At 38.0% G+C, this 144179-nt stretch overlaps 3 pseudogenes; 2 read left to right on the top strand and 1 right to left on the bottom strand.

The window, feature by feature from the left end:
• Positions 1-17252: 17252 nt before the first annotated feature.
• On the top strand, positions 17253-18249 carry LOC143640122 (uncharacterized; annotated as a pseudogene).
• A 25662-nt stretch (positions 18250-43911) lies between these two features.
• On the bottom strand, positions 43912-45306 carry LOC143410754 (uncharacterized; annotated as a pseudogene).
• A 42233-nt stretch (positions 45307-87539) lies between these two features.
• On the top strand, positions 87540-128880 carry LOC143410755 (ruvB-like 1; annotated as a pseudogene).
• The last annotated feature ends 15299 nt before the right edge of the window (positions 128881-144179 follow it).

The following is a 144179-nucleotide window of genomic DNA, read 5'->3' as shown; positions in this document are numbered from 1 at the left end:
CAGTTGAGAAAATTTAAAAAACAGTGATTGCTTCTGGAGTGATGGAGTTGAAATTGACTATTGTAAGAAATTTGGGGGTTTTGGATGCTTATAAGGCATAAAAGTACAATTATGGGAGAGGGTATCATTAAAAAAAAAACTATGTTTCACTGTGTGTGGTGGTTCAAGCATGTAATTCTAGAAGCTTGGGTTAATGAGGCAGGAGGATCACATATTTGAAACCAGACTCAGCAACTTAGTAAAGTTGTAAGCAACCTATAGGGACCATGTAAAAAAACAAACAAACAAATAAAAAACCTGGGGATGTGGATTAAAGGTTAAGCATGCCCTTGAGTTCAATTTCTAGATAAGAAAGAAAGAAAGAAAGAAAGAAAGAAAGAAAGAAAGAAAGAAAGAAGAGAAAAGAAGAGAAAGGAAAGAAAAAAGAAAAGAAAAAGAAAAAAAATAACACCCTTCATAGCCCGAAACTGTCCAGGGAATTATGACAAAGAGCCATCATCCAAAAGTTGAGAACTTCAAGTGAACTCATGGGGAAAAAGAGAGTCAGAGAAAGTGTCTCTGAAAATTATTTGCCCAAGTAATATAGCTAATAGTATGGCAGGGGTTATAAAAATATGAAGAGTGGTATCACCTTGGGGTCTCCTAACCACACTCTCTTTTAATTGGACATTAGATGCTAGGTGCCCAAAGCAGGTGAGATGTGAATGGTGAGAATTTTTCTACTTTCAACTATATTTTTAAAATAATTAGGGATAAATAAGTTTGGATTTGGCATTCATGGGCTTTTGAACTAATGGTATTCTGTCTTTAGTGAAGATGTAATTTAGGAAAAAACACATGGAGCAACCACAGAGTTATCTGAAGCCACTCAAGAACAGGAAAAAATGAAAATCAGAACAAGGAAGAGACCTGCTAAGCAGGGTGACAAAGGCCTGCTGGAATGCTGGCAGTTATTTTGCAAGATTCCAGGGTCCTAGGATGATAGGACATGACACACCAAAGGGACATTTTGGACATGTGAGTTAGACCCTCAAGCAAGAGAAGGTGCCCAGCATGGACACAAGGGGCTGCACCCACAGGCTGGGACATAGCCATCTGGGGTACTAGGGAAAGCTTATGTATGCACAATGGAGTGGGATTAGATGAATTTTAAGGGCTCCCTGTGGATTGACATTTTGATCATCTTCTTGGACGCTTGAATATGGATAAGTGCTGTACAGGGTGGCAGGGTCTCTGGCACTGGAAATCCCATGGAGCCCCTGCCTGGAGTTCCTGGCCTCCACATCCATGACTGACCTCTTGGTTAGCTTTCTATGTTATCCCCAGGGCCCTTGCCATTCCACTTCTCTCTCTAGAACTTTCCCATCCCCACTTATCACATGGACTACCCACTCACTCACTGGATTTTGCTTGGACATGAGCTTTTCAACAGTCTGGAGGTTCCCCCCTCTCATCCCTGTCTCCAACAGACAAGCTCTGTGCCCCCCACATTGTGCCCATTGCCTTTACCTTTCCTGATCTACTCTATATTTACTTTTTTCTCTTTCCCCTTTCAAAATTATAAGCTCCAATTACATTCTATCCCCAATGCCTAGAACAGAGATGCTCAATAAATGTTTGTTCAGACAAATCCTGAATCAACATCTGCCACAGGATCTCAGCACAAACCACCCAATTTCACAGACCCTTTCTCCACATAAACCTGTTTATTAAGAGCTGAGATGTGAGGCCATGTTTCCAACAGAAACCGTAATGTGTAAGTGGAATCTCATCATGCCTCCCAAAGAATCCACTGTCCTTTCACTGGTGAAACAGATCACATGACCAAGTCTGAGGGCAACAGAATCTAGTCTGGACTCTGCCAATGGGAAAAATAAAATAATCTAATTCATGTCAGCTGCTAACATTCATCATCGTCACATGGTCATCATCCTCTTCATGACATCATTCCCATCAACATTATGTCACTATCATTGGCATAACCATTGCTGTCATCACCATCATAATCATTTTCATCATTACTGCCACTGCCATCATGATCATCACCACCACCACCACCACCATAATCACCACGACCACCACTACCTTCATCATCACCATCATTATCATCACCATTGTCACCATCACATTTATCGTCATCACCATCATTGCCATCATCAGCATCACCAGAAATTCTGAGGAGAGACAATAATTCATAGAGTCAGCCCCTTCCATCAAGTTCATAAGCAAAGGTGGCACAAGAAATTTTTATGGCTAAGGATCTAGTGATGGTGTGGTTTTGTGCATCCAGGAAAAATGGGTGTGAAGTTCATGTAGAGCATATGAGGGCCTGGTGAGCACATCATGATAAAGCCTGAGAATGACCTGCTGTGCCCACTGAGGCAAGTATCTTTCTCACAGAAAAATCAATCAGCCTGAGGAAGATAAATGCACATTATGGGTAAAATACAAATGTGAGATTGTGAAGAACAGAGCAGTAACAAATTTAGTGTCAAGCAGTAAACTTCACTCTGTTATTCACTCCAGTTTGAAGAAAAACATATCATAATTAACAAGGTTGCATGTTTCCTAAAAACGTTTTTAACCTGACTGATATCCTGGAATAATGACTGTCATATCTATTTCAAAATTTAATGGGTAATCCACGTGAACTTTCATTGTTTCATGGGGAAAGAAATCCATCAGTTGTTAAAGCTAACAAGGGCCATCTATTTTACTTATTATTTGTAGTTTCTTAATTAGTTTTTTGCTTTGGTCTTTTTGGTGACTCACATTTTATAATGGGGATGAGTTACTGCCCCACAGGTAGCTGTCTTGGAGGAGAGGCCCAGTAGTGAGTCAAAGTGATGGTCAGGAGAAAGAATAATGGGACATCAGATGTCTGTGGGCCAAACTCAGAATTAGCCTCACTGTACAAAACAGAGGTGCTCCTCAAAGGTGCTGCCTGAAAAATCCCCTGAATGGGTTATGGTTTGGAATAGATCACTTTGTCTTTTAAGTTTCTGTCCTTCATTTCTCTTTGGCCTCCAGTGGGCAGAGGCCCCTGCCAAGTGAGCGTGAAGTGCATCTTTTCCCTGGCTATTAGAAAAATGGCTTTGCCCCCCCCCCACCCAATTCTGCAGAAAGAGACATCACATGAAATGCTTTGTGAGACTTCCATATGTCACTCCACCCTCTAATACACTCTGCAATAAGTAGGCTTTCCCAAGACCAAGGAGGGACATGGTGACAGGGTAACACAGGTGAAAGAGAGTGGGCTCCATAGCATTCATGGCTCAAATCACGGCTGTCTTTTCACACGGCCTCAGCATTTTGTTTTAGTGTCCATGTCTCAATCTCCTCAAACTTAAAATGAGAAGAGGATCCATCAGCCAGGATGATGCAGTTGACACTGGTAGGGCAGTTTTTCCATGAAAATTACCTTGTGTGCTCAGATCTTCAAAGCTGGACATGACTGCCTAGGTGTGCCAGTGAGACACAGATCCTCATGTGAAGTTGAGTGCAGTTTTGCCACATGGAGTTGGTCCAAGGCTCCTAAGCATTGAGGCCCTGGGTCTCAAGCATGTGGTCAGCCAGGATGCCACTAGTGGTGAATGGACTTAACCTGACTGCTTAACGACCTGAGCTCAGGACCACAAAGCCCCAGCTCCACCCCCGCCACTGCCTGATATCAGCAGCATCTGTTAAGTCAGATTTGTTCTCTCCAGAAAGAAATGGAGACACCAGTCCAAGAGGTCAGGCCCCTCCTCCCACATGTAGCACTGTTTAAGGACCAAATCCAGATTGATAGTCACACTTCTTATCCACAATACATGGAACTTCAAAGATGCCTTCTTCATCTTTTCCAGGTAAATTCAGGCAAGAGCACTGGACTTGTGATCCTCTCAGCAGGTCTTTGACCATTGAGTTCCCAGAGTCTTCCTCCAGTCCAAGTGAACTTTGTCCAAGGCCATATTTTAATGAGATACCAACAGGAGTCCTTCTTCTGACTCTGGTCAGACAGTGCCAGCCTCACAAGTAGCAAAGGTCCCATTCCCAGAAGGGCCTCCCAGTTGTTCTGCTATGCTGTGCTCACCATCTTGAAATCCTCAACAATTTTATTCTTGAACCTCTGCTTTGAATGTGCAGCCTAGTGTAACAAAGGCAGTCCACAAGCACAGAGTGCCTGCATCAGGCATGGCCATCCTTCCTCACCTTCCCAGCCACCTGCAGAACCTGCAACACACCAGGAGCATCTGAGGCTGGGGCTGGCAGAATGCCTTGTCAGTCAGCATGATGCATAGTGAGTACCGCAGGTGCATAATGAGTAGGCCGGGAAGACAAGCTGCCTCAACAAGTTGCTCAGCACCTAACCACAGCTTGCTTTGAATGCAAAAAAAAAAAAAAATCAGCAGCAGCAGTCTAAGAAATATGACTGACCAAAGAGCTGCCTAGTGGATTCCTGCTTCCTGTTACTCATCAGTATACCGAAAATCTTTCACTGTAGCAAACTTACTCATGTAACTGCTCCAAATACACCTTTTCCTTTGACCTTTACTCTATGTAAACATGACTGTAAAAGAAAATTACTATTGGATAGAAAAGTGAAGAAATTGGTCTCCCTGGATTGCACAGTTGTCTGTTTACTGGCTTCAAATAAAGTCTGAATGTATAGCTAAATTACCAGTACTGAAGGCTCAGGCACTGAATACTGAAAACATTACTTTTGCAAGCTGCCCTAAAGCAAATCTCTAATTCAAATAAATATTTACTGCACATGGCACTGTTGAAAGTGCTGGATTTCATGCAGAATAGACAGTAACAAATTACAAAGTTTTTCCATGTCTTCTTTTTGGAATAATTTGTAAAGTTGAGCAACACTTAAATCTCATGATGAAAGAATAGCAATGGAAACATACCACAAAATTAAAGGTTTAAATATTAAATTTCAGTGATAACATAAGTGGAGAAATGTATCCTAACAGCTTAGAATTCCAAAATGACACGTATCTCTCATATCTTAAGTGAACTCAGAAAAAAAAGATTAAAAATTATTCCACACACAACAAGTATGGAGTCTACCAGCTCTAAGAGGTAATTCTGGCTTAGAAATATAAAAGGATGTGAAGAGTGACCCCAAATGATTTTTTTAAATACCTATAACAAAGAGGAAATTTTAAGTAAATATTTTAGCAGCTGGTATTAAGTATAACACTCTAACAGCATATTCTTCATTACTGAACTCAGCTAACTGGACCAAGAATGGAAATTACTATATCTTATAGAAGATACAACCTTAATTATTCATCATAAATATAGCCACCCATAGCTCTGCCACAATATTCAAGACATTTTACAGCTTAGTAAGGATATCCCTTTGAAAACCATCCACTATCTTTTTCCCTTGCAATGATACTACCCTTTAAGGTTGTTTCTCTAAAAGAACCCAACACCTGCTACATTTGTGTACAATGAATTGAAGCATTTTCTACTCTCATGTATAACTGATTAGAGCTATTGAATACTTTTATTAAAAAAGAACCCAACAAACTCATGCCATGTCCACCAAAATCTATAAAAATCACTTGTCAGTGATAACTGTGGATGGCATGTGCTTCAATTCCCTTAGAATTCTAATTTTTTTCAGGTTCTTCAGAATTGTCATGTTTTGTGTTCTCAAAGGTACAATTTTGCTAAACCATAAGCTTTTAGTGAATTTTGACTGACATGATTACTCTGCACATGTTCCAACCACATCATACCCAAATTCATATCTACATTAAACACTACTAATCCTGAGTGTTCAGTAACCATTGAACCTAGACCATGAGCTCTGCAAGCACAATATCCAAGTATTCTCATCTTCACTGAGAAGCAGTATCCACTAAAAGATGAAACCAACCATAGTATTCAGTTATTTCATCTTCTATTTATTGATTTTTGGAGTTTTACAAATGAAAATGGCTTGCTTTTGGTAAACTGGTGAAAAAAGCACAGAAATTTAACTGCTTATAGTTAAAATTATGAAAATTTATATCTCACCTCTGATACTGATTTTAATTAAAATTGTGAAATAACACCTGTTACAGCTTGAGTTCCATTGAAGCTAAGAGGCAATTTGTGGTTCCTTCTGATACCTCTGCTGTCAATTACTGCCCTCCTGTTGCATTTTACTTTGAAGAAAAAGACTGTTGTGTGGAGTAAGATCCACTTGTAGTTTGCAATGTTCTTGGCACTGTGCTTACCAGTTGATATGCAGCAGCTCTGCTCATCCTCACAACAATGCTATAATGGAAAATATTATATACAGGTAGAGTGTCATTGACCTTAATATACTTGTCCAAGATCACTGAGCTACTTCCCATTACTAACAGCATAGTGTATCTCTTGAATCTTTTATCAAAAGGGCCTCAAATAGAACCACATCTGCCAGAAAAAATGGATTCATCCCACCATGAGTACCGCCCATTTAATCTCAGCAAATTTATTTTTCTCAAATTCACCTTAATCTGACCATCTGCTTGACATGGAGGAGAAACAACATAGTGGCAGAGCTGGTGTGGGCAACAATTTATCTTCCAAGTTTTGGCATTCAGCTTGCCTTCATTGTCATATCTTGCAAAGCTAGGAAAGATCAAGATCTCTTTAGTAAAATGAAATCTATGGAATGGCCTTACCGGCAATGCTATTATCAATCCTGACCATGTTTAAAGTGACTTTAAATATTCAAAACAATTCTGATCTTAAATGTAGTAGTGTTTATCACATAAGCAAATGATTCGTGTCATGTTATAACACATAAGATATATAAATGAGTAATTTATCCTTCATTCCTCCAAAAATGACTTTGTATTTCATTAATGAAAACAGAACAATGAGTTGTCTGTGGAACTGAGTATCAAACCCAAGGCCTCACACATGTGAAGCAAGCCACATCCCCAGCCCAAAATGCTGATGTTTGAATGATGTTGTTGGAGTAACAGTGTAGTGCCAGGCCAGCCTTCCACTGTCCTCTGACCAAAATTCCTATTTAACTGCTACACACACTGATGTTTCATGGATTACATCCAGAAAAGAAGTTTACATAAACATATAACTTACACCCTTTTAGAATTGCTGTATACTATGTTGTACTCTTTGAGATGCAGAAAGAAATTTCAATTCAGACTTCACTAACATAGGAGCAAGAACAGTTAAACAGCATCTACTGTTCTTTGTCCATTAAGAAAGATTGCTATGCCAGGTTGGTGGCACACACCTATAATCCCAGTGGCTTATAAACATGAAGCAGGAGGATTGCAAGTTCAACCCCAGCCTTAGCAATTTAGTGAGGCTTTAAGCAACTTAACAGAACTCTATCTCAAGAAAAAAGAAAAAAATAATTGGGGGATGCTGATGAGTGATTGAGCACCCTGAGCTCAATTTCTGGTACCAAAAAAAAAAAAAACTCAGAAAACATAAAAACAGAATAAGCTGCACTGTTTAAAATAAATTTTAATTACTTTATCTAAGAGCTAATAAAGGTACCTCTAAAAATCCAAGCTAGTCTCTGGAAAGTCATAGCAAAGAAAATAAACAAACCCTAGAGAGTCTTCTATTAGTGAATGAAGTCAAGTGAATTGTCACGGAAACATAACATCTTGACAGTCACATCCCAAACTAAGCTGGTCTAAAAGTAAACTCTGTTTACTTCCTGCATTCTAGTCTACTCACTTGTGAACCTTGTTCTTGCACAGAAATGCTGTCATCATGGTCAAACCAGGCCAAAAAATTTTGAGGCATTCCCAACCTTCCCCTTCAGATCTTAACATCTGCCCAAGCCAACTTGAATAACCAAAAAGGAACAGATGGCTCTGCTCCACAATCCTTCCTCGCTTTGGAGAATGCTAGTGATGAAGGCATGGAGCTCCCAGCAAACTTCTGCCTGAGCAGGGAGCACAAAACCCAACACTAAGAGTGCTCTTGGGGGCTGGAGTTGTGGTTCAGTGGTAAGCAATGGCCTAGCATGTGTGAGGCACCAGGTTTGATTTTCAGCACCACATAAATATAAACAAAATAAAGTTCATCAACAACTAAAAAAATTATAACTTAAAAAAAATAGTGCTCTTGGGATTTTAAAAAGCACAGCTGGAAGGAGACTCTTTCCTCCCTCTTGTGGGAGAGCCTGAGTATGGCCCCTGCTCTGTTGCTTAGCCCCCAAGGGCCTAAAATCATGCTGGCTTATATGGCATTTCATTTTTTTAAAACTTTCTTCAGAAATCTTCTTTCCTCAGAAATCCTCCTTTTAACATATGATGGTTGATTGCAGCCAAGCATTCTGACTTGCACCTTCTAAACATTTCCAATCTGTGTGTCCACATCTATCATCAGTGACCTAGCTCAGGTCCTCATTGGCTCTCATCTGGACTAGTCCCAAAGCCCCACAAGTCTCCTGTTTCTATTTCTCACAAACAGCTTCTGTGGTACAGATAACAGGAGGGACCATGTTCCCCAAACACAACTAAACTCATCAATGGCTCTCCATAATTAAAGAAAGATCTAAATTCCTTAACAGGACTCACCCAAATCTCTATAAACAATCTTCCCTCAAGTCAAACAGCTCTTCCTCCTTGACTCACATTTCTTCTCTGACTACCCAAAATTGCTTGGGTTTGGTCTGGAGCTCAGACACACACACACACACACCACACTGAATTAATTAGTAAGTAGAAAGTTCCCATTCTTGAAAACCTGAAGAAATCAAAGAAATGTGGCTTTCTTCTGGCTTGCTTCTAGGTATCAAAGTCATCACATTGATGTCTACATTTTATTACATCAATATTCCTAAATATTGCTGTTACAAATAACTGGTGCCAAAGTACATAACACACAGCAGCAGCAAATGTCTGAAAGGAAGACTCATAGGCTATAACAAAAGGTTCTGAAAACCGATGAATCTCTGCAGACAAAGCAGCATCACTGACTCCCTGAGAGGATTTCTCACCCAGACAGTGCCCCTCTTCCTCCACTGGTGCCACTACCCTCTGTAGAAATCTATAGCCTGGCACATGACCTCTGGTTCCTTAAGGACAGGACCATGTTCCAAGCATCCTTGGATTTCCAAGCCCTGTCAAGTCCTCAGAATACATTAGACACCTGTAAATATTTACAGAATAATGTGTGCATTCTGAGCTAAGCAGATTTTTAAAAAGTGCACTGGATATCAAGTTAGAAAACTTGGGCTCCTTTCATTAAATGTGATGAAAATATTTGAAAACAAAAAATATTTTCAATATCTCTAAACCATTGTTTAGTTAACTAAATGATCATTGTTTCTGTAGAAAAAAATTTAATGGAAGATATTGAGAAATAAGGTCTTTTTTTTAACTTAGAGGAAATTTCAGAGAAAACTGCATAAGCAGTCTAAAAATTGGTAAATTGGACTTGAACAAAAAACCTATTGGCCTTATAAGAATGAAAAGACTATATAATAAAAAATTATACTTCATATATCTGATAAGTGTACATTTGGTAATCCAGAAATTAAGAAGAACTATTAAAACTAAACAAGAAAAGAACAGCTCAGTTTTTAAAATGGGTAAAGAATCTGAACAGGAATTTGTCTAACAAAGATAAAAAATGGCTAACAAGTACACGATGTTATTGAATATCATTAGTTATCAGGGAAATGCAAACAAAAACCAAGATGCAATTCCACTCCATATCCATTAGGATGGCTACTATGGAAAAACACCATGGCACAATGTTGGCAAAGATATGGAGAAATGGAATCTTCAAACATTGATTATGGGAATATAAAGTGGTTGAGTCACTTCATAAAACAGTCTGGCAGAGTTACTTATGTTCCATAAATTTCAATCCTAAGTATCTACCCAAAAGAAAACAGAATTCAACACAACAACACAAATATTCACAGCAGCATGATCATAAGAACCACAAAGTGAATGTCACCCAAATATCCATCAATGGATAAATGGGTAAACAAACTACAGTATATCTATATTACAGAACACTATGTAGCAATAAAAGGAATAAAGTTCTGATATGTGCTACCTCAAAAACAGGATAAAAAACAGATACAAAGGGCTATGCATTGAATGATTACATTTATATATCATGTCCAGAACAAGTAAATCCACAAAAAGAGAAAGAATATTTATGCCTACATGGAGCAAGAGTGAGTGGAGACTGACTGCTAAAGGGCATGGGTCTTCTTTAGGTATGACAAATGTGTTTCCATATTAGATAGCTGGATAGGCACACAACTGTGTGAATATACTAAAACTCAGTGAATTTCACTTTTAATAAATGACCTTGATGGTAATGTGAATTGTATACCAATAAAGCTGTTATTTTTGAAAATGGCTGCCCAAATCATAGACTAACACCTCTGCACAAGGGTCTGGTTGAATCACTCTGCCTATGACAGAATAAGCTGTCAGAAAAACACACAATCTGCTAAAATGGGAAAATAATCTATGTTCCTACCAATAAATCCCTATTTCAACCAACCATAAAACCAGATCCAAAGTAGACAGAGCAAAGAACAAAAGAGCATGCAATTCAACAATTAGCTGGAAGGTTAGAGAATGAAACTAACCAAAGATTGTCTACCCAACTTTCCAAACAAATGATCACTTACTCTGCCAGTCTAAATTAAACTTCATGCCTAATATAGAAAGAACTGGTTTCAAATACAGAAAATCCCACCCATTTAATATGTAATAAAGTCTTTTTTTGAGGGGGTAGTTGTTGATAGACATAATTGCTTTATTTATTTATTTGTTTATTTGTTTGTTTGTCTATTTATTTATTTATTGTAGTGCTGATGATCAAATCCAGTGCCTCACACATGCCAGGCAGATGCTCTACACTGTCCCATAATCCCAGCCCTGTAATAAAGTCTTAATATTTATTTAAATGTAGTATAAAATTTTAACAAATGCAGCTAACAGGAGAAATAAAGAAAAAGGTCTTCATTTTGATTACAAATTCTGTTTAATCCCTCACCTTCCAGGAATATTTTTAGTAGGTTTTAGGGCACAAAGTTAAAGAAATTAACTCATAAGTGAAATGAAAGGAACTGTATAAACAAATTCTGGTACTTCCACATAAAAGTTTCAAAAACCTAAAACTCCAATATTTTAGAAAACAAATAAGATTACATCATTAGCCACAATAAGATACCCAAAGGAAAAGTCCAAGAAAACCTCATTAATTTGGCCCAATAATAAAGACTCAGTAATTTCAAGTCTGCCTTGATTTAATTTCAGATTATGTATTAAGAAATATTTGCTAGGGGCTGAGGTTGTGGTTCAGCAGTACAGTGCTTGCCTTGCACATCAGGACACTGGGTTAAATACTCAGCACCACATATAAATCAATAAAATAAAGGTATTGCATCCAACTACAACTAAAAAATAAATATTAAAAAAAGAAACAATTGTTAGGCAAAATAAAGTGCAAATAAAACTTGCTAGAGTATTATTTATTTGATTTTAAAAGTTTCACATGCAAAAAACTTCTGCAAAAATAATAATTAAAACAAGTTACATGTATTCTTTAGAATCCTGTTTTCTAATAAAAATATTAGAATACAGAAATATAAAATACGGCTTAAATCTATTAAATCATTAATTGTTCCATTTCTCTGTTTACTTTGGCTGTGAAAAACTGGTTTAGGAGTCAGAAAAGCTTCACAGGCAAGTCTCAGACAAAAACTTATTAATTCTACTCAAAGACTGTCAATCTAATTTTCTGCTTTTATTTTTAAAAATGTGAACCATACAATTATATTTACTTTATTTTGGGGGGCATTTACTTTATCATTATTTTTAAACAACATATTGTAAAAATATTGCCATGTCTATACTGAGAAACATAAACAGATCTTAAACAGGATCCAGCAGCATACTCAGTTTAAATACTTACTCTGCCCTTTAGAAAAAAAGATTTAAAATACAGTACTTATGTTATTCTAAAAATTAAATAAAATACAGTCCACATCAAAATTTGAAATAAAGTACCATTGAATATTATGGCAGCAAGTTCCATACAGTTATGCACATCTAAATTTCAAAGAAACCATGTTAGTCTTCTCTAAATTAAAATGTATACTATTCTCTTTTGCATCTTTAAATAATAATGATAATATGCATCAACCATTGGGAGGTTGAGGCTGAGGCAGAAGGATCCTACATTTAAGGCCAGTCTTAGGAACTTAATGAGGCCCTAAGCAACTTAGCAAGATCCTGTCTAAAAATTTTTAAAAAATAAACAAAAGGGCTGGGGATGTGTTTCCGTGGCAAAGTGCCTCTAGATTCAATCCCCAGTACCAAAAAATTAAACAAAGAAGTAAATAATGATTTGGATGTCTGTGGATGCCTACCATTTAGGTAGGTTTTTCAGTGCTGAATGAAAACTGGTGAATAAATCGCCAGTTGGTCCAAATTGTCCCAGCCTTGGGTTATTCAGTAAACAATGTTAATTGAAGTGAAAAGAAAAGCACTCTCAGGAAAGGCAATCTAGATGTACTTTATATATAGAAGACAGTTCAAAGAATAAACAGTGGGTCAATGATAAAGTTGTGAATCTGTTTCATGTGAGACCATCTTTATATGTAACTCTTGTTTGATTGAAATAAAATCCAAAGCAAACATAAAATTAAAAATCATATTTATATCAGGAAGTGATAAAATCTTTGGACAGAAGAGATACACATAGTTTTAGGCATGACTGCACAATCATATAGTTTACATAACTCATAAAAACAATATTATGACCCAATTATGGAAATAATATTCTGTATGGTATTCAGCCATTGGTATCCATGTTTGAAAATTGTTAAGTAATTTATTTTGAAAGTTACTTTAGGCTTTCCTTCAGGTGAATAAAACACAAAAGTACTGCTCTTTGCAGGAGAAAACATTCTGTATTCAAAACAATTATAGCTGGTTGATCAAGTTTTCAAATATTGCTTTTAATATTTGCTTTTTTTTTTTTTTTTTTTTTTTTACGATGGACACAATCCTTTCATTTTATTTTTATGTGGTGCTGAGGATTGAACCCAGTGCCTCATTCAGTCCAGGCTATTGTACTACCACTTGAGCCACATCCCCAATCCTCAAGTTTTCAAATATTAACAATGAGTTAAAATCAAGGCAAAAAACCTAAAAAAATACTCAATATATTTAAATATTTTCATCACATTAAATGCCTAAGAATATCTGACATATATGAATCACTAGTATGTTCTTAAGGAAGAGAATTCTTTATGTTAATAAGAATGTTGAATGAAAGAAATTTTTGAATAACACAAGGTTTCCTTAATAGTTTACAGTGGAACACACCTATAATCCCAGAAAATCAGGAGACTGAGGCAGGAGGATCACAAGTTCAAAGATAGCATCAGAAACTTAGCGAGGCCCTGTCTCAAAATAATAATAATAATAATAATAATAATAATAATAATAATAATAATAATAATAAAATGTGCTGGGGATCTAATTTACTAGTGAAGTACCTCTGAGTTTAATCCCCAGTACCAATAAAACACATGTTATCTCAAAAATGTACTTTTTTTTCCTATTGGATTAGCAAAGATTAAAAAGATTAACAAAAGTTGGTGTGAGCAAGGGTTTTGAAAATAGGATTCTCATGGACATTGAGGGGGACAGTTTTTACAAATAGCAGCTATATTTATCAATATTTAAAATGTATATAATCTTTGACCTGGCAGTTATACCTCTAAGAAGATAAGTGAATAAGTATACTATAATCATTATACCATTATTAACAATAAAGAAAAACAAGTAATAATCTAAATGGTTATGAAAGGAGTAGCTAGATAAAGTATGATGCCGCTAAATAATAGAAAACTAGGCAGGCAGGGCTGGGTTATAGCTCAGTGGTAGAGCACTTGCCTGGCATGTGTGAAGAACAGGGTTTGATACTCAACACTGCATATACAAAGATCTATTGACAACTAAAAAAAAAAAATTAAACAAAAACTAGGCAGCCAGTAAAATGATCACCCATGATTATGCACATCAGGTTCAACTCACAAATATATATATATCACTATAAAAATGACCACATAGCTTCATATATAGAGAGAGACTTCTGTGTATTTAAAGTCTTATATACACTTTCATATCCATCAATGAGTTTCCAAAAGTGAATTAATGGTGGCCATTTCTTTGTGCAGGAATTGAGAACTTACTTTTGTCATTATGTTGTTTTATATGAGTAAATTTTTTTCTAATTACTATAATAAAAAAATCACAACAAACTTTTAAGAGAAAGAAGTGCCTCTATATCATCAAAATTACTTCAAATCTTTTCATCTTCCTATTTAAGAGGAAAGAATTTATTGAATGTTGCAAGTAAATGTAATACAGGATCTCTTTCTCAGAACCACATTTTAAAATGACAAGATAATAGAATTTAAAATATTAGAGTCAAAGAGATAGGGAAAGACAAACATTATTCAAACGGCCCACATTATTGGCATTCACCTTACTATCCAGAGGTGGTATGAACTCAAACACTCCTAAAACAATATCCCTTTTACACATTAAGGAAGCAGACTAAAATAGTAATAATAATAATAATAATAATAATAATAATAATAATAATAATATAATAATAATAATAATAGAATTTTTAAAATGTAAAATCATAAAACACTTACCACAGTAAAAATATTTAATTATTTTCCTGTTTTACATTCTTTCACAGCACCTCTATTAAGATCCTGAAAAAAAAGTTTGGAGAAGTTAAATAGATTTTAAATGTATACATTTAATTTGATGTTTATTTCCTTTAGATTTCTGTTTTCCTGGAACTAGAGAAAACAGTTTAAAAGTACTTATGGGAAAATAAGCAAGCAAGAGACCATAAAAGTACTAAAAGAAACCATGGGCAAATTCTAAAACTCTTGGAGGCCTTTCAGTGACTTACACTCCACATACCTGGGCTGGGGCTTTAGATCAGTGGTAGAGTGCTTGCCTAGCACTTGTGAGGTATTGGGTTTGATCCTCAGCACCACATAGAAATAAAGAAATATTTTTTTAAAAAAATATCAAGATACCATAATGATTAATATAAACTGTAAAATTTAAAGAACAGAAATGTAAGACTTTTGTATATCAAAATATGTGAAGGTAAATAAAAATAAGTGAAAATCTGGGGAAAACTAGAATTATATCACACAGGGCTAATCTCTCCAATTTACAAATTTCTAGAAATTGATAATGGGAAAAAAGCAATCCAAAACAGAAATGTGAAAAAAACCCATTAACAGAGAGTTCACAAAAAAAAATTACAATTAGTTTTTAAGCATAATCTGCAGAGCCTTATTAATAATGATAGAAATCCACATTAAATTACTCAATATTGATCATTCTCATCTATCAAACTGTTAACAAATTCAAGGGTTGTACACAGTATATTGGAAAGGCCCCAGAAAAAATAAGAACTCTCTCATACACTGAGATCTGCCCTCTTGTATCTGTGGTATTCAGACTGGATTCAACAATCATAGGTGAAAATATTTTTTAAAAAATTGTCATACTGAACACATACCAACTTTTTTGTTGTCATTAGTCCCTAAACAATAAAGTGTAATGACTATTTACATGGCATTTATATTGTATTAGGTCTTCTAAGAAATCTAAAGATGATTTAAAAGTATGTGGAGAAAGTGCATAAATTATATGCAACTACTATGCTTTTTATATAAGAGACTTAAGCATCCTTGTATTTCAGCATCCACAAAGGGTTCCTCAAACCAATCCTCTATGAATAATGAGGAGCAACTGTACTTGTGGGAGTTTAAAATGGTGCAACACCTAAGAAAGGAAGCATTTAACTAAATTATAAATGCACTGCCCACTGGCACAGTGATCCCAATTCTAGGAATGTATCCCACAGATGTACTTGCACATGTATAAAATGATATGTATACAAGGTGTTTCACCATAGTATGGTCTGTGATAAACCTAGAAACAACCCAAACACTCATGGGGGGGGGTTGGATAAGTAAACAAGGCACTTAATAGACACTGTTTAAACACAGCTGTTTTTTTAAGTGTTTTCTATAAACAAATATTATATTATTTCTAAATAAATACTAATAGGAAAAAATCTCAAGAGCATATAAAGAAAAAACAATAGGATACAATTATTTAAATAGTATACCACATTTTATATAAAAAGAATATAGTACACTGGCATTTCTCCTACTATAAAAGGAAACAATTGACATCTATGGAAAATAAATTAAAGGTGGTTATCTAAGAAAGAGAGGTGAAAGTGGGGGTCAAAGCAGTTGGAAATCACATTTTCCCAAGCATTCCTGTGTCGTTTTAACTTTTGAACCATAAGAACATGTTATCTACATTAAAAGAATTTTTAAACATTAAAAAAAATACAGAAAGAAGAGAAAGAGACACCCATAGATAAGACTTAAAATTAAGGCTTAAAGAGAATTTTTTGCTCTGAAATTAGATGCTGAAAAGCAATCTTGGTGTGGTTAATACAAAAAAAAAATGCTTTTTTCCCCTTCAATTAAGTTAAAGAATATGATAATCTGTTTTTAAAAAAGCTATTTAAATGAGTAAGAAATTTGGAAAGGGGAGAAAAATGCACATGAGGACACTCTAATATAATGGTTTTCCAAGTATGGTCCCTGTACCAGCAGCATCAGCAGCATGTGATAACTTGTTAAAATTCTCAGGCTCCCACCCAGACTACTGAATCAGAAACTTTGTGCTAGTCCAGCAATCCTGCTAATACCCTCAAGTCTGAGAGCCACATATCTTGTTTGGTTCTTCCCACAGGTTCAGGTACACCACCAGTCTACATTTCAAACAAAATCCAGGACATAGGACGATACTTGGATAAGCAAAGCTGAAGTCTTCCTAGGGGAAAAAGGTATGTAACCTTCAGATGGTTGAGTTTCCCATAAAACCTGTCCTCAGTATCAGATGGAAAAAGTCCTTATACAGGCTTAATAGCCAAGAGATATCATGGAGCTAGTTTCCTACATAAACTGTGTACACAGAGAATAAATGTTTTCAAATACATTCTTATAAAAACAATAACCACTATGAATCATTGAAATTCAACTTAAGGATGTTTCACTTGAAAAAAATTATAAATGGACCTACAAACTTTCAGAAATAGGGCAAAGAAACTAAAATAATCCATATTACATAAATTCTGCCTGTGTTGTGAGAACAACTTAACCTCAAATGCATTAACTGCCCACCATGCGCTTTCATGGAAAAGCAGAAAGAAGTTTGTTTCCCTCAAACCCTTTTCAAAAAATTGTCCTCATGTTGATGAACACTGGTCTTCCATTTGTTTTACACAAGGAGAAAGATCTGTATAGAAATCTTCTGAATAAAAAAATGTAGCTTAGCAGAGTGCAGCACACATGTCCAGAAGGTGGGCAGCTTTGGAGCAGCAGCGCTGCAGTGGCCAGGAGATTCGGACCCGAGCTTGAGCCCTCCCTGAGACCCAGAGCTGCCCCAGACTCCCACCCCGGATCACGGATGGCGCTCTTCCATCTGTCCCCAGCCCTGCCGCCCAGTCCCGGACCCGAACCTTGAGCCCCCACCCCACCTTCCTTTTCCCGGCACCGCCTGCCACAAACCCGCTGTCCACCATGTTGGTGGAGCTGGAGGAGGGCTTGCCGCTCCTGGGTGCCAAGGGGGCCATGGGGAGGGCGGCAAGGCATGGGGGGGCAGCGACAAGGGCTATGGTGGCCCCAAGCATAAAAGCAGCCACAAGAAGAACCAGCCAGGCAAGTACAGCCAGCTTTTGGTGGAGACGTCCGCAGGCTGAGGGAGCAGAAGCTTGTCGCTGGTGGGCATCTATGCAGAGGCCAGGAAGGTGGAGAGGTTCGACCAGCAGAACAACTGCACCTACCTCAAGTACTTTGTACAAGCTGGTGCAGAATAACTTGCTACTGCAGGTCAAGGGCACAGGGGCCACCGCCTCCTTCAAGCTCAATTGCCAAAAGATGTAGGCCAGCTAAAGGTGCACAAACCCAAGAAGCAGGCAGTATGGTGCCACGCAGACCCCTGACCCACCAAGGGCGCCACAGCCGATAAGCACGCACCCCGGAAGGCCGCTTCCACCGAGGACAAGGGCAGCAGCAGCAGCAGCAGCAGCAGCAAGGCCAAGAAGGCAGCAGCTGGGAGCAAGAAGTTGAAGAAGGCAGCCAAGCCCAGTGTCCCCAAGGTGCCCAAGGGCTGCAAGTAAGCACCCAGGTCCCACACGCGACAACGTGGAGGGGGACCTTCCCAGCTGGGCCACGACCTCCCCTCCCCTCCCCCACGCTCTGCTCTGACCTCCCCTCTCCCATGCACCGCTCTGGCCTCCCCTCCCACAAGCGCTGCAGGGAGATTTTTGAAACAGCCCGGGTGATGCCCTGATTGGCTCTGGCCCTTAGCAATGGCTGTCGCCATAGTTACCGCCCCACCCAGCATCCAATGGGCAGGGCCCTGGTTGGCTATCTGGCTTCAGCCTCCAGGTCTGGCCCCCTCCCTCTGGCCACCTCTGGGCTCGCAACAATTGCTCAGGGTGCAGGGCAGCGCACCGCTCCCCCCCCCCCCCAAGCCACAATAAAACATTCTTGACCTTTGCAAAAAAAAAAGATTCTAGTGTAGACAGAAAGATTTAGAAGTGGAACGTGGTGGCACATGCCTGTAATCTCAGCAGCTCTGGAGGCTGAGACAAGACTCTCTCAAATCCAAAGCCAGCCTCAGGGATGGTGAGGCACTAAGCAATTCAGTGAGACCCTGTTTCTAAATAAAATATAAAATAGGGCTGGGGATATGGCTCTGTGGCTGAATGCCCCTGATTTCAATCCCTGGTACTCACCCCCCCTCCAAAAAAGAGAAGGATATAGAAATCTGTAACTTCTTTTTGCAAGTCACCTTTGAATAGTTTTGTGTGACCAATGTGCTGATATTTTTATATATTTCCTATTTCATTGTCTCTGAAATGCCATCACCTTTAAGACACTTAGAACATTCTTATTCTATGTACAACTCGGAAAAAAAATTGCCATGTGGTTACAACATGCCAATTTTAAGAATCCATGGATCTCAGATGTGCAACTTAAAAATCCATGAAATGCCTTACAGAGTTGAATTGTATCAAAATAGAGCTAAGTGGGACTGGTTTTCTGGCTCAGTGGTAGAGCACTTACCTAGCATGTGTGAGATCCTGGTTTCGATCCTCAGCATCACATTAGATAAATAAGTAAACGTTTTGTGTTCATCCACAACACATATATATATATAAAACAGGCTAAGTGTTCTGTCTTGCTCCCCAAGTTTCAGTGGTGCAAAAAGTCACAGAATCCAGAGAAGACTTATTAAAAGAGACTCAGGGAAGAAGCAGGCAGACTCCGCACAAGCAGGAAGAACTTGACAGCTGAAGAGGCTCCGAAGCCTGGCGCTGGGGACTTTCTAGAGGTAAGAGCAGGAACACAGAACCTAGGGCCTCCTATTCCACCCCCTCGCCTGGGCACTGTGCCGGTGACTGGCTGGGTACCCCTGTCAGCTGGACTGCAGCCACCAAGACAGGACAGGTTTCAGGAGGGTTTCTCAAGATCACTAGTCCCGGTGAGGGCACTGTCCCCCTCTCGGTCTTTCTTCTTCTTCTACCATGCTCGGGTGTAGGGTCGGGCACCAGGCGAGCAGGTGGCCTCCGGAGTTGGAGCTCGCACATGCCAGGGCGGGAGGACCCAGACCCAGGGCAGCAGATCCTGGCAGCAGTGGAGGCCCGAGCTCCCAGGCCACCTCTGTGGCGAGGGTGGGAGGCCGGTGGCCACTGCGGGCTGCACTCCTGTGTTCTGTGCACCGGGCCTTGTCCCTGGATCTCTGGGCTCTGGAGGTTGCAGGGCTCCGTGGTGGTCTCCAATGCTCTTTTCTAGGGCTCTTCTCTTTCCATCTCCATCACTGTGAAGGGACTATCTTCTGAACCTGCATTCCTGGGGGCTGTGTGTGTCCCCTTCTGTGTGCCCTGGAGGCCAGGAAACCCGGCTTCCAGATAGGACTGGAGCGCAGCATCTACTCCATGACCCTGAAAGTGTCTCATTGGGGAAACCCTACTCCAGGATGGAACTCCTGGGCGCCTGGAGGGATCTCAGGGCCATATGAGTTGGGGGCCGCCTGCAGAATGTTTGTTTCCGGAGGAGTTCGTGGGCTGTAGGCCAGGCGACAGCAAAGAAGACCGCCCAGTTTACCCTCTGGGCTGGCCAGCCAGGCACTGTCAGGTAGGGATACCTGGGGCTACCCGTGGGAGATTAAAAGGATGAAAACAACACCTTCAGTCCCGGGATGGCAGGGCCTAAGGGTGGGACATTTTCTAAAAGATATGAAGAGATGGAAAATGGCCAAAACTTGTATATTTTAAAGTTGAAATGAACCTTGCAAAATTTTGGGAATGCACAGTTGTGTACCTAGTGCCTAAAGAAATATTAGGTCATTTACTCCCTTCTACCCCTTTAGTTTTAGTTTTTATTTTATTTTAGCAAAGTATCTGTTTTGCCAACATTTTCCTCAGGAGCTGTGCATTACTCACTGCAGGTAAAACAAACTTAAAATTCTCAGGATGCTTTTGACTTAAAGTCTGTGTTCTTGCACTTCTAAATGTAGAGGAAAATCATTTATTGCTGTGTTTTCCATGTGTGATTCTTTCCCTTATTCTCAAGGACCCAGTGATATTTATTTATTGGTTTTATAAACATCTATTTAAATGTAGTTTTTGTATGAAATACTCCCAGTTGCCACAGGATGTAGTTTTGGGATTAGAAAATGCTGTTGGAGAAAGCTGCTAGTGACTTCATTTTTCAAGAATGTAAGTCATTTCCTTTCTGTGATTTCAGAAGGTTGATATTTCACAGCAGCAGAACTTTGTGGGGAAAATTTTCTGTAATGCATTTGTCATTAAAAAGTCTTTTGGGTTTCCTTCCTAAGAGCAGTGCATAAATTTAAGCGAAGCCATGTTAAAGGATAAGAAGTTTTTCAGCATTCAGAGCATTATAAGACTACTGTAGAAATAATTTTTAAAAATTAAGACCTACAAATGGTGTGCAGGATGTAGAATGGGGGAGGATAGAAGATCAGAAAAGGGCAGGAAAACAGATACCTTTGCTTTTGTCCTTTGTAGTATAAAACTTGTAGCACTTATCATTTTTGGGGATTTACTTTTGGGAAATAAAAGGTTTATATTTAAAAGGAAATACTTCACAATATAAGACAACTGACATTTGAATGCCTTTTGAGTATGTTTTGAAACATATTGGATTCACATTTCATATTAAAATGGACTTTTGATAGGATTATTAGATTTAAATGTTCCTTGAGGGGATATCTCATATCAGGTTATCTGCAGGATATCTTCTTCAGAATGCAGACTGGCTATAATATGAACTAACCCACCCTGCCACATCCCCCTTTGAATTGCTTATAAGAATCCCCGAGATTTGATATTGATAGGACACAGTAATCAGCAATTCTTGCAGTGCTCAAGACATTTTAGGGGACAGTAAATCTTTCTCTATATCCAGTTTCTCCTTTTGGTGGGTATCAGGAGTAAATACACAATTTGAACTTGAAAATTTAAGATGCCATTAGTTATACAGGAAAATGCCTGAAAACAACATGGGCTATGATAGAGACACTGCTTTTGAAAACAAATTCCAGCGTGTCAGGTAACAGTTTTTAGCTCCAAGTTTCTTAGAAACTATCATTAGACTCGGCTAGCTGAATTAGAGGTGAATTAGAGCCTTTTATAGATTCTGGATCCTGTTTCCACCTTTAACTATGTTTATAAAGCTTTTGGATTTCACAACTTCAGACATAATAGACTGTGTACCCTTTTGTGGCATATACTTGGAATGAGAGTTTCAATCAGAATTGTTTTTGATTTGTCAGTTTTAGAGTTTAATGCAAATGAATCCTGTCTCACAACTCACTTTTTTGATAAAGACATTCTTTTTGTGGTTTTCAACTTGAATGTTGCACATTTTAATTTCTAAAGATCTGTTCTTTTTTTTAAATAAAACCTGCAAACAATTATTTTTTTTTAACACGGAAGCCAGTACCAAGAAAAGATTAATTCAATCCAGATGTAAAAATATATGTGAATTTTAAATTTGGATGATCTCAACAAGTTTTATTTTTGTTGATGAGGCTACCTGGATCCTAGATGGCACTTACAAATTATCCCTTAGGTTGTATTCTGAATTGATAACCAAATTCATGGGCATTCTCTAAAAGCATTTTACCGTGGTATTAAGTCTTTAAAAGGTAGAAATTGGAGATGATTTTTTTTTCTATTATTCATTAATACATACTTCATAATGCTCTAGTTTGGTACATGAAGCCTGTTTCTCAAGTGGGAAAATGAGTTATTTAATATTTTGTATCCTGGTGGGCAAGGTACAGAGACTTTCCATTTTATTTGTGCAATTTCAACTTTTTTCTTTTACAGAAAAAAAAATGTTTTAGTCTTCATTGGATTTCTGCTGCAATACAGTTTGTAGTTTCAGGTGAAGCAATTGGTTCGTATATGAAGGCCCTCAATCCTCTATGCCCTTTTAACCCCTGAAAACAAACAACAAACACAACTTATAAGAAAACTTCAGTGTATTTTTTAAACTGTATCCCTAACTTTGGAATTTTAAATGGTATTTGTGGCATACTTACAGTTATATATTTTTAGGAATTCTTTGTATGATTTTATTTATATATATATATATATATATATTATACATTTTGAGAGTTTGCTACATTGTGATTGTGTGTAAACAGAAGGAGGAATAGGAGAAATGTAGGGAAGAAATTTATGATAATGAAATTCTAGTTAAAATATATTCTTCCTAAACCTAAGCAAGGAAAATGGTATTTTGGGCCTCTGTGGTTAAACTTCAATGTATTGGGTAATCTTTTTAAATTGTACCTTTTCTTGAGGTAAAGGCTTTGGGTGGGGGTACAACAATAAATAAAAAAAGTTAAAGAGATAATTTGAGATGAAGGAGGAAATAGAATACTGGGAATTGAGTTGCAAAAAAATTAAATTAAAAGGATAAGTATTTTAAACAAGGCTGAGGTAGGGAGAACTTTAAATTTAGATGTGGGAATTAAATTAGTTGAGGAAAAAGGACGAAATGATTGGAATTGAGCTGCCTATAAGCATGGAATATGTCTGCTGGCTGATATTTTCCTTGGGAACATTGTCTTCCTCAGTATTGTGTTGAAACACTAGTTTGATGTTAAATAATGTATAGAGACTGGGTGCTTCTTTCTGTCCCCTATGTCTACAAAAAGCCTGTTTCTGTTTCAAAGACTGGGTACATATTTTGTCTAAGAGCTAATGATGAAATAAATACAAATATTTAATTAGTCCCCAGCACCTGATTAAACTGCCAATGTTTCTCTCTTATGCTGTGGGACCAAAGGGACTGTACAGCAGTGACAGCTGAAGTTATGAGTAAAAATGAGCAATCTGTATTTTTCATAATCTTATGTAATTTAGTGTATGATTATTTCTGATGCAAGTTTGTATACTATCACTTTTTATATGAATCATATTGAGCAATCATGTAGTATACCATATTGATCAAAGATGGACTACAGAATACTGAAATGGCATAGAATTAATTGATCTGACAATTTGTCATTTACCTTATCAAGATTAAAAAATCTTCTAAATAAATTCCCAGATGAACCCACTATAGACCTAAGGAAAAGGCAGTTCTTTTCTGAACATACCTTTGAGTTTTATAGCATTTTCTTCAAAGAAAAGAGATTATTAAATAATTAGCATAGAAATGTTTTGTTACAAGAATGTACAATGTATATAAATGAGATTATACCAGTTACCCAGATTCGATACCTGCTTATTACAGGTATTTATGCTTATTTTTATTTTTTTTTCTGTGCTTTTACTAATTCCCCAAGTAGACCATACCCCTTCTTGTATATTTACTTTTTGGTTAGGTCATATTTACTTGTCTTAAATGTCACAGATTTTAATTATACAGTTGTGAAAAATACAATGATAGGGCTGGGGATGTGACTCAGGGGGTAGCGTGCTCGCCTGCCATGCGTGCGGCCCGGGTTCGATCCTCAGCACCACATGCAAAACAAAGATGTTGTGTCCGCCGATAATTAAAAGATAAATATATAAAAAGATTCTCTCTCTCTCTCCCCCTCTCTCACTCTGTCTTTAAGAAAAAAAAGAAAAGAAAAATATAATGATAAAGACCTTCACTGTTTTTAAAAAACAGAATATTTACATCATCCCAATAAAACTAGATTCTCTTACATGCAAATTTTATTTCCAGAGTATTTATGGGTATTTAACCATAATTTTATTTTGCTTGTCATCATGCAATATAATTTTAAATACAGCTGATTAACTATACAGTATCTGTGAGAGTCAGTAAGCATGTGTACTTCAGTAATGTGTTCTTTTGTATTGATGACTGTTTTTGTATTTTATGTATGCACTACAAATTGTTTATATCAACATTCAAGAACTTTTGAGTCATTTCTTATTTTGAACCATTAGGACTACTTGGTTCATCACTATTCTTTAACAAAAAACTATTCCACTCAGCTTCTTTCCTAGTGTAACAATGAAACTGTATTTTTTTTACTAGATGCTATGAGAATTATAATTCCCATCTTACTTTAATTTAATTAGAGTTAATATTATATGAGTTTACTAAATACAAAATAAAAACCTTAACAAAGACTGTTTATTTTATTGTATACTTTTTGCAGCTATTATAAATGTTTATCTAGAAATTATACATAACAAAATACACTGCATGGTTTTTGTACAAAACAATTATAGATTATTATACAACAGAGAAGAAAAAGTATTGATCATAAGATTGCTAACATGTGCCAGCCACGGTGGTACACACCTATAAGTTTAGTGTCTTTTGAGGTTGAGGCAGAAGGGTTACAAGTCCACATACTGCCTCTGTTACTTAACAAAGATCTAAGCCATTCAGCAAAACTATGCATCTAATAAAAATATAAAAAATGGCTGGGGAGCTCATGATGTAGTTGAGTGCTTATATGTTCCTAGGTTCAATCAATGCTACAAAAAATGTATATTACAGAATTTTGAAGTGTGGTAAAACTTTGATAATAATATAAGATGTACAGAATTTACTAGATAGTACAGATAAATTATGATATATTGTTAATGACATTTTTCTACAATATTAGTAGATATGTTGTTTTTGGTAAATTTTTATTGTTATGTGCCACATAGTCTAAAGTATAAAATTCCGATGTCATTATTTATAGGTTGAGATACCATATAAACAAAACATATATTATTTTTATACTGATTCTTTTATGCTTTACAGAGTATTTTGCTCTAAGCTTTTTAAAGTTTAAGGAAATTGAATTCAAGTATGGTTTCAAAGTCACTAAAAACTACACAATAAAAAGTATAGAGATCACTTAACAACCATGGTGACAACTCTAAAATGTGTTAAAGTTGAAAAAAAACAGTTTTATGTGGATAGACTGATTTTAAGTCTTGACTCTATCTTTTATCTACATGATGACAACACACTTTAGAGAACATTCAGCCAGAAATTCACCACATTGTACACATTAATCAGAAGCCCAAGTGCGTATGTTTTGTTGGCTTTTTCATTTCATCTATTTTTTCTTATTTTTAGTCATTTCAATTTTAGTAACCTTGAAAATATCTACTTTTCAAGCTCCATTATTTTACATTTGGGGAAAGGACAAAATTAAGAAAGCAAGAGACCTAAAGAAGTTACTTTGTAAGTACCTTATTTTCACCACATCAAAAACATTGGTGCAAATCTCACAAACCTAGAATTCAGGGAAAAGAGAAAAAAAAAAGACCATCAAACAAACACAAATACACCTACTAAGCAAAATAAATGAAAGAAGTGTAAACCAACAAATTTTCTGTTTTCAATTAATTATAATAGAAAAGACATAAAGAAATCTGCAAATATTCAAAAATAAAAAGAACATCTTTGATCAGGAAATTTGTCAGAATAAGTCCTACACTATGGAACACTGAAAATAATAAAATATATTTAAATTTATTTAATAAGAAAATATTTTTAAAAAAAATAAGTAATGAGAAGTTGTAAGAAGGATAGAGAGAACACTTTCACAAGTTACACCACATAGATTGCTGTAGTTAAAAAAAAATTAAAATACTGAAAGTGTGGTGTGATCCTGCACCTCTACTCTGGTACTTCAAGATTGTGAATTTTTGTAACTACTGAACTCCTCTCTTTAACTTTAACTTTCTTTTAAAAGTGATTCTGAAGTCTAAACAAAAATATTTATTACTAAACATAATTATTTGTCAGTGGCATATTTTTGATGTTTATAATCTATTTTTGTGTTTGAGACCTCTAAAGAAATTTAAAATAAAGCCTGCTTACTGAAGTGTTTGTAAGCATAATGTAGTTTTTAAGGTTTTGCTGTTTTAAAATGAGCAAAACTTAATTGAAAAGAGAAATCTAATCTCATTCAACTCTTATGAAAATAAAAATCCAAATTCTATGAAGATAAAGATCTCACCAGTAGTTTTTACAATTTCTGAAAAATTCTAAACTTGAACTGGTAAACCAATAAAATAACGTTCATATTAGCCTCTAGATTTCAAGTTCTTGTTACTGACTTCAGCAAGTTTGATGCCAAAGGCCATGCTAGTAGCACTGCACAATTTATCATTAGCCATGTTTTCATGCAGGGAATTGGACCAAGGGCTAACACAAAGTTATACTTCAGCCTCTAGTTATAACTTATAAAATAGATTCTGTGCATTTTAGCTAATATTGTTTTATACATCATTGGTAGTTTCTAGTTTCTTTTTTTTAAGAATTATTTACAGCATGTAAAATTTATTGTATTAGGCATATAAACTTATAATGCAATTGAAATAACTTATAAGAAGATGAAGCATAAAAGAAAATAATTGGAGAGTACAAAGGCAGCTCTTAAAAGTATTCATTCTTAAATCAGATTTAGTATTAATTATATATAATAAGATTATTCAATTAGTGTTCGAATTTTTCTGTGTTCTAGATTATTATAAACTGACTTCTGTATTTAAAAATATTTTTATTGTGCAATATCCAGAGACTTAAAATCTTGTTCAATTTAGAAATAATGTACAATTTTTTTAAACAATGTGTTAAAATCAAACCAAGAATAAAATACTTTCAGCAATAGTAAGAGCAATATATTACAGAAATATCCTAAGTTTTTAAAAAAGTGGTTTAGAAAAGATAGATGACAATTGTTGGCATAATTACAACTTTCTTTCCCCCACTCACACTTTATAAATATTATTTTTATTCTCAAGAAAAAGAAACAAGCTCAAGATTAAACCTACTTGTCTGGTAATTTGTCTTTCTCTTTTCTCTCACTGAGAGACAGGAGATGAGTTACCAGCGTTTGAGATGGAGAAATGCTGGTTTATCCATTCTCTCTTTGAGATGATAAATGATGTGTCAATATCTTCATTCCCCCTTTTGAGATATAGGAAAACTGACTGTTTATTTCCTAATAAAAAATTGATTTCCACAAAATCAAGAGATGCTTGCTATATAAATCATAACTACATCTGCTCTTAATGCACTGTCATGACTACAGCATATAAAAAGTAACATTAAAGGGCGAGTTTCTACTATTCTCTTTCTCTCTGCACAGAGCAGCTTCTCAGGCTCCTGACAATAAATCAGCTTTTTATCCCGAGTGTGTGTTCAATCACTCTGTGTCACATTTCTTTTAAGTATATGCATTCTAAACATGGCACCAAATCCTTGAAAAAAAAATCTCTACAAATATCACTAGACCATATTCCCGAGTTGGGACTCTGATCCCCACAATGCTAAATATGTCTGTGAGGCCAGTGTTTCCAAGACTTCTGCAGAACACACAAACAATGCAGGTCTGAGTAGCAGCTCACATAGGAGCCACTTCCTCAGATTATTGTTACAGACATATGTGATCTTCTTTGTTAGGAGCACATCAGACATGTGATATAGCACTTTCTGATTATTTGTCTCCAAGCATCCTACAAAGGATCTGCTAACTCCTCTGCAGTTTCCTCTGATAGCATCAAGGCTCAGGACTGTTGAATTTTGGTGAAAGATAATCACATCAACATGTTTTGTTACAATTTGTTCTCATCAGTGATGTTAGTGTGTGCTCCCATATCCACACCTCTTTAGCTCATACCACTGTCACATATTGCACATCACATCCATAAGACCAAGATCAGAAAAAGAGATCCAGCTGAGAGCTGTCTATCACTGATGGTGATAGTGTCCTCATGTCAGCAGCAAGAACATTTTTTTCTGAAGACTTAGTGATAAGTCATAAGCATGGAAATATATTTCTAAGACTCTTTCTTATTTAAATTGCCTGAAATAGAAACAACAAAAATACAGAGGAAGAAAGAAATATTTAAAAAATAATTGAAGCATTAAATGCTTATATATATTTTCAAGCTACAGCTTGAATGAGCTTGGCCTGCCTCCCAGACCTTCAGGAGTAGAAGAAATTATTCAACCAGTCCTCCTGGTTAGTAAAAGGGAGAAGAGCAAGGTCAGCAGACCACTGCACACTGAGGGTGTTTAAGGAGTCATTATAGTAACTCTGAAGGGATATACCATCATGGTGACAGGCCCCAGAAAACTGGTGTTCAAGAAAATTGAGTACCTATGGCTCACTATCATAGCATATTGTTGTTGTTGATTGGGTGTTTACAGGGAGGAATTCAGGAAATAGAAAGGGGAAGCTCTGGGACACACTCTCAGAATGGAAAAGAGAATGCTCCAGGATTCCCAGGCCCACACTTTCATCAGTGTAGGGATTGCTCTCATGTGAGAAATTTTCTGGAGTAACAGGATTCCAGTAAGATTTTACATTGGGTTTTTTGCAAGATGATTTCCTCAGCCAGGCCAGCAGATGATTGTTTAGTGTCTCAAGCCCAGAAAGATGAATTGTTTCTTGAATAAAATGAATTAGACCTGTTTCTAATTAAACTGATGTTATCCTACAAGCAACAAAAGCAAAAAACAGGATGTCAGAAAAATATCTATGTTTTTTAAGAAAGGTTACTTGAGCAGCTGAAGAATAAGGTTCAAGAGCTGTCAACTTATAGATACAAGTTCTCAAATTATCAGACCAATTTGTGCCATTTTAATCAAGCAACTAAGAACTTCTATTTAAAAAGAACAAAAGAAAGAAAGAAAGAAAGAAAGAAAGAAAGAAAGAAAGAAAGAAAGAAAGAAAGAAAGAAAGGAAGAAAGAAAGGTAGGTAAGGGAGAACTCAGGAGTCTCTTTATACACACAGTGTGTGCTTATATTTCCTGGGATCAGATGTTAGGTTCAAATTTACTGTGTCACTTTCACCACATGACCAAGTCTGGAGCTGCCCATCTTAAAACTTTACAACAGTAGCAGCAGAATTAATGTAGTAAAGTAAGTTAGAAGTAGGTGTATATTGTCATCACTTATGTGATATAACATAGCTTCAAAGAAAACCATATGTGTTTTCTAATTTTTCTATAAACTTAAAATAAATAAATTATTGATAAATTGATGTTTGATATAATGTTGAAAGATAAGTAGATAATATTTTGAAATTTCAAAATATTGCACAATCATCCACACACAGCTCTGAGCTTCTTCAGGTGAGCTTCTTGGATGGGCAGAGTCTGCCCACTGAGCTTCAAGCTTTGGGGACATTAAGACACACAGTTTGTAGTGGGATACTTGGTGACCAGTACACTTTAGTAAAGAGTTGCAGAAAAATCTGTAGCTGTTGGCTTCTGCTCTTGTGTAAAGCATGGTAAGATGAGTGTCTGCTGCTCAGTATTTTTGTCTTTCACCAGGGCCTCATCATGTTGTTGAGCCTTGGCAGTGCCAGGCTCTGTTCCTGTTACCCGACATCTTCAACCAGTCCACCACTGCTACTCTTTACTCCAACTCCACAAGATTATCTTCCCTCTGCCACAAGGGGTGGGTTTCTTCCAGCACCATAGAATGTGGCTACAGGGTTTAGTCTTTATTTATTCATCCTGAATTATTTCTAAATAGCACAGAATGATAGAAATGCTATGCAAAGAAGTGAGTTTTCTCCTCTATTATCTTCTATGAGACCAAGTAGGTGGAACAGCCAATGACAGTTAATTAAGTTAAAAGGTCTAAAACTGGAATCCTGAGAAGTCCTGGTGTGCTAGCCCTCAGGTGCACATCCTGGACCCATTTCATTGCCCTGTCAAAACTGGGCATGGTGGAGTATAACAAAGCTAGTTAATGGAAATAATGAAGCAGAGACAGCAGAAAAACAGCTGTATATTATTTAGATTCAGCTGGCTCTTGGGTGGCTTGCAGCCCTGGGCCTTTCAGGGAGCTGTAGTCATGGCATGACCCCACTAACCCTGGGAAAGGGAAGGCTCCAGTCATCCAGGATGGGAACACGGCCTGGGTTAGGAGAACTAAAGACATTAGAGCCCAGGGTCTGAAAACCTCTCTCTAGATCTTGTGGTGGCCACAGAGCCCATTCAGGGAGTCTGGCAGGGAAACCACCCCATCACAGAGGACTTAAATGGAAAGTGAGGGTTAGGTTTGGGTAGGATTAAGGGTAAGGCAGGGAAACCACCCCATCACAAAGGACTTAAATGGAAAGTGAGGGTTAGGTTTGGGTAGGATTAAGGGTAAGGATTGCGGGGTTTGTCTAGGACTAGAGAATTAACATCAGATTATTTGAGTTTGAGTTCCTGTTGGTACTAGAGAGGGTTAACCTCTATGTGTGGACAGTGGCAGTGTTAGAATTAGGGTTTGGGCAAAGGTGTATGTTTGGGGATGGTTTGTGGTAGATGATCCTATACACCCCTAAACTACTGAGGGTTAACTTTACCCATAAGGTCCTTGGAGAGGAGCAGAACTTTTCCTGGGACCCTGTCTGTGTAGAAGCTGCTGTAGCTCAGAACTGAGGTCAGCCTGAAACAAAGGAAAAAATATGGAGGAAACAGCTGTGTAATCTGCCAGTGGGCAGAGAAGGAAGCTGGTGGTGTTTTTGACTGCCTTAGGTTATATTTTTGCAGGGCTTATTATTGAATCACTAAGGTTCATTATCACAGCATATTGTTGTTGTTGATTGTGTGTTTCCAGAGAGAAATCCAAGAAAAAGAAAGGGGAAACTCTGGATAAAAGCAACTAGCCAAGTCCAGTTGTCAACTTGGTTATCTTGTACAATGTCCATGATATATGTGCTTTGGTATGTGATAGCATGAAATCCCATGATATTTACACTGCATTGTCTCTCTCAGACATCCATCCTTAATACTGTACCCCCAGAATTTTATAGTCTTCAAAGTTCCTTCTGAACCCTTGACCAAGTCTTGATTTTTCCTTATTATTTTATGTACCTTCTTATATACGTTCTTACCTGAGGTAACTTCTTTTTCCACGTGAAATTATGGATGAAGTGTGCTGCCAAGTATTATGCTCTTTAGAAAGAGTTTTTTTCATGTTTTTATTTTTCAAGTGTAATCCTGAAAGATACTGTACAATGGTGTTATTTTATTTCACTTTACTTCTAAATGAAGATAACTCATATTAATTTCTAGTAATATTTTGATAGAGGTTGGCCAATTTCCTCTTCTATCTGATTCACAAAAGGGACCTTTTCCCAAAGAAGAAAATGAATAGGTGTTGTGTCACTCCTTTGCTCTGAAATTGATTGGGGTTTTCTGAGAAAGAGTGTAAGAGTGACTATCTTCTTGGTTAGTTATTTGCTTAGCTATTAGTCACACTCTACAAGTGTGACCTTAGGTGAAATGCCAAGGAAGATAGAGAGTAAAATAAGTAGAAGTTATCAATTGATTATACTTTCGTAACTGAAGTAAGGTTTGTGAAGTACTATATGACTTGCATATCTCTCTGCCTTTCATTTAAAATATTTATTTTTATGTATCACCAATAAGCTTCTAAAAATAAAATTTAAATCTATTATTTTTCTAATCCTGTTAATTTCTCTATTTTCATGATTATATGAATTTTTTTATAACTGACACTAACTTGATAATCTGTGTCATTTCCTGGTTTACAAACACTTATTGATTTTTGTCTCTTTTTAGTTATAATTGGCCTCCAGTGACTAAGGGAAGTCTGCTCCTTAGTCAGACTTCCAGTCTGCTCCTCCCAGCCCTGCTTCAGCCTCTCAGCTTCCCAGACCCTCATGCAGTTGATTGTAAATTTTTCTGGAAGCTGTTTTACTGTCTACTTTTCAAGACAAAAAATAAAAATCAAAACTTAAAAAAAGATACTTTAGGGCTGGGGATATGGCTCAAGTAGTAGCAGGCTTGCCTAGTATGCACGAAGCACAGGGTTTGATTCTCAGCATCATGTAAAAATAAAAAAAAAATAAAGATATTGTGTCCACCTAAAACTAAAAGTGAATATTTTTTTTTAAAAATAAGATAATTTAAAAAGTAAAATGTAAAGGGAAAAAGTAGCAACATTTTTTTTTTTTGGTAATTAGGCTTATTTGTTTATTTTTTATTTTTATTTTTTATTATTAGTTGTTCAAAATTTTACAAAGCTCTTGACATATCATATTTCATACATTTGATTCAAGCAGATTAATAGGCTTTTAAAATTTTTATTAATATTTGTCTGATTTTAATGTGGGTCACCCACTAACACTTCTTCAAAATAACAGTTTCTTTGCTGAGTTCAGGTGACCAAGGAATAGCCACACCCTTGGAACAAAACAAAACACACACACACACACACACACACACACACACACACAAAAACAGAATTATCTTTAACCTAACTTTTTATTTGATGTCTCAGATGTCCTTAACATTGCACATTAGCTTCTTTGTTCAGTTGAATTGTAACTGCCTTTTGTAGTTGGAAAGATTGTGACTATTTAACTTGAAAAATTTTATTCTGGGCATCATGTTTGTTTCTGGTGAGGTTATGTGGGTGAGAGGGTGAAGGGAAAGTGGGGGATTCTTTCCTATCATAACATAAAGTTTCCCCCACAGTCTGTTCTCAGGTGCCAGACCTCAATTATTTCTTACAGTGGTATACTTTGATTATTTTTACTTCCCCTTTACAAATAAGTTTTAACAGCATTTTATCAAACTGCACTTATTAAGATTCATTTTTAAAATAAAGTTATAGTTCTACTAACCAGTCTGCACTTATTGCTTATGGTTTCACTCACCTGCTATGCCTGTTTTTGGACTGAAAAACAGATATATTATTTTTCATATTTTATCCATTTTCCTATTTGTATATACTGAAAAGAAAAATAGGTCTGGAAATATTCCACTTTGTTTGAATGCAATAATAAAGAAAATAAAATTTAAATATGCTAAATATATCTCCAGATTTTCTCAAGTAGCTATGCTTAAAACAAAGAAAATATCCTGAAATGAAAAACCATGGTCAGCTTCATGAAAGCAAGTGTAAAACCCAAGTATTTATCCTTAATGATGGATTATAGATGATAAATCCAGAATAACCACAAGATTTAAAGGAAAAATAGTATTCAACCTGGTATTCTAAAATGAAGCAGATTGTCCATCAATGATAAATAAAAATAGATTTTCATAAATAATAAAAATCTAAAAAACTATTTTCCATGCATCATTTCAAAGAGAGTTACTCAATATAGAAGAATTTTTTTTAAAAAAAGGGAGCAGAGTTTGTGGACAGAAACAGTGGCTCTAACTGCAGAGCTCAAGAAAGTTATGCTTATTCTGCAGTAGAACTTGAAAATATTTTTTTAGCATACCTCAGTCCTACATTTAAAATGATGGTTTAATAGAAATATTAGCTAGTGAGTAGTCAAGTAATTGAATGTAGAAAAAGTTAGAAGATTCTAGTGGTCTATTTTTCTCACCACAAAAAAATGAATATTAGAAAATACAGGAAAAACAGAGTGATGAAAAAAAAGTAAAAACGCACTAAACACAAATAATGGAAAGCCAAGTTCTGTATATGAAACACAGTAAAATGTACACTTTTTGTAAAATTTAATGGGAAAGAAGAAAGTAGTATTGATTGTTCTTGATGTTAAGAACATCCCTCCATGAGCACCATTCATGTCCTGATATTGGATGTCAGAAAGGCTAATAAATTAGAGAAAAATCATTCTTACTTCTGGTGTGTGTTTTGTGATGAAAAGTATCTTAAAGTCAAATTTGTGAAAATGCTTATGGGTTTTTAACCTTCATAAATTTTCTGTAGAAAAAGAATGCAACACATAATTATTTTTAAAGAGAATAACTAACTGAGGAAGCATGAACACAGGGAATTGTAACTATCAAAAAAAAAAAAAAAAAGAGTGGAGTGTGATGGCCTGTACAGATGTTGATACTCAGAAATAATAAAGTGTCCAATGTAAATTAAGCAAAAAATCAAAGAACACATACCATAAATGATAATCAGTTAAATGCTAAATCCTTGTAATATTTGATTGATTAGGCCTGAAGAAAAAGAATTAGCACCATAAGTTAAATTGGTTTTCCTCCCTCTCTCATTGCAATTAGAAAAAATAATGGGATCACCTAAAACATTGTGTAGGGTCTTCTATTTATATTTCAAGATTATGATCAATATAATCAGACAACTAGTAGTAGGTATGGCTAAATTTAGTTTCCTTTTAAAACTTTACATAGTTGCAGATAGAATGTAGGTTGCTGATTTGGGTGTAAATTTTGGAAACTACTGTTTTATATGGCACTGAGGATTAAACTTGGGGTGCTTTATCATATATATATATATATATATATATATATATATATATATATATATAAATAAAATTATTTGGTACTTTGTTTTGAGACCTGGTCTCACTTAGTTACCAAGGGTGGTCTTGAAGTTGTGATCCTTCTGCCTCAGCCTCTATGATATTTGGGATTAAAGGTATGTACCACCACATCAGGCCTGGACACTACTTTTTTTTACATGCATCTTATAATCAAAATTATTTTAAATATTTTTGCCTTTTCTTTGATATAAAATATTTAATACTATCTTACCAAATTGGTTTTGACCCTAATATTTTTTTTTGAAAAGGCCAATATTCATGTTGAGTAGTTATACTTTTTTTTCTTACCATAACAAGATTTACTCATTAGATTCTATCCTGAGTTAGCAAGTCAATTTTATCAGTGTTTTAGAAAAACAAATTGCTATAAACTGTTGTGCTCATGGTTTTAATAGAAGTACCTTCCTCTTAGTCAACCAGATGTTTATGATTTGATTGTTTCTCTTTTAAAATTCTTCTTCTGATTTCTCTGATGGCGTTTTCTATGATATTTAATAGTCAGCTTCATTTAAAAGAACTTGTTTATGTGAAAAGTAGATACTAAGGGAAATAAATATCTGGAACAAATTCATAGTACTCAATATGTTTCTCATGATTATATACAGTTTGCTCCCACCATTCTGGGATTTCAATTTATAGAGCTTTAAATGTCTTCCATTCCTCACTATATTTCACTATCAGCACATGCAGAAATAATTTCTCAACAAATTTATATTAAATAAGTAGCAATTTCGAGAAAACCAGATATAATTTACACCTGTGAAATTAAACAATATATGTGGAAGTTTGCTAAAGAATACTTGGCATATTCAAAGAATAAAATGAAGAAACTTACCAGAATTGTTGCTTTCCTTTATGTAATAGGGCACAGTTTATTGACATGTTTTTTTTTCAAAAAGACATTAACATTTACCTCATGAAAAAGTAGTTGTTAATCTTTAACATAAATTTTACTTGATTTTTTTTTTATTTTTACCCATTTATCTTGCACACTAAGAAGATATTTTCTGGGGTAAAACACAGTGAGATACCGATCAAGAATTGTATTTTCAACTAATGTTGTAAAATGCATCTCTGACGCATTTGCTTGTTTTCATTTTATATAATAGCATTATGCACAATCAGCATGAGCAGAGTTTGCTCATTAATTTTGGTGTCAATAGTGGGTTAGGTACATTGAAATGATGTTGAGAAAATTACAACTATAATGCTGGAATCTCCGAATTCTTTGTTTTTATCTTTCCTGTGGTGCTTCTGCTCTTGATATTAGTATGTTAACTTTAATTTGCATTGTCTATACAGTTTCTTAAAACATAAGACACTTAGAATTGAGGAAATCACACATAGTAAGTTTATTTCATAAACTGATATAAGACTCAATGAAAGACTTCAGCATTATTAATGTACATTATATCAAAATTCCATTATATCACAATGGTATATACAGTATTAAAATTTTATATAGCTAAAGGATTTTTAACAATGAATTATAGGCACCCTAAGCAAGTATGTAGTTCTAATTATTCATTTACTGAGCTTCATTCATTCATAATATAATAGTTGACAAAAAACACACATCAGAGTGTTTTTGAAAAAATTGCTTGGTGAATTACTAACAATGCAGAATGAAGTTTTTATTTATTATTGGTTCATTATACCCAAATCTTACTTACGTAGTAAGATTGTTATAATATTCAATAAGTTGTAGCTAAAATCATGAAATACCACATACCATATTGTACAGATTATATAAATGCTTTTATTATTTCTTCATTCTTTTTCACAAATATTTATCAGGCACTTACTATATGCTTATTAGAAATAAGTTTATTATAATTATTTCAGATATTTTTAAAAAACTGCAAGACCTCATTTGAAAAGAGCAATATAGATTTCAGAAGTAACTACTGCTTCTCTTGTGAATAATGTGTATAGAAATCTGCTAAGGTCTTGGGGTATGCAAATATATTTGAGATGCATCAGAGAGTACATATATAAAAACAGTACTACTTATTATATTATTTAAATAAAGTTAAATATCATACCAAATGTTTAAAAATTAACTTTTGGGGGAAAAAAGCAAAAGGGTACACTAGTATTTGAAATAAGATAATAATAATTTTTACTATAATAAGTTGTTTCTGAGTCTCATTTTACTCTTTATTTTAATTATCTATCCATTGTGTTAAAAACCCCTATAGGTGTTAAACAATATAAGGTACATATATTGTGGTGTGAGGTGTTATTGGAAAATATTAGAATTAAGTGAATGATGCCATCAATTTTCTATTTTGCAATATTAAAGAACTATTTCAGATTTATTGCAATGGATAGCTTTGTTTAAAGGTAACAGTAGTTTTTCAATGTAGAAATTACTAATAAAAATTTAGGTGTTCTCAAAAAGTCTGTAACAAACATATTTGACGAACTTTGTGTCATAATATATAAGAGAAGTTGCTTTCCTATCTCAAACCAGACATCTTTGGAATAACCTTGTGTAGTATCAGCACATACAAGTTTAGATGAGGACTTTTGCCTCTTTTCTCCTTTTACTTCTCACCTACAACATGGCGTATTTTTCATAAGTATATTTCTATGCTTGTTCAACCTCTCACGAATCTCAGAATTCAGTAGGAGGGATCCCTGGCAATCTAGAAACAAACATATCTGAGATAGTGTATAGAATAATATATGAAGAAGTTCAAGAAAATATTGATCTGGCCATGAGATGGTGCGGTAACTATATAGAAAGCTAAAAATTGAAATTGAAGAAAATATAATACGTCTGAGAATTACTATGAATCATGTAGTTTTTGGAAGCAGATATTTTAAGTAGGAAGCTCTTGAGATTTATTTCCACTGCATCTTTTATATGAATATTTGCTTTGGTATTGAGGGCCACCATATTTTAGCCAGTAAACTTTTGGCTTGATATAGCATAATCAGAAAGCCCAGCATTCTGTTTTTATACCTAGGCATGGTTTACTAAACATTGAGTTTTTGCACAGACTTTTCCCTTATTTTAATATACCTAGCCCATTAGTCTTGTCACATTCAAATTCATTCATTCTTCAAAAAGTAATTTAATTGAATTCCCTATTGTCTTTAAAATAAAAAAAATCAACCTAAAATAATTTCTATACTCTAAAGAATTTTATTGTAGTATCTAGAATCTTTATAACTACTAAGAAATGACATTCTATGTCTCTTTTTTACCATTGTCTCTCTCATATTACTTTCATTATAATTTGAGTATGTCCCCAAATGCTCATGTGTTTTTAACTTAGTTTCAAAGGGAGAGAGTTGGAAAATAGTGGAATGTTTAAGAAGTGAGATCTAGTAAATTGTGGTTAGATCATTGGGGGAGATGTTCTTGGAGAGGGTTAATGTAACTTTCATGGGGCACAACATAGTTCTTATTAAAAGCGGGTTGTTACAAAAGAGCAAGTCTTTTTTCTGAATTTCTCTGACTTCCTGTCTCATTATGTTCTCTCTACCTCTCAAATGAGCCCTCATTATAATGCCACCTCATGTGTAATGCAGGTGAAGGAGCTGTCACAGGAGCTGAGAAGATTCTGGTACAGTGCACTTAAATCTTCAGAGCTATGTACTCAAAACTATATTTGTATTTATTTATAAGTTGTAGTTGGACACTATACCTTTATTTTATTTATTTATTCATTTTTATGTGGTGCTGAGAATTGAACCCAGCTTCTTGCATGTGACAGATGAGCACTCTACCACTGAGCCAGAACCCCAGCCTCTAAGAAAATATTTTATGCATTTATATCTTTTTATACATTGGCCTGCTTCTGGTATTTTTCTAAAACATTATAAAACAGACTAAAACAACCTCTGGGTCTTATTTCTAAAGAAGACAGGTGAGACTTTGCAATGTATTATCAAAAAATTCTGTAAAAGCTTTAGAATTAAAACTGTTATGAATTGACTGAGTGACCTTTAGTGAGTGATTAAATATGTTTGGGTATAAGGCATCTTACTATGAGAGTGGGTAGAACATCTAAGATTACATTTTAAAAGCTCTGGTATAGTTTAGATGGTAATGGCTTAGCATTTCTGATTCTTATTTGTATTTATATTTCAAAGGTGATATCTTGTATTTTTTTATATTTCTCCTGGTGCTTAGGTTAATGTATTGCCATTTACTTTGGGACTCAAATATGTGGAATTTTTTTTTGTTTGTTTAATAAAGCAAAAGCGAGAGTGGTGCCTTGGAATATAGCAAAGACTCTATGAGATAGTTTTTATTTTTAATGGGAAGAATTGTCTCATTGCTAATGATTATAGAGGGAATTTACATCTTGATGACACCCATTAATCAGAAATAGTCTGAACTGACTACATCAAAACCATTATAAAACCATGAATAAAGAGGTAGATTAAAAAAATAGGTTTGTCTAGCACCATTTTGAGTCTCCTATTAGAGTACAAATTATAGTATTTTCTTCTTAGCAGTGAAAGGACTCAAACACTTGTAGCTATATTTTAAGCCTCCTGTAATGACACAAGTCATCATCAATCATAATACCATTGTAGGAAGAGAAATGTAGATCTTTGCAGGCAGAAAAATCATGTACAAAAAAGTGCAATTTGCCTTATGCAAAAAAAGACTTCATTATTTATGTCATAATTCTTTTTAGCTATCATGTTCCATATCTTTGAGCTCAAGATATTCAACCAGAAGAAAGTGGATTTTTTTATGCTAGATGAGTTAAGAACTGATATAATTATAATGTAGAGTAAACATATTTTGATTTGGGATTCAGTTGTTTCATGGATGATGGCTTGCCCAGGAAAGCAATGCAGGAAATTTTGTCCTCCACTTGACCCAAATTGTATGTAAAAATTATTATTTGTTTAAATTAAAAGTGGAAGCCACAGGCAAATTACAGCAGGTATTTAAATGTCATGATGAGACAACAAACTGCAGTTGTTTTTCTCATGTTTTTGTATCATTGATGGCTGTGGATTTTGAATATTTGAAATATAAAAAACTATATTAAAAGATAAACATTAGTATTCTTTTGTATTTTAAGGTAATTTTAAGGCTCATAGCCTAAGGTCATAATATCCAGTATAATTACCTCATGTTTTTCCAATGTAATCCCAAGACAAAGGAGTTATGATATATTTTTCATGAAAAAAATTATTTTTACTAAGTAAAATTATGTTGTTCCGTGTATCATACTTTTTATGCAGTATATGTTTGGCCTTAAAATTAATAGAAGTAAATGCCTTGATGGGACTGCCAAAAGGTTTATATTATCTTGTCCTGGTGAATATTGTGGCAGAATATATGGAGGATGAAACAGAAAATTTCTAAAATTGTGTATTTTTGTGGCTGGAAACTGTTGAATGGTACATCATTGTTATTAATGAAAAAGACTGACTGAAAGCATCAATGTTCTTTAAGCGTACATATGTGAACAAATTTTTTGTTAAGAAAAAATGCCCAATGCAGCCAGGAATGACTGAAATACAGTATACTTAGACTCTGATAATCTCAGTTTTTTTTTTTAACTCTAACTAGTAAATTTTCTAGCTCAATAAATTTCTCTCTATACCTTTTCTTGCTTTTAAAACCAAGGAGGAATACTTCCCTCTTTTTAACTTTCTGGATTGTTTCCCAATTTGACTGCAAAAAAATATGCAGAAAACTTTTGGAAAATATTACAAAGCATACAAATGGAAGTGAATTATCTTCACTGACTTTGTGACTTTTTTTCATTCAAATGCTGTTGTAGCTCAAAGTGGGTAACTTATCATTCTTCAATTACCTTTAACTGATTATATGTCCATTTCTGCCCTAGCATTTGGAAACCACACTTCATCCACTATGGGTCTCTTACTTAAGTCTTTACAAGTTTTTATTTCTATGTTGTTGTGTGTTGATCCAATTGATTTTACTTCTTATTTAGTTTAATTTCATGTATAATTAAATTTGTATAAATATGTCTATATTGGAGAGTGTGCAACGTCCACAGACCTTGTTTGTAGGCATATGTTGCTCTGAACTCAGTACTTCATGAATTCTATGTAATGCTACTAATATTGTAAGTTATATTCAATATTTTTGTATGGATTCTGTGTATAAGAAGTTTTGACCCTATTGTACCTGAAAAGCCAACGTTTTATGATAACAAACTTAATCTTTACGTACAACCTTCTCAGTTTATCTCTTACTAATTGGTCCTCAGAAAATTAGACTATAAAACATAGCTCATTAATTATTTTGTCATAAGTATATGGCCTCATTCAACCTTGACTTCACATACATTTCTCTAATTTCTGCCCTGAAATAACACTACCTATAGAATAACAAGGACATCAGAATTTACTAATGTAATTCATGAAAATTTGTAAATTAATGAGATATGTAAATTCATGAAAACAATGATTATTGACCTCATTCCATGAAAAATGAAATGTCTCCAATGAGGATGAAGTCTAGAAGGCCATTATGCACACAAGAAAGATAAAGCTCTTCTTTCATGTAAGAGCTACCTTTAAGTTTGTGGAAATTCAGTCTATTAAAATCACTAGGAAATGTTAAAAAGTTAAAATTTTAAAATTTATAAATGAAGATATGAAAATCTAGGGCTTAATTTCATATATATATATATATATATATATATATATATATATATATATATGAATATATACATCCTTCTTATAACTCTTAATTTCACCATAAATACAAACAGAAAAAAATAATTATCTGACTTATGCAAATTGTATTCCATATTAAGTTTGACTAAAATGTGTAAAAGTTTTAACAGATGCCAGAGTATTATTCACTCAACAGTATGTTTTACTGTTACTAGGACATTTAGTCAAGTGGAACACTATGATGTCTGTCATTTAACAACAGGATGAAATACATGAGTGTTAACACATAAACAAATATTCAGTTGTAAAGACATACTGCCTACATAAGTTAAATATAGGTTAAAAAATGCACTGTAAACCTGGCATGATGGTACATACTTGTAATCTAAGCAAATTGGGAAGCTGAGTAATTTCAGAAATTTAAATTCAGCCTCAGAAACTTAGTGTGTTTTCAGCAACTTAGTAAGATAGTCTCAAAATTTGAAAAAGTGGAGAGAGGGCTTAGGAATGTGGCTCAGTGTATAAAAATATCTAAACTTAAACTGAAATACAAAAAAAATTAAAGTTTACAATATTACACTTGAGTGTTAAACATCAAAAATATATTTTATATAATTCTTTTCTCAGTATTCAAAAGTGAAAATAGTAATTTTTGATTTATATTCTTTCAAGGATTATGTTTCTTCACTATGCATATATGATATTTATGACTGATATTTCTACAAAATAACTTGATAATGCTTAATAAATTTAAGCAAAATTTAAAGACAACTACTTGTTTTCTAAACTTAAATGAGTTCTGTATTTTACTCATCCTCATATACATCAAGTGTAATATATAGATAATAACTTACTATATTGTCACATTTAGTATAAATGTTTCATTGTTATAGAAGGCATACATTTTGGACAAAATCTGTTCAATGTTCACTACTAGTATGAGTTTTCAGATGTTCAATGAATTTAAAATTTAAATATATTTTGGAAATATTACTTAACAATTTAGAGTTTCTGGGCACAATGAATTCTCCAAAAATAAGCAGTGTTTAAAAAACATGTAGCTACATTTTTTTCCATTTGTATTTTCTCTAAGCAGTATGTATTCCCAGGTGTTGAATATTGAATAAATTTTAGAGGCATTGTCACATTGTCAATTTTCACATTTCAAAATTTTCTCTACGCTATGGTTATTGTGGTGAGGACTAAATGTTGTCCCTTTCTTAGAGTAATGGTACAATGGTCTCATTTGTAGAACTTCTTTCAAGTGTGTTTTCTCTGATGCCTAGTAATATATGATATATAATTTAAAACGTTTCTACATTCTATACATTTAGATGTCTTCTTTCCAGAATAAGTAGCCTAGTGGTGAACAGAATTGATTTCTTATTAAAAGCTTTGCTGCATTGTTTCAATTTGTAGGGGTTCTTTTCTGTATACATTCTGTTGTTAATAAGGTTTAGTCTTTCTTTTTTTAATGCTTATTTTTTAGTTGTAGTTGGACACAGTACCTTTATTTCACTTATTTATTTTTATGTGGTGCTGAGGATCAAACCCAGGATCTCGAACCTGCAAGGCTAGCCCTCTACCACGGAACCACAACCCTAGCTCCAAGGTTTAGTCTTTCCTTAAAAGTATTATTACTTTATTCACATTTCAAATTCACCAGGATGTCTTCTGCTGTGGTGAATAAAGTTTTATTTTTTATTAAAAGCTTTTCCACATTATTCACTTTTGTAGGGCTATTCTCCAGTGTGAGTTCTGTTGTGGGGAATAAGGCATGTCTTATTCCTTAAAGCTTTGCCACATTCCTTATATTTGTAAGGTTTCTCTCCAGTGTAAATTCTTCTGTGGCAAATAAGGTGTAATATTTGAGTAAAATCTTTGTCACATACTTTGCATGTTTGAGGCTTTTCTACAGTGTGAGTTCTGTTGTGGCAAATAAGGTGTGATTTTTGACTGAATGCTTTGCCACATTCTTTAAATTTGTAAGGCTTCTCTCTAGTGTAAGTTCTTCTGTGGCAAATAAAGCCTGATTTTTGAGTAAAAGCTTAGCCACATTCTTTATATTTGTAGGGCTTCTCTCCAGTGAGTTCTGCTGTGGTAAAGAAGGTCTATTTTTGACCAAAAACTTTGCCACATTCTTTACATTTGTAGGGCATCATTCCACTTTGATTTCTGCTCTGGCGAATAAGGTTTCATGTGTCACCAAAGCTTTGCCAGATTCTGTACATTTGTAGGGCTTGTCTCCAATGTGAGTTCTTCTGTGGAAAATAAGGTCTAATTTTTGACCAAAAGCTTTGCCACAATATTTACATTTTTAGGGCTTCTCTCCATGTGAGTTCTGCTGTGGTAAATAAGGTCTGATTTTTGACCAAAAGCTTCGCCACAATCTTTTCATTTGTAGAGCTTCTCTCCAGGGTGAGTTCTGCTGTGGTAAATAAGGTTTGATTTTTGACCAAAAGCTTTGCCACAATCTTTACATTTGTAGGACTTCTCTCCAGTGTGAGCTCTGCTGTGGCAAATAAGGTTTGATTTTTGACCAAAAGCTTTGCAACAATCATTACATTTGTAGGGCTTCTCTCCAGTGTGACTTCTGCTGTGGCAAATAAGGTTTGATTTTTGACCAAAAGCTTTGCCACAATCTTTACATTTATACGGCTTCTCTCCAGTGTGAGTTCTGTAGTGGCAAATTAGGACTGATTTTTGACCAAAAGGTTTGCCACATTCTTTACATTTGTAGGGCTTCTCTCCAGTGTGGGTTCTTCTGTGGCAAATAAGGTCTGATTTTTGACCAAGAGCTTTACCACAATCTTTGCATTTGTAGGCCTTCTCTCCAGTGTGAGTTCTGCTGTGGCGAATAAGGTGTGATTTTTGACAAAAATCTTTGCCACATTCTTTACATTTGTAGGGCTTCTCTCCAGTGTGTGTTCTGCTGTGGTAAATAAGGTTTGATTTTTGAGCAAAAGCTTTGTCACAATCTTTACATTTGTAGGGCTTCTCTCCAGTGTGAGTTCTGATGTGGTAAATAAGGTCTGATTTTTGAGCAAAAGCTTTGCCACAATCTTTACATTTGTAGGGCTTCTCTCCAGTGTGAGCTCTGCTGTGGCAAATAAGGTTTGATTTTTGACTAAAAGTTTTGCCACAATGTTTACATTTGTAAGGCTTCTCTCCAGTGTGAGTTCTGATGTGGCAAGTAAGGTTTGATTTTTGACTGAAATCTTTGCCACATTCTGTACATTTGTAGGGCTTCTCTCCAGTGTGATTTCTTCTGTGGAAAATAAGGTCTGATTTTTTACCAAAAGCTTTGCCACAATCTTTACATTTGTAGGGCTTCTCTCCAGTGTGAGTTCTTCTGTGGTAAATAAGGTGTGATTTTTGACCAAAAGCTTTACCACAATCTTTACATTTGTAGGGCTTCTCTCCAGTGTGAGTTCTGTGATGGCGAATAAGGTTTGATTTTTGACCAAAAGCTTTGCCACATTCTTTACATTTGTAGGGCTTTTCTCCATTATGGGTTCCTCTGTGGCAAATAAGACCTTTTTTTTAACTAAAAGCTTTGCAACATTCTTTATATTTGTAGGGCTTCTCTCAAGTATAAATTTCCTGGTGATGAACAAGGCCTGACTCTTTATATGATTTCTGTTGTTCACTCTCACTTGTAGTTTTCCATATTTTCTTTTTTGGTAAATAGTCAAGATCACAACTTCCATATTTTGCACTTATCACTTCATGTAATATATGTTTTCGGCCCTTTTCTAGTGAATATTCTTGGATATGATTAGGAGTCATGGCTGAAATAAACAAAAATTAAAAAAACAATACCTATTAGACTGGGATAAATATATTTTGTGTACATAACATGAAATTAAGGTAAAATAAGTACATTAGGAGTGTAGCAGATTAGTAAGTCCAAAGTCACCATAAATCCAAAAAATATATTAGTTCAATAAAAATGTACAGAAAAAATTACCTTGAGAATATTATCCAAATTCTTGTAGAGACCACAGTATCCAAGAGGAGTACATCATTAAGAAGAGTAATATAATAAAGTGTAGAAAAGAATAATTAACAGCCTTTTGTCCTTCATAAGATAGTATTGGGTATTTAGGAAATATCTACCAGCTACCTTCACTGTCAGTAAAATAAGAGAAATGTAAAACATATACAAACATTTCTGTTTTGAATGATAATACCATAAATATTCAACAAGGTAAAGAGGCAATGGACTCTTAAAAAGAAATATGAACAAAAAATTTACTAAGAAATATACACACACATGTCTATAAAGATTTTTGTAAAAACATTTTAAAAGACAATAAAAACCTTGCATAGACTATGGCCATAATATTTGGATGAATTCAACACATGACAATCAAATATAATAAATTGATTTTTATATTTTTACATTCATGTGATATGAGAATTTCCTTTATTGACAAATACCACTTTGTTTATTTATAAATATATCATAATATTTTGTACTATATATACAAGGTAAAATGACTAAAGAGAATGAATTAACAATTATTATTTCATATAATTATTAATTTTGTTCTTATAATGCATTGTATTCCTTCTACTAGTATTTATGAAGAACATAAAACACTCACTATGTGGTAAAATAAAACTCTTGACCCTATTATGCTCAATAAAATAAAAATATGAAGACTTTTACTATAATATAAACCCTACACAAAACACAGTACCTGGTGAGTAAAATTTTGCTCACTAAATTTCTGACTTCCACATGTGAATCAAATGCTCCTACAACTTAATATCTGCATGCCACCTTTCACTTAATTCAAAGACCTGCATATATTTCTTATTATACTTTAAGAGACAAAATATTTTATAACTAAATGATAATAGTATATAAGTACACATTTTTAAACATTTGACATTGATGGGCACGCACATTGAGTCCCTATCTTGAATACTGAGAAAAATGTTGGCACTAAACACAAAAGCAGAGGTATCTCTTCAATTTTCTGATTTAACTGTTCATGGATACATATTTAGTACTGTAAATTCTGGATCTTTAGGTCATCCAACTTTTAATGTTTCATGTGTAATGCTTGACATTACCCCAAAAATTCTATATCATGTACTACAACACAAGTCTTTTTAAAATTGTTTGAGCCATGCTGTTTCTAAATTTCTGTGAATTCTCTCAAACATGATGTACTTTTGCAAGACTTCCCAATTAGCAAATATTACCAGGACACAGAACTGTTCTTACCTATTGTATTTTATTTAAACGTTTTTATACTTTTTTCCCGAAAATGGAATAGATAATATACTCATGGCTCCTTTAATGAACAAATGAAAAGTAGTACAGCAAACATAAGCAAAGTGAAGCATGGCTAAATCCAAAAAAAAAACCAAAAATAAAACATTAAGAATTTAATGTTAGGATACTGACAGTTATGAATTACTCAAAGAACACTAAATAACTATTTAAAAAACTTGAGAGAGTGAAATTGAAAAATATTAACATCAATGGGCACAATGTTTATGTGAATAATTTTTTAAGAAAAAATGAGAGGGGGCATTCCTAGTGTGCAAATCCGATATTCTACAAATATGGGAGAGGCTTACCAAGCAGTACCAAGTTTAAGACAAGTCTAAGCAACTTGTAAAATACTGTAAAAATTAAAAATCTATAGGATATATAAAGAGAAGTGGGATATATATATATCACACACACACACACACACACTGTATTTTGTGTAGGGTTGATGTTATAGTCAAAGACTCTCTCTCTCTCTCTCTCTCTCTCATATATATATATATATATATTTTCAATATATATATACTGAAAAGAATCCAAGCATGCCACAATAAAAAACAATGATCCAAAAATTAAATCACTAATCAAAATAAAAAATATTAAAAAATTATAAACTAGAAGTATAATGATTTATTCACTTCCAAATATTTATGATTACTAATGCATTATTTCAAAAAACAAAACAAAAGAAAAAATTTAATAACAGAATTGAATCTAAAATAGAAACTGTCAAGTAAGTTTCATCAGAGAGCATGGAAAGAAACCAAGCATGATCTGCTCCTAGAGGCCCTATTTGTTTAAAGATGGATAATTCTTTTGCCTTTACAATCTCATCCTTTTGCACAATTTTTAATCAATGGGATATAGTTTTAAATCATGAAATTTCTCATAATTCTTTTGGACAAGCTTTTGTTGAGTGAGCAAATTGTATCCTAATACTTGCCTTTTAAAACAGAAACAAACAAAGATCTAGACTCTTTTATATTAATATGCATTAAATATTGTTATATTTACAGTTAATGTGCTCAATATACAACATAAAGTTAATACTCAAAATTGGTCATCTGCATTGAATAGATATTTTATTCTCAAACAGCAATTGCAAATAAAATTATGTAATATATGAGGTTCCACCTGACCAGCATGACAAGCTTTTATGCCTTTGCTCACGTGGGGAAAAGCATAGACTGCTACACTTATGCTAACATGTCCTGTTTAGACTCTAGCTTCATGCTTGAAAAATAGCAATGACAAATGTACATCAGTGACTGCACAAGCTTATTTCTAAGTTTCATTTAACCCTGGAAGATAAGAGTTCCTCCAAACAAGAGAATAATCATTCTTCTCAAAAGAGGAGAAACATTAAAAGAGGACCCCAAGATACTTAAATTCTAGTTACTTTTTGAAATATAAAATCATTGACAGCCTCAGCTCAACAGGTGTTGGCTAAAATGGGGTTAGAATGTACTCTAGATAACTTTGTTACTGCTTTGATTGCTAAACTCACACAAAACTCTGTAAATGCTTTGGTCTTAACAACAATTTTGCTCTGTTTCTGTACACCAGCTCTGGGAAATTCAGTGCTGCCAGATCCTGGACTTCAAGGACCCATTACAATATCTTGACTCACTTGCATAAAATTGTTATACACCTGCAAAAATGTCTCATGGTATTCATAGTTGTCTTAGAATAATGTGTCCTTACCATCCACATAGTATTTAATAGGTCAAAATCATGTGCAATTTATTCATAAAATATCTATTCCTCTTGATAAAAACTGTGATGATTCAGTGAAGCTTCTCTCTAAGGCAGAATTTAACATTTTGACATTCTCCTTGCTGGTTTACCTGGACTAGCTCTATGGGCTTATATAACTACTATGAAACTTGCCTATACTATCATAAACAGTATTAGTCATGCCTCCATGGATGTAAATATGCTTAATGAAGAACAAAAACAACATTGTCAAGCCATACTTGACAATTATGCTGCAATTAATTGTCTGTTATTGTTACATCATAAAGGATATCAGAAGTTTAATACCATGCATTCCTTCAATTTAAGGTATAATAGTAATTTTATTTCAATAGACTTAGATTACCTTAAAGATATCATTAATTAGGATCAACAAGATGATGGATTTTGGACTTTTTGGATTGGTTAACTTCATGTTTACCTCAATTTCATCTGGGTCAAAAATATTCATAGGTGGATGTTTACTGATATTGGAACTTCCTGTTGTCTATGCTTGCCCTATTTTTTGCCCCCACCAGCATTAAGGAGATAAGTAATATTATTTATACAAAAGACCTTAGATTACCTTAAAGATATCATTAATAAGGATCAACAAGATGATGCATTCTGGACTTGTTGGATTGGTTAACTTCATGTTTACCTCAATATCATCCGGGTCAAAAATATTCATAGGTGGATGTTTACTGATACTGGAACTTGCTGTTGTCTATGCTTGCCCTATTTTTTGCCCCCACCAGCATTAAGGAGATAAGTAATATTATTTATTCAAAAGACCTTTAAAAAGAGGGGAGGTATTAGGTATTCTGATCTTGGAATTGACAGGAAAGTGTGGGGGTGATGGAAACTGGCACCCTGAGTCCCACAATTGTAATGCCCAGAAGTTTCTCCCTGAAGATATTAAGACAACTCTACAGGTGCACTATCTACTTTCTGTGATAATGTTCTTAGGGAGAAAGGGCTCTATATTTGTATTAACCGGACCTAATCTTGGTTAGCTAGCACATGGGGTTAAAGAAACACTGGGTTAGAATGTAGTCATGGTATCAGAAGCTCTGTAATTTGGAGGTATTATATGTGCAACTGTTAAGAGGTGTGGCAAGTTCTTTTTTTCTTTTTTTCTTTTCACTCTGTGTGTGTGTGTGTCTTTTTTCTGTTGGCTCCTTTCAAAGTTTCCTCACAAGAAGATTTGAAACAGATCATGCTGGCCCTCACAACAAAAGCTAAGTTTTGATAGTTAATCTGAATAAACTGGAACATCACTAAAGAAGAAAACAGAGAACAACAAGGAATTTGAAAATGTGATAAATATAGGGCAGTATGTGTTTAATGATTACAATCAAAGTAAATAAACCTAAGCTTCTGAAAATTTCTTCTGCTGGGTAACTACTCTATCAAAATTTTTTAGTTTGGTTTTCTCCTTGACATCTGAATGACTCAACTGTGTCTGCTGCTATGTAGGGTCTACATAGCAGCATTACTAAATTATACTAGGTACTACTTATGTAAAGTGAAGGATGTGTAACACACAAAGAAAGAGACAGATTAAAGAGTAAAATTATACACACACACACACACACACACACACACACAGAGAGAGAGAGAGAGAGAGAGAGAGTAAAATATCTGTACTAAAAATACCCTTTTTCTTTGAAACACAAATCTGAAACTCATTTTTATAGAGAAGTTCCCAGAATATACTCTGCAACAGAAGTAAATTAAATAATAATTAGTAATTAATAAATTTAAAGTGAAGTTAAACTTACCCAGGAAGGCCAAGTTTCTATAGTTCTCTAGCATCACATCTCTATATAAATTTTTCTGAGCAGGCTGAAGGCATTCCCACTCCTCTTCAGTAAAATCAATGGCTATATCCATAAATGTTAACAGTTCCTAAAATAAGTATATGTAAATTAATAACACATTGACCACAGAAATATTTGCACAGTCTGTAATGTAAGTACAGTTGAAATTAGAGTTAGTGGACTGTCATGTAGGTAGTGTTATGGAACACAATGATACTATTATCTACTTCTGCATAAAAAGTTATTTAAGTTAAAAAATGTATACATACTCCACATTTATAAAACACAATATAAAACTCAGGCATTATCACAAAAATATATATTTTGTAATATTTCATATATTGATCTAAATTATACACATTTTTCAGATGAAAAACTTTTGGTAATTAAGAAAGGGAATCCTCACATTTTAATTGTACAACCACTAATCAGAAATTTACTAATGTGTAGAATTTTATTTGTTATTTCTCTGATAGAGCTGGCTATTCTGAATGTGTAGTGAGATCTCTAGTAATTCCAATATCAATGGTATTAGAGAAATTTTGAAATGCAACAAGGTAGGCAGACCACTTAATGGAAATATTTAATAGTTTATTTAAGTTCAAACATTTTATGGTTTTTATGTATGTTATTAATATAAAAAATAGCAACAACAATCCTGTTTGAATTTTCCTTTTTATAATTTTAACGTACAAAATTATATATATATATATATATATATATATATATATATAAAAACTTTGATCGATGTTTATATTGTATGATATATATAATAGAATATACATATAGCTCTTCAAACAAATATAATTTGTTTTTTTTTTATTTTATTGGTTCTTTCTAATTGTACCTGACAGTAAATTAATTTTTATGGTATTATGCAAGCATGGGATATATCTTATCCTAATTAAAATCCTGTTGTTGTTGATGGCTATGATGGTAGGATTAACTTACAGATATATATCTTTTATATTTCTATCCTTGTCCTTTTTATTTATTTATTTACTTATTTATTTTTGTTTACCATTGTGAAATCTACTGATCTTCTTTTCTTACCCTCCCCCACTTTAAAAGCTTTAGATTTCACATATCAGCAATAACTTTCAATATTTGCTTTTAAAGAAATGGTGTGTTTTACTTAGCATAAAATATCCAGATTTATCCGTTTCCTGGCAAATGTCATAAAGTCATTCTTCTTTATGGCTGATTCATAATTTATTGTGTACATAAGCAACATTTTTTTATCCTGTCATCATTGAATGGACCCATTGATCATTGAATGGTTGGTTTTATATCTTAGCTATTGTGAATTGTGCTGCTATAAACATTAATGTGGCTGTGTCAATGTATTATGCTGATTTTATGTCCTTTGGGCATATAAAGTGCAGTCAAAAAACTGAGTAAAATTGTGGTTCCATTTTTTTAACAATATCCATACAGGTTATTATGTTTCACTTAGACCTCCATACAGCTGGAAAAATTGGAATTCATCTATACCTGAGGTGAAAATAAAACATACAAAAAATTAGTAAGCCAAAAAGTGACTAGAATTTATTATCAAATCATACATCCCAATAAAAAGTAAAATTCAAAATCTAAAAGTAAAGAAAGTCTTGAGCAAAAGAGCAAAATTAGAAGCTATTAAAGATAAACATAACACAGAGTTACCAGTATCAATGTTGGTGCTTTTAAAAAGCAAATGAGCCCAGTCCAGTGATGGACAACTGTAGTTCCAGTGACTGAGGAGGATAAGAAAAAAGGATCATGAATTCTAAGACAATATTGTATATAATATTGTCTTATATATATTGTATTGAGCAACTTAGTGAGGCACTTAGCAACTCAGTAATACTCTGTCTCTAAATAAAATATAAAAAAAGGACTGAGGATGTGGCTTTATTGTTAAGCAAACTTGGGTTCAATCTTCAGTACAAATTTTTTTTTTTAAAAAAGCAGAAACAATTAAAAAAGCACTAGCAAATTTGAAAATTCAACGAATAAAAATTATATCAATTATACAGTATATAATTGCAAATATAGGCATATATAATTATTTCTCACTTTAGGGAAATACACTCTGGAATATTTATCCTAAGAATCTTCTGCAATTTTCCAATATTCTGAGTGCAATGACAGAATCTAGATGGTATAGACTAGTACATGGCTAAGATATTTGCTACTCCATGGTTGTACATAAATTCTACTGCTGACCAAAATACCATGATGCCACATGATTGATGTTATGAAGTAAAATCTATCAGGGTAAACCTCATAATAAAATAAATGGTGGAACTACAGAAAACACCAACAACAAATCTCTTAGAAAATGCTAGGATATTGGGAAAAGAGTGCAATAATAAAATGCTATTTTATCCCTTCACACATAAAACATAACAACATATTTTGACACATTAAATGCTAAATATAAGTTATTAATAAATAATACTAAAATATATAAGAAAATACAAAGCTCAAAAGTTTACATACAAAAGATACGGTTCATATGGTGGTGCACACCTGAAATATCTACTATTCTGGAATCTAAGGCATGAAGTTCAAAATTTAAGGCCAACTGAAGAAATTGAGCAAACCCCATCTGGAAATAAAATTCAAAACAGAGCTGAGAATATGCTCAGCATTAAGAAACTTTGGTTGAATTCCTAATATCACACACAAAAAAATAGTTTTCTTTTGTTTTCAAAATTATACAATATAATAGACTTAAAGTTATGAATTACAAAATATTAATACAAAAAAATCTATTCATCAAATGATTACATTAAAAGCTGAAAAACTGACAAGTTAAAAATAAACCCTAATTTCCTCACATATAATCAAACACTTATAAGAAGAAGAAATACAACAGAGTGCATAAAAAAAAAAACAAAAAAAACTTGAAGAGTCACTTTAAAAAGGATATATGTAAGTGTTCAATAATCATAAAAACTCAAAATCTTTAGAAATTAGGTAACATTGAATAAAATCACATCATATAAATGAATTAAATAGTATCGATGAATATGTAGAATAAATGCTTTCACAAAAAAGGAAAATAATAATTTAAGCTTTTATTATTCATTTGTAGAAACTGTTTTGTAATCATATGTATATGATACACCCACACAGGAAACAGAGACTAAAATTACAGCAACTGTTCATGAGAATACATCCACATTCTTCCAGAGTTGAAACTAAGGGGCATGGCTAAAGAGGAACCAATAATTATTAAATTTTGTAAAATGTAAATTCTAGGAGCTAGAATCTTTGTTGATGTATTATATCCAGTTTAACAAATACTATAAAATACCATGTATGTTTTATGCTGATGTCACATGAATGTTGCATTTTATATGCAAGTATGTTTACAAAAGAATTATGCAGTATTTGAGAAAATAAAAATACAGAAAAAAAATAAAAGACTCAAATATTTAACATATTTACAAAGGATAGAACTATTATAAATATGATCATTTTTCCCAAGGTAACCTTTAATAGTAACTGGTAATAATTTTGCCATTGTTTACTTTTTGTTAAAGAAGAAATCAAAGCAGAAACTTCTAAAATTTTCCTGGAATTATTAATGTATATAAAATTAGACAAGTACTCTCTCACATGTGAAAACAAATGTACTAGTGATTATTACCTGACATTAATGCATGTGATAATATTACAACAGTGTAGTAATTTTAAGATAAAGAAATCACAATACAGAAAACTACATAGGGCATTTCATATGCATGCAAATATCTTTTTATTGTTAATAATTATAAGTATATAAATCAAAACATATCAATAAAATATTTAATGTTAATGAATGCTACAATCCTACTTCCAGGTAGATGGTAGAATAAAAGGCATAGATTACAAAAGAGACTTGTGTGCAGAATGTGTGTGACACTGGAATTATACACAAGCATCCACCAAAGAGCAGTTATAAAGAGAGATGATTTTTAAAAATAAAATAAAAATAAGTAAAAGCAGAATATAAGCCTACCTCCATTTATGAATACACCAAATAAATATAAACTCCTCTTTTGAGTCCTTCTAGAAACTGTAAAGGAATTAGAGGCACACAAATTAGAAAACTAAAAAAAAAATATCTGCCAAGAGAAGATAAGTAGAATGCACTTGAAGATTTTTCTTATTTGAGCAATACGCAAAATTACTGCAACAAAATGCCCAAATCCAGTGTTAATATAAATAAAGCAAGATTGATTTGCATTTGAAATATATTATTTAACTCTAAATTGCCTTTAGTTTAAATGCTAATTTATCTGTACACACGGAGGAAGGAATAAGATATACATGAGTATTTAAAAAAGGGGGGAAAAATAAGTGGTTTTCTATGGCCATGCAAGATCCATGGGATTTATTCCAGTAGGGCAGAGTGGAAGAGGTGTTAAATCTTAAGGTAATCCCTTAATCCCTTAGAGGGATATGCCAACATTCTCTAAAAATGTAAATAGCTATTGCTGACACTTGAACTTTTATCTAGACAGTACCAAAAAATTAACAGGGAAATGAAGACCATCACTGAAAGCCAAAGTGGCAGTTTAGCACTTCCTGATCTCTCTCAGCCAGCTCACTTTACTAATAACAACAGACCTAACCAATTCTTTCTGTAAGTAATTTGTCCTGATATTAACTTTTTCCCTTCAATGGACTACATCTGAAACCTCAAAGGATTGAAAGCACTGGTAACTGTACAGGTGCAAATCTCCCTAGATCAAAAAGGAGTGTTTTCACATTGGTGTGAAAACATTATAATGGGCTAAAATCTTGAATATCAGTGAAGAAAAATGGTTAGAATCACAGATCCCTCTTTATTTCTAAAATAGGTGCACATCATTTTTTTTCCAGTGAGCATAAGGCACCCTGGAATCTAAAAAGCTTGCATCAGAATTTTAGTGCACCATCCAACTATAAGATCTTCTGCATGAGCACAGCTGTTAGAATGGCTACTCTCAAAAAGTGGAAGAGTAACTAGTACTCCAATTATATGAATATGGAAGAAAGAAACACTGTGCTAGACTATAAAATTAGTGAAGACATTTTAAAAAATGGAAGTTGAGAGTTCTCTCAGTTATTTCTTTGAGAAACTAAGCTCTATACATCTATATTGCTCTTGAAGAGAAAAAGCCCCAAGAACTGGTCTGGATTTATGAGAGACATTAGATGTGCCAGCTGTGGGATCCTCATATTACATAGTTCTCAAACACAGTTCCAGAAGAATACCAGAGTAGGGAATGAGAATGCTCTCATATACATTCTACAAAAGGAAATCTGAGCAAAAGACACTCTGACAGGTTGTCTGCCTTTGGAGACACAAAAGAAGAATAGAAACACATGATTTTGTCAAGATCAATGATTCTTCTTTACTTTTCAATTATGTAAAATGCTCATAAACAACAACAAAAAATTGCTTTTGATATTTTTCTATGGTAGTGGGGATTTGAAACAGCAGCATGTTAATTCTGTGCTACATACCCAGCCATGTTTTAAAATTTTGAGACAGGTTTTTCTAATTGTCTAGTTCGTCTATGGAAGTTCCTGATATTTACCTTGAAATTGTGATCTTACTGAGTTAACCACTTGAGTCTCTGTAATTAATATGCATGTGTCATTGCACCCAGAGAGGAAAAAAATACTTTAAACTCTCATCCAGTTTTTGGTATAACAATTGAAAATACCATGTTCATTTGAAATATAATATGGGTAAAATAACTGATAAAATTGCAAAAATGTAATGATAATACTGGGAAAGGGGAAGTTGTCCTTGAACAGGAAGCTAAATTTTTATGTATAAATACAACTCAAAATACTGGAGCATAAATTTAAAATCACACTCAGCAACTATTTGAAGATAATAAAAATATTAAAAAGTACCAGGTATGTAGTTAAGTGGTACAGTACCTCTGGCTCAATCCACAATACCACAATCTCCAAAACGAAGAAGAATGAATTCAGGAATAAAGAAAAACTGAGATATCTATCGAGTATCTCACCCCACTCCTGGAGGAAAAAATACATGGAGTTGTGATTGGGATGATCTCCTCACTCCAGAATCCACAACACAATCTGAGAAGATTTGGAAATATTGTCACAAATGTTCTCACATAAAATTTAAGGTAGGGGCTGAAGATATTCTATAGGATACTGTAGGACTTCCAGTGTCTACTGTTAATATATGGTCAAGTTGACTGGCCAGTGGAAATTCATGGCTGACCTTTCTCAAGAGAAGACCCAGGACTGCAGAAACCAAAGATTACACCAGGGATTCTAGCCAACCATAGCCAGTTCCGACCATAGTCAGTGCAGCCAGTTTCAACCAGACTCACCATCCAGTCTCAGGATTTTACTGCACACTCATAATTTACTGTATTTTTAGGAACCACATGTCCTCTCTATAAATCACAAAGTACCTATACAGGAGGAAAAAATCAGATTCACTGAACATAATGAGGAAGCCTAGAAATGGATACCCACTCTGGCAGACTTTACACCAGATGGTCACAACTTGCTTCTCGTTACTGAATATGTGTAGACTGGACAATGTCCTGATTAGACACAACTTATGTCTTCATTTGCTCAATCTGAGCCTAGTAAGTTTTTGAGAGTCAGGAGATAACCTCAAATCCCAAAATAAATGATGTCCAATGGTAGGGTCTTGTCTGTACATTTATTTATTTTTCTTTTGAGGCTCTGGGAATTGAAATCCAGATCCTCAGGCTACAGTGAATTTAAGGCAAGGTATTCTTGTAGAAGTAAAATCCAGCCAACCCAGAAAAGCATTTGCAAATAAACTTGCACATGAGGCCTTTTGAATTTGAAGATAATATATGTAAATATATTATTTATTGATGGAAATAAAAGAGTGAAAATCTTGTAAAATTTCAGTTAACTTCTCTTGTATGGAAACAGATTGAACATTAAAATTATATGAGGTGGAAAGATAATCGTTTTTTAGAATTCACATAAAATAGTAAAAATTAATTTTATAGTATAACCCATAATTTCCACTATGTGAAAATTAACATTATGTATTTAAAATATTACTAATAAAGTATATGTATTTTTTGGAACAGCACCCTCAGAACTATGTCAGAACTCCAGAAAATCTCAGTTCACAGAACCACATTTGAGAGTTATACTTGTCCTGAGTTCAGTAAGATGAAGGACATGATCACTTCTTTTATGCTACAGGTGAAAGATACATTTTTTTTTTTACCAATATTTCTCCTGAGATATAAAAACTAGAGAGAAACTTCCCTGAGTGAGGGAAGGAGATTTAACCAGAAAGTGTATGGTGTGTGTGTGTATGTTTTTTTCCAGATCCAAAGATTTGAGTATATTATTTAAATTAATTTATGGTATATTCCTAATTTTATGCCATGGCCTTAGGCCCAGTGGCCTGTCTATAACATTTTCTTTTTTTTCCTAGGATGAAATCCCCTTAAGAAAGTGAGCTTAAAATAAAGATGAATTGTGTTGATATTATAATGTCATACACCTGTAATCCCAAGTAGGGGATTTGAAATTTTGCTTCCTTAAGAATAGTACTAAAGCACAAGAAATAGAAAAAAGAGTCACTAGATGGGATGAATTCAAACTGAAAAGATTCTTCTCAGCAAAGGAAACACTCAGTGAGGCAAAAAGTGATATCAGAGAATAGGAGCAAATTTTTACCACATGCACATCAAATAGAAACCTAATTTCTGGGATATATAAAGAAGTTAAAAAAAATTAATAACAAAAAACAAATTTCCCAATCATTAAATAAAATGGGCTAAGGAACTGAAGAGACACACTTCTTAGAAGATAAACAATCAATCAATCAATAAAAAAATGTTCAACATCTCTAGCAATTAAAGAATTGCAAATCAAAACTACTCCAAAATGTAATCTTACTCTAATCAGAATTGCAATTATTAAAAATACAAGCAAAAATATATGTTGCTGAGAATATGAGGAGAAAGGTCCACTGTTACACTGTTGGTAGGACTCTAAATTGGTGACACCAATCTGGAAAAGAATAAGGAGATTCCTTAGAAAACTTGGAAAGAAACCAAAATTTACCCAGCTATTCCACTCCTCAGTGTAGACCAACAAGAGCTAAAAACGGCATAATACAGAGGCATATCCACATCAATGTTCATAGTAAAACAATTCACAATTGGTAAACTGTAGAACCAATCTATATGCTCGTCCCTAGATGAATGGATAAAAAATTATGGTCTATTTACACAGTGGAATATTAAAGAGCATTAAAAGAGTATAAAATTATGGAATTGGGAAGTAAATGGATGGAGTTGGAGAATATCGTGTTAAGGCAAGTAATCCAATCCTCCTAAACCAAAGACAATAATGTTTTCTCTGCTAAGTGGATGCTGATCCACAATGAGGAAAGTGGGAGGTAGCATGTAAGAAATGAAGAAACTTTGATAAAACAAAGGGGAGGGAGGTGATGGTAGATGGTATAGAGGTAGGTAAGATGGTGGAATGAGATGAAAATCTTGTTGTACACAAAGTAGAGTTACATGAGTTTTGTAACTAGTTTCTGAACAACAAGAGAAATAAAATCTTGTGCTCCATTTGTCTGCTACAAAGTGAAATGCATTCTGCTCTATTAGCAAGTTAGAACAAATTAATAAATTAATTGATTTTTAAAATTCAGGAAAAAGACTTGCATTTACCTAGATCTATATATAAACATATATGCATATATGTTTATATTATTAAATGGGTTTTAGTTAATGGGGTAGTTATCTTCATTTTTTTCTCAGAAGATTTTTCACTGATATACAGAAATGCCTTTGATTTATGGGTGTTGATTTTCTATCCTGCTACTTTGCTAAATTTATTTAGTGGTTCTAGAAGTTTTCTGGTGGAGTTTTTTGAGTCTTCTAGGTATATAATCATATCTGGCATTTGAAGGTAAATGGATAGCATTGGAGAAGATAATGCTAAGTGATGTTATCCAATTCCAAAAAAAAAAAAAAAAAGCAAAATATAAGGAGGCTGACTCATAATGGGGTAGGGAGTGGGAGCATGAGAGAATTAGATGGATTCTCAAGAAAGAAGAGGGGTGGGAGGATAACAAAGGGGGCAGGTGATTAGCAAGAATGTTGGAATGTGATATAGACCATCATCAAAAGTACATGCACGAAGAAACAAATTTGTATCACCATACTTTATATACAACGAGAGATATGAAAAATTTTGTTCTATACATGAAATAAGAATTGTAATGCTTCTGTTGTCATTGTTTAACAAAAATAGAAATATGAAAAAAATTGTTCATAAATTATATACATTAAATATGTTATATATATATATGTGTGTGTGTGTGTGTGTGTATATATATATATATATATATAATTGGTTATGGTTCCTTTTCAGGACCAAGAACAGTTCTGGTTCAGTTTCTAAGGAAGGGAAACAAGAGCAAGAATTATTCTCAACTGTCCTTTATAAATTATCAAATAAATTATCTGTGTCATTTTCTAAACATAGCTGGGCATGGGAAATATAGGTTTGGAGGAGAGAACATTTTTATTAGAAACACAGTGTAAAAGAAAGAAAAAAACCCCAGTTATTTGTACCACATTGAACCAAAAGAGAAACGGAACCTGGAATTCAGAAAAGATTCAAATTTTTATACTTGGGAATGTGGATGACATGGATGCCTAAAGTGAAAAGGTTATTACAAGCTTTTGAAAGAAAATTCATGTGAGTGGCAGATAATGGTTAACCAAATAGAATCTGCACAGTGTATTCCAGGGGCTTTGTCAGCTGTGCACTACAGAACATACAGGTATTCATAGCCTCATGAAGAGCATTATTCATCTGTGCCCTCTAAAATTATTCCCATTGTACAGATGAAAAAACATGGGTATCTGGATATTAAATGGCAATTCAGCAGCCCACAGAAAACTACCCAGAGACAGAACTGTATAAAATTTCTTCAAAGACCATCAATGTATTGCTAGCTCCTGACACAGGGATGTTAGTCTGGGGAAATATTATTTTCTCTCCATTTTGGAGAGAGTGCATTGAGAATACATTTCAGGGGAAACATAAAGACTTTTTTATCATGTTAAGAAACTCTTCAGAAATAGAGCTTACAAGACAGATTTCTTAGAAGGGTAAATGCATGGAGATTACAAAAAAAAAAAAAATAGTGGCCCTGAGTGACTCAGGAAGGAAAGAAATCTAAAAGGCTTATTCTAAGATTGCCCAAATTTTATTCCATATTATTTTATATTAAATCCCAAAATCCAGACAATAGAATTCATGATTCACTGCCAAAAATATTACAGAAAAAAATTTTTTAAGGAGTGGATGTTTAGTAAGTATGCCATTTAACAATTTTAATACCGTATGATTTTAAAGAAATTTATTCATTTTCCTGCAGCCATAGTGTAGAGAAATTTCTTATTTATTTTTCCTGTAGTAATTAACAAAGATAAGCCCTAGAATCCACTTTAAATAACCTACCCTTACAATAATACAAGAGACCTAAAATAAATGATGAGTAAAGAAAAAAGTCATTTTTAAAAAATAATTTAAATCTTTTTCTTTCTTTTTTTTTTTTTTTTTGAAATCAATCTCTAGATGCATTTTTGGATCCTTTACTCATCTTTAAAGCCAAAAATATATAAAAGACAGAAGTCTGAACTTCAAATTTATACATGTGATATGATTATTAACTATAAAAATTCAAAATATTTAGAAATTTAAGACATACAAAATAAAAACCCATCGTGGGAAAAATTAAGTAATATTGATGAACATTTAAAACAAATTAATAATCATTAACTCAAAAGGAGTTTAAATTAGTATCTATTTGTGGAAACTATTTTGCTATTGAATATACATGATACTCTCCATCACAGAGACTTACTGAAATTAGAGCATATGTGATCATGATAACATGTAAGTATGCAATGGTACTCATCCTAACACTTGAAGCCCAAGGGCATGGCTCAATACAAATATATCTTGGAAGAGATAAATAATAATCTGTAGGAAAAATGGTCACTGGGGCCAGTCACATTTCATAATATATCCAGTTTAAAAAAGAGGATAAAACATTATGTATAAATTTTACATAGGTGCCTTATGCAAGTGGTATTTCATATGTGTTCATTTTTAGAAACGAAATATGTAAAACTTATGAGAAAATAAAAGTCACAAAAAGCACATAAAAGACTGAATTATACATCCCATGTAAATAATAAAACTCATCATTACAAAGGTGATCATTTTCCCCAAAATTAACTGACAATATATCTCACCAAAACTGCTATGTACAAATATGAATATATCACAGTGAAGTCTACTTTTATGTGTATTCTATAAAGCAATAATTTTAAAAAGTATAAATAAATATATGAGAGAAGAAACTTGAAGAATAGGGAAACGGGAACTACTGGATACTGAAGGGGAGCAAATTGTATTTCATGTTTTATGGTTATGTCAAAATAAACCTGACTATTAAATACAACAATAATGTAATAATAAAAAAATCATCAAGCTTTACTTTAAATGAAGTAGGAAACCAAAGAATAAATTTTTCAAATTCATCTACAAAGTTATATGTAACTTTAGCCAAAAACCTTTTCAATTATAAGAGCAAAAAAAGAACTTATCATGGCCTACTATTCATATATATTGTGAAAATATAATATTATAATAATAAAGCATCACAACATAAATAAGATTTTGATATGAATACATATGTATGTAAAAACACTATGCTTTATTGCAATAGCAAATTATAGATAAATCAAACCATAACAAAAATAATCTCAGCACCTTAGCTAGGACCTTTCTCAAAATAAATTTAAACTTGTTAGGGATGTTTACTGGTGAAGAGTCCTTGCTTCCCCAATGCTGAAGTATAACACCAGAGAAGTGCACCAAGGAAAGTTTAGAGTGGAAAATAGAAGCTTTATTAAAAGACAGTAGAAAATACTTCTCCCCAGAAGAAAAAGGGGACCAAAGAGGTAGAATCCATGAAATGGATTTTTTTAAAACTAAGGTCTTTTTAGCTTTTTTATAGCAAAGTTCTTCTTTCAGCTATCCTGCATTCCTGTCACATTGCTGTCCTTTGTTCTGATTTCTTGCAGTGTTGGAATATAGGTGGAAAGCCCCAAAGTGTGGAGGACAGGTGGGCTGAAGGAGTAATCTGGGCAGGAATGGCTTTTGGATTAGCATCTCAATGTTTGCTGTGAGCTGCTTCATTAAAATTTCTTTGGGATAGGCTCAGGGCCTTGGGGACATTTTCAATTCCCCTTATCCTGGACTCCATCCTTAATATGGTGTTTATTAGACCCAATTTTCCTAAGTACACTAACTATCTGTAAATCTGGCTCAACTACCAAGTACTACTAAGTAGTACAGTATCCCTGAGTTCACCTAACTTTAACAAAATAATAATAACGAAGAAAGGAAAAATAAAAGAATGTCAAAATGAAAATTAGCTAGGTAAAAAGCAATTTAGGTACCCAAAAATGACAGCTCCTTTCCTGCAGGAAAATGGACCTTGGAGATTTGATTTTGATAATTATTCCACCTGTCAATCTCCAGCATCTGGTAAGACTATGGGCTGTAGGAACACACCTGCCACATAGTATTTTATGCAGATGCTGAGGATGCCCTTTGAGCATAAGGAAGACAGCAAAGAGTCTCTGCCACTGACATTTTCACCACCTGGTTGGCCAGTAGGACTGAGGACATAGTGGCCAAGTAGAGGAGTTAAGCCTGCAGATTCCAGAGACTGCCCAGAGTGCCAATGTGCTAGCTCCTGTTTTCAACACAGCCAGTCTTGTGGTTCCAATAGTCTTCCTCCCCCAGCCTGCTGGGCCAGTGCACACTCACCATTTTCTGGTTCTCAGGAGTAGGGCTACTTGGGATCCTCAGTTCCTGCACAGCAGAACAACCTGTGACTCTGAAGTGTAAGACTACAGATGGCAAAAATGAAGGACTCAGGAGATAAGAAGTGAAAGCCCACCCTCCTCCTCCCTGATGACACATGATTGGACAGTTCCCACAAAATGCTTTTGATTGGAAGGGGCTTCAGATCATGAACATTGAATCTGAGAGAAGTGAGCCCTTTTTTTGAGTGACAGGGAATATTATCCAATCCAGGCATGAATAAGGGCTAGAATCTCAGGTCGTTGAGTGCTGTTTTTTGTTTGGTTTTGTTTTGTTTAAAACTGAGAAATGTACCCCAGAGTCTCAGGCTGCTATTGTTTTAAAGCAAGGTTGTTTTCCCATTAGTGGGAACTAACCCAACCAACAGAACATTTTCATTTAAACTTACATATAAAGTCATTTCAGTTTATGGATTATATATGCATGTATATTATTCAGGAATTAATATAAAATAATGACAATAATTATCGAATTTTATTTATTTATTTTTTATCTCTGTTCTTTTTAGGTTACAGATTGAACTTTGAACTGGGAAGAAAACCCCTAAAATAAAAACACCCAACAAAAACAACACATAAGGGGCTGGGATTGTGGCTCAGCAGTAAAGTGCTCACCTTCCATGTGCAAGATCCTGGTATCAATCCTCAGTACCACATCAAAATAAATAAGTGAAATAAAGGTATTGTGTTCAGCTACATCTAAAAAAAATACATAAAAAACATAATGTACAAGGTGAGAAACCTGCCTCTACCTCAGAGCAAAGACTGTCCAAGGAAGGGGGCATGACTCTAGTCGTTGGAAAGACACACAGAGCACTCCTAGGCTCATACCCAACCTGCTGAGTTGTTTATCTACAAATAACAGGAGAGATCTGCTGTGCCTGGTGTCCCTGACTCAGTCAGGCTAGGTGGGGATCCATAGCAAACCCCTAGCAGCCTCCAATCAGCATGAGACAGGAAAAATTCCTGGGATTACAAATGAAACTTCCAGTAGTTTATGGTGGTTGATAAAATTTTGGGAAACCATATAGTTCAGCGCATAATCTCCTCATGGCCTAAGCCAATCTGTTCAAATGAATCCCCATCTTGTACTAACCAATCATGCTTACCCAATTTGTTTCCACCAGTGAATGTGCTAATCATGTTTTAGAGTTGTTTATGATTTTCCCAAGTTGTGTGATGATTTGCTAAGAGATGCTATGATGTATGAGGGGTTCCTGCCTTCCCCAAAGAGTTATTAAACTGCTGCAAACCCCGGGCTCAGGGCTTCTAAGCCACCAGTTTCTGTGTGTGTGGAGGACTGAGCTAGCTTGCAATAAACAACTCTTTGGTGCTTACATCGATATTGGTCTCTAGTGGTCTTTTGGGGGTCCCGCATTTGAGCATAACAGTCTCGCCAGAAACCCATGGAAAAAGAATTCAGCATTCCAGTTCTCTAGGACTGTAGTTTTATAGCACAAAAAGTTACAAAAGGGGGGTGACTTGAGAACTTACACGAATAACAGGATTTTCACAAGCATAATACAAAGACAAGTAGTAGGTTAATGGTCTAAATGGTTTAGCACTTAGGGAGTAAATTTAGATCACATCATCAGAATTTATGATGCACCACTAAAGTTTCAGAGTGTGTTTTTATTTGGTCAGGGAAACCCAGAATTTATGAGTCATCACTAAAGTTTCAGGGAGGGTTGTTGTCTCATCAGGGAAAACCAGACATGGGTGAGTTCAAGGCACTGGTAGGCATTTCAAGCAAGTTTTAAAATCACAGTAATTTATAATGAAGCAGAAATTAACTTTCCATGCCTTTGTGATGAGATGGCTCCCAATCTTAAAAGGAAATTAGGCTGGATTTTTCACTTACTATAGCAAAAGCTTTTAAAGTATATGTTTCACACTTTAACAGGTATAAGAATTAAATTATTAATATTAATTACTACTAATTTTTAAAAAACTGAGTAAAATAGGAAATTAGATATTTCTTATTAAATGCATAAAATTTTTGATTAATATATTCATTATATAAAAATGGAAAATTTTGACAATGATAAAAAGACATTTAATATAAGGGATTCAATATTATAAATCCCTCATGTTCAGTGGGTCAGTCCTTCAATGATTTTTTTTTTCATTTTTTTAGGTCATTTTGAATTACATTTCTGCAAATGTTTGTTAAGTATACAAATTTAAGATTTTGGATTTTGTAAAGTAGAAAAATGGCAGATTTGAGCTCCTTTCAAGATTTTGAAACTTATAAGCAATGTGGGGCATTTTAGCACTTTTTTTATATTTGCACACAGTCCAATTCTAGAGAAGAATGAGTTGGAGATATAGTCTACTTTCCTGAGCAAAAGAGAAATTGCCTTAAAATATTTCTAAAGCTTTTAACTTTTCTAACTTTTCAGAATTTTTGGTGATTTAAAAAAAATATTTATTTTAAAAAATGAATTTTTTTTAAAATTAATTATTATTTAATTATATTTATCTTTCCTGCATTGTTTTTCACTTTCATTGATTTTTTAGAAGAACTAACAGAACAGAATTCCAAAAGTGTTCCATGTTAATTTAAAGGTATGTTTCTAATAATCAAAATAGAAAGCAGAAGCAAAACATCATCTAATTTGGTGGTTCTGCCTCAAACTAAAGTGTTATTTATGTATTTCTGCTATTATTCACCAGGCTCCTGAGGTTGCACAAATCACCAACCTACACAGATAAAAGTCTTGTTAGTTTTATTCTCACAACCAATTCAAGCTAAAATACACTAGTATCACTGTAGTTTCAGACCAAAGTGTGTTTTTAAATAATAAAAATATGTATACATAAATATATAAATAAATATAAAATAAAATATAATATTAGATAGGTTTTTTTCCCTGGATAATCATTTTGTACATATTTCGCTTTAGACACAGTTCTGGGAACAAAGTGTCACAAATAAGACATAAATCCTACATTGCTACACACAGTAATTAAGGCACATACTAAGAGTTTGGTATAAAACTTGGCATAGAGACATAAATAACTAGAGAACATCATAGAGAATTATACCTAAGTTCTAAGTAGCAAATTCATAGTGTTTAAGTACATGAAGAGACAAGTGATCATAGCAAATTTTATAACTCAGTTGCTTCTAATATACAGAGATAGAGATATTTATTAAGAGATGGTTTATGCAGATTTTTGGTTTAAAAAGGGAAAGATCAAATAATGGAGGTGATTTAAACATGAGCAATAATATTTTTCTGCATTCAGTATCTTTTTTTGCAGATATATGAATTATAATTAATTCCAACCAGTAAAATGCTGAAATAATGTAAAGATTATTCACTAGGAGTAAAACTACTTAAAAAGAGAACCAAAACTTCCATTCCTGTTCAAATATTTATTCCTGATAAAAAGACTTCTTCTTTTGAACCATTTCTGTAGATATGAGTTTTTTGTAATAAATATTTTGGTGATTTTTTGCATATTACTTAATTTATTTACTCTTCGCATTTTCTCTTTTGTCTTATTTTACTACCTATATTTTGAAAGAAAAAAATTTCTAACTCCTAAACTCACTTGATATTTGAGATATCTTTTAATTTTTAAGCTTATATCATTTCTATAATGAATACTGTGCTTTCAATAAAGAATGACTATTTTTATGCACCTGGCTCATTTACAGGAGTTTTGTTTTGTTCTTTGGTTTTATTTACAGGGACGTTAAAAAAAAAGTTAATGTTAAACCAAAACACAGAAGACCACCAACTCAAATTTTAAATCAAATTAAATCAAGATTGTATTGTGTACACAAAAGCTGACCAGGACTGTCTCTTACAAGATTCCATGCTAGAGATCATCCCCCTGATCTTCAGAAAAACGTTTTTACAGCAAAAAGTTACAATGGAGGTGGGTGTCTAAGGTACTTACAGCTAACAAGATTTTGACAATCATAATACAAAGGCAAATAGCAGGTTAAGGATCTTTGTGGCTAACATTTCAAGGTGAAAAATAAATTCAGCTCCAGACATTAAAATTTATAAGTTGCCACTGAGATTTAGAGAGAATTGTTATTTGGTCAGCAGGAGCTAAAATTTATGAGGCACCAGTAAGGATTTAGAGAGGGTTGTTATCTGGTAGGGGATAGCCAAGCATAGGTGAATTCAAAACACAGGTAGAAATTACAAGCAAGTTTAAAACATCAAAATATTGTCAGGCCAAAGAGAAATTTTAGTTTTCTTACACAAAACAGAAATAACTTTTTCACCTCTAAAATCTCTAAGAGAAGATTTTATTTATTTTGGTATTTTCTCATATCTAATGGCTTCTGGCATTCCTTTGTTTGTGACCATAAATGCTTCTCTTCTGTGTTTATGGGGCTTCCAAAACAAAAAAATATATATATATAGAGAGAGACAAGTCCTTCTCATAGGGAAAATTTTTCACACATAGCAAGTAACTACCCTTTAACCCACAGTGACTGACAACCATATTATAGGATATGAAAGATGGTCCAATATGCTTGTTCATCCAACCATTGTTTGCAAAGATTGACAAAAGTCAATTTATTGCACAGAATGAGTGAGGTGAGTCTCTGCTCTGCAGCCCAGAACAGAAGGTAAAAGAGCCCCCAAAGTGAGTTTAAGACAGGGCTTTACATGACATAGCTGTCAAAATCCTAAAAACAAAAGAAAACATAAAAGAAAACATAATTTCAGAAAGAACCATACCCACATAATCTCATTTGATAGAATCAAATTCATAAGAGTAACAGAGGACAGAGGTAAATCTAAAGGGATTTAAATATATTTTCTTTTTCTAAGTTCCTATTAATGTCTCTCAGGGTTATAGAATTCTGGATCTCCTCAGTTACTACTTTATCATTACCTTCAACCTACAATGCATGAGGCACACTGAATTTACCCTCATACTCATGTACTTATCACTTATTTTTTTCTATAGAAATGCATATGTATATTAATATATTTTTCCCACATTTCCAAGATTCTACCTTGAAAATTTCTGTGATATCACTTCCCTGAAATGCATTTTTATTATTTCATGTCAGTTCATCTAAGTATTCTATATCATGTGTTGGAAAAGTTGAGACAACTCCAAGGCCCTTCTTATTTGACTATTTATAAACTATAATTAAACATCAACCTCAGTACCTCCAAAGAACTTAAGTCTCATTCACCTTTCTCATTCATAGAGCTTTATTTTTTAAGTGGGTAGCAGAAATTTTATTTTGAAGAAGAGTAAGTCATTTAAAGCCAAGTGTTCTTTAAGTGTACTTTAGAGGATCCCAAAAACCTAAGGTTGTGGTTCTTAAACAACCTTACCACTGAAAGATCTAGATTACACTCCAGGTTGGACACTGATACTATGCTTCCATGGGAAATAGTTTCTTGGTTGTGAATATTGTCTTTCCCTTTCCCCTATAATCTTGCAAATGTGTGGATTGTGTAAAGTTTTAGAATCACCTTTTTCAACACAGTTAGCATGGACCCATTTGATAATAGAAGAAATCTATATTCTGAAAAAAAAAAGACCCTTCACCAAGGCCTAAAGAAGTGATAAAATAATCTCTGGCAAAAATAACAGTCATCCATTAGATTATTTTTTTAAAAAATACTAAGAATAAGTTTAGTTAGTAATACATTACCATACTAAGAAAAGTGATATAAATGCGATTTTAATTTTTAAAGTTGTTTCTGATTACTACAAAGAGAGTATAAAAAGCTGGGTACATGGGCTGGAGTTGTGTCTCACTTGTAGACTAATTTGCTAGAATGTGCAAAGCACTGAGTTTGATTCTCAGTAATACATATAAAGATTTTTTGTTGTTTTTGTTTTTAAATACATGACAGTGGAATGCATCGCAATTCTTATTACACATATAGAACAATCTTTCATACCTCTGTTTGTATATTAATTATGTTCACATCAATTCCTGTCTTCATATATGTGCTTTATTTTTTGAGAGAGTGAGAGAGAGTAAGAGAGAGAGAGAGAGAGAGAGAGAGAGAGAGAGAGAGAAATTTATTATTTTTATTTTTTAGTGTTCTGCGGACACAACATTTTTGTTTGTATGTGGTGCTGAGGATAGATCGGCCGCACGCATGCCAGGCAAGTGCACTACTACTTGAGCCACATCCCCAGCCCCATATATGTACTTTAGATAATAATGTCTATCACATTCCACAATCCTTGCTAATCTTTACACAACACTCCTACACTGGCTACTTGACATAAACTTGCCTCAGGGATTTAAAGCATTAATCAAATAGATTTTATTCAGCCTATGTAGTGCTGTTGGAATGGCTATTATGAAAATCTAGGGGGAGGGGGGATAGTAGAGTATAGGAAAGGCAGCAGAATACAACAGACACTAGTATGGCAATATGTAAATCAATGGATGTGCAACTGATGTGATTCTGCAATCTGTATATGGGGTAAAAATGGGAGTTCATATCCCACTTGAATCAAAGTGTGAAATATGATATATCAAGAACTATGTAATGTTTTGAACAACCAACAATAAAAATTAATTAAAAAAAAGAAAACAAAAAGTAAAAAAAAAAAAAAAAAAAAAGAAAATCTAAAATTGTCTTGTGTGGTGGCGGTGGCATGTGCCTGAAATTCTAGAAGCTATGGAAAATGACACAGAAGAATTGTTAGTACAAAGACAGCCTCAGTAACATAACAAAGCTACAATCAACTTAATGAGAGCCTGTCTCAAAATATAACATAAAAAAGAATGTGGATGTATCTCAGTGGTATGCAACTCTGGGTTCAATACCCAGCACCAAACCATACAAAACCAAGCAAATATCTCATAATTAAAAGGGATTTAGGGGTACACAAATATGTAAAAATATTGGTGACAATATAAATTTAATAAATATATTTTTATAAAAGTGTTAAGGTTCTTTAAAAGCCCAAAATAAAAATGCCACATAATCCACTAGTAATAATTTGGAGTAGCAGTGCAAAATCATACATGCCTGTACCCCTAGTGGCTTAGGAGAATAAGAGGTAGAAAACTAGAGATTTATTCTCAAGTTAAAGACCAGCCTCAATAACTTGGCAAGGTCCTAAGAAACTCAGTAAAACACTCCCTCAAAAATAAATAAATAAATAAAAGTGTTGGAGACTGGGTATGTAGCAAACTGGTAAAGTGCCCTGGGGTTAATCTCCAGTATTTAAATAAATAAAGGAATGAATGAATGAATGAATGAATGAATAAATAAATAAATAATTGTCGGTAAAAAAAAATGCCATACAATCCAGTAATAATAACTTTGGGTATATATGTAAAAAATTTGGAAGCCTTTGCTAAATATATTGCCACACATCTATTTTTTATTGTACATTTATTCATGGTATCTAATAAAAGGAAACAAATAAAGTACCTTTTAGATAGAAATTATATCAGAAAATGCCTTCCAGCTGTAAAGCATCCAATTAGTCCTTTCAGAAGCTACACACTTAAAATTCAAACTGTTCCCTACAAGACAAGACTCAGAGAGTGGTGTTTTCTAAATACTCCAAAAATTTGGAATCTCTTGGAACCTTGTTTTAGATATTCTAAAACTCAGAACTAGGTAATATGGGAGGTCAGAATGAGAACACAAGACATAGTAAATTCTTTAAAGGGGAATCTTAACTCAGACACTGACATAACCAAAATCAGAGTTGTAGATAAAAAATAGATTCTGTTTCACTGATTTCTGGGTTATGGATTCAAATCAAATATATATTAGAAAAAAAGTTAAGGGTACTGGTTAAAATCTACATAAAACAGGTATTAAAAATGTACCAGGGGCTGGGTGTGTTTGTGCAAGCCTGAAATCCCAGTTGCTGAAGAGGCTGAGGAAGAATTATCAAAATTTCAAAGCCAGCCTTAGCAGAAGCTGTAAAGGTAAAATTTTTAAGCTGATTCTAAGCCGCCGAGCCAGAGTTAAAGTGTAAAGGACGGGACACTGTGAAGTTTCTAAAACTACAAGGCTTGGGTTGTAAAGTAAGAGACCATTGATATGTAAGAGACCATTGATATGTTAAATACCTCGGCTACCCCGAAGCCTTTGATCTCTGTAGCTGTTAGGACAATAGAGGAGCTGCCCCAGTAAACATTCTCACTGACTCCTCTGGTGGTCTGATAAAACTTGGGACTTTGAGTAGCCTGGCACTAGGCACCACGGGCCCAGAACCAATCAGTTTAAATATCCCCCCCCACTTAAGAGTAACCAATCACCACCCCCCACTCCAATCTGTTCCCACCAGTAAATGTGCTAATCTTGAGTTGTTGTTCAATTTTCCCACGTCTCTTGTTGATTTGTTCTGATGTATGCAAAGCCCCCCCCCCCAAAAGGTGTACTTAAGCTCAGCTTAACCTCTGCTCTGGGCCCTGGGCTGCTCTTCCTTTTTGTGCGAGCCAGCCTGGGGACTCAGCGCGCTGAACCAGATCCTAATAAATTCCCTCTTGCACATTGCATAAAGTTAGTCTCTTGGTGGTCTCTTCCTCCGACGCTTCGCTGGACCCTTACAAAGCGAGGTGCTAAGAAACACAGTGAGATTCTGTCTCTAAATAAAGTAAAAAAAAAATCCTGGTGATTTGTCTTAGTAGTCAAGTGTTCATGAGTTCAATCTCCAATATCCCCCATAAAAAATGTACCAGGTGGCTGGGGCTGGGGCTCAGTGGAGCTCACTTGTCTAGCACATGTGAGGCACTGGAATATAAAGTCTATCAACAACTTTATATATACAGTACCAAGATATTGACAATGACTTTGATCTAAATTGCGTGTACTTTAGCCCTTAAGATTTAAGTTGGTTGGGGCTGGGGATGTGGCTCAAGCGGTGGCGGGCTCACCTGGCATGCAGGCAAGCCTGGCCTTTGTGCAGCCTGGGTTCGATTTACAGCACCACATACAAAGATGTTGTGTCCGCCAAAAACTGAAAAATAAATATTAAATTTTTAAAAAATCTCTCTCTCTCCCTCTCTCTCTCTCACACACACACACTCTCTGTTAAAAAAAAAAAAAAAGATTGAAGATGACTAGGCATGGTGGTGCATTCCTGTAATATCAGCTATTTTCAAGACTGAGACATAATGATCATGAATTCAAAACCAGTCTCATCAATGGTGAGGCACTAAGCAACTAAGTGAAACCCTGTCTCTAAGTAAAATACAAAATAGGGGTAGGAATGTGGCTCAGTGGTAGAGTGTCCCTGACTTCAATCCCTGGTCTCCCCCCCAAAAAAATGTTGCTGAGTAAATAGCTCAGTTTGTAGAGTGCGTGCCTTCTAAGCATGAGGCCCTGGGGTCAGTCCCTAGTACAGAGAGAGAGAGAGAGAGAGAGAGAGAGAGAGAGAGAGAGAGAGATTGAAATTGCATATAATTTAAATTCAAGTTAGTCCCACTTTTATTTTTTCCTGCCACACCAGAATAAAAGAGTTTCGTGAAATATTTGGAGTGTTTATGTGGGATATTTATTTATTTTTTTTCATTTACCTATTTTTATGTGTTGCTTAGGATCAAACCCAGGGCCTTGCGCGTGCTAGGTGAGTACTGTATCACTGAGTCACAACCCCAGATTGTCTTACCATAAATAAATAAAAAAACAAATTATTAAATAAATAAACCCTCAATTGATGACCCATTACAGTTTTTAAAAAACCTTAATTGGGATTTTTTAATGTCACCTAATTTTATTCTGCTTTTCTTCTCATGTGAAAAATCTCAGAATGATAAATTAAAATCTTTTAAAAATGCCCTCCAGTTCATGAAGAAAAACATTATAAATGATGCATACATTTGAAATAAAACATGGAAAAATGATTAATAATGCTGAAAGTGGAGTTTTGAGATTAACCAAAATTTCTCAGTTTGCAAATTGAATCTGGGTGCTTGTCTCATAAATTTTGAAGAAAAAAAATCTATTTAAGCAAAAAGAAATAGAATTCCCACCATGTGGTATGAGGAATGATACCAGGAAAAAAAAACTCATTTTTGTGTGCCATCTTAGAAGTTTACTGATAGTTTTGGGCAGAACAGGAAGCATAATGCATTTAGAATAGGTTTTGGAAAAGGCATCCTGACTACCATATGGGGTCATTTTCATTCTTTCTATGACCCATTCTTTTTTCTTCAAATTCAATCAGGAATCACCCCTGGGACAAAGGACTTTGTTGAAGGTGTTCCCACAAGTGGGCTTCAAGGTCTTTTACATTTGAAATAGGCCTTAATGGTGCTCATTAACATCTTTTGGTTAGCCACCAGGTGTGTTTGAGTGAGGTCCATTATCCACTTTACATGGCCATTATACTATCTTTCTATTTTATACTTATTTTCTGTGAACAGAGAACCCTAGTTTTGGATATGTGAACATAGAGCTAAAAAACTAGGGGTTTATTCTAAGACCTATGGAGAGCAAAACTGAAGTTCTGGATTTCAGATTTTTGTTTTGGATTTGAGATACTGCTTTTGATACATTTAAAAATCTCAGGACTCATGAAGAGAATGAGTTAAAAGCCAACATCACCACACTTGTGAGGCCCTAAGAAATTCAAAGGGACCCTGTCTCTAAATAAAAATATTAAAAAGGGGTGGGAATGTGAATCTGTGGATGAACACCTCTGGGGTGAATTTCTGGTACCAAAAAAGAAAACAACATATAAATAATAATAATAATAATAATAATAATAATAATAATAATAATAATAATAATAATAAACAAACCAACCAACCAACCCTCATGAGTAACAAGCCCTAAAACCTAAAAATAACAGCCTCTCTCATGCATGAATACAATAAATGGATTTGTAGTTCTCTCCTGGTAATTATCTCAGTCTTCACTATGCAATCTGGAGACATGCTGGACTCATGGCACATGGAAGCCCACAAAGGAGACTGAAAGAAGCTGAAAACACCATACAATTATGGAACAAAATGCCCAGGTTTTCAACTGCTGATCTAAGCCTCACTAGATTAGTCAGAGGGGGGTGAAGGCTAAGCTACCACAGAGAGACCCTTTGGCCACAAGACTCTGGAGAGGACCATGAGAGGAGTCCTTAGCCATGACTGCCAGTTTCCACCATTGCCACTCCTGTCAGCTTTAAGCCACTTTCCTACCCAGTCTCAAAATAACAAGGCACACTTACCATTTCCTGGCTCTCAGGGTTCTCAGCATTCTCCCTGTGGTTTGTTTTCAGATTCTGCATAGCACAGACACCTGGGCTCCAGATTCAGGAGAGAAGCCTACAAAAAGATTTTAAAAATGGCGGGTTCCAGACACCTAGGGAAAAGAAGATTGTGTAAGCCCTCCCCCTTATCACTGACTGTGTGAGGATTGGACAGTTCTCACCTAAGTGACTGATTGGTCAAGGCTTCAGGCACTGCCTCCAACCTGAGCCAAGGTTGCAAAGAATTAAAGTCTGAATGACAGGCTGCTCCATTTTCTTTGTTAACCAACTACAGACCAGGGCTGAGAATATAGCTTGGTCAGTAGAGTGCTTGTTTTGCTGATATAAGGCCATAGATTTAATCCCCTGCACTACATGCACACACTCCCCCCCCCAAAAAAAAAAAAAAAAAAGATTAAGTAAAGGACTTTGGGGACTAGGGTTATGGATCAGTAGTAGAGAACTTCCCTAGCATGCATGAGGTACTGGGTTGAATACGAAGCACCGCATTAAAAAGCCACCCATGAGGGGGATGTGGCTCAAGCGGTAGCACACTCGCCTGGCATGCAGGCGGCCCAGGTTAGATCCTCAGCACCACATACAAACAAAGAAGTTGTTTCTGCCAAAAACTAAAAATAAATATTAAAAAAAGCCAACAAACAAATTACTAATGATACTGTGTCCATCTACAACAGAAAAATATTCAAGAAAAAAAAAAGTCTTTGTATTGGACTTGTGCACCCTCACTACAGAACTCATAAACACTTTTTATAAATAATATATACATATATGTGTTCAGACAATGTATGAAATTCTCCTGTGATGTCTTTTCGAGTAACTTATATTACAGGTATGCTTCACAACCTTAAATCCTCCCCACCTCACTTATTATTATTATTATTATTATTATTATTATTATTATTATTATTATTATTAGAGGCCTGTTAATTGCATTAAATGGGTATGGGGTTATTTTAAGGCAAAGTTTTCTTCCAATAACAGGACCTAGCCCAGAGAGAAATGTATTGACACTAATAACTGTTTATAAGGTTAAAGCAATTTGTGAATAAATATTTATATGTATTTTTATGAAAATGATATCACAATTACTTTAATATATTTTTTAATTTTTCTATTCCTTGTCTCATAAAAAAAGTTTGAACTTTAAACTGTTTAGCAATGTTCTTATATCCCTTCCCCCAAAAAAGTGACTCACAAGTATAATTCAAATTATTGAGACTCATAAATTTTTGATCTTTTATTTTAACTAGTGAAGTCTAAAGATTTTCTTTTTATTTTCACATTTAAATGAAGCACACTTTTATAGCTTTCTTTTTGTTTAACTGACTTTTAATATTCTTCAATTTTTACCCCCATTCTGATCACTTTGGACTATTGATGTTTTCATGGAGGGGATATCAAAGTGGTCATGCACAAGGTAGGAAATGGATATAGTAGATATAAGACTGGTGATTGCTGAATATGTAGATTTTGCTATACAAAATAAGTCTTGGTGGATGATATGGGGGTAGGGAGAAAAAGAGCAATGAAAAAAGAAGAAAAACTTGAACAGTAGAGGGGTTCACATGCTACAAGTCTACAATGATAGCATGAATATAGAGGGTAGTGTTCTTGGAAGTAGCAATAAAATTCGAGGGAAAGAAAAAGGTAATTTTTCGCACAGTTCCCAAGTGAGAGAGCCAGGTGAATGGGTTCTGTGTTCAACTCTTCCCACTTAGGAGTGGAATTTATAGTTCATAGGGTATGTCTCAGTAAGTAGTAAAACACCATTTCTATGTACCTTTACACTTTTTCATGGCTACAAGCTGACTTTGACAATTCCAGTCACATTACAACTTTGCACTTGTTAGCTATTCACTAATTAATTAATTCATTACATTATTTATTTGTTTTTTATTAATTTACTTATTCTTTAGTTGTCATTATTTTTACATTACTGGTGATTACATAATTGCATAAATATTCTGAATGTTGACTTTTGGTTAAATATTGTTTTATGTGTTTATTCCAACATTTACTTTTCATTGAAATGTTTTTCCTTTGTCAAGCCTGATTTATATTAGACCTTAATTTTCATTTAAGAAGACTAGATAAAATCACATTATTTCAAATAACTCAAGGATTTATCATCTTTGCAGAATGCTAATCACCTGCTAAAGTTGACCCCGTCTGGGTCAACTAAAAGCTGTGTCAAAACTCCTTTTTTTTCCTTACATACACTTTAATAAAGGATTTCTCTCTCACTTTTATATTTTGGAGAGTAGACTAACTTCCCAAGCAGTAGTTAATAACCTAGATGAGTTTTCCAACTAGCTCACTATTACTTTTAAATTATTTACATCCTTGACACTAACAGTGTCACTGATTACTTTTTTTTATTTTTGCAAGATTTCTCTCTCTCTCTCTCTCTCTCTTTCTCTCTCTCTCTCATATGACAAATTGAAATCAGATATGCTTTTTTACTAAGAAACACTCTCAGCCTTTAATAAAATATTCTATAAAGAAAAAGGGTTTTGCTGATTTTCTTAGAGCCTCACTAAGTTGCTGAAGCTGGCTGACTTTAATCTAATGTTATAGAAGTTTGCAATACATATATATATATATATATATATATATATATATATATATATATATATATATAGAGAGAGAGAGAGAGAGAGAGAGAGAGAGAGAGAGAGGAGAGAGAGGAGAGAGAGAGAGAGAGAGAGAGAGAGAGAGAGAGAGAGAGAGGGTAGTGTTCATTTGACTCTTTCTCTTGGGGACTGTGCCAGAGTTACCTTCTTCTTTCACTTCTACCTTATTTATGCCTCCAAAGAAAGTACCCTTTACCCTCATACTATCATTGATCCACCATTAGACTTTTTAAATCTGAACTCTTGAGCTGGTCATTCTTTCCCTCTTTCCTTCACAGCACTTTTTTCTCTACCTGTACCTCTTCCACCAATACTTTTTCATGAATACTCACTACTACATACTCAGTATCCACCAATGTCACATCCTGATCAATTCCTGTTCTGCTTTTTCCATGAATCACTTTGAGATCCCCTCCACCCAGATATCAATAGTTCAGGGTAAGGTCAGGTAAGGGTGTTATATATGCAGATTTTTAAATGTCATTTACATGACAATAAGCCTATTAAAATTGGGATGTATTTTGTCTTAGGTTAAAAAAGAAAATCTACAAATTGTACTGTTATACTGAATTGTTTAAAATTTATCAATCTCAATAATTTCAAAAAAATTCTTTAAAAAGGAGAATAAAGAAAAGAACATAATACACATAAATTGACAAATTTGAAGACACACCAAGTGTACATACAAAAAGAGTCATATATCAGTGCTTTCAAAAGACAAATTAATTTGAAATAATGTAGTTAATGTGAGATGTAGTTATCATTTATTAATTATATATAATGGTAGTATACATGTATATGTACAAAATGCATCTCATATAATTATGAGTATACATTGCAAAAAATGAACTCTACAGTATTTTTTTTTTAATTTTGCTGAAGACACTATAAATACCTACATCTAGGTTTATGGATTAACAGGTGTTCAGGATACATTTTGTACTTCATAAAGTTCACAACTCACCAACAGACTTTTTTTTTCAATTTTTAAAAGGAATAGTATTTATTTTCAGTTAGAACATAATGCCATCATTTATCTTTAATTTTTAAATACTTTTAAATTATATATGAAAACAGAATGCATTACAATTCTTATTACACATATAGAGCACAATTATTCATTTCTCTGGTTTTATAGAAATTATATTTACATGAATTCACTTCTTTATACATATACATTATATAACAATATACATCATGTTCCACCATCACTTTTAACCCCATGATCCCTCCCCTCACCTCCCAACCCCCAAAAGTTCATTTTGATACACAATGATGTATGCTATAAAGTTATAAAGAGTATATACCTTATAATAATATAAACAGATAAAGTTTTGTAACTAATACATAGCATAATAATAATAATAATAATAATAATAATAAACTTGCCATTTAGACGTTAATAAATTATACATCTAGCACTTTTGACATCTTTTCCAAAAAAATTGACATCTTTTCCAAAAGAAGGGGGAGTTATTTGTGGGGGAAAATGGTATTCTACGCTTTCTTAATATCAAGAAATCTTATTTTCAGAAGTAATATATATTTCAATATAAAAATAAAATAGAACCAGGTTCCATGGCACACACGTCTAATCCCAATGGATTGTGAGGCTAAGTCAAGATAATCCTGAGTTCAAAGCCAGCCTCAGAAACATAGCAAGGCCCTAAGCAACTATGTGTGACCCAGTCTCTGTGTGCCCCTGATTTAAATTTCCAGTAAGAAACAACAACAACAAAAAGAATACAATGAGAAATTGCTGTTATTTCATGATGAAAACTGTATAGATATATAATACTCCTCACCAAGCAGCTTAGACCTTTAGAAATTATAGTATATGTGTGTACAATGACAGTGTACAAGTATGTGATAGCATAAGACTAGAGCTGTACTTGTCAATACAGTAGAAATCTGTGGCCGAGGAGGAAAGACAAAGTGATTCAGAAAAATAAAAATAATAAAGTTTGTGAAAAAAATGGTTTCTGGAATCCAGAAAAATTTTTGGTTTAATTAGAGTACAAAATACCACATAAGTATTATACTGAAGTTACATCTGTTAAATACATCACATGTATAATGGATTTCAAGGAAAATATGTGGAACTTATCACAAACTAAATAAAAATTTACAAAAGCACATAAAATAGCATGTGTGTAAATAAAACTAATCATTACAAAGACAACTCTTTTAACTCAATTTAATATATAATATTTTACTATAAAAATTTTAGGACGTTTTTCTTTAAATACAAGAAGAGAGCTGGACCTGTTGGTGCACAATTGTAATCCCAGTACCTTGGGAGGTGTATTGTGAGCTCAAAGCCAGCAACAGCAAAAGTGAGGCCCTAAGCAACTCAGTGAGATGCCGTGTCTAAATGTCATACAAAATATGTTTGGGGATGTGGCTCAATTCCCCTGAGTTTAATTCCAAGTACCAAATAAAAGAAAAGAAAAGAAGGGACCAAAAAATTATTTTAGAAAAAAATACATGTAAAATACTCCAAAACCTTTAATAAAAAGAAAACAAATAATATAGTTATTGTTATGAGACACATTTAATGTATATTATGAAACCATATTGCAATAATACAGACCAATATACCATAATATAAATCAATTCTGAAACCATATGTAGATCAATAGTATTGTTAAGAGCAATAGAAAGGCATATGTAAAACCGACCATATGAAAAATAACATTAGAAATGAATGAATGAATCATTCCAACCTAAAGTTAGAATCGGGACATAGAGGCAAAGTTCACTGTGAGCGTGTGTGTGTGCAGAATGTGCAAGATAGTCAGTTCCAAACTTAGCAACACTATAAAAAGCAAATATTAACAGGGAATGATGTTGAAAATAAAGCAGAATATTAAATGAGACACTCTCCCTCCATCTATAGATAAATTTAAGGAAAAAACTACTGTGAGTATCTCTTTGGCAAAATCATGAATGAGTAGAGAGATTTAGATACACTGGATATTAGTCCGGTCTTAAGGAATGTACCATATTTGGGAAAAAATTCCCAATTACCATCATCACCTCTAGTGAACAGAAATGTGAGAGAGGGGCTGAGGATGTAGCACAGTTTTTAGAGTGCTTGCCTTGTTTGCACAAGGCCCTGGGTTCAATCTCTAGCACCACAAAAAAAGAAGGAAATATGAAAGAAATGATACAAAAAATGGTGATATCTAGGAGCCATAAAATTTTTCACAAGTTTTACATCAGCTGTGACCATGACACAAAAATACCCAAATATCAAAGCTGTCAATTTATCTCAAAAAAAAATCTGCTAGCATATTTTCCCAATTGCTGTTGCTGACAGATGAAGTTCACTCTAGCTTGTATTATAGGTGAAATAGGGAGGAATCCAGTAAACTACTCTTAGCTTGAGTGAGATTTTAGCACTTGCTGAATCATGCCCCAACCCTGATACAGTAGTAATAAGGCCAGAACTACCAATTCCTCCTAGAAAAAGGTTTTTTTTTTTTTGTGTGTGTGTGTGTTTATGTGTGTATTGAATGTTTCACATTTAACATATTTTGTTTATGTTATATGTCCCTGATACACTAGTAATAATGCCAGAACTACCAATTGCTCCTAGAAAGTTTTTTTTTTGTGTGTATGTCTGTGTGTGGATGTGTGTGTCGATGTGTGTACTGAATATCTCAAATTTAACATGTTTTATTTACCTTACTATGTCGTGAGTTCCAAACTCTAGAACAAAAGGTGATTGAGCTTATGTAAATCTCTGTAGATTTCAAACAAATGAATTTACATTCTTCTCCCAGCACTTTTATGAACTATGATACCAAACAGCAGTTCAGAAAGGAGCTTAAAAAACAATGATCCCTGTTTATTCCAACAAATCTTTACAGAATATTCCTACATTGGCTACTTTATATAAACTTTCCGCAGGGATAAAATGCAAAGAGATTTTCTGTAGCCTGGGCAGTGTTGTTGAAAAGGTTATTATAATAATCTGAAAGAGCTAGGTGTAGTGGCAAATATACTAGAGGCTGGAGAGGCAAGTCAGGATGATTGTAATTTGAAAGACAGCCTTAACAGCATAGAAAGGGTATAAGCAACTTATTGAGAGGTTAGTGATATATCACCTGTCTCAAAAAAAGAGAAAAAAAAGGACTGGAGACATAACTCAGTGGTAAGCACCCGCAGAGTTCAATTCCTAGCACCAAACCACACCAAACTAAACAAATATCTGAAAGATAGTAGGGACTCCAAAGTATAGGTGTATATGCATAGATAAAAATTTTGGTTACAATATAAAGTTAATAAAGATACTTTTGAAAAAAATTTCATGGTTCTTTTTTTAAAAAAAGAGAGAGCAAGAGAGAGAGGGAAAGAGAGAGAGAGAGAGAGAGAGAGAGAGAGAGAGAGAGAGAGAGAGAGAGAGAGAGAATTTTAATATTTATTTAAACATTTTAGTTTTTGGCAGACACAACATCTTTATTTGTACATGGTGCTAAGGATAAAACCCAGTGCCACACGAATGCCAGGCAAGGGCACTACCACTTGAGCCACATTCCCAGCCCCTATCATGGTTCTTAAGAGCTCAAAATATAAATGCCATATAATCCACTAATAATAATTTTTTGAAGCAGGGTATCATTGTGAATATCTGTACTCTCAGTGGCTTGGGAAGATGAAACAGGAGGAACTTAAATGCAAGACCAGCGTCAGAAACTTGGCAATGGCTTAAGTGACTCAGTGATATCCTGTCTTATTAAAAAAATAGGGATTTACCACAGCAGTATAGTGCCTAAATAAGTAAAAATAAATAACAATAACAATTCTTGGTTTAAAAATGCCCTATAACCAAGTAAGTATAATTCTGGATAAATATCTAAAGAAATTGGAACACTTTTGTTAAAGATATTACTTCACTTCCATTTTTATTGTAGGTTTATTCACAGTATCCAATAAAAGGAATCAAATGAAGTGCCATTTAGATGCAAGGTATTGATGAAAAGGTTTCTTCCAGCTGCAGATCATCCATCTACTTACCTTAAAGGCTGCATACTTATAATTCAAACTGCTCCCTAAAAGGCAAGACTCAGATATGGATTCTTCTGAGTACTCCAAGAAATTTTGGTACCTCTGGACAAATTCTGTAAGACTTTTCCAAAACTAAGGAATAGGTAAATTTTGGAGTTTGGAATGTGGACAACATAAAGTAAATTCCTCAAGGGGGAATCTTAATTCAGACACTGTGATAAGGTGTCTGGTCAGGGGAAGAAAGAGGAAGTAAAATCATGGTTTGAGATAAAACTAGACTTTGCTTCACTGATTTCTAGGTTATTGATTTAATCCAAACAAATATTGGAAAGGGTTAAACCTATTAATTAAAATTTATGTAAAACATGTATTTAAAAAGTACCAGGAAAGAGCTGAAGGGGTGGCTCAGTGGTACAGTGCCTGCCTACCATATATGAGGCCCTGAGCTTAATTCTCAGTGCCCCATATAAATAAATTAAATATAAATAAAAAATTTTTAAAAATACCAGGTAAGGATTTAGGGTTGTTGCTCAGTAGTAGAATGCTTGGCTACTATGCATGAGGAAGTCTGTTTGATACTGGACCCACATTAATAACAAAAACAGCAATAATAATAATAATAATAATAATAATAAAGATATTTTGTTCATCCACAACTAAGAAAAAAATTATTTTAAAGAAGTACAACAGTGCTATGGCCTGTAACCTTCTAATTATCTGTGTTCTAATTAATCCCTTGCAATTGAACTTTCTTGTTATTTAAATTAAAGTCCAGTTCCACTTTTATTTCCTGCCATACCAGGACAAAGGAGTTTACTTGAATATTAGGAATGCTTCTAAATGTCACTTTAATAAAGTTGTTTTACATATTTAAAAACTCAGTTGAAAGCAAACTTGGTGGCACAGGCCATAGCCCCTGTGGCACAGAAGAATTATACATGGGTATCATGAGTTCAAAGCTACCATCAGCAAAAGCAAGGCACTAAGCAACTAAGTGAGACCCTCTCTCTAAATAAATACAAAAAAGGACTGGGGATGTATCTCAGTGCCCCTGAGTTAAATACCTGGTGCAAAAAAAAAAGAAGAAAAAAATTCAATTGAGGACAAATACATTAAAGAAACAACAACAACAAAAAAACACCTTAATTTTGGACAAATTAACTACACTATTGTGAGGATGGCCTTAGGCCTGGCCTAAAAAAACTCCATTTTAAAAAATTCAGTTTGAAACATGCAGCCTCACCAGACATGCCTAAAGAAGCTCTGCAGTATTGCCCTCAGACATAAACAAATCACTTCCCCTCACCTTGAAAAACAGAGTGAGGCCTCTGGCAGGTTGTCCTCACCTAATAAGAGGGAAGGGTGAGAAGACCAAGGTGCAGACCACCAGACCAGATGTTTCTAGCCCTAGAGTAAATGATGTCATGGAAAAATTTGGTGGTAACTAACAAGGATTGAAAAAAGGGTAAAAAAGCTGCAAAATTTAATATAAATAGTAGAGCAAATGAAGAGATGTTCAGCCAGCTCAATAAAAAATGCACTTGAGCTGAGGAGGCTGATGAGGATTTGGAATGACATCTCATCACTTCTCATCATTTGCATTATCCTCACCACTCTTAAACTCTATAGCCACACCTTAGTGAGGGGGGAAATGTAAAAGATTATGTGATGTGTTGGGTGCAGAGCAGGCTGAAATGTGTTGTCTGCAGGGCAGGCTGAACAGATGTTGGCTGCAAGATAGCCCACACACTCAAACCCCCCTCTATCTGGTCCTTTATACCTGTTTGCTCAAGTCTGAACATTCAATCCCGCTCAAGGCTGAGCACTTTACCCACTTGGGCCAACAAGACAGCTTGCAGACCCAGAGGCCCTATTAGATGTGGGCTATAAAAACTCCCTCCTGCCAGGCCCCCCTCTCTCTTGTTCTCTCCCTCTCTCTTGCTCTCTTTCTCTTACTCTTTATCTTTCTTGTGCAGGCTCTCTGTCTCTCTCTTGCTCTTGCTCTCTCCCTCTTCATCTCTCCTCTCTCTCTCTCTCTCTCTCTCTCTCTCTCTCTCTCTCTCTTTCTCTCTCTCTCTCTTTCCTTCTTTCCTTTCTCTTTGTTGCAATGTTGCAATAAAGATCTTTTGGTTTCTTCGTGTGTTGTGGTCATTTTCCTTTCATGATGATCTTCTCATGTGATGAAAACTTGATTTCAGTGGGGAGAAACCCAACGGGGAAAATAAAACCAAGAGGCAAGATCTCCCACACACCCAAAATATATACTTTTATGAATAAAAATTTTATCAAAATTACTTTAAAATTTCATTTAACTTTTGTGCGTCTGGTCTTATGAGAAAGAAAATTTTATTTTAAACTTGTAAGCAATGTCCTAAGGCATTAATATTTTCCCAGAGGGAAAAACAATATAATGCATTAGTATAATTTAAAAATTTCTAGTATTCATAATAAAAATTAAGAAGGACAGCTTAAATCAATTTAATAACTTAAACCACTATATCCAAAATATTGTTATTTTTGAAAATATAAATTGATTAATAAATAAATGTATTTTTCAAGCTTCATCTTAAAATTCACTCTTGACCTCTCAGGGATATCTATGTTCACCACAGCTATATTCCATGTTTTAGATCTATAAATACCCTGACCTCAGCAAGGTGAAAAAAAATGGACAACTAAGTTCTGTGTCATTGGTTATGGAATAAACATACCAAACAACATTCTCTCAGGGCCAAAGAACAGGAGAGACTCTGCACTTTGAGAGAGAAGCCATCTACAACTCAGAAGTATACAAAAGGTGAAAATGTTTCTCACAGGATTATGGGCACAGATCCATTTTCATTTTAGATATCATACTTTAACCAAAAGAGATTGGTATCACTGGAGAGAAGACTCTAGGTCATCAGATCATCAGTAACCCAGAAACTAGAGTCTAAACATTTAAAAAAATTATTTTGAAGTTTTTATCTTTAGTCTAATGCAGGGTTGTGATTTCAATTTTCTTCTTTAGTATCGGGTACTCTGAGAATATCATCAAACATTAAAAGCACAGAAGTCTACACATATTTCCATATAATTCAATAAAGCCTATCAAGAGATTAAAGTTTAAATTTAAATTAATAAAAATTTAACCAGTACCTATAAGGAACAATATGTTTTTCACATAACTTCTGTTCCACATGGGATTGAATCCTGGCATTCATCCTATTAATGAATTAGATATCTATCACTGAATAAGAAGAAACCATATAAAAATTATTGTCTCAAGTGTGGGCTTATCATCAATTAAGCCTGGGTTTATATGGGATCTTTTTACTGCATTAAGTAATAGTTGGTAAGGTTACTGAACTTCAGAGGGAGATATGGTTGCCAAAATGCACCCTTCTTCTCAGAATCAAATAAATTAAGGTGGGCTCATACTCATGGAGGTGACAGTGTTATGAAAGTAAAAACAAAGTATTCAAAGTGTTTCCTGACTAATACACTTTCATAGTCACAGATTTACATAAGTCACACACAAAAAATAAGAGCTCAGATCCAAAATTTAGGAAATATACTCTGCACTTTGGCTACAAGAGGAATAAAAACACATTGCAAACTTTATTTGTACAGATAGGGCTAAAGAATTGCTAATATGTTGACACTCTTAATGATAGAAACAAAGTCAATTTTTACCAGCTTGATCTTAAACACCTACCAAAAACAGTTAAGCTAAAATACAGTCATTCCTGGGAGTAATGAAGGACAGGAACAGCTAGAAAAGAGGAGACAGCAACTCCTCTTTTTGGGACATTTAGTGTTGGGACAACCTTATTTAAACTAATAAAAAGGAGAGGGTAGATTGAACTAGGGATGACAAGCCAAGGTCAATTACAGGCTGCCTCAGTCTACCCACAGGTTGTACTATGACCCTTCCATGGATCCCTTCAGTTGCCAGTAATAACAAGTAAAATATTAACAATATTGAAATTCTTGTATTAATTGGGGGGAGATTTATGTGCCATCTCATACTGTTAGCATATATACTAGTCTATGTATACTCACTATAATTTTAAATTTATGTTGACTTAATGTGTAGTGTGAAAAAATAAGCACTGACTTTCAGACAGTTTCCTTATTCTCCTGAAGCACCCCTTACTACTTTGTCTTACATAATTAGAAGCAAGCGGTGGAGTTTCCTCTAATAATTTTTAAATATTGTGTCTTAAAGTAATGGTCATTTAAAGTGAGCTTGATTAAACCATTTTAAGATCAAAATTCTTGAGACAAGGATGAATCTTGATGATACAGATCCATCCCATCCAAGCATTGTGTGAAGCCTAGATCCTGGCCCCCAAACACTAAATGCCCCCAAACACTAAATTGTTGTCCCTCAATATCTTTGATCACTAAAAATTTTCCTTAAGAACTGTTCTGCCTCTTTGAGAATACTATTAAGAACATATCCATTATCTAATTTATGTTAACAAGAAAGGGATGACAAACAACTTCTTTTTGGGAAAATTAATTTTTCTGATGTGTCTGACATTAAAAAGGCCATGATCTTGGTTAGTGACACCTTTGTCAATTATTCTAGAATCTTGGAAGGCAAGGTTGTGTTTATCTGTGTTTAATGGGAATTCACAGTAGAAATGTTGACATCTAGCACATGTGAAGCACTGGGTTTCAATCCTCAGCACCACATAAAATCAAATAAATTAAATAAAGGTATTGTGTCCATCTACATCTAAATTTTTTTAAAAAAATTTTGACTTAAACAAAAGGTTTTGGGGATTGATGGAGATTTGGGAAAAGGGTATCTGCCCCCATCCCATTGACACCTGATACAATTGTCTGTGGTTCTAAGATACCATCTTTATCTCCCTCTCTAGCTTAACCTCCACATCTATCTAGCGGTTTATATATCCATCCATCTAAATCAATACATCAATGCTATGCTTCAGGCAAAGTGTAGAAGCTTGAATTAACTACCTGGGGAAGGAAATTTTCCAATTTTGGAGGGAGATTCCCCTGGATTTCAATCCTGGCTTTATCCCTTAAGGGCTGTGTGACTTTGGATTAGGGACATAATCAGCCTTCCTGAGACTTAGTTTTATTACATGTAAAATGGAATTTATAATAGCACGTGGACATCAGCTTAGTTGTGTAGGGAGAACTCTCTCTAGGGCATCAGGTGGGGCACTGGGAAAAAAGTGTGGGGAGGAAGAGGTTGTCCTTCTCCAGCCCAAGGGATGCTGCCTATCAATTTACCCACTTCAGACCCAGGAGAGGTTTCTGTGAAACACGAGGACTTCTGTTGGCTTTTTGAGAAAGGCTTGGCATCTCACAAGTAGTCAGTGTCCTCTTGGGCCACTGTGGGGAGCCTGTGCCGGGAGGCGCACAGGGCGCAGGGAGTGCACCAGGCATGGCCTACAAGTGCAGGGCGGGACTGTGGCTCTGGCCCCGCCCCACGCTCACAGGCCACACCTCTACCCCTCCCCTCAGGTCATGCCCTGTCTGGTCTCCAGCTCGCAGTTCTGGGAGGTTGCTGGTGGTGCCTTTGGCAGTAGGGAACCCTGTGAGCGGAAAGGTGGGGGGCATGGAACCCCTTGGTGGACACAATGGGCAAAGGCTCCCATTTCCTCAGGACCAGCCTGCATCTCAGGCACAGCGAGGAGGACCACGCACTGAGCGCTCTGAGGCTGAACCAGATGAACCAGCCCACCAGGATGGGGAAGTAGCGAGCTGTCGTCCTGGGGCTCTCTTTCACTTAAAAACAGTTAAACTGTAAAAACTGGTTTTCAACATTTTCCTGCCTCCTTTTGCAAAGGAAGGAGTGCCCTTGCTTCCTCCCAGCTGATCAGTTTGGCCCCTGAGTCCTGAAAGTTTCTGACCACCAGCCCCCCCCACCTTACTCCTTCCCAGAGAAGAGAGATCTAGAATGTGCCATAAGGCAGTGTATCTAGTGAATCCACTGTGTCCCTTGGCTTGCCCCCTCCCCCACTGGAAGTCCCACCAGGCATGAGACCTGTTTGCTTTGCCCAGCTGCATTCCCCAGCACCTGGCCCAGGGCCTGCCCTAGGAGAGGTCAGTAAACATTCCTTAGGTGAAAAACACAAACTTTACATTTACAGAGAGTAAGAGGTGATTTTTTTAAAATCACTGTTCTATGTCCTTTACCTATTGACTCCTATGCTTCTCACAGCTGTCCTACAAGGTGGGTACAAGCATGTCCTCATTTTCAAAGATAAGAAAACTGAGTCACAGAAAAATGAACTTAACTTACTGGGAGGCAGAGAAGCTGAGAAAGGAATGACATCTGCTCTCATTCAGCAAACCCAGGATGCCAGGGCTCCTTCTTAGACCTCTCTTCCGACATTTTTTTGGTACTTGATGTTGGAATTGAGAATGTTGGCTTCAAAGATCAGCTCTACCATTTGTTGATACTGTGACCTTCTGCAACTCTAACCCAGACATCAGTTTCTCCATAGGCCCTGGAGAGGGGTGCCTGATCTTTCCTTCTCTGCCCACAAGCCCTTTAGGAATCCTTTCCTTGGCTGGCTGGCAGCTTCTCCCAGGGGCAGGAGAAGTTTTGGGTTGCAATCAGAGACTTCCTGAATCCTCCCCTCACTCCTCCTGTGGCTTTGGCTCTGGGCAGGGGCTCCAGGGCCTCTCGCAGTTGGTGTCGGAGGCCAGAGCTGCCTTTGTCAGCCCCAGGAGGCCAGCCAGCTTTTGCCCAGGCCTAGGAGATGGTTTTATTTTTCCTGTGTGTTGCAGCTGGAACCATTTATAATAGGAAAAAAAGAGAATGATCAGGCCAAACAGCTGGAAAATAAAGAGACTTAAAAACAAAAGGGCTAGGCCTGTTCTTCTCCTGTGGAGGCTTTGATTGAGCAGAAAATTTTAGTTCCTTTCTGAAAGGCATTTGGGCTTTTGAAATCCCCTGCAGGAGCTCCCTCTAGCCCCTGGGATGCCAGGCCCTGGCATGTCCCAATATACATGACCAGGATGGGGCCAGGCCACTCAGAGAAGGGAGCAGCAGGCCCTAGGAAATGTAGCACCAGACTGGGTCCATTGGGGCCTTGGACCCCACCCACTCTGCTCCTCTCCCAGTGGAGCCCAAGACCCATAACCTTTCTTTAGTGGCCTCTTGCTTGAATTTCCTCTGCTCCCTCTGGCTTTAAATGCTGGCTGGGTGCCACTTGGGCCAGAGGGTGGGAATGGACTGCTTCTTCATTCAGAGAACCAGAGAGATTTTGCAAACAGGGAGACTGAGGCAGAGAGAGCTTTCCCCAGGCCATTCAGGAAACCTAAACATATGGAGTTGTCATTTTCCTGTAAATATGAAAAACAGCTACCATTTCTTAAGCACATATAATATGGAAGGATGTAGTTGATAAATCCAGGAATTTACCTGGCAGAGGAAAGCCAGCGATCTGTCTCGAAAATATTGCATGGCTAGCTCTCTTCTAGTTTTATTTAGTTCCAGTTCTTGCAAATGAGCCTCTTCTTTGTGTGGCCACCCCTCACTAGGGTCTCAGCTGCATCTTATACTGATGAAGGAGCACTATCAAAATATATCTAATAGCTGGGCATGGTGGTGCACACCTGCCCAACTACTCGGGAGGCTTAGGCAGGAGGATTGCAAGTTCAAGTCCAATTTCAGCAACTTAGTTGAGAACCTGTTTCAAAAGAAAAAAAGGGCTGAAGATGTGGCTCAGTGATCGAGTGCACCTTAGTACCACAAAATTAAAAGGGCTGGAGATGTAGCTCACTGGTAAAGCACTCTAATTACCAGTACTACAAAAAAAAATAGCAGCAAGCACCTACTAGGTGCAAAGTGTCGTGTGCTAGACTAGACATGTTCCAGCTTTACCCCCCTCTTTTCTCTCCACACAGCAATGAGCCCCGTCACTATGGTGCTACCCTTTCAGGGCACCCCCACTATGACCTACTTCCTCCAATGAGGAAACTAGGCCCTAACTCCTATAGTGTCCACTACCTCCTGTTGGTTTGTTCAAATATGTAGATTGATTCACTGATAAAGACAGAGCCCTCATGATCCAATCACTCCACTAAGCCCTGCCTCTGAACATTGCTGCTCTGGGGACCAAGCCTTCAAGATAGGAGCCTCTGCAAAAGCTGGTAAACAGCACGGCTGGGATTCGAATTCAGCCCTGCCTGGTTCTTTACATTATATGAGCCTCTGTGCTATGTGGCAGCCCTCTCTGTCCAGTGCCCACCTCTGACCTCTAGGCATTGTCCTGAAAATTACTCCAGTCACCCCTCATTCACTGGTCAGGGAGTAGGCACCATGATGACATGTAGGTATATATCAAAATCTAGGCCTCTGTTTTGAAAGAGCTTTGGGTTTACTTGGGCAGGCCAAGCTTTCTAACCCTGGTCCCTTGTCCAATAGAGAGCCTTTATGTGACAGTGTTTGAGTGCACTGTATATGGATCCCTCGTCTATATGCCAGCCAGGATGCTGGTCTTTCTCTTGATGACATCATTGCATTCTGAGCATCTGTAGTGCACAGGGGATGCAAAGGGAGCAGTAGACCCAGAGTGGATGACAGAATTTCCCTCATTTCTTCTGGTGGGTATTGGTTCCCCAAAAGCATTCCATGTGTTCAGCTGAGTTAGAGACCACACATGCTGATACCTCCCTAATATTTCTTGTGGGCCTCTGTACCTAGGAGATTCTTTCTATGACAGTAGGACTGGAGGTGCAGAAAAGGGCTATGTACACAGGAAAAAAAAAGTACCCATGCCAGTTGTAGAGGTACACACCAGTAATCCCAGCTACATGGGAGGCTGAGGCATGAGGACTGCAAGTTTGAGGCCAGTCTGGGAAATTTAGGGAGATGCTACTTCAAAATAAAAGGAAACAAACAAACATTTTAATTTTTCTCAAAAAGATCTGAGCCAGTTTGGTGCTTCTTGGTTGATTCAGATAACAGTGTCATAAGAGAGGTTAGAGTCAGGTGTGGTCTCCTGCTGCCCTACAACCTCTCTGGCAGGTGATAGTGAAGGCAAATGTTAGACCAAATTTGCTACACGAATAAGAGGCATCACACAGACATTCAGCAGCAAAGTGGGGTCTTTTTTTGTTTTTGGGGTGTGTGTGTGTGTGTTGGGAATTGAACTCAGGGGCTCTCAACCACTGGGCCCATCCCCAGCCCTATTTTGTATTTTATTTACAGACAGAGTCTCACTGAGTTGCGTAGTGCCTCGCCTATGCTGAGGCTGGCTTTTTGAACTCACAATCCTCCTGCCTCAGCCTCCTGAGCTGCTGGGATTATAGGCATATGCCTCTGGGCATGACAAAAGTGGAGTTATTTAAAAGATAAAACAGGCCCTATAAAGTAGGTTCAACAGCTCAATGAAGTTCCAGCTCCATGTTTCTGGCTATCTGCCCACTCCCCAGGGTGAGGAGCCCATCACATTCCTAAGCAGGCTTTGGTGTCCTCAGAATTTCTACTCATAGCTGGACACAGGATGGCCTGAGGCCAGAGATGTGTGTGTACTGGGTGGGTAGTTACCCCAGCCCCACCGGCATGCAAGGTAGAGAGCATTCTAGACTCTGTTTGTTAAACCATAACACAAAGGCCTTGGACGTCACCAATGAGAGCCCATTTTTAAGTCTACCACATTTTTGTTCTTTGTTTTCTAATGTGATAATTAAATTTATTGGTAGCTGAATGATCTACTCAAGACCAAAGGATGTGTGACTAGTCCTGGAATGTGTTCTGTTGGCAAAAGTATAAATGGCAGCCATACCCCAGAGAAAAAAACCCCAACATGGTGCCTAAGGACCTCTTCTTCCTACCTTCTTCTTTTCTGCAGTGGCGCGAAAAGTTCCCTCCAGTGTGAACTCTCCCGCCAGTGCCAATTTCAAATCTCACTGGCAGGGAACCTTAGCCCCAATGAAAACTAATTTCTGGGCTCCGGAGCTGATATCTGGAAGAACTTGTCAATAAACGGGTTTCCTGACATTTTTCTAAGCCCTACCATCTCCCCCTTAGTTTTATATAAGCACCAGCTTTTTGCAATAAAATTGGAATTCTCCCGGCGAAGTGTCTTTGCGTGGGGAATTCATTCATTCTGGTGCCCCATGTGAGGATACGGGTGAGCTCTTGCCAACAAGAGCACCGTCTGCCGCTCCACCCAGACACTCCACCCTGGTCCTTGGTGGGTGTTGATGGATCAGTTGGGAGACCTGGGGCAGGCTCCTCACCTGTCAGAAGCAGAAACACAATCAGCTGTGAAATAAAAACTTGAATTCTAATTATGAAGTTGTACATATGGAGTTGCCAGGGTGTGTTGTGTTGGTGACTGATGGTGGATGAAGAAGTCCTGTGTCTGGGGGAAGTTTTTCAAGGCTGGAATGCCATACAGTGTGCACTTACAGGAACATTAGCTTGTCAAAGTCATCTTCCATTTTTTTGGGGGGTTACCAATAATTGAACCCCAAGAATTGAACCTAGGAGCTCTCAAATATTGAGCCCCATCCTCAGCCCTTTTTGCATTTTATTTAGAGACAGGGTCTCACTTAGTTGCTTAGGGCTTCGCTTTTGCTGAGGCTGGCCTCCAACTCGTGATCCTAGTGCCTTAGCCTCCCAAGCCACTGGGATGACAGGCCTGCGCCAGAGCACCAGCATGATAGATGTTTCCTTTAGTGCTGTTTCTCTCAGTGTTATTTGGTACTTTTTATCTTCCAGTGTTGCTCTTAAGAAGTCTGATTTCCAGGGTTGGAACCTTTCTTTCTGAATGTTTTGGAGGTACTTTTGTATAGGGCGCCTTTCCCTGATTTCCCATTCTTGATGTCCACAGGGCTTTCTGAGTCTCACTTTTTGGTTTTATTCGTATGGACAGTTGCCAGCTCTGAACGCCTGAGCTGTGGGCTGTTCCTGTTCTCTGTGTGCTGTTTCTCGAAGTCCAGCTAGGTGAGATTAGCTCTGCAGTGATTTTCAACCTGGGCCAGTTTTGCCCCCCAGGAGATATTTGCCAGCATCTAGAGAGTCATCTCTTGTGGTTTCAAAATGTGGTGGGGGAACTCGTGGCATCTAGTGTTAGAGGCAAACGATGCTGCCAAGCAACCTGCACTGCAAGGCTTTCCCCAAAAAACAGAGAAAAGACTGAAAAATCCCTTTTTTTTTGGCTACCAGGGAAAAAACCCAGGGGAACTTAACCCTGGAGCCCCGTCCTCAGCCCTTTTTGTATTTTATTAAGAGATAGGGTTTTACTGAGTTGCTCAGGGCCTTGCTAATTTGCTGAGGCTGGCCTCCAACTAGCCATTCTCCCACCTCAGCCTCCCAAGCTGCTGGGATGACAGGCATGCACCCCCACACCCACGTCTCAGTTTCTTAATCCATCAAATACAAGTTAATGGGCTGGGATTGTGACTCAGAAGTAGAGCAATCACCTAGGATGGGTGGGACCTGGTTCAATCCTCAGAACCACATAAAGATAAAGGCATTGTGTTTTGTCCAGCTACACCTAAATCAGTTATATCAGTTCAGTTACCTATATCAGTTCAATATTTATTGCTAAGGAGAGGGGTGCTTAACTTTATAATGGCTTGATTTTTGAGCATTTTTTAAAAGTTTTTCTCCTAATATATGGCTGGAACAAAATTAAACTTGTTTTGAAGAAAAAAAAAATAAATATAATTAATGCAACCCTGTTCAAAAGTAAACACCATAAATGTCTGAGTTGCATCTTGGTGGGTATTGATTGATCAGCTGGGAGCCCTGATAATATTAAAATATTTAAAAAATACAAGTTATTTTTCAAGATTACAGGGTATGGAAAGATCAGTGAGATCTATAGAGCTCAATAGAAAAGGGTAGGTATATGTGCCTTTCTTCCATGAGTTTTTTATTTTAATAATACCATATATTTTTAGTTGTTGTTGGACACAATACCTTTGTTTTATTTATTTACTATTATGTGGCACTGAGGATGAAACTCAGCACCTCACACATGCTAGGTGAGTGTTCCACCACTGAGCCCCAGCCCCAGCCCAGCCCCTTCCATGAGCTTTTAATTGGAGAAACCTGAACAGACATGGAGCCATTCTTAAACAAGTATTGATTCTATTTGAATGAAAGGGTAATGATCACCCCTTCAGTATTAGATGCAGGGAGGCAGGGATGCTGTTTAGTGGGACACGGTCACTGTTTTGACACTGGTAACTGAGAATAGGGAGTTGGGGGCTTTGAAAGAACAGGGAAGAGACATTCTGGTTAGAAGGTGGACATGAAAACCAGGCACAGTGGCTCACACCTGTAAGCCCAGCAACTCGGGAGGCTGAAGCAGGAGGATCTCAAGATGGAGTCCAGACTCAGAAGCTCAGTGAGACCCTGTCTTTAAATAAAAAATGCTGGGACTAGAGCATAGTGGTGGAGCAGCTGCCTTGCACATACAAGGCTCTGAGTTCCATTCCCAGAACCAGCAAAATAAAACAGGTGGGAAGAGCTTCCTGTGGCCTCTCCTGGGCCTTGTGGTGTTGAAATCGCATCCCTCTGTGTTCTGTTCTAGACATTTGCCCTTTGTTATTGGAACACATGCTTTGGGCTTGCCAACTCGGGTGCCTAAGCATTTGGGAAATGAGGCTAACAAACTGACTGGCTAAGCCCCAAAATGCGGTGCCCTGTCACTAAAAGAGGGCCACTGGGTCCAGACCTGGTTTGTCAAAAGAAGCCAAATAGTTGGTTTTCTACACGAAAGTCCCTAGGGTTCAAAAAATGGCAAGAGCCGGGCACAGTGGCACATGCCTTTAATCCCATTGGTTGGCTCGGGTGGCAAAGGCAGAAGGATAGCGAGTTCGAGGAGAGCCTCAGCAAATTAAGGCCCTCAGTGACACAGGGAGACCATGTCTCTAATTAAATTACCCAATAGGGCTGGGGATGGGGCTCATGGTTCAATCCTTCCACAAAAAAGCCAAGTTTAAAGGCACATCTAAGACTACGTGGTCACAACCAAACCATCCTGTGGGCAGCTCGTTGGCTCCTTTAATCTAAAAAGTATTTTAGTTTGCTGGATGAGTCCATCCAGCATTAGCACTATTGTGTGCTCCAGACCACACTGGAAAACAGGGAGAATATCAGAACTAGAACCAGCCTCTGCCCCACAGGCTAGTGGATTTTGCCCTACAGTGTTCACTGATCGTCCCCCAGGTTGGCTGCTCAGAGGTGTCAACAAAAGGGCATTGAAAAGAAAAGCTAAGAGGAGTCTTCCCTGGGCCATCTTTGAAGCAGCAGCTCCAGTTGGCTTTGTCCCAGCAGTTTGGGAGGCTGAGGCAGGAGGATGAAAATTTGGAGGCCAGTCTCAGAAACTTAGTGAGGCCCTCAGAAACTCAGGAGGCTCTGCGTGGCCTGCACACCTAGGGTATGACCTCATTCTCATTTCAGAGATGAGGGAGGATGAAATGGCAGTCAGAGGCCATGGCATTTTCCAGTCCTGGGCCCATGTGAGAGCATTTGATTTTCATAACTTGGTATTTGATGAGATGTCTGTTGCACCTGGTTCTCTTTAGCATCTGCCAACAGAAGATAGGTTACTGAGCATCAATTTATATTTGACCACAGGACATGGTCAGGGGGGGCTTGCCAACCATCTCACTGCTTCCAGATTTGGCCTCACGTATTATGCACTATTTGCTGGCCATTTAACATCAAATAAAGGTCATGTAATAAATCCTTCCTGATTTATTCATGGTGTTTTTTTTTGAACCCAGGAATTGAACCCAGGAGTGTTTAACCACTGAGCCCCATCCCCAACTCTTTTATATTTTATCTAGAGACAGGGTCTCACTGAGTTGCTCAGGGCCTTGCTAAGTGGCTGAGAATGGCCTCCACCTTGCCATCCTCCTGCCTTAGCCTCATGAGTCTTAGTGATCACAAGTGTGCGACACCATGTTCAGCCTCTTGAATAATTTTTTTATAGATGGCTTTGAATTAGGTTTTCATGACTATAAAATGAAAACCTTTCTTTTCTTGCCTCTGTAGACAGCCCTGGCCCTGGCAATTGCTCAGGAGCTTGGAAATAAGGTCCCTTTCTGTCCCATGGTGGGGAGCAAAGTTTACTCCATGAAGATCAAGAAGACAGAGGTACTGATGGAGAACTTTCGCAGGGCTATCGGTGAGTGTCACGTTAGAGTGACAGATGGCTGCTGCTTCTCCAGTGCTTTGAATCCTTTCATCTTAAAAATGCTTCTGTGATGTGTTAATTGGACTGCTCATGTTCTTTTGGTGCTGTTGACAAGACAGGCAAGAGCAACCAGCCATCCCAGCAGCTTGGAAGGATAAAATAGGAGGATCACAAGTTGGAGGCCAGCCTCAGCAACTTAGTGAGGCCCAGAGCAACTCAGTGAGACTCTGTCTCTAACTAATATATAAAAAGGGCTGGGGACAGAGCTTGGTGGTTGAGGGCCCCTGGGTTCCATCCCTGGTACCTAAATAAATAATAAATAAATAAAAAGACTAAGAAATCTACTTGGGAAGCTTTTGATTTAATGGTGAAGGAAAGAAAATGCAGTAGGAGGGCACAGCGTTTGGAAGTGGGGAGATGTCATGGGACCCTGTTTCACCCCCCACAGCCATCTGATTTCCTGGTGGCTGGCACTGTGTCTTCCTGCGGTGACTCTCTGAGGGACTGGCTCTGCCTCTTGATCTTCCCCAGCAGGTCAATATAAGCATTCAACTATGGGTATCTCTCTCTCTCTCTCTCTCTCTCTCTCTCTCTCTCTCTCTCAACCATGGCCACTGAGCCACCCCCAGCCCCTCTGTGACACTAATGCTGAAATGAAGAGTTCTTATTCTGAACTGTGTTCAGAAGCTAAGCTTTGTGTCACACTGAACTTAGACTTTTTATTTTTATTTTTTGGTATCATGGACTGAACCCAGGGGCACTTCACCCCTGAGTTCCATCCCTAGCCCTTTTTATATTTTATGTAGAGACAGGGTCTTGCTCAGTTGCCGAGGCTGGCTTCCAAATCTCGATCCTCCTGCCTCAGCATCCTGAGGTACTGGGATTATACATGTGCAAATCACACCTGGGTTTTACGTTTAAAATTTTTCTCTCTGTTGTTTTTTCTTCATTTCTCATTTTCTTTTTCCTTTTTATTTCCTATTTTTCAGGGTCTCACTATGTTTCCCAGGCAGTCCTGAAACTCCTGGGTTCAAACCATCCTCTTGCCTCAGTATGCTGAGTAACTATGGCTACAGATGCGTGCTGTGGTGTCTGGCTTACTTTTTCTTAATTAAACATGTGCCAGTGATTTTATTTAACTCATTAATTAAACATATGAACCATATTCCAACAGCTCAGGAGGCTGAGGCAGGAGGATAGGAAGTTGGAGGCCAGCCTCAGCAACTTAGCCAGACCCTGAGCAACTCAGTGAAACCTTGTTTTTAAATAAAATATAAACAGGGCTGGGGATGGGGCTCAGGGGTTGAGGGACCCTTAATTCCTTTCCTGGTACCAAAAAGAACCCCCCTAAAAATGTGACCAGTAAGATATCACAATCTTTCAAATACCTGACTATTAATATTTTTAAGAACTCAAATTTTAAAAACACCATTTTTTTTGGCTAGGGCAGGGGCTCAGTGGTAGAGACCCACCTAGCATGTGTGAGGCTCTGGATTCCACCCTCAGAACCACATAAAAGTAAAAATTTTAAAAAATGAAGGAATTGTGTCCATCTACAACTTAAAAAATTTTTTAAAAACCCCATTTTTGTGAGACAAAAATCTTTTATAACTAGTCTTCACACAGTTGCTTGTGTTTCAATGGCTCAGCAGGAACTGAAATGCTTTAAAATTTGAAAAAGTAGAGGTCACCAGGCACATTTGATGAGAGTCACCCCTGGGGTGGGGGGGTGGGGGACACAGCAGGGGCTTTTGATGGCAGCAGGTGAGGAGAAATTTCTAGATTCTGCCACAGAATGAAAGGGCAAGCCGTGGCCTCCCCTTAGACAGGAGCCTTCTGTCCCTGCACCTTTGACTTCCTGGAAAGCTGCAGAGGGAGGGAGAGAGGGTCATCTGTCACCATCTGTGCCACTCCCTTGATGTGATAAAGGTTCCTGTCAGGGACTTAGAAACCCGAGCCAGTAGATGAAACCCATATCCTTTGTGCTGTCGTGGCCAGAGACAGTGCCTGCAGCCCCTCTCCTGGCCACCAGATGGGCCCATGGTCCACTGGGCCTTCCCCTGTCTACTTGTCACCACTGAGAAACTTCTAGACAAAAATGAGTGGCTGAGAGATGGGGATGACTTTCATTTCCTCCTGGAAAAATTTTATATCACTGTCCCCTGACAGTGAGTATGGGCAGGCATTACATTTGGAGGAATTTCCTCTTTGCAGAATAGAAAAGGTTCTATTAAAAAAAAATCAAAGAAGGCTTAAAAGCCCAGAATTTTCCAAGCTTGACAGAATTTCTGATACCTTCATGTTGTCTGGGAAATTTCTTTTCTTTTTTTTGTACCAGCGATTGAACCCAGGGGCCCTCGACCCCTGAGCCCCATCCCCAGCCCTATTTTACATTTTATTTAGAGACAGCATCTCTCTGAGTTGCTCAAGGCCTCAGTGTTGTGGAAACTGGCCTCTAACCCATGATCCTCCAGCCTCAGCCTCCAGAGCTGCTGGGACTCGAGGTGTGTGCAGTTGCTCTGGTCTTTGCTTCGGAAGTTTGTCTTGGGGTTTAGGAGCTGGGAATGTGGTTCATCAAACACAGAATGTGGCTTCTCTTTTTGGTGTTTTCCAAAAGGCCCATTTATAGGCTCTCAGGTGGATCCCAGGCAGAGGAGAGCTGGCCCTTAGCTTTCAGTCTTGAGTGTCCTTGTCCTGGTTGGGTTTCTGGAGAAGAGAAGGCAAGGGATGGTGTGATAAGATAATGCCCCCCCCCTTGAACAGTGGGAAGGGGCCTGAGTGTCTGATCCTGTGGCCATGTGTCTCAGCCTTTGGGACATTTCTATATCAGCTCACACAGAGCCCGATGGCCACCTGCCAGCAGAAGTCCTCTGTGGTCTTCCCATTTGTCAGGAGAGCAGCGAGCCTCTTTTTTTTTTTTTTTTTTTTTTTTTTTGAGGAGGTGCACCAGGGATTGAACCCGGGGCACCTAAACACAGAGTCACTTCAAAGCCACTTGAATTTATTTGGAGACAAGGTCTCACTGAGTTCATCAGGGACTCACTGGGTCCCTGTAGTGTTGCTCTCCACCCATGATGGTGTCTCCGGATTGTACTGTAAGGTGACTTGTCAGTTCTTGTGCTGTGGCAGTTTGAAGTAAGAAGGCTGTTGGTGGGGAGGAGATTGGTGTGGAGAGAATGATGTTCCTGCTTCTCACCGTGTCCCCATTGGCCATCCCTCCCAGGGCTGCAGATAAAGGAGGCCAAGGAGGTCTATGGGGGGGGGGGTGACTGAGCTCATGCCATGTGAGACCGAGCACCCCATGGGTGGCTATGTCAAGACCATCAGCCATGTGATCATAGGGCTCAAGACAGCCAAGGGCACCAAGCATCTCAAGGGGAGTTTGTCCTGAACCCTGCCCTCGGCACTGTGGCACCAGGCAGGTGGTGTGACTTCTGTGTCCCTCTTTCCTTGACCTCTACACTGTTGATGCCATATGGGACACTCAGGATAACACCGTGTAGTATAAAGGGACACCTTGTAGAGGGCTTGGACATAGGTCCCTTTATGAGGTAGTTCTTTCTTTTCTCATTGCTTCTGGGAGTTGTGTCGTTAGGTCAAGAAATTGCTTCTGCCATCTCATCCCCCACATGATGATCATTGGCCAGCCAGGCACAGTGGAGCATTCCTGTCATCCCAGTGGCTCAAAATGCTGAGGCAGTAGGATCACAAGGTTGAGACCAGCCTCATCAACTTAGTCAAGGCCCTGAGCAGCTCAGGGAGAGTCTGTCTCTAAATAAAATAAAAAATGGGGATGGGTATAGGGCTCAGGTGTAAGTCACCCCTGTGTTCAATTCCCAATAGTGCACCCTCACCTCCCCAAAAAGTCAAAGTGGACATTATTTTGTTTTCTTTTTCTTTCTTTTTCATAATGTTTTTACTCATCCACTGTTGTTATGATTGACTCACACTAGCCCTGTACCTGTCCCCTACTGCATAGCCAGGTCACCTGCTGAGGGCTTGGGGAGGTATTTTACATGTGGTTCCTCTCAGCTGTGTGCCTGTGTGTGCAGGTGCCATAAATCTCATTTCCCCTGTTTTTCAGATCAAGGCCTCAGGCTCAGAAAGAGGCTCTACAATCATCCTGTGTCCAGTGCTGGCTGAGGGGCAGGGTGACTGTGGGTCCTCTGGTGCTGGGTGACCCCTACGAGTCCTCTGAGCTCTCTGAGACTTAGTTTCTCTTCTCTAGACCAGTCTCCATCCACCATAGAATCTGTCCATCTTTCCCCCTTTTATAATTTGATGGTTCCTTGATTCCATGACGTGGTTTCTTGGTCACTGCTTTATGGAGATCATGAAAATGTCATTTCTTCCAAGGGCTATTTTTCTGTTTCCTAATGGGACCTTCATCTCAGGAGCTTGGCTCTGCAAACCTCTCTCTCTTTTTTTAATCCCTCACCACATCCTGACCACCCTGGATTAATGAGGTTCTGAGAAGGTGGCCCCTTCTCAGTAATGACACCTTGAGCCAGTTCATCTGGAAAATCAACCATATAAAAGTGCCTGAGAGGAAAAGAGAAAAATTGTCCTCTTCCCTGTAGGAGAGAGGACACAGGAACACAATGAAAACTTGAGCCATCCATCAGTCTGCTTTGTCCAGCTTCTTGAAGAAAAGAGTCTAACGGAGAAGCAGAAAATTGTCTTCCAAAACAAAGGTGGTACTCACCTCTGATCCCAGCAGTTCGGGAGGCTGAGGTAGGCTGATCATGAGTTCATAGCCAGCCTCAGCCAAAGTGAAGCCCTAAGCAACTCAGTAAGACCCTGACTCTAAATAAAATGCCAAACAGGGCTGGGGATGGGGCTTGATGGTGGAGGACCCCTGAGTCCAATCCCTGGTACCCCCAGCCCCCGACAAACCCAAGTCCTTCTGGGCAGTTTTCCCACATGTATAAGATATTCAGACAGAAGGACCTCAGGTGCATTGTGTGGAGTTTTGAAGTGTGTGAGTTTGAGGGAGGCTTACGAATCTTGGACTGGGGACTCCCCAGCCCTGGTCCTGTTTGCAAAGTGCCCCAAGGAGGCTAGAGAGGCTGGGCCCTGGCAAGCTCCTGGCAGCTCTGTTGGGGTACAGTTGTGAACACGATCCACCTATTTTAAGTGTGTGTGGCCCACAGGATTTGGATGCATGACATAGTTTACACTCCCCATCTTAATTCTAGAACATTGTCGTGACCTTCCAAGGGACCTCATTTCCATGAATGGCCACCTGCTGTCCCTCCCCCTGGCCTTTGGCCACCACATACCGACTTTGTTTTTGGATTGGCCTTTTGGCGGGCCCCTCCTGCCGAGGGAGCCCTGCACTGGGTGTTAGTCCGTGTCGTGTCCCCCGCCACCCCCCTTTGACTCTAGACTCTGTCTGGGACAGAGTTCATGTGTATTTCCACAGGGTGGCCATCTGTAGCAGCTGCTCTGAAAGCTCAGCCTCAGGACCTGTCTGCCATCCGGGCAGGCTGCAGTCCTTGCCCAGTGCACACCCCTAGCGAAGAGCAAGGCCCAATCGAGCACCATCACCCCAAGATGTGTGTGCACAGCCTGGGTATGAAAGGTGCTAGAATTTGCTTTCTTCTGGTCCTGGGGTTCAAACACAGAGGTGTGGCCATAGTGAACCTGTGCTCTGCCACTGAGCTGGGCCCCAGCCCTAGGGACTAGCTATGTGGTCTAGACTGGCCTCCACCTTGGTGATCCTCCTTCCTGAGCTTCCTGACACAGAAAGTTTGGGAGTATTCCAACTTATATTTTCCTTCTGAGCTGGACTTCTCTGTGGGTGCTTCTGGGTGCTGTCACATAGAGGAGGAGACCGAGGCCCAGAGAGCCAGAATCACGGGCCACGTCAAATGCAGCCTCAGGTGGCTAAGCAGGAAGCTCTGGTGTCCCTAACCCAAAGACTGGAGCTGCAGTGGTAATCCTGGGGGGTGTTGTGGGGCGTGGCCATGGACACATGGCCCCTCTAAAGGCAGGTGGGTCCCTGTGACAATGCTCCTACCACTTTGCAACCATAGAAGGCAAGGCAAGGAAGAGTAATGGTGACGTTCTCTTGTCTCCTGAAGGCAGACACAACAACCCTCAGGTTCACTTCCTGATGTGCTAAGCCCCCAGTCCAGGCTCTTGTGCCCTGCCACAAACCTTTATACCCATCCACTCCTGGGGTGGTTGACTACCTCAGTTGTCTATCTGTCTGTCTGTCTCTCTTTTATGTTTAGTCCTGTGAACTGAATCCGTAGTGTTTAAGCAGGGAGCCAGAAGACTTCCCTTTTTATTTTGCTTTGTATTGTTTTGAGAGAGGCAGGCCTCCAACTTGGTGATCTTCCTACCTCAGCCTCCCGAGTCCCTGGGATGACAGGTGTGCAACCCTGTGCCTGGCCCCTCAGTTCTCTTACAGAAAGGTGCCTTCCCTCGTGGTCAGAAGGTATTGGAATATGCATCATGGTTGTCTGAGTCCCCTTTTGTCTGGTTTGGTTTCATTTTAGCTGAACCCCAGCATTTTTGAAAGTCTGCAGAAGAAGCGAGTTGAGGCCAGGGACATCATCTACATGGAGGCCAACAGTGGGCTCTGAAGGTATGCTCCCAGGGGACAGTGCCACGCCTGAGGGTCTGCCAGAGGGAGAGCTGGGTGACCAGGGAGTCACACTGCTCAGCGGAGTTGGGTGGGGGAAGTTCAGCAGCTGTCCCTTTACCTAAGTCACCTTGGCTTTTCTCTGTCTTCCTGTCCTGGTGACTTCAGCAAGCAGAGTGTTCAAGACTCAAACCCTGTGGGGGACAAGGACCAGACAGCCTTTGTCCCTTCCCGCTGCCCCAGGTGGCATCTTTCATCTTCCTTTATCTCCCTGGTGTCCCTCCCTGAGTCCTGACCCTGGGGACTAAATCATGTGCCTCCTCCTCTATCTGCTGCTGCATCCCACAGTGGCTGCACCTCCCTGGTTTATGGATGAGCCTAAGGCCTCATTTCACCCATAAATCACCACCTAAAAGAGCCCAGGCTTTAGGCTCCAGTGAGTCCCCTCATGCTCCTTTATCAGGAGTGAAAAGAAAGAGGAAAGAATCTTCCAGAAAGTTTCAGGTGTTGGCCAGGCGGGTCTGGGAGCCCAGTGTGGCACCAGGCCATGAGACGCAGGTGGAGGGAGCAATTGGGGTCCTTGGTGGGCAGCGGAGACCTTTCTGTCACTGAGCTCTATGTGGTCCTGGTGCCCCCGGTCTGCTGGCAGAGGCAGGCAGGTGCGACTCCTTGGCCACAGAGTTCACTGTGGAGACCGAGGAGGACATGCCCTGCCCAAGGGTGCTGTGCACAAGAAGAAGGAGGTCATCTAGGATGGGACTTTGCATGACCTGGACGTGCCCACACCAGGCACCAGGGACAGGCCTTGTGGTCCAGAACATTCCCAAGGCCCTGGGAACCAGTTGTCAGGGCCGTGCTGTCCTCCTGGATGTCCTCTGGGATGCTCAGCAATGAGCATGACATGAGCTTCGTCCCCTGTCCCAATGTCTAGATGCTGCCACAGCTGATCTCTGGGCTTGGTCTTCCCCTGGTCGCTTGGCAGCCTGCTGGGGGCTGCTCTCCACCTCGGGCTGGGGGTTGCCAGCAGGAGCCTTCACAGGGCTTCAAACAGCCTCACAGAGCCCCTGACCTCTGCAGAGCTCAAGCCCCAAGTCCTCCAGCTCCCAGCTGGCCCTACACTGGGCCCCTTCTGGACAGAGAGTCAGGTTTGCTCTTCATCCTGAAGGGGGTCTCCTCCTCCCCACAGGAATGGGCTTTCTGTTGGGAATCTGTTTTTTGTTTGTTTGTTTGTTTGTTTTTTGTCCCATGGAACTTTGCCCAGGAGAGGCTAGAGACTCTTGGGATTGGAGTTTCTTCCTACCTGGTCGGAAGGTTTTTTTTTTTTTTTTTGTATTGAAGCTTAAACCCCAGTGTGTTTACCCATGGAGCCACATCTGCAGCCCTTTTTATATTTTATTTAGAGACAGGGTCTTGCTGAGTTGCTCAGGATCTCACTAAGTTTCTGAGGCTGGCCTCCAACTTGCGGTCCTTCTGACTCAGCCTCCCAAATTGCCAGGATTTTTAAGACACGTGCAAACATGCACGACTCTGCTTGATTCTTGCAGGTCAGTGGAAACCTCGAGGGGATCCCTCTGAGTTCAGGAACCCCTCATCCTTCCCAGGGGAGCTGTGCTGGGCCTTTCCACCTCAGGCTTCCAAGTTTAGTAACATGAGGGACCCGCAGGAGGCAGGAAGATGGGCTTTGGTAGCTGTCTTAGAAAGTCCTCTCTCCTACAGGGGAGATAAGACATCCTGTGCATGATGGGCCAGTTGATGAAGCCAAAGAAGACAGAGATCACAGGGAAGATGCATGGTGAAGCCTGAGCCTGGAGCCGAGTTGAGGCCCTGCCTCTGATGTGCTCCCAGCTCTAAGAGCTCCCCCACTGCGTGGCTCTGAGTCTTAACTCCCTTTAGAAGCTGTGGCCAAACTGTGTGTTCTGGTCCCACTGAGGTCAGCATCTGCTTCCTTTGAGGTCCCAGAAAAGTGCCGACTTTGACACCAGGCAGTGGGTCTCCCTTGCTCCTTTGTGGACTTATTTTTTTTAATTTTTTAATTTTTTTGATGCCAGTGATTGAACTCAGGGGTTCTCGACCACTGAGCCCCGTCCCAGAATTTTTATTTTTTATTTAGAGACAGGGCCTGGCTGAGTTTCTTAGACCCTTGCTAGGTAGCTGAGGCTGGCCTCCAAATTATGATCCTCCTGCCTTAGCCTCCCCGGCTCCTGGGATGACAGGCATGTGCCACTGCACCCGACTCTTCCCCAATTTTATATCCTTCTCAGGCCCATTACCACTTTATTCCCTGAAAACGTAAGTTCAACATGAATCCACTGTTGCCTTGAAGCCTTGCAGCAGCCTAAGCATCCTCCATGAGTGGTCAAGAGCAGATCCATCTCTGAACTCAGTTTTGACAGCCCTGCATCATGGCTCTGGGAGAGGACAGGCCTCAGATCCCAGTTCTTTGGAAACAGCTCCATTCTGATGACAGGGGGTGCTGGTTTGGAAGGTGAGGGCTGGGACCTGAGGCAGGTCTGCCATTCTGCAGGAGCTGGTGGTTCTGGGGGGCTGAGGCTGGGCCTTCTCTGACCCTTCTTGCTCGGGTTTCCTGGTGGAGAGGATTCTTGATGCACTTGATGGAAAGTTCATTAACCTGAGAATTGTCACGCAAGGCCCCAAAAAGGGCTCCTTGACTGAGTGTAGCAGAGGAGAATCTGCATATGAAAACGCATCTCCCTGGGGCTCCCAAGTGGGGTGTCTCCGCATAAGGCTCAGGACTCAATGGGGTGGCTCCAGGACACTGCACCCCACACAGCTCCACAAAAGGCTTTTTGTGGCATTTTGGTGCAATGATGCCTGTTTTCTTTTTTTTAGATGAGGGTATAGGGATTCAACTCAAGGGCTCTTGACCCCAGAGCCCTGTCCCCAGCCTTATTCTGTATTTTATTCAGAGACAGGGTCTCAACTGAGTTGCTCAGGGCCTTACTAAGTTGCTGAGGCTGGCCTCCAATTTGCGATCCTCCTGCCTCAACCTCCCAGGTTGCTGGGGTTATATGCATGTGCCATCACACCTGGCATGATTCTTGTTTTCAAATGATGACACCAAACCTGGAATGGGTCTAGTACTCAACCTGGGGTCAGAAAGGCAGTAGGAGAACCAGGCTGCAGGGTTGGGTCTGGAAAGAATTGAGGTGTGGAGAAGAGAGCAAATGACATTTCCCCCACTGGCTGCCACCTTGTCCAAGGCGAGATCAACAAGTACATCGACCAGGGCATGTCAGAGCTTGTCCCCAGTATGCTATTCATGTTCGAGGTATACATGCTGGACATCGAAGGCTTCTCGTCCTTGCACTGAGCTCTGGAATCATCCATCACCCCCATCAAAATTTTTGCCTCTGACCGAGGCCACTGTGTTATCAGGTAGGTGCTGCCAGCTGTCCCTGCTCCCGGGGTCTGTCCCCACCTATGACATCACAAGTCTGGATGGGATGAAGGGAGTGCATATTGCCCCTGGGCGACTGAAGGCTGCAGCTGCCCTGTCCCTGATGGGCAGGTTCTCCGCAGTCTTCTGAGGCTCCACAATCCTGTGGGGAGCAAAAGCATGAGGAGGTGGGGCCCCTCTGGTGACTTGAGCATCAGCTCCCACACACTGGCTCCCAGAGGCCAGCAGAGCCCATTAATCTTTAATGAGGACACTGAATGACATTGAACCTTGTCCCTTGGCATAGGTGGGAACACAGGTTTGTCTCTAAATTTGTTCTTCTTAGCTCCCCATGACAGCAGCATGCATCCTGCCATGTCACCTAAACAGGGTGTGATTTTCATTCCTGTGGCTGGCCCTGCTGTTGTGTGTCCCTGGTTGTGTTTCTATGTGAACATAGGAAAGTGAGGTCCATTCATTCCTTTGTCTCTCCCAGTCCCTCCCCTCCCTTCCCTTTGTCTCATTCAATGAAACTCTTTTCTCTTCTCCCGTATTGTGAGTCAGCCTCTGCATGTCAGAGAGGACACTCAGCCTTTGGTTTTTGGAATTGGCTTACTTACTGAGCACGATCCTCTCCAACTCCATCCATAGACCTTCAAATGCCATCATTTCATTCTTCTTTATGGCTCAGTAATATTCCACTGTGTATAGGGACCACAGTTTCTTTATCCGTCCATTTGCTGAGGAGCACCTAGGCTGGTTCTGTAGCTTGGCTACTGTGAGTGGAACTGCTCTAAACACTGAGAATGCAGGTCTCTCCAGGAACAAAACCAGTAAGGAGAGTAAGACCTTCCTGGAGACACAGTGGGGCCTCTGGCAACTGTCTGGCTTCAGGCTGCCATTGAGTATAGCTGCTCAAGGCCGTGGGGACAGGGGTTCAGAATGGCTTCAACACATCTTTAGCACAGTGGCCCTGCTATCTGTGCCACAGCTTGGGGACATTCCTTCCTGGGCCTCTGCGCTGGAGGCCTCCTCGCCTTCCCTCAGGCCCAGTGGCTGCAGTGGGCAGGTGGCGCCCTCGGGGTTTTCTGTCTTCCTTGTTTAACAGGAGCTGGGCCTGGGCCTGCTCAGCACAGGTAGCAGGAGGGCCCCTTCCACCACAGTAGCCGAGGGCCATGGGGGTGAATCCCTGAGGATGCATGCTGGAGTAGGAATTAGAAAAGAACCCTGTGGTCTAAGTGTCTCAGGATGGCTAGAGCCAGAAGTGAACCCCCATTTGCCCAGACTGGCTACTGAGTGTCAGACAGTGGGAAATTCAGTGACTCTTGATGGAGAAGCCCCGTCTCAGGACCTAGTGGATCATAGCACAAGGCCACCCACGGGTCCCTGCCACTGGATGCTCCCTTGCCCTTGGGATTTGAGCGAGTGACCCAGGCTCATGGGCAGCATTGTGTGGTCTCCCCAAGTCCCCTGACAGTGAATGGACAAGATTAGGGTGAAAGTGCCTCCCGCAGCCTTGGGGGCAGTTGGTGTCAGCCCAGCCAGCTGCTGGGGGATCTCAGGGCACTGTGGTTGGCATTGGGGGCCGGGGGCTCTACAGCCACCACATGACACTGTAGGAGTTCTCTCACTGGGTCCCTTCACTGGGTCCCCTCGCTGGGTCCCCTCACTGAGTCCCACCTGGCTGGCTGAGGGCTCCACATGGATACATGGCACCCCCTGCTGGGAGCCCTGCTCACAGCACCCCCTGGGTCCCTGGCCTGGCCAGCAGGTGTCTTCAGAGGTTGCTGCTCTGTCCACCCTGAGCCCCAGAGAAAGTTCCATGGCAAAGTGGCTCTGACCTGAGAACCTGCCTGTGGGGATGGGGCCACGTGGTCTCCAGAACAAGACTCTGGTGCCTAGTCCCAGGGATGTGGTGGAGCAGAACTGAGGGACGTGACTGCTGCCCCCCAAGCCCAGAAGCAGGGGCTGTGACCTGATGTCCAGGGAGCATGTAGCCCAGAGGCAGGCTGGGCTGTGACCAAGGCTGGACTGGGCCAGGAGCCAGAGCTCTGGGCAAGATGGGGTTTGGGCATGGGCTGAAGAGTATCTGGGACATGGGAACACTATGGGCAACTCTTGACCTGCTGCCCACAGGCTGCTCCCAAGGGGACCTTCCAGCTCAATGCCCCACAGACCCATGTCTGACCCCCGGGCTTATGAGTCACAGGGCGAGTAGGGACAGTGTTGGCTGAGAGTTTCTTCTCCTGAATTCCATGTGGGCCTTTGGGGGCAGTGCAACATCTTAATGGACTGTCCTGACTTGGGGACCTGCCCAGGCCAGAGCCAGCAAGTGTCCACCCCAGATGCACCTGACTTCAAGGCCCACCCCCACCCAATGCATTTAGAGACAGAGTCTCGCTGAGCTGCTTATTTACCACCTTGCTTTTGGTGAGGCTGGCGTCCAGCTACAACCCTCCTGCCTCAGCCTCCCAAGCTGCTGAGATGATGGGCATGGGCCTCTGTAGCATCCAGTCTTTTTAAAAAGTCTTAGGTGGTGAGTCTGGATGGTGGCCTTGGCCTTCTCATTTCCTTCTGTGTGGGGCTAAGGAGGGAGCCCAGTACCTCCTGTGCCAGACCAGCTACAGGCCATAGGCTTCAGGCCATAGGCAGTGGTGTGGCCTGGTCCCAGTGGGAGCCTGTGGCCTGATCCCAGGTGGGGCTTTTACAGCCCTCTGGAGATGCAGCTCCTACACCCTGGAAAGCTCCAGTATTGCTGAGTGTGTCCACAAAACTGCAAAACTGCCACCAGACTAGGTTTTAGAATGCTGCCACCCCCATCCCCGTCAGCTGTCCACAGCCCCTCTGCTGCTGCGTCCTGTCCATCACTCTGACCTCAGGCAGCAGAAGGCTGCTTTCTGTCCCTTAGCTTTCTGTGGCTGTGTGTGGGGTGTGACTGACAGGCTTCACCCCTGTCCTCCAGGCCCTCGAATCCCCCGTGGCTGAGGAACACCCACTGCATGGGGACTTCACCAGCTCATGGGTCTGTGCAAGCTCTTCGGAGGGTTTGGCTGTGGGAGTGATGCTGCTGGAGACCTGTGGGGACTTCAGTTTCTTTCTTTTGGATCTGTGTGAAGGGGTGGAGCTGCTGGGTCACACAGAAACTGTGACCTTCCAAGGAACTGCCAGTAGGATGTCTTTATTGCCACACTCCTATCAGGAATGTCTGAGGGTCTTGGTTTTTCTACTTGCCACTTGACATCTGTTAGTGTCCAACACAGATGTCCTGGTAGGTGTGCAGTGGCCTTTCACTTGATTTGCATTTGCCAAGGGCCAGCGAGACTATATTTTTTTTGTTTTACTGACTATTTGTATATCTTTATAGAAATATCTGTTTGTATCCTTAGCCCTTTTTTATTATGTTATCTTTTTATTATTGAATTGTAAGATCTCTTTATATATTGTGGATACTAGACCTTTTCCACATTTGTAATTTGTGAGTTTTTTTTTTCTTTGAGTACTCTTTTCAGTGTTTGAACAGGGTATTTGACATAAATGAGCTTTGAATGTGCTGGAGGTGTATGTGGCTCAGTGGTAGAGTACTTGCTCAGCATGCCCAAGGCCCTGGGTTCCACATACAGCATCACATACACATACAAAAAACAAAGAATTGCAGTTTATCTGCTTTTTCTTTTGTGTTTTTTGCCTCATATTTAAGATATCATTGTCCAGCCAGAAGCAGTGGCATACACCTATAATTCCAGAGGCTGAGGAGGCTGAGGAGGCTGAGGAGGCTGAGGAGGCTGAGAAGGCTGAGGAGGCTGAGGCAGAAGGATCATGAGTTGGAGGCCAGCTTCAGCTAAGCCCTAAGCAACCCAGCAAGATCCAGTCTCTAACCAAAAATTAAAAAGGGCTGCATCTGGGGGTCCATGGTGGAACCTCCCAGCACCAAACAAAATTAACAAAATAGGGGTTCTCTGGGGCAACCTGAGGGTCAGTTGATTACCTGTCCCTGGCTCTGCTTTCCTTCAGTCACCCCCTATCTCTCTGTTGTTGTCAGTGCCCCTTCCCAGTTCCCAGTGTCTTGCCTCAGACAAGCATAGGTGATGGGACTCCTCTTGGCCTTCACAGGGGCACTGAGGACATCCCCTCTCCACACCAGATCCCCCTGCACCTGCTGGACTGTGGGATGATCCTCTGCACAATGCTCTTTTCCCCCCACAGGAGATGAAGCAGGTGCACCCCTGCCGCCATCCCCTCCTGCCTTCACTTTCGGCCCCTCACCACCCTGGGCAGCTCCTGTTACCCAGAGGCTCTGTCCCCTCATCTGCATGGTGGGTTGGTTACGGGGACATTGTCCAGTGTCCCAGAGCCTCTGTTCCCCTGGGTCTTGCCTGTTCTCACCTTTAACCCCCTTTGGCCAAGTTTGAGGGAGAGAATAAAAATCAGGGACCTGACAACAACCAGGGATGGAACCAGGGCCTTAGACTCAGAGCCTGTCTCCAGCCCTGTTCTGCCTTTGAATCAGAGACAGGGTCTCACAGAGTTACACAGGGCGTCACTTTTGCTGAGGCTGACTTGAACTCACGATCCTCCTGCCCCGGCCTCCCAAGTGCTGGGATGATAGGCCTGTTCTCTAAGCCCAGCTGAAGGGCTTTTCTGGGGCACCTTGCAGCAGTGGTGGTGTGCATAGGGAATTGCTGAGAGCCACAGCTGAGTCAGAATGGCCCCTGGCATTTTGCCAATAGTATTGGTTGAGAGGCAAGCCATTAAGATGATGCTGGAATGATTCAATTGTATATTAGACCTTTACTGTCTGCTTAGACCACCTACTTTGGAGTTCTTGTGGGAATTCCTGGAGAGTTTGCATTGATTGGAAAAGTGCTGGAGGAGGGATTTCTGGTTGGTAGTTCCTGGAGGAGCCGTGTGGCTGGTGTTCAGGAGAGTTCCCTGAGAGCATGTGTGGAGTGTGCTGGTAGAGTTCAGAAATAAAGTTTGTTCGTGCTCTAGTGGCTCGTAATTTGTGCCCAGCAAGACTGCAGCATTTGGTGGCCCATACGGGAAATGCCTGAAGCTTGGAGGTAAGTGAAATTGCTCGCCCCTGAGGGAAGGCGAGAGAATGGGTGACCATTTCAAAAAACCATGTGTTCTTGTTTTGATTTGTTTTGTTTTTGTTTCAAGCTGCCTATCCCTAGAACTTTCTCAGGCAAACTTGAAAATAAGGTTGGCTTAAGGTTTGAAGTTGTTTGCCCCTGAGGAAGAGATAGAAATAGACCACAAATGCACATGTCAAAAAAATAGGAAAATTGATACAATGATTTTATTGTTCCATTTTTGTTTCATTCTGTTTCAGTTTTGTTTTTTATTATAGTAGATCAGAAATTAGCAAAAAACAAACTGAAAGAGTGTTAAGTAAATTGTTAGAGGTTCAGACTATGGTAGAAATCATGTTAGATCAAGCAAAAGAGAAGATCTCTTGAGCTAGTCAGACAGAGGAAGAAAATTTAAAGGAAGAAAGCTTAGAGGAGAAACAGCTATCAAGGGGAAGCTACAACAGGAGGCTGCTACTAACTCCGTTCTATCACCAGAGGTCGTAATTCTACCAACAGCTCCATCTCTGGAGACAACTGAGTGGTCCTCAACCCCTGTAGTTGATAGATGGGATCCTGAGACAAGACCTCAAAGATTAGCATGCCCTGTACTTGAGCAGTCAGGAGGGCAGCGAATTCACTATGCTTTAGATTTCAAAACAGTGAAGCAGTTAAAGGAGGCTATAACAACCTATGGTCCCCAAGCACACTTCACTGTAAGCATGGTCTAATCCATTACCAACTTGAACTTGATGCCAGCAGATTCGGCTAGTATGCGTAAAGCTGTGCTGAATGGAGGGCAATATTTGTTAAGGAAGGTAGCCAATGAGGAGTTTTGCATGGAGACGGCTAGGCGATATGCAGCAGCCCGTTATCCTCAGAGAAATCTACATATGTTGTTAGGAAAAAGACCTTATGAGGATCAGAAGCAACAAATTAGATATGATCCTGCTACATACTCACAAATTGCTGCAGATGCAGTTAGGTCATGGAAGACTTTACAAGGACATGGAGATTTACAGGTGAATTATCTAAGATAATACAAGGAGCTAATGAACCTTACGCTGAATTTGTAGATAGGCTTATTCAAACAGCTACCAGAGTTTTGGGGAATACAGAACAAGCAATGCCATTAATAAAACAACTGGCTTATAAGCAAGCAAATTATTGGTGCAGAGAGGTCATTAGATCATGGAAACATGAAGATATAAACACATATATTAAATTTTGTAGAGACATTAATGAAAAAGGGCAAGTCTTGGCAGCTGCAGTACAACAGGCTTTAGATGTCAGGCCCAAAAACATGCTACAATTGTGAACAAACAGCACATTTTAAAAGGAGTTGCCCCATAGGAGGTGGCTATAATGAAGCTAGGTATCAAAGGAGTAGAATACCGGGTATTTGCCCACGATAACATAGAGGGAGACATTGGGCTAATGAATGCCATTCTCAAACCACCATAGAGGGTACTCCATTATCAAAAAATGGAAAAGGGCCAGGTGTTTACCCATGATATTGTGGAGATAAGCATCAGGCTCCATTGCCAAAAAATGGACAGGGAGGCCCAATGCTCCGGGGTCCACAACCACAAATATACGGGGCACTGGAGGAACCCAGAAACACCATAGAGGAACCCAGCAACACCATCAGGGTAGTGCCCAGGACACATTATCCATTAAATCCCTCATCAGACAAACCAGAGGGAGTGCAGGGTTGGACATTTGCGCCTCCGTCAGAGCAGTACTAACTCCAGAGATGGGAGTTCAAATCATTCGCACAGGAGTAAAAGGACCTCTTCCCCAAGGAACAGTAGGCTTATTATTGGGATGCAGTTCTTCTACACTAAAAGAACTTATGGTAAGTCCTGGGGTAATTGATCCCGATAATGAAGGTGAAATAAAAATTACAGCTAGTTCTCCAAGAGGTATATCAGTAATTTCACCAGGAGATAGAATAGCACAGTTATTAATACTACCCAGCCTGCATGATAAATTTTCCAGTAGTACTGTAGAAAGTGGTTCCAGGGGATTAGGCTCCACATGTGTAGTTTGGGCTATGCTGTCTTTAAATTTAGATTCTCGCCTAATGCTAAAACTAAATATTAAAGGACATGAATTTAATGGGCTACTGGACACAGGTGCTGACCTTAGCATCATATCTCATCAAGAATGGCCAAAACATTGGCCATTACAACAAGCCACTCAAACGCTTCAAGATCTAGGAGTGGCGACTAATCCCCATAGAACTGCAATGGTATTAGATTGGAAGGATCCTGAAGGATGTGAAGGAATTATACAGCCATATGTATTGGATCATCTTCCTATAAAGTTATGGGGACGAGGTGTCCTAGATCAGTTTGACATTAACAAATAACATCAATCCTAATGCGCCCACTATTAGGGGTAGACAAGGTTTCAGAAAAAAAAAAGTTTAGGAGAACAATAACAAGGTATAACAGCACCAATTTAAATAGATCAAGGAATAAATAGACATGGATTGGGTTTTCAGAAGGGGCCACTGAGACAATCAAAATTACTTGGAAATCAGAAAGACCAGTATGGGTTCCTCAGTGGCCCCTGACTAAAGAAAAGATACAAGAAGCCCATGACCTGGTCAAACAACAATTAGCAGAGGCACATATACAACCTCCTTATCTCCCCATAATACTCCCATTTTTGTCATCAAAAGGAAATCTGGTAAATGGAGATTATTGCAAGATGTAAGAGCCATTAATAATGAGATGGTTATTATGGGACCTGCTCAATCAGGGATTCCTCAATTGTCTGCTTTGCCAAAAACCTGGTATGTTTTAGCTATAGATATTAAAGATTGTTTTTTTTTTCAATTCCAATTCATCCTGAGGATAGTGCATGTTTTGCATTTACTATCCCTGAACTAAATCATGAAGTTCCTGATCAGAGATATGAATGGAAAGTACTCCCTCAAGGTTTGGCTAACAGCCTAACTATGTGTCAAATTTATGTTAACAAAGCAATCCAGCCACTTAGAAATCAAAATCCTGAACTACAAATATTTCACTATATGGATGATGTATTAGTAGCACACAAAGCTAAAAACACATTGCTAGAATGTTATGCCACACTTACAAACTTATTAAAAATTATAATCTAGAGATAGCAATAGATAAAGTACAATTAAATTATCCAATTAATTATTTAGGATTTCTATTATCCTCAACCATGGTTCGTCCACCTAAAATTGAAGTACGAGTAGATCAACTCAAATCACTTAACGACTTTCAAAAGTTAATAGGAGATATAAATTGAATAAGGCCTTATCTAGGCATACCAACAGGAGAGTTGGGACCTTTATTTGATATCCTAAAAGGTCCATCAGATCCAAATTTGCCCCGAATGTTAACGGTTGAAGCAAGAAAGGCATTAAAAATTATTGAAACATATATGGAAAATATGCATTTGGATAGAATTGATATGTTTGCCTTTATTATTTATTGTAATACCAATAAAAATATTTCTACAGGAGTATTTTGGCAAGAAGGTCCATTATTGTGGATACATTTATCTTATTCTCCTAACACTATTCTTACTAGGTATCCTGAGGCTGTAGGACAATTAATACTCAAAGGAATAAAAGCAGCAAAGGGAGTGTTTGGAATTTCTTCCTATTAAATTATTACTCCATATACTATGGATCAAATTGATGAGTTAGCTAATAGTTAAATACTTGGGCAATAATCATGTGTAAATCTAATGTTTCATTTTATAACCACTTACCATCTAATCCTTTATTGTCTTTTTGGTCTTCACATCCTGTAGTTTTTCCAAAAATGACAAGAAAAACCCCTATCATGAATGCTCCAAATATATTCACTGATTGGTCAAATAGTGGTACAGCAGCAGTAGTTACCCCTGATCAAACTTTTACATTTTTATTACCCAAACAATCAGCTCAAAAGGTAGAGCTTAATGCAGTAGTACAAGCTTTTGACATGTTTAAAGATTCTGTACTTAGTTTATTTTCTGCTTTGAACTGCTTTAAGAACTTGCCTGGACTATGTATCACTTTTATGCATTGTAAACTATCTGTTGGTGCAGCGAATTGTGGTAGTGCTGGAAAATCTTTGCAGATGGTGTCATCGGTGGTACAATTTTTCAAAAAAAGAGCTGTCATTTGGCTTGGTGTCATGGCATTTTGCATCCTCCTCATTTCTGCTAGTGATGGTCTAAAATTTGGGAGCCAAGAAAGGTGAGGCAAAGAACCTCACCCCCCACTGGCACCAAGGCCAAATTTTGGGGCCAAGAGAGGTGAGGCAAAAAAATCTCACCCCTTCACACACACTGGTGCAAAGGCCTATCTACAAGTATGGCTCTATGCTGGACCGGTAGTCAGTGACGGGTAATATCCAATTGCAGTGGTACCAACATAAGACAGGAGGCTGACACCTTGAGGTCAGCTCATTCGATGATGGTTAAAGACCATATGTAGTATTGGACAACCTAATAGGCATGGTCCCTAAGCCACATTGCTTGTTGTTTTATTAAACATAAGGGGGAGATGCTGAGAGCTACAGCTGAGTCAGAATGGCCCCTGGCATTTTGCTAATAGTACTGGTTGAGAGGCGAGCCATTAAGATGATGCTGGGTTGATTAAATTGTATATTAGATCCTTACTGTATGCCTAGGCCTGCTACTTTGGAGTTCTCATGGGGATTCCTGGAGAGTTCGCATTGGTTGGGGAAGTGCTGAAGGAGGGATGCCTGGAGGAGCCGCGTGGGTGTCATTCGGGAGAGTTCCCAGGGAGCGTGTGTGGAGTGTGCTGGTAGAGTCAGAAATAAAGTTTGTTCCTGCTCGAGTGGTTCGTGATTTGTGCCCAGTCAGATTGTGGCAGGGGGTCGCTTTCTGGAGTGCCTGCTGGCCTGGTCACCTGGACCCCACTCTGCTGGTCTCACATGGCGTCTTCTGTGTGCAGGCCCCAGCATGCCCAACCTCCCTGGATCCCTGGCTCTGTCCCTCTGGACAGCCGGTGGGTGGGCTTGGACACGGCTGTTCCAGCACCTCTCATGAAAGCTACAGGGAAGACTGGGTGACTTTGGTCCCTGTGCCTCCACCCCTGGAGTGTTTTGATGGCTTTAATTGAAGTCAGGGATCCTTGAGACCTTGTTTATGGAGCTGCTAGAGTGACAAATCTTCATTACATATGAGGCATCGGGCCCCAGTGATCTTGGCCACAAAAGAGGCCACTTCCTGACTCAGCCCTTATAACCCAGTGCCCACAGGACCCGTGAGTGGTGTCAAAGTTACAGATGACATAGCCCCGCTGATGCCATGCAGGCTGCCAGATCCTGGGGACACATTCTGATTTATTGGACCATCACATTCACCTCTCAAATAATAAAGGCTCCTTTTGGTCCCAGGCTGCAGAGGGAGGCTGGAGCCTTTGGGGCCAGGGTGCAGAGACAGAGGGGGACACCAGGTACTCTTTAGTCAGTGAGCAGGACACTGGCTATGCATCTGGCCTGGGTCCCCTGGAGGGTGTAACCAGCCCCATGCTCCCCAGTCCAACAACATGAGACGCTGCACAGGGTCATTTTAATTCACTGTATAAATGGGATATTTGGGCTCTATCACTTTTTTTTTTTTGGTACCAAAGATTGAACCCAGGGTCACTTAAGTCCTGAGCCAACTCCCCAGCCGTTTTTCTATTTTATTTAGACAGCATCTCATTGAGTTGCTTATGGCCTTGCTATGTTGCAGAGGCTGGCCTCCACCTTGCAATCTTCCTGCCTCAGCCTCCTGAGCTGACATTACAAGCAAGCGCCACTGTGCCTGGGGCCCAGTCCCTGTGGATCATGTTTTTTCCTCCTCTGAAGGATCATTAAGATCCAAGCCCAGATGAGGATATCAACATCAGTGAGGAGGACTCAACCACCTTGGGAAGATCAGCAACACCAAGACTATTCTGAGATGAGGCAGTGGCCTCCTGGGCTAAGGTGGAGGCTGCCCAAGGCTCAGGCTGTTTCTGGGCTTCCAGGTGTGATAAGTCCTGGGACACTGTGGCCTAGATTGCTGAGGTGGCTTGTGAAAGTTAGATTGACAAGAGAGGTCCCCCTTGTCCAGCAGTTGACACTCCCGTGGTGGGAGGTCACTAATCTTGCCATTGTCTATGGATTTAGAGGATTCATCTCTGCAGAACATAATTCAAAACTATGTATCCAAATCAAGGGCCCAACACACTTGTGTGCTTCAGATCTTACCTAGTTTTCTATTTTCATACTTACATTTCACCTTACATTCGTATAAATATCCCAGGTGCCCAATACCCGCATTCATCCAGCAGAATGACCCCTAACCCAAATCGAGCATGATATGACCCTTAACCATACTCTGTTCCCTCAATGTAATTTCACATAACAGTAGGTCCTGAGTTGATCTTGCCATACAGGTATGTAGGGAATCCTCCAGCTGCTGAGAAGCTCAAAGGTAGATGCAGAAATGATCCCTGGAGCAAATGTAGGCAGCTAGGTAGGACCTGTGAGGTCTAAAGTCATCTTCCATGGCCAACAACCCAGTCAGGATGAAGGGATGAGGCTGAATCAGCCTCTCTCTTCTCAATGCAGGGAAGATGGACACAATCAGGCCTGTGTGGATTGCTGATCCCGGGCTGCTAGGGTATATAGACCTTTATGTCTTGTGAAAATGTCACAGGAAGGTGGGGCAGCCTCCATCTCATGGGATGCTTGGAAACAACTGTTAGGACAAAGTGGTTGCCAAGGCAGTGACCTCATTCACTTCCCTGAAGGAAGTGACCTCACCTCACTTCCTTGGTGATGGAACTCTCTGATCTTGGGATGCAGGAGTTGAGGCATCCAGAGGCAGTTCCACTCCCAGTGGGCTCACTTGTTTGTCTGTATCAAGGCCAGAGTCATTCTTTGTTGGTACCTAGTGATGTGTTGATAGCCAAATGCCTTGAATGGTCTCTACAAGGGCCTTTCCTGAAAAAGAAGTGTTGGCTCATTGCTGCCTCCTGACAACTACACAGACATGGCCAAAGAGACCAGAGCTGAGACAGGACAGGCCACTGCTGGGGAACATATTTTCACCCACCAGTCAGAGGACAGAGTGGATAGATGCAGACCAAATACAGGGGTGGTTTGTGTGTCTCAGTGGGTGTGTGTTTCAATTTGTCGTTTTGTCTCATGTTCTGAGAACATGAAGGAAAAACGTTTTTTGTTGTTGTTGTTCTTGTTGTTGTTGGTTTGAAATGGACTGTTAACTAGTGAGTCTTTTTATGTCAGTGGATCTCACTGGGTTTGGGTTAAAGAGAGTTGAGAGAAGAATGCAGCCGTGAATGTGTCCTGTCTAGTGGAAATCTTTGCAGGACTCCTCATGGCCAATTTATGAATGGACTGTTGCTTGCCTTGCAGATGGGCAACACCTACCAAGATCCTAAGTTCCTGTATTCTTCCTGAATTTTGGTCACTCTCTGAAGGGGTTTGTGGTTTTGTGTCCAAGATGTGTACCACATTCAAGCTCTGTGACATGGCCATGGACTGGATTGCTGAAGGGCATGCCAAGCATCTCAGAAAACTCAAAAATTAGCATGACTGGTCAGGATCTCTCTGGAGAATCCCTGCTTGGATAGATAGTAACCCAAGTTGCATGATCAGAAGCTGTCAGTGCCACAGTGTTCAATTAAACAAAAGGTTTTCTTCAGGCTTCTTTCTTCCCTATTGTTCTGTTCCCCTGAATGTCAGGGAGGTGTTTGCCTTAGGGCACTCCTTTGGGACTCCTCAAGAAAACAGTTTCAAATGGAAATGAAGAGGCCTAATCTGTGCCTTTGAAGTAAAGTGCTTTGTAAAAGCTGTGTCTGAATCAGACTCTTGGCCTTGTGTGTGGCTGTGAATTACATTCTCAGCACCCCAGAAAACTCAAGAAAAATCTCATGTGTCCATCCAAATCTAAAAGGATGAAACAAAAGTGTAATATTGGATGAAGTCTCTTGCCTTCTTCTGGTTAGGATCCTGACCCCTATGAAGTCAGAACAGGGATCCTCTGGGTAAAATGAGTTGTTGCAAGCCCTCCAGTAACTAGCACACAGGTGTTTGGGTTTTTTCATGAGTCCAGTACACATAAAGAATCTATCCCTGGCAGACAGGAGGCCTCTAATTTGAGAAGCAGAGTAGTATTAACTACAGGCCCATTTTATCTATCCTGTTTCTCAGGAAGGGTGTCCAGGCCACCATGATATTTGGCATATGATGGGCATGAGAGCTTACTTTGCACACCATCTTAGACTGCTCACCCTTTAGAAACCCCCAGCCAGAATGTTATAATGAGTGTCTGTATGGAAGAAGATGAGGGCGATGTGGGAGTGTTTTTGTTAGAATAGTGGTCTTTTGTTTGGTGGTTGGAAAAGATGACTGGCTTCACCTCAGCTTGAATTCTGGTGTGATGCCATTAGAGACTGAGTTCTGGAACTGATCTCAGAGAACTATTGCCATGAATTGTGTTGGGATTTTCGAAGGCCAGGCATTAGAGGAGCCTTTGGAAACTGAGATCTAGGCCGAGGGTGGCTTTCTCCACAGCACTGGGAATCTCAGCCAGGATTTCACATGATTTTGCTGTTAAAGCCTTTTCAGCTATACTTGAGAGCCAAAACTCACAGGAACCTCATAATTTAGACCCCAATGGGCCTGGATTCCTGTGACCTTTCGCCATTCCTTGGGAAGCCTTGCCTGCATGCGCTCTCCAGAGCTTTTACTGAAAGAAGATTCCCCAACACTTAATGTCTCCTGAATTAATCAAAACCCACAGTGTCAATTTCTTCATTCTTGAAAAATGGCTAGGCCAATACCATGAAGTTTTTGAGAATCCCATGACCAGAAATCCCTGGAGAACCTTTAGATCTCTGGTTGCTCATCATGACTGAACCAGCGAGTGCCATTTTTGACTGAGTGGAATTCATGACCATGGTGAAGAACAGAGATGCCAGTGAGTAGGAGCCAGCAGGGAACTGGGCCTGGAGCAATGGAGTGCAGGTGTGTGATCCAACATCTTTGGTGGGCCCCTGTGGTTTTGTAATTGGCTTCCAAATGACATGTGACTGACAAGGTGCAGCCAGGAGACCAGAAAATATAAAGGCATGTTGTTGTGGGGAGAGGATTTGGGGCGATGCTCAGAAACAAGTTGCTATGCTCAAGTGCGAAAGATATATGGGGTAGCAGCCCAGTTTGTGTTTTTTCCTTGAGACCCTGACTCACCCCACGTGACAAAGCTCCCTCCAGCACTGTGTACCAGTTGACCTTTTTGTATTTCAAAAACAAACACCAATTTTCCAGGGAAGCTGCAAGAAATGCCATTAAAACTGGGCGGTGAGCCAAAGGCTTCACAATCCACCCAGGGAGACATTCATAACCGAACGGCCACATTTACCTGCAAAGAGAGGATTCAGCTCTGCTGCCTCCTGTTCCTATTGGACAATAGGAACCCATGTCCTCCTGTTCACATAGACTCAGACCAAGCTTTCATGGTCTCACTACAAAGGAAGCTAAAGCACAAAGCTATATTTCTAATGCACAAATGTCAAAGGCAGATAGTCAAGAAGTCATTAGGCCAGCAAAGTTCCATGTTTGTGGAATGTTTACCCTGTTCTCTACTTTTGGGATCTCTTCTGCCACAACCAAGTTTGTGAGCTCCTCAGAATTTCCAATTCCAGATATGTATTCACAGATTTTTTTCCTCTTCTCCTCTCATTGTGTTTTCTTTGGGGTGATAGTAATGTTCAGGGATTGTGGTGGATGACAGTAGAAGGTTTTTATGTGCCATGTGTTCGCATATATATTAGACTCATTTTCCGTTTTGCCATTTGAAGTATTGAATCTCTGTCACTAACCCATAACCTTCTAGGCTCTGACTACTTATCTTAAAATCGATAAAAATAATTCTAAAGAATAGAAGTAGAGACATTTGATAGGAGGCAGGGTGTATACTTGGACTTGCCTTTTGCTTCATCAGAGATACATATTATAAAACTTGTGACACATTTTTCTCATTTTACTTCTCCATGAATTTTCAAAATTAACAAATATGTAACTTCTTGACTTCCTGTCTCTGTCGCCTGGGTCACAATGTATATTTTTATATACATATATATAATCCTACTGCCATCACAGGTATATTCTTGAGAGTACTCTCACTTTGGAAAATATGAATTTCATGAAAAGATCACTGCCCGCCAATACACTGAGGTAACTTAAAATTCAAGCTGTGGTGAGCTTTATACTTCAACAAGTTTAGACATAAAACAATGAAACAATGTGTAGGAAAATGAATACTTTGGGTACATATGTGAAGGATATATATATCCCCTTATGAATTTTGATTGGCATAGGTACTATTGCATTTAAAAGTAATATATATAGTATGAATTTGCAAACATGAAATATATGTGTATATACTTATACTACCTTGATTCTTTCATGTCCATCTGTGTGGATTTATAATCAACATTTCCCAAGAGATTTTTCAGAAATATTCATTTTCTTGACATACATATTCATTTCTGAAACTCAAAATGAACTTCAGTGAATACTGAGTACTAACACTAATATTTCTACAGTAAGTGACCCAGTTTCACATCAATGAAAGTATATTCATATGGGACATGATGTGTATTTTGAATTAAATTTTCATGCAAAATTGTTATATTCCTATTTCTTCAGTATATATACATCATAGGATGTATCATTTCATCCATAATTCACAAATTGATATGCATGTGATTCACTTTTATTCACTCCCTGTATCAGATCCCATGTATTTCTCCATGTTGGTTTCCTTGCTTTTTCATGAGATTTCTTTTATATCACATAACTTTTGAATTCCATCATCATTTTCAAAGCAAAACTCAAACACAGTTTTTTACAATAAATAACCCTAATATTACCACTACATGTATAACTACTTGGATTGAATGTTTGTATGTGAATACCAGATTTCATGTATTTTTTCAAATATCAATTCACTCCATTATTTAAAATAGTAACCTGTTATATTTTTTATTCACCACATGGTCTATTCATGCATCATCTTTATTTACATAAAGCCAGGGTACACCTATTTTTATCCCCAAACTCTAAAGGATAGGGCTTCAAAACATGCTCCCAGAAATGGTGGAAGAAATACGCATGTCACCTGCTCCATGTATTCCTTTCATCACATCATCTTTTGGACACAAAATGCAAAACTCACACTTATCTTATTCTTCTACCAAAGCCTCATTTTAATGAGAGCATTGATTACTAAAATCATCTACGTCTGCATTGCCTATTGTTTTCAAATTTCAATCCTATGGAGAGTATACATTTGTTTCTTTGGAGGATAGTGTGTTCAACCCCCCCGCCTGTTGAAAATATCCCTGATCTTATTACTCATTTTGTACTTTGCCTGATCTTCTAACATCCCTATTGATATCTATTTCCCCAAGTGCCTTGTTGTGACTGACTCTTCACGTGTGCTGATATTCCCATTTACACTTTAATAGAAATTTATTGGATTGCAAAAAGGGCCTTTGGTCCAAATCCTAAACTCACACTTATTCCTTACCCAACACTGGAATCCTGCCTACTATCTCTATTCACTGCAAGTTCTCTTTGAAATTAAGTAGTCCCAGGTACAAGATCTTAGGCCATTGTCTATGGATTTAGAGGATTCATCTCTGCAGAAATAATTCAAAACGATGTATCCAAATCAAGGGCCCAAGAAACTTGTGTGCTTCAGATCTTACCTAGTTTTCTATTTTCATACTGACATTTCACCTTACATTCGTATAAATATCCCAGGTGCCCAATACCCGTATTCATCCAGCAGAATGACTCCTAACCCAAATCGAACATGATACGACCCTTAACCATACTCTGTTCCCTCAATCTATTTTCACATAACAGCAGGTCCTGAGTTGATCTTGCCATACAGGTATGTAGGGAATCCTCCAGCTGCTGAGAAGCTCAAAGGTAGATGCAGAAATGATCCCTGGAGCAAATGTAGGCAGCTAGGTAGGACCTGTGAGGTCTAAAGTCATCTTCCATGGCCAACAACCCAGTCAGGATAAAGGGATGAGGCTTATTCAGCCTCTCTCTTCTTAATGCAGGAAAGATGGACACAATGAGGTCTGTGTGGATTGCTGATCCCGGGCTCCTATGGTATGTAGACCTTTATGACTTCTGAAAATATCACAGGAAGGTGGGGCAGCCTCCATCTCATGGGACCCTTGGAAACAACTGTTAGGACAAAGTGGTTGCTAAGGCAGTGACCTCATTTACTTCCCTGAAGGAAGTGACCTCACCTCACTTCCTTTTTGATGGAACTTCCTGAACTTGACATCTAGAAAGTGAGGCATCCTGAGGCAGTTCCACTCCCAGTGGGCTCACTTGTTTGTCTGTACCAAGGCCAGAATCATTCTTTGTTGGTACCTAGTGATGTGTGGATAGCCAAATGCCTTGAATGGTCTCAACAAGGGCCTTTCCTGAGAAAGAAGTGTTGACTCATTGCTGCCTCCTGACAACTACACAGACATGGCCAAAGAGACCAGAGCTGAGACAGGACAGGCCACTGCTGGGGAACATATTTTCACCCACCAGTCAGAGGACAGAGTGGATAGATGCAGACCAAATACAGGGGTGGTTTGTGTGTCTCAGTGGGTGTGTGTTTCAATTTGTCGTTTTGTCTCATGTTCTGAGAACATGAAGGAAAAACGTTTTTTGTTGTTGTTGTTCTTGTTGTTGTTGGTTTGAAATGGACTGTTAACTAGTGAGTTTTTTTATGTCAGTGGATCTCACTGGGTTTGTGGTTAAAGAGAGTTGGGAGAAGAATGCAGCTGTGAATGTGTCCTGTCTAGTGGAAATCTTTGCAGGACTCCTCATGGCCAATTTATGAATGGACTGCTGCTTGCCTTGCAGATGGGCAACACCTACCAAGATCCTAAGTTCCTGTATTCTTCCTGAATTTTGGCCACTCTCTGAAGGGGTTCGTGGTTTTGTGTCCAAGATGTGTACCACATTCAAGCTCTGTGACATGGCCATGGACTGGATTGCTGAAGGGCATGCCAAGCATCTCAGAAAACTCAAAAATTAGCATGACTGGTAAGGATCTCTCTGGAGAATCCCTGCTTGGATAGATAGTAACCCAAGTTGCATGATTAGGAGCTATCAGTGCCATAGTGTTCAATTAAAGAAAAGTTTTTCTCCAGGCTTCTTTCTTCCCTATTGTTTCCTTAGCCTGAATGTCAGGGAGGTGTTTGCCTTAGGGCACTCCTTTGGGACTCCTCAAGAAAAGAGTTTCAAATGGAAATGAAGAGGCCTATTCTGTGCCTTTGAAGTAAAGTGCTTTGTAAAAGCTGTGTCTGAATCAGACTCTTGGCCCTGTGTGTGGCTGTGAATTACATTCTCAGCACCCCAGAAAACTCAAGAAAAATCTCATGTGTCCATCCAAATCTAAAAGGATGAAACAGAAGTTTAATATTGTATGAAGCCTCTTGCCTTCCTCTGGTCAGGCTCCTGACCTCTATGAAGTCAGAACAGGGATCCTCTGGGTCAAATGAATTGTTGCAAGCCCTCCAGTAACTAGCACACAGGTGTTTGGGTTTTTTCAGGAGTCCAGTACACATAAGGAATCTACCCCTGGCAGGCAGGAGGCCTCTAATTTGAGAAGCAGAGCAGTATTAACTACAGGCCGATTTTATCTATCCTGTTTCTCAGGAAGGGTGTCCAGGCCACCATGACATTTGGCATATGATGGGCATGAGAGCTTACTTTGCACACCATCTTAGACTGCTCACCCTTTAGAAACCCCCAGCCAGAATGTTATAATGAGTGTCTGTATGGAAGAAGATGAGGGCGATGTGGGAGTGTTTTTGTTAGAATAGTGGTCTTTTGTTTGGTGGTTGGAAAAGATGACTGGGTCCACCTCAGCTTGAACTCTGGTATGATGCCATTAGAGACTGAGTTCTGGAACTGATTTCAGAGAACTATTGCCATGAATTGTGTTGGGATTTTAGAAGGCCAGGCATTAGAGTAGCCTTTGGAAACTGAGATCTAGTCCGAGGCTGGCTTTCTCCACAGCACTGGGAATCTCAGTCAGGATTTCAAATGATTTTGCTGTTGAAGCTTTTTCAGCTATAGTTGAGAGCCAAAACTCACAGGAACCTCATATTTTAGACCCCAATGGGCCTGGATTCCTGTGACCTTTCGCCACTCCTTGGGAAGCCTTGCCTGCATGTGCTGTCCAGAGCTTTTACTGAAAGGAGATTCCTCAACACTAAATGGCTCCTGAATGAATCAAAATCCACAGTGTCAACTTCTTCATTCTTGAAAAATGGCTAGGCCAATACCATGAAGTTTTTGAGAATCCCATGACCAGAAATCCCTGGAGAACCTTTAGATCTCCGGTTGCTCATCATGACTGAACCAGCAACTGCCATTATTGGCTAAGTGGAATTCATGACCATGGTGAAGAACAGAGATGCCAGTGAGTAGGAGCCAGCAGGGAACTGGGCCTGGAGCAATGGAGTGCAGGTGTGTGATCCAACATCTTTGGTGGGCCCCTGTGGTTTTGTAATTGGCTTCCAAATGACATGTGACTGACAAGGTGCAGCCAGGAGACCAGAAAATATAAAGGCATGTTGTTGTGGGGAGAGGATTTGGGGCGATGCTCAGAAACAAGTTGCTATGCTCAAGTGCGAAAGATATATGGGGTAGCAGCCCAGTTTGTGTTTTTTCCTTGAGGTCCTGACTCACCCCACGTGACAAAGCTCCCTCCAGCACTGTGTCCCAGTTGACCTTTTTGTATTTCAAAAACAAACACCAATTTTCCAGGGAAGCTGCAAGAAATGCCATTAAAACTGGGCGGTGAGCCAAAGGCTTCACAATCCACCCAGGGAGACATTCATAACCGAACGGCCACATTTACCTGCAAAGAGAGGATTCAGCTCTGCTGCCTCTTGTTCCTATTGGAAAATAGGAACCCATGTCCTCCTGTTCACATAGACTCAGACCAAGCTTTCATGGTCTCACTACAAAGGAAGCTAAAGCACAAAGCTATATTTCTAGTGCACAAATGTCAGAGGCAGATAGTCAAGAAGTCATTAGGCCAGCAAAGTTCCATGTTTGTGGAATATTTACCTAATCCTCTACTTTTGGGATCTCTTTTGCCACAACCAAGTTTGTGAGCTCCTCAGAATTTCCAATTCCAGATATGTATTCACAGATTTTTTTCCTCTTCTCCTCTCATTGTGTCTTCTTTGGGGTGATAGTAATGTCCAGGGATTGTGGTGGATGACAGTGGAAGGTTTTTATGTGCCATGTGTTCGCATATATATTAGACTCATTTTCCATTTTGCCATTTGAAATATTGAATCTCTGTCACTAACCCATAACCTTCTAGGCTCTGACTACTTATCCTAACATTGAAAAAATTAATCCTAAAGGAATTGAAGTAGAGGCATTTGATAGGAGGCCTTTTGCTTCATCAGAGATACATATTATAAAACCTGTGACACATTTTTCTCATTTTACTTCTCCATGAATTTTCAAAATTAACAAATATGTAACTTCCTGACTCCCTGACTCGGTCCCCTGGGTCACAATGTATATTTTTATATACATATATATAATCCTTCTGCCATCACAGGTATATTCTTGAGAGTACTCTCACTTTGGAGAATACGAATTTCATGAATAGATCACTGCTTCCCAATACGCTGAGGTAACTGAAAATTCAACCTGTGGTGAGCTTTATACTTCAACAAGTTTAGATATGAAACAATGTAGAGGAAAATGAATATTTTGGTTACATTTGTGAAGGATATATATCCCCTTATGAATTTTGATTGGCATATGTACTATTACATTTCAATGTATTATATATATATAGTATGAATTTGTAAACATGAAATATATGTGTCATATACTTATACTACCTTGATTCTTTCATGTCCATCTGTGTAGATTTATAATCAACTTTTCACGAGATATTTTTCTGAAATATTTATTTTCTTGACATACATATTCATTTCTGATTACTCAAAATGAATTTCAGTGTATATTGAGTACTAACCCTAATATTTCTAGAGTAAGTGATCTAGTTTAACATCAATGAAAGTATATTCATGTGGGACATGTGTATTTTGAATTAAATTTTCATTCAAATTTGTTATATTCCTATTTCTTCAGTATATATACATCATAGGATCTATCATTTCATCCACAATTCACAAATTGCTATGCATATGATTCACTTTCAGTCACTCCCTGTATCAGATCCCATGTATTTCTCCATGTTGCTTTACTTGCTTTTTCATGAGATTTCTTTTATATCACATAACTTTTGAATTCCATCATCATTTTCGAAGCAAATTCAAACACGGTTTTTTATAATTAGTAACCCTATATTACCACTACATGTATAACTACTTGGATTGAATGTTTGTATGTGAATACCAGATTTCATGTATTTTTTCAAATATCAATTCAATCCATTATTTAAAATAGTAACCTGTTATATTTTTTATTCACCACATGGTCTATTCATGCATCATCTTTATTTACATAAAGCCAGGGTACACCTATTTTTATCCCCAAACTCTAAAGGATAGGGTTTCAAAACATGCTCCCAGAAATGGTGGAAGAAATACGCATGTCACCTGCTCCATGTATTCCTTTCATCACATCAACTTCTGGACACAAAATGCAAAACTCACACTGATCTTATTCTTCTACCAAAGCCTCATTTCAATGAGAGCATGGATTACAAAAATCATCTACATCTGCATTGCCAATTGTTTTCAAATTTCAATTCTATGGTGAGTATACACTTGTTTCTTCCTAGGATAGTGTGTTCAACCACCCCCCTGTTGAAAACAACCCTGATCTTATTACTCATTTTGTACTTTGCCTGATCTCCTAAAATCCCTATTGTTATCTATTTCCCCAAGTGCCTTGATGTGACTGACTCTTTTTGTGTGCTGACATTCCCATTTACACTTTAATAGAAATTCATTGGATTGCAAAAAGGGCCATTTGCAGGGACCAAAAGGGAGTTCAACTTCAAAGAATAGCCTGACAGTGCCAGGGACCAAAAAGGAGTTCTCCTTCAAAGAATAGCCTGACAGTTACAAGAAGCAGCCCCTGTGAGACATCTTGCCTGTCACACCCTGCAACCATCTATTTCTATGAGACATCCTATGGCCATTTGTCTTCCTGAAGCATCCTGTGTTATCTCACCTTGTGAAGACTTCTAGCAACTGCCTATAAGAGAGCTTCCCCATCCCCAGCCCATAAATACCCCTGTGTGAACAATAAAAATTTGCAGCTTGATCAGAACTACTGTCTCCTTTCGTGTCTCTTGTGTTTTTATTTCTCCCCATCTAGGTTCGCTGCCCACGTTGATGAGTCCTGTCCTACTGTCTTGCTGTCTCCTTTCGTGTCTCTTGTGTTTTTATTTCTCCCCATCTAGGTTCGCTGCCCACGTTGATGATTCCTGCCGGTCGGGACATTGGCGCCCAGTGTGGGGCTTGAGCCTTTTTTTTTTTTTTATCCATTTTTTTTAAATTTATTTATTTATTTTTTTATTGGTTATTCAAAACATTACAAAGATTGCAGAATTACATCGGTTACACATCCACATTTTTACATAATACCATAATAGTTACTGTTGTATTCTGCTACCTTGGAACGCTGTCCTCCGGGGAAGACTTGGCCAAGTGGGAGCTCGAGATCGCCTCGGCAGACACAACCCAGAGACAGATCCAGGAGGAGAGTGAGGACGACGCATGGTGAGTGACCCACCATGGGACAAGCAGTTTCATCACATGATTTGTTTTTGTCAGGCCTCAAGGAGGCCCTCAAGACACGAGGGGCTCGTGTTAAGAAAAATGACTTAAAATTATTATTTTCATACATAGGAGAATTGTGTCCATGGTTTCCCCTTGAAGGGACCATTGATGGTAAAAGATGGCTTAGAGTAGGAGAATGTTTAAAAGATTATTATGAATCCTTTGGCCAGGAAAAGGTGCCTGTTACCACCTTTTCTTACTGGAATTTAATTAATGAAATTCTTAAAAGTTCACCCTTTGACAATGGTACCTTAAAACTTGTCAGGATTGGGGAAGAGGCTATGTAAAAGACCTCTCCTCCCTCTTGTCCCCCCTCGGCATGCCCTTTAGTTAGTATAGACACAGATCCTTCTCAGTCTCCCCAGGACCCTGGGAGCCTTCCTGGTCCCGCTCAAAATCCCACCCTAATGAATAAGGCTCCAATGGTTACCAACCACCTTTATCCAGTTTTAAATCCCGGAGACACATTGACCCCTGGGGAGGAGGCTACCTTGGAGAAAGAAGCAGCTCACTACCTTTCAGAAGATCCACCACCTCTCAGGACCTCGCCACAGTCTATAGGACTTAGACATCCTCCTCCCTCCTATATTCCTCCTGCCTTTTGTGCTCCGGCCCTTCAGGGGCCAACTGCCCCCTCAGATATTTTTTCTCAACTTCCCCTGCCTAACCTGGCTCCCTTGCGAGAATCTCTCCAACATAGACGGGAACAGATCCAACTCTTAAAAGAATTAAGATCCCTTGACTCTGAACTCCGCTCATTAGCCCTAGGCACGAAGTCAACCCCAGCTGGCCCAAGGTGATCTAATACAAAGGCTAAGCTGTGCCATCGGCCTGTTCTCGCCTTCCCAATCACCCGCAGTCAGGCAGATAAGCCCGCCCAGGCTGAGGACAATGACTTAGACGAGGATCAAGAGGAGGAAGCAGGGGAAATGGATCAAGGGGATGAAGCGGGTGGGGGGGGGAGGGCAAGAGGAAGAGCAGGACTCAGAGGATGAGGAGTTCACCCTTAGGCAGGAAGAAACCCACAGTGTTTACAAAAAATTAAACCTGCGCTTTCTCGAAAAACTTAAAAAGGCTTGTACTCACTATGGACCCACTGCACCCTACACATTGGCTTTAATTGAGAGTCACAGCACACAATGGCTTACTCCTAATGATTGGAAATTTTTAGCCCGAGCCACCCTCAGTGCCGGAGACTTCCTGTTATGGAATGCAGATTTTAAAGAGCACTGTCGGGAAACTGCTCAAAAAAATTTAACTAAGGCTTCCTCTAAATCCTGGACTTATGTTAAGCTAGTGAGCAATGCGCATTTTGACACTAACCCTAAACAGGGGGGTTTCCCTGCTGGACTTTTGGCGCAGATGCAGACAGCTGGCTTACATGCTTGGAGACGCCTCTCTCAAAAGGGCTCAGCTACCACTTCCCTAGCAAAAATTCGACAAGGGCCTGACGAGCCTTATAGCGACTTTGTTGCCCGGCTTAACCTAGCCACGGAGCGCCTGCTTGGACCAAGCGAAAGCACCTTTGTAAAACATCTTGCCTCTGAAAACGCCAACCCGGCATGTCAGGATGTTCTTCGACCACACAAGGATAAAGGGAAACTTTCTGACTTTATTAGACTCTGTGCTGGGGTGGGTGAAGCCCATGCCATGGGTCTTGCCATAGGTGCCACCTTTACCAAGGCCTTTCGCAATCCTGGCTCATGTACTTGCTTTACTTGTAAACAACCTGGCCATTTTGCATGGGAATGTCTGACAGGCAAACAAAGCCTAGGGATAGCGTCTCCTCAAACTGGGGCTAAACCACCCCCAGCCACCCTTTGCTCTACATGTGGTAAAGGTCATCACTGGGCCAATGAGTACAGATCTAAGACAAATGCCCTTGGACAGCCTATTTTTTCCCGCTTCTTGGGAAACTCCCTTCGGGGCCAGCCCCTGGCCCCGACCTCCCCCAGGACAAACCCAGGGGCAATAAGGTTTGTTCCCTCCCAAACTCCCAACCTACCTCACAATCCTTCTCCACGATTGCCTCCCTCCAATGAGCCACCCCAGGCAGCACAGGATTGGACCTCTGTGCCACCACCGATACAATACTAGACTCCATGCGAGGGCCCCAAATAATACCCACTGGGATTATGGGTCCCCCTCCATCTCATACGTGTGCCCTTATTCTTGGAATAGCCTCTACTACCTTACAAGGTGTTCAGGTCTTCGCTGGCATTATTGATAATGATTTCACTGGAGAAATAAAAATACTGGTCACAGTTATCAATGGACTTGCGGCCATCTCAGCAAGAACAAGACTTGCACAATTAATACTCCTTCCCTTAGATTCTTGAGGCACTTCCACTGCCCACCCTACCACGGGGGACTGCCTCCTTGGGCTCCTCTGATGTGTATTGAGTTCAGCCCATTTCTCACAATAGACCCACCCTTACCCTACATATTGAAGGAAAGGAATTCCAAGGAATCCTAGATACTGGCGCTGATGCCACAGTTATTTCTCAAAAACACTGGCCATCAGGTTGGCCCCTCACCCCATCCTTGACTGACCTTAAAGAGATAGGAAAGTCAAAAAATCCTCTGGTCAGCTCTAGGGCTCTTAGCTGGGCTGATAAAGAGGGCAATAAGGGAACTGTCACTCCTTTCGTTGTTCCTGACCTCCCTGTTAACCTATGGGGCCAAGATATTTTGAGTCAAATGGAAGTTATTCTTGCCAGTCCCAATTCCATGGTGACTCATCAAATGCTTTGTATAAACTTTGTTCCTGGTACAGGCCTTGGGAGACTGAGACAAGGACTGGTTGAGCCCATACAACCCATACAAAAAACAAATACATATGGACTTGGGCATTCGGATTTTTAGTGTCGGTCCCGGACCCTCCTGTACCCCATGCAGATAAGATTATTTGGGAGACTCAGACTCCTGTGTGGGTGGATCAGTGGCCCCTTACCCAAGAAAAATTGGAGGCTGCCTCCATGTTAGTGCAAAAACAGCTGGCAGCCGGCCATGTAGAGCCCTCAACCTCACCACGGAATACTCCTATTTTTGTTATCAAGAAAAAATCAGGCAAATGGCGCCTTTTACAAGATTTGCATGCCATTAATAAAGTTATGCACCCGATGGGAGCACTACAGCCAGGCATTCCCACACCAGTGGCTATTCCCAAAAATTATTGTAAAATGCTTATTGACTTAAAAGATTGCTTTTTTTTACCATTCCTTTACATCCTGAGGATAGACCCTATTTTGCCTTTAGTCTATCTCGCATTAATTTTCAGGGCCCTATGCAGAGATTTCAATGGAAGGTTTTTCCCCAAGGTATGGCCAACAGCCCTAGTCTGTGCCAAAAATATGTCGCTCAGGCAGTAGACCCTGTGAGAGAGCGATGGCCACAAATTTATATTTTACACTACATGGATGATATGTTAATTGCTACAACTAATAACCATGACCTTAATAATTGTTACTTGGACCTTTACAAAGCCCTCACTACCTTGGGACTACAGATAGCTCCTGGCTCCTGATAAGGTTCAAACACAGGACCCTTATATCTATTTGGGCCCTAAACTTCAAGATAATCAGATCCAAATTCCTAAAATACAACTACATGTGGACCATCTTCACACCCTTAATGATTTTCAAAAATTACTGGGGGATATTCAATGGCTAAGACCATATTTAAAATTACCCACTTGTGTACTTTTGCCCTTAATGATATTTTGAGAGGCGATTCCCACCCCTCCTCCCCTTGAAAGCTTACTCCCGAGGCACGACAGGCATTAAACCAAGTCACAGAAGCCATTGCCCAACAGTTTGTTACACAAATTTCCTATAACCTTCCTCTGGTTCTGGTTATTTTACACAGTAAATATTTTACTCATACACCCACAGGAATATTTTGGCAGCGGGATCCACATTTTAAAAATAAAGGCTGCCCCTTGCTTTGGGTCCATTTACCCACCACATCCTCAAGGTTATTACTGTTTATCCTGCTCAGGTAGCTTCTATTACTATCAAAGGTCGCTTTCTTTCTCATTTTGGCAAAGACCCTGATAATATTTTAATTCCATATTCTAATGACCAAACCCAATTTTTACTACAGACAGCGAATGAATGGGATATTTCCCTATCAGGCTTTTTGGGAAAAATTGATAACTACCTCCCCAATGACCCCCTTTTACATTTTGCCCAATTATATCCATTTATTTTTCCCAAAATTACTCAAAAGTCTCCTATTCCTCAACCCCTTACTGTCTTTACAGATGGTTTCGGTAATGGCCGTGTGGCCTTTGTTGTCAATAACCAGCCCACCACCTTTGATACTGTCTATCAGTCAGCACAGCTTGTGGAATTCTTTGCCATAACACAAGTTTTTATAACATTTTTTTGAAAAGCCTGTTAATATTTATACAGACAGTGCCTACATTGCCCACTCTGTACCCCTGCTGGAGATTTCACCCGCCAATAAGGCTTCTTCCAATGCAGCCTTTCTGTTTCACCAGCTTCAGCAGCTAATTCAGGCCAGACAACACCCATTTTTTTTCTTAGGAAATATTAGGGTACACTCTGATCTTCCTGGCCCTCTAACACAAGGTAATGCCCAAGATGATGCGGCAACTCATTCCATCTTTCCAATTTTTGTTGGCTCCGTTCAAAAGGCCACGGAGTTACACAATCTTCACCATCTAAATTCCCAGAGACTTCGATTACTTTGTGAAATTACCAGGCAACAGGCACGAGAAATAGTAAAAGCATGTCCTACTTGCACTGTCTCCCTCCCCATTCAACACTTGGGAGTTAACCCCCGAAGATTACTGCCCAATCAGATTTGGCAAATGCATGTTAATCATTTTCCTAAATTGAAAAAACCAAGTATATACACGTTTCTATAGATAACTTCAGTGGCTTTATTTTTGCATCACCACATTCTGGAGAGGCTACCAAAGATGTCCTTTCTCATCTTGTTTCAGACATTTCTGTAATGGGTAAACCAATACATATTAAAACAGATAATGGCCCTGCATATACCAGTGCCAAGTTTAAACAGTTTTGTGCTATCTTACAAATTTGTCATACTACTGGAATTCCATACAACCCTCAGGGCCAAGGCATTGTGGAACTTGGCTAACCCGCTAACCCACCTTAAGGCTTTTGCCCTTGTATTTACCACTCCCAGGGATCACCTTAACCATGCATTATTTGCCCTTAATTTTCTTACACTAGACAGTGAAGGCCATTCGGCCACAGACAGACACTGGCATCCCTCGTCCAATTCTGTTCGCCCACCTGTTATGTGGCACGATCCCCTTACAAATAAATGGAAAGGCCCAGATCCTGTCTTCATCTGGGGAGGAGGCTCAGCTTGTGTTTTGGACCAAGAGCAAGCAGCCCCAAGATGGTTACCAGAATGCCTGGTTAAACAGGTCAATGACTTACCTCAACCCAGGGACAAAGACCCTCTCCCTGAGGACAAATTTTCCTCTTTTTCATATGCAGCCAACAATCTGTGTGAGGATCCTGCTTAAGGCACTTCTGTTGAACAGGTTTGTACACGGAGGCCTTGGCCCTCCACCTTCCAACATCATGGAGTACCTTTTTGGCTCCCCCTGTGAATGCAAGGAGGATCTTGGACTCAGGCTCCCACTAGTTGGACCCAGAATGTTGACTGTGTGACTAAGGTGGTTTACCTCTGTGCTGAGGTAGACCATAAACTCAGAGGAGTTCACCAGCCTAAATGGGTATGTGTCAACAAACCAAAGATTATTCCCCCCAGTACAAGTAAAGCTCTCCAAAATTGTTCTGCTACTTGCACGCATACCCAGACGATGCATGTCTCTTGTTATGCGTTGGCCTCAATTTGTGTTACCAAGCAGGGAGAACAATTTTTTGAAGCCACCCTAACTAAAACTCGTGCAGCAGGGAGGACCACTATTCATTATACCCCCGTTCTCTTTGACCGGGGAGGAGAAGGCAAATACACCAAGCTACAGTCGGCTGGATGCCAAGGCACTGTCAGTAAACCCTCCTACTGGCCCATTAAGGCCCCTACTGGGGTCTCTGATGGTGGAGGACACACTGATGCTGTCAAGCATCTTCAGATAATCAAACATTTGAAACCCCAAATCCCTGAGCTCACATATCATCCCTTAATGCTGCCTAAATCCCAGCTCCCAGATTTGGATACCAATACATTAGCTATTTTGGAAACTACCTTCTCCTTGCTTAATAATTCCAACCCCACCATTGCTGGTGATTGCTCGCTCTGCATGACAATAGGGGCAATCATGCCTATGGCAGTTCCTATTAATTCTATCATAGACGATGATGATACATGCCAACCCGGATTTCCTTTTAAAGTACAGTCCATAGGCACTTTTACATCATGTCTTTTAGGCGTGATGCAGAATAATACCTATGATATTGATGTTGGAGGTACTTCCTTTGGAAATTGCTCAACAGTACAAAATTATTCCTCACCCACCCCACCTCTTTGTCCCCCCAATGGCACAGTTCTTATGTGTGGAGTAAACTCGGCCTTCCCCAGGCTTCCAGAGAATTGGACCGGTGGCTGTGTTCTTGCCTTATTACTCCCTGATATAACTATTGTCCCAGGAGACAAACATCTACCCATTCCTAGCCTAGACACCTTAGTCAAAAGACACAGGCAAGTAGTACAGGCCTTACCACTCCTTGCCAGCCTGGAATAACAACTGCTGTGGGCACAGGTACAGCTGGCTTAGGCATGGCTATACACTCTTACCGTCGCCTGTCTCAACAACTTATAAATGATGTACAAACTCTATCAGGAACCCTTAAAGATTTACAGGACCAAATAGACTCCCTGGCAGAAGTGGTCCTTCAAAACAGATGAGACTTAGATTTGCTGACAGCTAACCAGGTAGGTATTTGCTTGGCCCTAGGGGAATGATGCTGCTTCTTTATTAACGCCAATAAATCAGGCATAGTACACACTAAAATTAAGCAGCTTCAAGAAGATTTAGAAAAGAGATGATAGGAACTATTTGAAAATCTCCTCTGGACTGGGCTTAATGGATTTCTACCCTACCTTCTTCCCCTAGTAAAAGATAGTAGACTCCTTTGGAGATGATCCAGGGACCAGGGCAGGTGCCCATGGGAGTGGGGGTGTCTTGTATTTTTGTAGACACCCCCCAACACACACACACACACACACACACAAACACACACACTCTTTTGTTCCTACCTTCTTGACCACAAACAGGAAGAGAACTGCGCAGGGGGTAATTGCTTGTATTGAAAAATAAAATCCTTCCCTCCCCCTGAGGAGTTAGCAACCAGTTTTTGGAGAAGTACTCTCTACTCATTTCCTTTCCTTTGATAATCAGCTTCCTGTCCTTGGAACCAGTGTCATTATTAAACAATTTGTTTAGCCCAGGATACCCACTCGGTTTCATGTCAGAAATCTGACCTAGGAAGCTCCTTTATTCCAGTTTGCCTCTGAGGAAACTACAGGGCACCTAGCTAGTAAGTTCAGTTCAGCTTCAGAAGGACTCCTCGTACAGCAACCAAAAGAAGGACACAGCAATCTTTGAGGACATCAGTTTTACAGAGGATTCCTCAAAGTTCTAGAATGTCATTGGTTCAACCAAAAGGAAAGCATTATAGACAACTGTATCCTGTGGAAAAGGAGGGAAGAGCAAAAGGTAAAAAAAGGTGGAGGAAACTACAAAGAGATCCTTGCTCTTGCCACAATGGACCCAAGAATGGAGAAAAGAAAACTTGAAAAGGCATCCAGTAAGCTAGATCTGACAGGAGAAAATGGGGGAGATCAAGTAAACTACAGGATTTTACCAGGAAGCCTGAATGAGTAGAAAATTAAACTTGATTTTTCCCGAAGCTTGATCATAATCACAAAATAACTTTGATTTTGAAGACATAATATGTATGCACACATTTGCATACATTTCCTCTGCAATCATCTATCCATTGTCTATGTATTGATAGGAAATATGGTAGTCAGGTATTTCTGTGGTAAGTAGAAACTAGATATTCTGTGATAATATCTTATAGCCTGAATATGAGTAAGCAAAATTTTAAATTCAGACCAATATTCTTTACAAAATATTTGTTTTGTTTTGATTTTTCTTTTTACTGTGAAGATTCACCATATTCTTTAGTGGAAATCAAACTTTTGCCTTTATTAAAATAAGTAATAAAACTCTTTTTCTTAACATGTAGGCTTGCATAAAATCTCATAAAGTTTGCAAAGTTTTTTTTCTAATATTTATTCGATGTTTTACATATTGAAAAGGTCATTAAATAGGTGAGATGTTCTGTCTTTGTTACCAAACATATTTGAAAACTACACTTGCCATGGTCATCGTGAAAAAGGTAGGTGACAGAAAAAAACCAATGAGTTTTTTACATAAGTTAAAATTAGTTTCTATAATAGGCACAGAGAACAATAGATTCTGGAATCAGATTCCTTGAGATAGAAAAACTACTTAATCTCTCTGCCTGTTCCCTATTTATGTCTAAAGGAGGTTCAAATGAAGCATTGCACATAAAGTCCTAAGAATAATATCTGATACCTGGTGTGTCATTCATGTGTTTTATGCTTTGATTAAAGACACTCATACATTTGTTATCATATAGTGTTTTTAACGGTATTAGTTGTTACTTTTGAAGTCTGTATTCACAATCAAAACATTGTAAAAATCATACACTAGAATACAACATTCAATGTTTGAAAAAAGTCTCATATGAGTCAGAAGAACAAAATTAAACTTGAGATGCTTTGATTGACTAGACAAACACTTGCCAACAGTTCTCATATGGACTGATTTTGATTAGCATCTTCCCCAAATTTCATGATAGTTGATGGGTAATGTTGTTGACTTTGTGGCTAGTGTTTTCTTAATGAATTCGTGGTATGGTAGTGGAAAATATGAACCACTGTGAGAAAAATCTATAAGTTACCAAGAAAGGAGAATTCTATACATTTTAACCAGCTAATTCTTCAACTTTAAAGTTTTTAAAGGGCCTCCTAAAATCTTTCACAATTTCTTTTAAACACAGTTTGCTGAATAAAATAATGAGAATTTAAATCATTAGACAAGCAAAAGTCTCTGATGTTCACAAATCATATTTTCTTTGCCTCTGTAGATAAGTATGCCAGTCATGAGAGTCACCTACCTCTTCTCCTGTGAATGACAGTATCCTGCAAACTGACTGCATTTTGCTTTTGTAGTACTGGGGATTGAATTCAGGGCCAAGCAAGTGTTTGCCCAGCCCTGAAATTACTATGGTTTTCAAATTTCCACAATGAGCATGACCAGAGAACAGACAATAGAGGTTGAGATGATATAATATCTATGATAACTTAGAGTTTTGTCTATGAGATTAATTAATATATCAAATAAATTCATTATTAATATATTTCTAAGTTCAGGTTAGGAATTCAAGAATAATCTTATCTCCAAAGAGAAAATGAGTCATAATGGCAAAAAAAAGGGATTGAAATATCTTCTCAGTCTAAATGGTCTATTGTCTCTGTGACACATTTGAGGTTCCATTTCTGTCTCTTTCTGTAATATTTTGACTGTGATTTCCCACTGGCATCTGGAGACCTAGAAAATATTTTCATTCATTTTGGCAAGGGGTAGGGGAAGCTACCAGTGGAAAGATGTCTTAAAGCGAAGAGAGGCTTCAAAAATATAAATTTTTGGACATACTTACAAATAAAATTGGTTAAAGTGCTGTATTTGCTGAAAAGCAGACAAGAACAAAGTAACTGATGCAAGTACTTTAATTTTTTTAAATTAAATAATCAGTTGTTATTCTAATTAGAAAAAAATTAAAAAATAATAAAATTTAAAAACTGATATTGCAGAACAAAAATTAATTCCTAAAATGAAGGAAAGAAACATCAATTTTCTGATCATAAAAAACTAGAAAAAAGGAACATTTTTTACATATACCATTACAATGGAATTTCATAACTGTATCTAATAAAAATAACAACATAAGTTCCCCCTCCACTTAGATGCCTCTATAACATAAGAAAATTTATGTCTAAGCAAGTTATTTTTATTTCTTTGGATGAGCACAATATGCCTAGTAAACTTCTTCCCATACAATGACTGAAAGTGGGAATATTCATTAACAAGAATTGTTGAGATTCCATCTGTATTCAGTACAAGACACTTGTGTATCTGTATAAAGTTAGACACCTTAGATCTGTGTAAGATAATTTCAGTTTGATCACTTATATTTAGATTAGTATTTTAACAAATTTCTTAAATATTGATTATATACCTAAATATATATATATATATATATATATATATATATATATATATATACACACACTGTTATATATTACCTAATGTATGTAACTTCTAAGTTATATTACATAATATATATAACTTCTAAGTTATCAATTAATGTATTTGAGGGCAGCACCTTTCATTCACAGAATGTATTATATTGAACCACCTGATAATATATTTTTTGTAATTCAAATGGCTTTAATATCAGCAATGTCTAATGGGTCCACCTAATCTATTTACTATACATTTGTTCAATGTATGTATTTATGTATTTCTGAATGATGAATTATCATTTACAGGCTTTTACAATTATTTTGAAGTGTCTTTGAAAACCATCAATATTTTAATTCTGTATCTATACTCAATAAAATACTAGTAGGTCTTTATATTTGCTTATCAAGTGATGGTTTAAATATGCTGAATATCAGCATTAGATAGTTTGTGGCAATTTCATACTTATACATTGAAAAAAATTTTCTGGTAATTTATATAAATTCTATTTACTACTGATTTTATTTGTCAATTATTTGAATTCAATTTAATTTGAATTAAAATTTTAAGTGAAAAATAAAAGCATAAAACTGTAGAGAATAATGAGTTACTATGTGATATGTTGGTACATGTACATATTGTACAGTGTTTAAATAAGGTTAAAATATTTTTCTTCTCAAAATATTGAGTATTAAGGACAGGAGGCAGTTTGATCATACTATTGGAAGCTAATCCTAGTAAGCAGATTGTTTACGAACAGCCTGAACATTGTTTAATATTAAGGAATAAAAGGAAGAACCAAATATGGTTGGAATAACATATATTAAATTATGCAATACCAGTGTGGGATTCATAAGCTGAAACAATGACCCATACTATTAGTAAAATATTGATCATTTAAAAATGTTTATATAGCCAGGGTCAGTCATGCCCACCTGTAATCCCAGTGGCCCTGGAGGCTGAGGCTTTGGTGATTTCAAAGCCAGCCTCAGAAAAAGCAAGGCACTAAGCAATTAGTGGGACCCTGTCTCTAAGTAAAATAGAAAAACAAGGCTGAAGATGTGGCTCAGTGGCAGAGAGCCTCTGAGTTCAATCCCTGGTACACCCTCAAAAAATGTTTATATATATATAATATACTTTATATAATGTTTATAGATGTAATAAATTTATTTCATTGATGCCATTTTATGTGATTGTCAAATGGTCTTTAGACTTTTTTTTAGAAATTTAAAAGGATATTTTACAAAGGTGCATGTTTTTCTTTATTTCAAGTTAATATACTTATTCCACTATTAGGTAATCTGAGTGAGAATTAGGGTTAATAACTCTGAATATACTAATCAAGAATGTCTACTTAGTCCATTAATAATTTTTAATGTTCTCTTTGTACACTTCTACATGGACTGAACAAATGAGATTAGAAGAAAAATTGCATAAATATTAAATTTAAGTTATGTAGATTTAACAAAATGTATTATGTGGTCCCACTACATTTTAGTTTGTGCAAAAATGGAACTTAAGTAAGTTATCTTGTTTTCAAATTTGTCACAAAATTTTTCCAACTAAAAAAGGAAGATATTCTATTAATGTGAAATAATATTGGTTAAAAAAAGAATATGGATTTATAATTATAATGAATAAATCACTATGGATAACATAAATGTTGATTCAAATGACATAATAGTAATTAAAGTCATCAAATGTCCTATGTGTTTTGAATTTTAGCATCTGTTTATTTCCAGGTGTTTTTAATGGATGAACATTGCTTAGTAAATCTTGTTTTAAGTAAACACATACTTTGGGACAAGAATAAATAAAAGTTAGTATAAGTTTAAATGGGGGTAGGTAGTAACTACCTTCATAATATTAATCTATTTTATTTTAAATATTTCACATCATAGCCACCTAAAATCAGCAGTTTTAAAAATTGGTAACACTTCAGAAATATAAAACAAAGCAATAGCTGTGTTTTATGGCAGAATACATATCTTTATGAACAATAAACTTAATGAAATTAAATAAATGATAAGAAAAACCTCAAATTATAATCACAGAGAAATTGTTAGCAACAGTTTATAATATCACAATATAGTATAGCAAGAAGTTTTCAAATATACTAAGCAGTATCCAAGAATTAATATTCATAAGATCTTTTCTTGAAGCTACATAATTATGCTTCTTACAAAAACTTTCCTCATGCATTTTATTAATTCTACAATATTTCCTTCTCAAAAATTGTGTTACCTAATTTTCACTGGTCACTCATCTAGAACAAATTTGGCCTTCTCTGTGACTTAACGTGCTCATGGTAAGAAAGTTAATTTACTGAGTACAAAAAAATGACCTTAGATGATTTTATTTAGCTCAGGGGACGAATTTTTATAAAAATTTTTAGTTATTAACAAATTATAGACTATATGTCATCTTGCTTAGTCTGTTACTTCTACTATATCATTGATCCATTTCTAATTTAAAAGTTTTGTTTTCCTCTCTCTCACCTTTATTTGAAGACAGTGAAAACACAAATCTGTTGGCTATCACAGTGACATTCTCACTGGAGGCAGGTAGCAAACATTTATGTAATTAATAAATATTTATTAAGTGAACAAACATGAATGTGAATGTCATAGGATTTCATAGGTGTATATGAGAGAAAATTCAGAATGCAATTGTGAAGAAGAATCTCTTTAGTTGGTTTAAATACAAAGCTGCAATTAAAACTAAATTATTATAAATATCATCCTATGATACTTTAGATTTTTCTTGAAAAATAGAATAATCAATAAACAAGTTAATACTTACAAAATACAATGACTATCAGAATAAGAATTTTTCCAAATATTAAAACAAGAGGACAGATTTTGATACCACTATTTAGACATGCATTTTTGTTGAATTTAGTAATTCTAACTATAAAACCAAAGTTAAATATCCATTCTATTCAACAACCGTATATATGTCTCATATAAGATACTAAACTAGCATCTAAATTGTCTCAACTATAGTTTTATATCATAATACATGTCTGGAGGTTATTGATTGAATTAAAATTAAATAAAAATTCATTTCTTTTCACTTTAAATTATTTCTCATGATAAAGAAAAAAATTAAGTGTTTAAATCTGCATCAACAAACCTTGCAGAATAATTTTGGTTAAAAAAAGAATATGGATTTATGATTACAATGAATAAATCACTATGGATAATATAAGTATTGATTCAAATGACATAATAGTAATTACAGTCATCAAATGACTGTGTGTTTTGAATTTTAGCATTCATTTTAAATTTTAGCATGTCAAAAGGGGAGTAAAGAACAAAACAAAATTCATACTATTCAAAGATAATGGCCAATTCCTAAATAATTAAGAAATTGTATTATAATGTCAGAGTTACTGACCTAGAAATATATGACTAACTTACATACAAGAATATTATTTTGTATATTTAAATATTTTAGAAGAGAAAATGATTTTGAAATAGTTTATAATTCTAAGTATTTGCTGAGTTTAGAATAAATTCTAATAGTTCTGAAACATTCTGTACATTATAGCAAAATTCTTCTTATAGTTAAAACTGCCTAAACTACATTCACAGTTCCTTTCAGTAAACTTCAAAAAAATTCATGTATCTTTCATTATTTCATATTTTGAACAAATCATGACCTCATTAACTTTATAATAAACATTTTGTTTTCCTTAATAAAGTAATGTAATATCACACTTGTTCTATTATAGGTTTTATTGTGTGTGTGTGTGTGTGTGTGTGTGTGTGTGTGTGTGTGTGTGTAAACTACACTAAAGTTAGCATAGGTTAAAGATTTTATAACTCTTCATCATGCACTTTTCTATATGATTTAAGTAAATCACATTTTCAGATATGGAATTCATTATGTAATATTTAGAATAATGTGAAATATTCTATAATTGTAATAATTGGCTCTTTATTGTTATTATATCTTGATCATTTAAACTCATTTAAACTTAAAAATTTAAATCATTTAAAGTTTCTTCATATTGGAAGTATGTAGTCAGATCTCATTAAAGATCAATATAGCATGAAGAGACCAAATATAACAAAGTGATTTATAAGAAATCATACAGATAAGAAATTATTAATAAAACCCCCAAAAAGCTGTAGCACTAAGTTCTCTGTCTCATAGAAACATGCAAGCACACACACACACACACATACACACACACACACACACACACACACACACACATATTGAATGTACTACAGAACTTTAAAAAACCTTTAAAGTAATTTTGTCTGAAGTTATTTTTTTTCTGAATTTCTAACCCACTGAAATTAAAATTTACAAATTATTTTTTAACAAAATTACAGTCTTTTCAGTAAGTACAAGTGTGTTTTTAAATGTATATTTGCTAAAACTTGGCTATACAATTATAAATGGACTTATTAGTAGTTATTAAAGAGAATTTCCTAGAATTAGACAAGTTCATATTTTTCAACTTGGTGGGGGGGATCTTTTAATGCCAAGTAGCAAGGGCTTAATGACCCTTAATTTTAACTTAAGTGTCACTTAATATAGTTGATTCTATTAAATATCTCAGAATCAATGACAAAATATATGCTGTCATATTTTTAGAGATGGCAGCTACCCCTAAAAAATGGTTGTTTATCACATACGTTGGCCATATCTGTTTACATTAAAAG

This window comes from Callospermophilus lateralis, unplaced genomic scaffold (genome assembly GCF_048772815.1).
Source record: "Callospermophilus lateralis isolate mCalLat2 unplaced genomic scaffold, mCalLat2.hap1 Scaffold_122, whole genome shotgun sequence".
NCBI classification, from domain to species: Eukaryota; Metazoa; Chordata; class Mammalia; order Rodentia; family Sciuridae; genus Callospermophilus; species Callospermophilus lateralis.
Note: the sequence above shows the minus strand (reverse complement) of the source record. Positions and strands in the feature narration are given on the sequence as shown.